This window comes from Erinaceus europaeus, chromosome 14 (assembly GCF_950295315.1).
Source record: "Erinaceus europaeus chromosome 14, mEriEur2.1, whole genome shotgun sequence".
Taxonomy (NCBI): domain Eukaryota; kingdom Metazoa; phylum Chordata; class Mammalia; order Eulipotyphla; family Erinaceidae; genus Erinaceus; species Erinaceus europaeus.
In genome coordinates this window covers 8,715,204-8,830,013 of record NC_080175.1, presented here as the reverse complement: position 1 = coordinate 8,830,013, position 114,810 = coordinate 8,715,204, and the positions used below count along the sequence as shown (strand labels likewise).

At 47.3% G+C, this 114,810-nt stretch overlaps 4 protein-coding genes across 11 annotated transcripts in view; 2 read left to right on the top strand and 2 right to left on the bottom strand.

Moving 5' to 3' along the window:
• The first annotated feature begins 17,762 nt into the window (after positions 1 to 17,762).
• DENND10 (DENN domain containing 10) lies at positions 17,763 to 45,997 on the top strand. Of its 3 annotated transcripts, XM_007534692.3 has the most exons (9): positions 17,763 to 17,855; positions 22,310 to 22,506; positions 27,552 to 27,631; positions 32,803 to 32,951; positions 34,928 to 35,039; positions 37,589 to 37,689; positions 37,893 to 38,000; positions 43,499 to 43,593; positions 44,860 to 45,997. In XM_007534692.3, the coding sequence occupies exons 1-9, from the start codon at positions 17,801 to 17,803 to the stop codon at positions 45,034 to 45,036; spliced, it is 1,074 nt and encodes a 357-aa protein (XP_007534754.1). In that variant the 5' UTR covers positions 17,763 to 17,800; the 3' UTR covers positions 45,037 to 45,997. The 3 variants fall into 3 exon arrangements, with proteins under 3 accessions (XP_007534754.1, XP_060027192.1, XP_060027193.1); XM_060171210.1 differs by lacking the exons at positions 17,763 to 17,855; positions 22,310 to 22,506 and adding an exon at positions 31,233 to 31,309; XM_060171209.1 differs by lacking the exons at positions 17,763 to 17,855; positions 27,552 to 27,631 and having other exon boundaries at positions 22,376 to 22,506.
• Positions 45,998 to 50,891: 4,894 nt separating this feature from the next.
• SFXN4 (sideroflexin 4) lies at positions 50,892 to 76,281 on the bottom strand. 5 transcript variants are annotated; one of them, XM_060171205.1, is made up of 15 exons: positions 76,146 to 76,260; positions 75,028 to 75,059; positions 74,520 to 74,585; positions 70,218 to 70,292; positions 69,256 to 69,282; positions 69,119 to 69,173; positions 65,139 to 65,164; positions 63,640 to 63,693; positions 63,481 to 63,537; positions 63,306 to 63,371; positions 61,437 to 61,503; positions 60,004 to 60,119; positions 56,771 to 56,856; positions 56,270 to 56,387; positions 50,892 to 53,226 (listed from the first exon to the last, which is right to left on the bottom strand). In XM_060171205.1, the coding sequence occupies exons 2-15, from the start codon at positions 75,043 to 75,045 to the stop codon at positions 53,149 to 53,151; spliced, it is 909 nt and encodes a 302-aa protein (XP_060027188.1). In that variant the 5' UTR covers positions 75,046 to 75,059; positions 76,146 to 76,260; the 3' UTR covers positions 50,892 to 53,148. The 5 variants fall into 5 exon arrangements, with proteins under 5 accessions (XP_060027188.1, XP_060027186.1, XP_060027190.1 ...); XM_060171203.1 differs by lacking the exon at positions 75,028 to 75,059 and having other exon boundaries at positions 76,146 to 76,280; XM_060171207.1 differs by lacking the exon at positions 70,218 to 70,292.
• A 1,624-nt stretch (positions 76,282 to 77,905) lies between these two features.
• Positions 77,906 to 90,299, bottom strand: PRDX3 (peroxiredoxin 3). Its single transcript, XM_007534702.3, has 7 exons — positions 90,216 to 90,299; positions 88,555 to 88,681; positions 85,678 to 85,819; positions 83,177 to 83,312; positions 80,719 to 80,822; positions 79,307 to 79,472; positions 77,906 to 78,743 (listed from the first exon to the last, which is right to left on the bottom strand). The coding sequence occupies exons 1-7, from the start codon at positions 90,249 to 90,251 to the stop codon at positions 78,690 to 78,692; spliced, it is 765 nt and encodes a 254-aa protein (XP_007534764.1). The 5' UTR covers positions 90,252 to 90,299; the 3' UTR covers positions 77,906 to 78,689.
• Positions 90,300 to 109,108: 18,809 nt separating this feature from the next.
• The window catches only part of GRK5 (G protein-coupled receptor kinase 5), a 198,915-nt gene continuing 193,213 nt past the window's right edge, over positions 109,109 to 114,810 (top strand). The window contains exon 1 of one of the 2 annotated variants that reach the window (XM_060171191.1): positions 109,109 to 109,456. In XM_060171191.1, coding sequence (XP_060027174.1) covers positions 109,405 to 109,456 — 52 coding nt within the window. In that variant the 5' untranslated portion in view covers positions 109,109 to 109,404. The remainder of the gene's footprint in view (positions 109,457 to 114,810) is intronic. The other variant, XM_060171192.1, reaches the window with a different exon arrangement.

Genomic DNA, 114,810 nt, shown 5'->3' with positions numbered 1-114,810 from the left:
TTTCTCTCTCTCTCCTCCTATATTTCTCATTAACAAATAAATAAATAAATAAAATCTTTTTTAAATTAACTAATTAACAAATCTTTATCATCATCATTTTTATCATTTTTTAAAAATATTTATTTATCTGTTTCCTTTTGTTGCCCTGGTTGTTTTATTGTTGTAGTTATTATTGTTGTTGTTGATGTTGTCATTGTTGGATAGAACAAAGAGAAATGGAGAGAGGAGGGGAAGACAGAGAGGGGGAGAGAAAGACACCTGCAGACCTGTTTCACTGCCTGTGAAGCAACTCCCCTGCAGGTGGGGAGCTGGGGGCTCGAACTGGGGTCCTTCCTTGCACTTTGTGCCCCATGTGCTTAACCTGCTGCGCTACCGCATGACTCCCCATCATCATCATTTTTACCAGAGCACTGCTCAGGTCTGGCTTATAGTGATTCTAAGAATTTGAACTTGGAACCTCAGTGCCTTGACTGTGAAAGTCTTTTGCCCAACTACTTTTATCACTCAAGACCTAACATAAACAATAACAACCTTTAGAAATAAAAAGAGGGGGTGGGTGGGGAGAATACAGGTCCATGAAGGATGATAAATGACATAGTGGGGGTTGTATTGTTAAATGGGAAACTGGGGAATGTTATGCATGTACAAACTATTGTATTTACTGTTGAATGTAAAACGTTAGTTCCCCAATAAAGAAATAAACTTAAAAAAATAAAATAAAATAAAAAGAGGGAGTCAGGCATAGCTCAGCGAGTTAAGCACAGGTGGCGCAAAGTGCAAGGACCTGAATAAGGATCCCCACCTGCAGGGAAGTCACTTTACAGGTGGTGAAGCAGGTCTGCAGGTGTCTATCTTTCTCACCCCCTCTCTGTCTACTCCTCCTCTCTCCATTTCTCTCTGTCCTATCCAACAACAATGACAGCAATAACAACAACAATGATAAACAACAATGGTAACAAAAGGGAAAATAAATAAATATTAAAAAAAGAAAGAAAACGAATGGCTCAGGTGATGATCACCTGGTTTTGAGTACACACATTACTGTGCACAAGGACCTGGGTTCAACCCCCTAGTCCCCACCTGCAGGGGGGAAGCTTCACCAGTGACAAAGCAGTGCTGCAGGTGTCTCCCTCTCCCCCTTCCCTCTCAACTTCTCTTTCTCTATCTAAAATTAATTCAAATATCCAGGAGGCTGCAGAGATAGCGTAGTGTTTATGCAAAAAGACTTTCATGCCTGAGGCACAAAAAACACTAGATTCAATCCCCTGCACCACCATAACCAGAGGTGTGTGTGTGTGTGTGTGTGTGTGTGTGTGAGAGAGAGAGAGGTGGGAAAGTATAATGACCCCACCTGCAGGGGGAAAGCTTCACAAGTGGTGAAGTAGGGCTGCAGGTGTCTTATCTCTCTCCCTCTCTATTACCCCTTTCCCTCTCAATTTCTGACTGTCTCTATCCAACAAATAAAAGATTTTTTTTTAAAGACAGTATAATGATTATATATAAAGACTTTCAAGCATAGGGCTTCAAAATCAGACTCAATTCCAGTACCATCATAAACCAGAGCTAACAGCACTCTGGGGGAAGAAAGAGAGATGAAAAAGAAAAGAAAGGGGCCAGGACTCAGCGCCAGCCCTCTCCCTTGTCATAACTACACTCTTGGTTCTAGAGTGGCTCAGAAGCCATGCACTCGGACACCATGCCCACGCTTACAGAAGTGCCTCTTACATGCTCGGCCTCTCCTGAAAGCCGCCCAAATGCCTATTTACGTGCCCATTAGACATACTACACACAGCACACACCCAGCCTGCCCTCAGCCACACTCCTGGTCTCTTCTGCTTCCAACTTGCTCTTCTGTCCACTTCCCTGTCCCCATATAAACAGTGATCATCTTTTTCTGCCTCATCCCCAGCACCAGTCAGTCCAGCAAATTTCACCTTTGCCTCCACAGCTGTCACTCTGTGTGACAGGTCACATCACCATCATTTCCCATCTGCAAATAAAAATATGTTCACCTATCTCTTTCTCCCCTTCTCCGTACCCCGCCCCCACCCAGCAAGCAAGGGAAACCTTACACAAAAGTCAGGCTTTCTTGTCAGTTCCCTAACCCAGACCCTCCTGTGACTCTCCAGCTCACATAGTGAAAGCCCAAGTCTGAGACCCAGGATGTGGTTGACTAGGCAAAGTGTTAAGACTTACAAGTTCTTTCTCATCTCTTTCTGTCTTCCTCATCAATCAGTAAACCAATCTTTTAAATTTTTTAATTTATTTATTGGATAAAGACAGGCATAAATTGAAAGGGAAGGGGGAGAGAGAGAGATCTGCAACATTGCTTCATCACTTACAAAGCTTTTCCTCCGCACGTGGGGACTTGGGGCTCAAAATCCGGTCCTTGAGTATTATCACATGTGAGCTTAACCAGGTGTGCCACCACTGGGCCCCTCAATCAACCAGTATTTTAAAAAGTCATATTTGGGGGTCGGCGATAGTGCAGCAGGTTAAGCACACATGGCACAAAGCGCAAGGACCAGCATAAGGATCACGGTTCAAGCCCCTGGCTCCCCACCTGCAGGGGAGTCCCTTCACAGGCGGTGAAGCAGCTCTGCAGGTGTTTATCTTTCTCTCCCCCTCTGTCTTCCCGTCCTCTCTTGATTTCTCTCTGTCCTATCCAACAACAAACGACAGCAACAACAACAATAATAACCACAAAAAGGATACAACAACAAAGGCAACAAAAGGGGGGGGGGGAAATGGCCTCCAGGAGCAGTGGATTCATGGTGCAGGCACTGAGCCCCAGCAATAAGCCTGGAGGCAAAAAAAATCATAGTAAGGAGTCGGGCGGTAGCGCAGCGGGTTAAGCGCATGTGGCACAAAGCACAAAGACCGGTTAGAATCTGGGTTCAAGCCCCCAGCTCCCCACCTGCAAAGGAGTTGCTTCACAGGCAGTGAAGCAGGTCTGCAGGTGTCTCTCTGTCTCTCTTCCTCTCTATCTCTCCCTTCTCTCTCAATTTCTCTCTGTCTCTATCCAATAACAAATAAATAAAAATTAAAAAAAGAAAGTAAAATTGTGTAGTTCATTAAAAAAGTCATAATAAATCAAACTGTTTCTCTATATCCTATCCAACAACAATAACAACAGCAACAACAACTGAAAAAAATATGTATATTTTTTTAAAAAGTGATAAATTTGGGGAGTGGGGAGATAGCGCAGCAGGTTAAGCGCACATGGTGTGCAGCACAAGGACCAGCATGAGAATCACAGCTCAGCCTCGGCTTCCCACCTGCGGGGGCAGGGGGTCGCCTCTCAAGCTGTGAAGCAGGTCTGCAGGTGTCTCTCTTTCTGTTCCCCTTTCTGTCTTCCCCTCCTCTCTCAGTTTCTCTCTGTCCTGTCTAACAACAACAACAGCAATAACAACAATGACAATAACAACAAGGGCAACAAAATGGGAAAAATGGCCTCCAGGAGCAGTGGATTCATGGTGCACCAAGCCCCAGCAATAAGCCTGGAGGCAAAATAAATAAATAAATAAATAGAGTGAAAAATAAATAAGTGATAAATTCTTCGTGCAGACACTGAGTCCCAGCAATAACCCTGGTGATAATAAAAAATATATGAGTAAGTAAAAAAATAAATAAATAGTGAGATCTGGCTGGGCTAGTGGCTCTTTCTGTGGACTAGGAGACAGACAGGCAGAGTTTTCAGGTTCAAAACCTGTACTTCCCAGAAGATGGTCATTCGCTACGGTTAAAAAAAAAAAAAAAAAAAGGCTTTTATGGGCAGAGGGTAGATAGCATAATGGCTATGCAAACAGACTGTCATGCCTGAGGCTTCAAAGTCCCAGGTTCAATCCCCTGCACCACCATAAACCAGAACTGATCAGTGCTCTGGTTAAAATAAAATAAATAAATAAAATAAATAAATAAAAATAAATAAAGGCTAGGCGGTGGCACACCAGATTAAGCACACATAACACCATGCTCAAGGAACTGGGTCTGAACCCCCACTCCCCATCAGCAGGTGGGACATTTCATGAGTAGTAAAACAGGTCTCTTGCCCTGTCTCTGTCCTATTCAATAAAAATAAAAAAAACAAACTATAGATATGAAGAAAAAAATGGCCAGCAGAAGTAGTGGATTCATAGTGCCAGCACTGAACCCCAGCGATAACCCTGGTGGCAATAAAATCATTTTTTAAATAATAATAATAACGGTAGTCAGGCGGTAGTGCAACGGGTTAAACGCAGGTGGCGCAAAGCGCAAGGACCAGCAGAAGGATCCTGGTTCCAAAGCAACATCAACAATGGCAATAATAACCGCAAGGAGGCTGCAACAACTAGGGCAACAAAAAGGGGGATAAATGGCCTCCAGGAGCGGTGGATTCATGGTGCAGGCACCGAGCCCAGCAATAACCCTGGAGGGGAAAAAAAAAAGAAGAAAATAGGGGGAAATCGCTTCTGGGAGTAGAGGATTCATTGTGCTGGCATCAAATCCCATCAATAACACTGTTGGCAAAACAAACAAATAAATAAATAAAATGCAAGGCTGTGAGCTTTCAGACCTTGTTTGCTCCCCTGCTGGTGGAAACATCCCTGTGCTGTGTGATTTTCACTGAACAAACATTCTCTGGGGGTTGAGTGCATGCCTGACACTGTCCAAACACACAGATAAACTGTCCTGGCTGCTACCTCTGCAGGACTAACAATGTCACTGAGGAAATGACATGAAGACTGGGATAAGGAGATAGCTCAGCTTGTTAGAGCACTGTCGTGAATGTCTGGGGTCCCAGAGGCTGTGAGTTTAATTTTTGTTTTAATTTTAATTTTTTTAAATTTTTATTTATTTATTCCCTTTTGTTGCCCTTGTTTTTATTTTATTTTTTTATTGTTGTAGTTATTATTGATGTCGTTGTTGTTGGATAGGACAGAGAGAAATGGAGAGAGGAGGGGAAGACAGAGAGAGAGGGGGAGAGAAAGACAGACACCTGCAGACCTGCTTCACCGCCCGTGAAGCGACTCCCTTGCAGGTGGGGAGCCGGGGGCTCGAACCGGGATCCTTACGCCGGTCCCTGCGCTTTGCGCCACTTGCGCTTAACCCACTGCGCCGCCGCCCGACCCCCTCCCTATTTTCTTCTTTTCTTTTTCTTTCTCTTCCTTGCTTTTTAAAATTTATTTTATTTTTTATAGAGACAAAGTGAGAGGGAGAGAGAGAGAGAGGGAGAGAGAGAGAAAGGAAGAAAGAAAGAAAGAAAGAAAGAAAGAAAGAAAGAGAGAAAGAAAGGAAGGAAGAGAGAAACGGGCTGCCAATAGCACAGTGGCGTAAGCGCACAAGGCATGAAGTGCAAGGACCAGCGTAAAGAAAGCAGGAGAGAGACTCATGAAGCGTTCCCCCTGCAGGTGAGGACCAAGAGCTTGAACCTGGGTCCTCCTACACGGTACTGTGTGCACTCTACCAGGTGCACCACTACCCAGTCCCCACAGCCATCTGTTCTCCCCCCCCCCCATTTTATTGGGAGGTTAACGGTTTACCGAATGGTTGTTGAAAGGCCAGGGAGTAGAACACCTGGTTGAACACACACATTCTCATGCACAAGGACCCAGGTTCAAAGCTCCGGCCCCTACCCGCAGAGGGGAAGCTTCGCAAGCAGTGAAGGAAAGCTGCAGGTGTCTCCCTATTTCCCCTTTCTCTCTCAATTTCTCTCTGTCCTAATAAATAAATAAATATTGAAGCACACACAGAGAAAGGTCATTGATACATGGGTACATCAAGACCCCAAGGGCCTCTTCACCCCGAGTACTGTGTTCTTAAGCACACTGTGTCCAGCTTAAGTTGGAAATCTTTGTAACAGGGCAGAACTCAGGACACAAGTGGAGTGCATTTTTTTCAGATGATTTATTTATGTTTAATGAGCGATCCAGAGAAATGGGCTGGGGAGACAGCATAATGGTTAAGCAAAAGACATATATATATATATATATATATATATATATATTTTTTTTTTTTTTATTTAAGAAAGGATAAATTAACAAAACCATAGGGTAGGAGGGGTACAACTCCACACAATTTCCACCACCCAGTCTCCATATCCCACCCCCTCCCCTGATAGCTTTCCCATTCTCTATCCCTCTGGGAGCATGGACCCAGGGTCATTGTGGGTGGCAGAAGGTAGAAGGTCTGGCTTCTGTAATTGCTTCCCCGCTGAACATGGGCGTTGACTGGTCAATCCATACTCCCAGTCTGCCTCTCTCTTTCCCTAGTAGGGTGTGTCTCTGGGGAAGCTGAGCTCCAGGACACACTGGTGGGGTCTTCAGTCCAGGGAAGCCTGGCCGGCATCCTGATGACATCTGGAACCTGGTGGCTGAAAAGAGTTAACATACAAAGCCAAACAAATTGTTGAGCAAGCAAAAGACTTTTCAAACCTGAGGTCTGAAGTCCCAGGTTCAGTTCCCCAGCACTACCATAAACCAGAGCTGAGCAGTGCTATGGTCTTTCTCTCTGCATCGCTCTCTCTCATTAAAGTAAAGTAAAGATCAGTTAAAAAGAAGAAAAGATACAGAGAAAGAAAGAGAGCAGAGCACTGCTTAGCTCTGGCATATGGTGGTGCTGGGGAGTGAACCTGGGAGCTCACCCTCTCAGGACTGAAAGTCTTTTTCAGAACCATTATGCTGTCTCTCCAGCCCCGAAACTTTGTACTCTAAAATTTTGTTTTATTTTATCTCTAGATAGAGACATAGCGGAAGAAAGGCAGAGGAGAGAATAAAAGAGAGCACAGCACTAAAGCTGTCTTCAGCTAAGAGGCTGGGTGCAGAGCACTGTCACCAGGCAGGGCTCTGGAAGCAGCTTGAGTGGCAGATGCAGTGGCTTGGGCGTGGCTTGCCTCAAGTTGCTCTGTTCAATCTGCTCCAGGCGATTAGAAGGAGCCTACAACCGCTGGCTGGAGGCCTCCAGGGTCTTGGACCTGTGGGTATCAGAGACAATCTTTGCCTGGACCTCTCAGTGTATCTCTTCATGGAGCAGCTGAAAGGGCCCCTTCTCCAAGGGGCCCCTTTTCTCCTCTGTGTGTGTGTTTTAAAAGATCTATTCAGGGAGTTGGGCGGTGGCGCAGTGGGTTAAGCGCATGTGGCGCAAAGCGCAGGGACCGGCGTAAGGATCCCGGTTCGAGCCCCCGGCTCCCCACCTGCAGGGGAGTCGCTTCACAGGCGGTGAAGCAGGTCTGCAGGTGTCTATCTTTCTCTCCCCTTCTCTGTCTTCCCCTCCTCTCTCCATTTCTCTCTGTCCTATCCAACAATGAATTGCGTCAACAAGGGCAATAATAATAATAACCACAATGAAGCTACAACAAGGGCAACAAAAGGGGGGAAAAATGGCCTCCAGGAGCGGTGGATTCATGGTGCAGGCACCGAGCCCAGCAATAACCCTGGAGGAAAAAAAAAAAAAAAGATCTATTCATATTTTATTTGCTATTTTATTTGTTATTGTCATCATCTTTCTATTGCCACTAGGGTTATTATTTATTTGTAATTGGGTAGAGACAGAGAAAAATTGAGAGGGGAGTGGGAGATAGGAAAAAAGGCAGAGAGACACCGGCAGCCCTGCTTCACCACTTGTGAAGCTTCCCCCCTACAGATGGGAGCCCAGAGGCTTGAACCTGGGTCCTTGTGCGCCGTAATGTGAGTGCTTAACCAAGAGTGCTATTGCCTGGCCCTGCTGCTGGGATTATTAATGGGGCTTGGTACTGGTCCTATGAGTCCACTGCTCAGAGCAGTCATTTCTTCCTGTCTATTTTTATTTGATAGAACAGAAAGAAATTGAGAGCAGGGAGGGGAGGAGATGGAGAAAGAGTAAGAGAGACACCAAGAAACCTGCTTCACTGCTTGTGAAGCTTCCCCCCTGCAGGTGGAACTGAGATATTTTTATTGATTTTAATGAGAGAAATACAGAGAGAAAGGTAGGGAGCCAGAACACTGCTCAGCTCTCACTTATGATGGTGCTAGAGATTGAACCTGGGACCTCAGAGCCTCAGGCCTGAGAGTCTTTTCGCACAATAATTACACTATCTTCCCAGCCCACAAAAGCCTATTGAGCATGACCTGGGAAGCTGTGCAGTGGATAAAGCATTGGGCCCTTAAGCATGAGGTCCCAAACTCAATCTCAAACATTGCATGAACTAGAGTGATGCTTTGGTTCTCTCACCTTTTCTATTTAAAAAAAATGTCTCCTGGGAGTCGGGCGGTAGTGCAGCAGGCTAAGTGCACGTGGCACAAAAGAGCAAGGACCAGCATAGGGATCCCGGTTCAAGCCCCCGGCTCCCCACCTGCAGGGGAGTTGCTTCACAGGCGGTGAAGCAGGTCTGCAGGTGTCTGTCTTTCTCTCTCCCTCTCTGTCTTCCCCTCCTCTCTCCATTTCTCTCTGTCCTATCCAACAACAATGACATCAATAACAATAACAATGTTAAACAACAAGGGCAACAAAAGGGAAAATAAATAAATATAAAAAAATTTTAAAAATAATAAAAAAGAATGTCTCCTGTGCTGTTGATGGCTCACTCTCTCCTGTCCTAGCCCAGTTTTACACATGAAGACAAAGCAAGTTGCAGAGAGAAGCTTCCTCCAGTGCTGTGAGGGTCGGGCCCAAGTCTGGTCATGCCGATGACAAATCAGCACACTAGCCGCGGGAGCTGCTTCAGTGACCTAGTCGCTTCACTGCCGTGTGTGCTTAACCAGGTGCACCACTGCCTGGCCCCTCTACTCATGTTTGTTGTTGTTGTTGTTGTTGTTGTTTTTACCAGAGCTCTGCTCCCCTCTGGTTTATGGTGGTGCAAGGGATTGAACCTGGAACCTTGGAGTCTCAGGCTTGAGAGTCATTTTGCATAACCATTATGCTATCTAGCCCCACCCTCTACCCATGTTCTAACACCACCACCCTGGGCCTTTGGAAAAGGTCTTATTTCTCTTGGAAATGTCTGGAAGGGGATCTGGTAGAGCACAAATGGGACCAAGTTCAAGCCCCCAGTCTCCACCTGCACAGGCCCAGCACAGCATAGCACAGCCCAGCACAGCCCAGCACAGGCCCAGCCCAGCCCAGCCCAGCACAGCACAGCATAGCCCAGCACAGCACAGCCCAGCACAGTCCAACACAGCCCACAGCCCAACACAGCACAGCCCAGCCCAGCCCAGCACAGCACAGCCCAGCCCAGCACAGCCCAGCCCAGCGCAGCCCAGCACAGCCCAGCACAGCCCAGCACAGCCCACAGCCCAACACAGCCCAGCCCAGCCCAGCCCAGCCCACAGCCCAACACAGCACAGCCCAGCACAGCCCAGCACAGCCCAGCACAGCCCACAGCACAGCAAACAGCCCAGCCCAGCCCAGCCCAGCCCACAGCACAGCTCACAGCCCAGCCCAGCCCAGCCCAGCCCACAGCACAGCACAGCCCAGCACAGCCCAGCACAGCACAGCACAGCCCAGCCCACAGCACAGCACAGCACAGCCCACCCCAGCACAGCACAGCCCAGCACAGCCCACAGCACAGCCCAGCCCAGCACAGCCCAGCACAGCCCACAGCACAGCACAGCACAGCACAGCCCACAGCCCATAGCACAGCACAGCACAGCCCAGCCCAGCCCACAGCCCAGCCCAGCCCAGCCCACAGCCCAGCCCACAGCCCAGCCCAGCCCACAGCCCTTCCCAGCCCAGCCCAGCCCAGCCCAGCAAGTCAGTGCTAAGGATCAGGAATGTCTCCCCTCCCCCCACCCTCGGCCTTTCCTCTTTGGGGAACCAGCCTGGCAGGTCTGACAGCACAGGGTGATGAAACAGCAAGGGGAGGGCAAGGGGTCAGTTCCAGGCCTCCTCTCCCCAAAGGGCACAGGTAACTTTGCCAGCCCTCCCTCTTGGCCAGGAGCATGGAGAGACCATGATAAGCCTTCTAGGCTCTCCTCCCGGCCTTCTTCCAAGCCATTTCAACACTCTCTTTTTCCTTGACTCTGGATACGTAGGTCTGAAATCAAATAATAGGTCTGATCAACACTTTCATCTCCCCAACCTCCCGATAAAGTGAGCACAGATAACAGCTCTGCGGGAAGATCTTCCTCCCTCCCATCTTTACTCCCATTATAGTCTATTGTGCACAAGAAATCAAGGAGATATATGTATGTGTGTATATGTATATATTCTTTAAAAAAAAATTTATATTTATTTATTTTCCCTTTTGTTGCCCTTGTTGTTATTGTTGTTGTAGTTATTATTGTTGTTGTTATTGATGTTGCCGTTGTTGGATAGGACAGAGAGAAATGGAGAGAGAAGGGGAAGACAGGCAGAGAGAAAGATAGACACCTGCAGACCTGCTTCACCGCTTGTGAAGCGACTCCCCTGCAGGTGGGGAGCCGGGGACTTGAACCGGGATCCTTGCGCTGGTCCTTGTGTTTGCACCGCATGCACTTAACCCGCTGCGCGACCGCCCGACTCCCTTCTTCTTCTTCTTCTTCTTCTTTTTCTTCTTCTTTTTTTTTATTTTTTATAGAGAGGGGCCAGTTGGCGCACCTGGTTAAGCACACACATTACAGTGCTCAAGGACCTGGATTCAAGCCCCTGGTCTCCACCTGCAGGAGGAAAGCTTCACAAGTGCTGACACAGAGCTGCAGGTGTCTCTCTGTCTATATCCCTCTCCCCTCTCAATTTCTCTTTGCCTATCCAATAATAAATAAATAAAAATATTTTTAAAAGAGAGAAACAGGGAGTTGGGCGGTAGCGCAGCGGGTTCAGCGCAGGTGGCCCAAAGCACAAGGACCGGCATAAGGATCCGGGTTCAAACCCCTGTCTCCCCACCTGCAGGGGAGTCGCTTCACAGGTGGTGAAGCAGGTCTGCAGGTGTCTTTCTCTCCCCCTCTCTGTCTTCCCCTTCTCGCTCCATTTCTCTCTGTCCTAACAACGACGACATCAATAACAACAACAATAATAATTACAACAATTAAAAAACAAGGGCAACAGGGGCCAGGCAGTGGTGCACCTGGTTAAGTGCACACACTACAGCGCACAAGGACCCAGGTTCAAGCCCCTGGTCCCCACCTGCAGGGGGAAAGCTTCACGAGTGGTGAAGCAGAGCTGCAGGTGTCTCTCTGTCTCTCTCCCTCACTATCTCCCCTCTTCTCCCAATTTATCTCTGTCTCTATCCAATAATAAATAAATAAAAATATTTTTAAAATAAAGGCAACAGAAGGGAAAATATGTAAGTATATATATTTAAAAAATTTAATAAAAAAAGAGAAACATTTATTTGATAGAGACAGAAACCAAGAGGGAAGGGGAGAGAGAGCGAGTGAGCACTGCAGCACTGCTTCACTACACACAAAGTTCCCCCAGCAGTGGGGCTTGAACCTGGGTCTTTGTGCATCATAACCGGGTGTGCTACTGCCTGGCTCCAGGAGATTAGAGGTGTTTTTTTTGTTGTTGTTTTTTTTGTTTTTTTTGCCTCTGAGGTTATTGCTGGGGCTCGGTGCCAGCACTACAAATCCACTGCTCCTGGAGGCTATCTATTTTTCCCCTTTTGCTGTCCTTGTTGTTTATTGTTGTTATTATTTTTGTTGTTGTTACTTCTGTCATTGTTGTTGGATAGGCTAGAGAGAAATCAAGAGAGAAGGGGAAGACAGACGGGGGAAAGATAGACACCTGCAGACCTGCTTCACTGCTTGTGAAGCAAACCCCCCTGCATGTGAGAAGCCGGGGCCTTGAACAAGGATCCTTATGCCGGTCCTTGTGCTTTGCTGCCATGTGCACTTAACCTGCTGCCTCTCAGGTGTTTTTCTGTTTGCTTTTTACCAGAGCACTGCTCAGCTCTGGCTTTCGGTGGTGTGGGGGATTGACCCCGAGACTTTGGAGACTCAGACATGAGAGTCTCTTTGCTATCACTGCCCCAGGAGATAGAGTTTTTTGTTTTGTTTTGTTTTGTTTTGTTTTTTAAGATTTTATTTATTTATGAGAAAGACAGGAGAAGAGGGAAGGAACCAGACATCACTCTGGCATATGTGCTGCCGGGGATATCGAACTCGGGACCTAATGCTTGAGAGTCCAAAGCTTTACCACTGTGCCACGTCCTGGACCACAAGAGATAGAGTTGTGTTTTTTTTTTTTAATCTTTTATTTATGTATTTATGGGATGGTAGAGAGAACCAGAGTATCAAATTTGGGACCTCATGCTTGAGAGTCCAACATTTTAACCTCTGTTCTACCTCACAAGCCACAGGAAATGAAGTTTTACTGATCATACAATACACTCTTGCTAATTTAATGATAAATGATTTCTTCAGGCCCACATGCCACATGAAATTATATTACATATTTGGGGTCACCTTGTCTCTCTCTGTGAGATTGAGCAAATGACTTGAGCAAACTCGGGAGAGCAGGAGGTCTGGAGGTTGTGTGGCTGTAACACGAGTTCTCATTTGTCCTGGTTACCATGTCCCCTCAAATCTAGAATGCCAGGAGAGATTGAAGTGCATCATTCTGGGCTCAGGAAACAGCATAATAGTTATGCAAAAAGCCTTTCACGCCTGAGGCACCAACTGTCCCAGATTTGGTGTCCAGCACCAAAGTAAGCCCAGGCTGAGCAGTGCTCTGGTGATAAGCAAAAAGTAAACAAACATGGGGGCCGGGTAGTGGCACACCTGGTTGAGCACACGTGTTACAGTGCACAAAGACCTGGGTTCAAGCCCCCGGTCCCCACCTGCAGGGGGAAAGCTATACAAGTGGTGAAGCAGGGATGCAGGTGTCTCTCTGTCTCTCTCCTCTATCTCCCCCTTCTGGCTGTCTCTATCAAATAAATAAAGATAATGTTAATTAAAAAAAATAAACAAACGAATGAATAAATACATCATTTGACGTGCCACTAAGCAAACAAAGGGCCTAAAGAAATAGCATGACAAAAGTCTGTCTTATTCACCATATGTCTGACCAATGTGCGCACACTTGCAAGTGCTAATGACAAGAGAGGAAGCTTCAGTACTGTGAAATATGTATATCCAGAACAGTGAATCTGCATGTGTGAGGTCACTGTTCCATCAAAATAAATACACTAAATTAAATACTACTACTAAAAGTCTATCCCCTGAACCACTTTATGCCAGAGCTGAGCAGTACTCTAGTTAAAGAAAAAAAAAAAAAGAATGGAGTCTGCAGTAGCGTAGCAGGTTAAGTACACATGGTGAAAGGACCGACATAAGGATCCCAGTTCAAGCCCCCAGCTCCCCGCGTGCAGGGGGGTTGCTTCACAGGCGGTGAAGCAGGCAGGTGTCTGTCTTTCTCTCCCCCTCTCTGTCTTCCCCTCCTCTCTCCATTTCTCTCTGTCCTATCCAACAATGACGACATCAATAACAACAACAATAACTACAACAACAAGGGCAACAAAAGGGAAAATAAATATATATAAAAAAGAAATTCGGTATACTGCTAAGTGTTACGCTCAGAGGTTCGGGTCCCGATCACACACGAGTCCAGAGTCACATGCAAGTACAAGAGCCTTTATCAGCAAGCTTAAGCTGGGGTCCCAAGGGCCTCCATGCCGGGGAAGTCTTGCGACCCCGAACATTTCCCATCTCAGCTTTTTATAGTCAGCACAGGGTGGGGACAGGTGGGGATGTTTATGCGGAACAAGGAACAGTTGGTTTCAGGTCAGCGGCTGTTCTCCTTTCTCAATATTTGGGGACTTTCCTGCTTGAGTCTGATTGGTTTGGTTCAGGGTGGAACTTTTGTGGTTCTTCCAGAAACTCAGGATGGGTCTGAGGTCATACCTAACATGGTGGAGGGTGTCCAAAATGGGGTCACTTTTGGTGCTCTAGATCTTTTCTCTGACCTCCTCACTCAGTGCTTCTGGGGAAATAGCTTAATTGGTAGACACTGGACTTATAAAGCCTTGGGTTCCTGGTTTGATGCCTAGTTCTTCATCTACCAGAATAATGCTTTGGCTTCTCTATCTACCTCTTATGAAATTCTCTCAGATAAGTAACATAAATATTTACGTAATAAGAATAATGTCATGGGGAAACAGCATAATGGATGTGCAAAAGACCTTGATGCCTGAGGCTCTGATGTCCCAGGTCCGACCTCCAAGCACCACCATAAACCAAAGCTGACTGGAGCTCTGGTCCTGACCTCTGACTCTCTCTGTATCGAATAAATAAACTATTTAAAATAAATAGCAGGGAGTCAGGCGGTAGTGCAGCAGGTTAAGCACACGTGGCGCAAAGCGCAAGGACCAGCATAAGGATCCTGATTCAAGTCCCCGGGGTTCGAGTCCCCGGCTCCCCACCTTCAGGGGAATCTCTTCACAAGCAGTGAAGCAGGTCTCCAGGTGTCTGTCTTTCTCTCCCCCTCTCTGTCTTCCCCTCCTCTCTCCATTTCTCTCTGTCCTATCTAACAACAACAACATCAATAACAACAACAATAATAACTAAAACAACAATAAAAAACAAGGGCAACAAAAGGGAAAATAAATAAATATTTAAAAATTTAATAAAAGTAGAAAAATAAACAACAATAATAATAATAGCCAACCAGAGGTGCATCTGGTAGAGAGCACATGTTACTGTGTGCAAGGACCTGGGTTCAAGCCCTCTGTTTCCACATGTAGGGGGGAAGCTTCCAAGGGTAGTGCTGCAGGCGTCTCTCTCTCTCTTTTTCTTTTCTTTCTTTCTTTTTCTTTTTCTCCTTCTTTTTTTTTTTTTTTTAACCAGAACACTGTTCAGCTTTGGCTTATGGTGATGTGGGGGCTTGAACCTGGGGCTTTGGAGCCTCAAGCATGATAGTCTGTTTGCCATTATGCTATCTACCCCGCATCACAGGCATCTCTCTCTCTCTCTCCATATATATATATATATATATATATATATATATATAATTTTTTTTTTTCCTCTAGGATTATTGCTGTGGCTTGGTGACTGCACTGAGAATCCACTGCTCCTGAAGGCAGTTTTTTTTATTTTTTGGATAGGACAGTGAGAAATTGAGAGGGGAAGGGAAGATAGAGAGAGGTAGAGAAAGATAGTCACCTGTAGCCCTGCTTCACCGATGTGAAGTGATCCTCCTGCAGGTGGGGGCTGAGAGCTCTAACCAGGCCCTTGTGCAGGTCCTTGTGCCTCACAGTATGTGCACTTAACCTGGTGCGCCACCGCCTGGACCTCCTTCTCTCTTCCTTTCCGTGTCTCCCTTTCTCTTCAATTTCTTTCTTTTTTTAAATATTTTACTTACTTACTTATTTATTATTGGATAGAGACAGAAAGAAATTGAGAAGGAAGAGGGAGGGAGGGAGGGAGAGAGACACAGAGACACCTTCAGTCCTGCTTCACCACTGGTGAAGCTTTCCCCCTGCAGGTGGGGACCAGGGGACTGGGGACCAGGGGATTGAACCTGGGTCCTTGCATATTGTATTGTGAGTGCTTAACCAGGTGTACCACCACCTGGGCCCCTTCAGTTTTTTATATCCTATCAAATAAAAGAGTAAAAAATGGCCAATGCAAGTAGTAGATTCATTGCACAGGCACCAAACCCTAGTGGTAACACTGGTGACAATAAAAATTTAAAAAGATAATATTGTCAAGTGTTTGACCAGCAAAATGGGCTTAGTCAACTGTAGCAGATAAACTGCAGTTGGAGAACCACAAAGTCAGAGAAATGAAGGTGAGAACCTTGCTTTCCCAGATGAAGAACACCTGTCTGTCTATTCCAGATGCTCCACGGAGGAGGCTTCTTCCTGTGTTGTAATGTGAGACCTTGCTCTTTCCCCTGGGCTCCTTCCTGTTTGGGGCAGAAAATGGCCTGTGCTCATGTGTGCGTGCACTCCCCCTACCGGCCTTCCTGGGTCCAGTCTTAGATCTTTCCTCTCTAGTGTCCATACCTCATAGTAGCTCTAGTAGCTTGCCAGCATCGTCATAACAGAGGACCTCAGGCTGGGCAGTTACATCTGGGATAAGAACTTTTCCACAGTTCTGGAAACTAAAGGTCCAAAGTCAAGGTGTTGTTGGACCATCTCCTGAGGCCTCTCCTTGATTTGCAGAGGCTTGTGCTCTGTGTAGGTGCAACTCTAGTTCTACAAGTCTATTTCCTGTTCTGGTAAGAGAGGTTTAGGGTCCATAGCAATGACTTCATTGATGACCTAGCTAAAAGTCTTATCTCCAGATAAAATCACAACCATATCCTGAAGTACTGGAGGGTTATAGCAACGTAAGGTTATTGGGGGTTATGTTAGTCTGTAATAGTACGTGAACCGTGTTAGGATTTTATAATTATCCTATTTGATTAGAAGATAGTGTCACCACCAAAATCAGGCAGGTATTTGAGATACAGTATGAAGGTCCAGCTCCTCCATAAATACTTTATCTATCTGGAGATGGCATAGTGGTTATGCAAAAAGACTTTCATGCCTAAGGCTCTGAGGTCTCAGGTTCTATCCCCCATAATACCATAAGTCAGAACTGAGCCATATATATATATATATATATATATATATATAGTCCATGAAAAAAATAATTAAATAAATTGAAATATTTTATCCGTAGAATCTTTTAAAAATTTTTATATTTATTTATTTATTTTCCCTTTCGTTGTCCTTATTTTTTACTGTTGTTGTAGTTATTATTGTTGTTGTCGTTGTTGGATAGGACAGAGAGAAATGGAGAGAGGAGGGAAAGACAGAGAGGGGAAGAGAAAGATACCCAGAGACCTGCTTCACCGCCTGTGGAGCGACTCCCCTGCAGGCGGGGAGCCAGGGGGCTCGAACCGGGATCCTTACGCCTTACACGTGTCCTTAACCCGCTGCACTACCGCCCGACTCCCCTGTAGAATCTTGATAGCGATCTCAAAGGCCATTGAAATATGAGTGCAAGGTTTCGACATCGAGACTGAAGCCAGCGTCTTGTGTGTGTGTGTGACATCATGGCTAGCGTTTTCACTTTTTGTATTAGAGACAGAGAGAGAGCGATGACACAGTTCCACTCCGCCATTCACGGTGCTCCTATGTGGTGCTGCGGATTTAATCTAGGATGTCAACACGGTAAGGATTTAAACTGATCCTGAATCTGCATTCCAGCTTCCAATACCACTGGTCTTTCAACTTGACATGTGCAGCAGCAGCACAGGGAACCCAAAAGTACAGGGTTCAGAGAACTGCCTTCCAGACCGTTAGTCTAATGAGAAGCCCAGAATAGCTTAGTTAACAAACCCGGATGTGAAAACTGCCACTCAAGCTCTATGACTAAGAGCTCTTAGACCCTAAAAGAGAGGGAAATCAGTTTTGCTAGGTTTAAGGGAGAAAAAGTTCTCTGAGTCTTGTAATGCAATCTTCCACATGGAGACTTGTTCTAAAATATAGCAATACTGTGATAATAAAGTAAAAAACAGTAAGTTTAAGGAAACCCAACTAGGTGGGGGACAGGATATATTCCTGCAGACACCAAGGATCTCCCCACTTAGACATTGTGGTTTAGGATTGAGGGCGGGAGTGGGGACCGTGATTCCAGAAGGAGGGATGCGGAGCCACCCAAGTCATATCGGTTCTTTCTCTTCGGGCAGCTCTCAAGTTTAAGTAGATCCTCCAACAGAGGAGTAGGCCCTCTCTAAAACTAGCGGCGTGGAGGAGAGACTGGGTGTAAAGCCCAGCGAGGAGCCGGAAACATCAGGGAGGAGCCGGAAGTCTCAGCGAGAAGGGCGGGGCCAGGGGCGGGCCCTGAGCCTATAGGAGTGCGAGGTGGGCGGGGCGGGACCTGCCCGTCATCGGTGGGCGGGGCCTACGGCGGGGCTCCTGGGGCGCTGCGCGGCGGCAAAGATGGCAGCGGCCGAAGCGGGCGACACTCAGCAGATGCTGGGTGTCGGGCTGATCGGTGAGGACGCAGGAGCCCCGCCCGGCGCCCCAGTCCCGCCTCCACCTCCGCCAAGGCCATCCGTGCTCCCCCAGGCCCCGGCGCCGCCGAGAGAGTGGAGGGCGCGGTCGGGTCCATGTTGGGCCTGGGCTGGAGTCTGCGGGGCGGCCTCCCTCTCTCTTCCCCCTCCTCCTCCTTCCCCTCCTCCCACCCCCCCCCCCCCCCGGCCTCCCTCCTGGGGCCTGACTGCGGGGCACGCTGTCGCCACCCCAGGCCTAGCCAGGGCGCCCCTCCTGGACTCCCCAGGCTGGCGGGGAGGGTGACCGAGGGGCGGGGCCGGGGTCCCGCAGAACCGGGAGGGGGGCCGGGCGGGCACCCGCAGGCTCCGGCCATGTGATGGAGCGGTGGCGGTGTTGCGTCCCATCGTGCCGGCCTTGGGTGCAGAGCTTTCACTTGAGCCCCTGAGACTCTGGGTCATGACTGATGTCCACTTGGGGTGGGGGCAGATGGAGGCCCGGGGTGTCACTTGTGCACTTTAGGAAGTGGTGGAGTAAGGGTTGGGATCCGTAGGGTCCAGCCCCAAAGCCTCAGCTTGTGCCAGTGAATTCTAGTGTGCCACGTGATGGAGCTGGTGCGCGGGGCAGGGGGACCAGTCTTAGCGGCTCCTGGTTAGTTTTGCAGTTTCATTCATTCATTCTTCTTTAAAAAATTTTTTTTATTATCTTTTATTTATTGGGTAGAGATAGCCAGAAATTGAGAGGGAAGGAGGTGATAGAGAGGGAGAGAGACAGAGACCTGCAGCACTGCTTCACAACTCGCAAAGCTTTCCCCATACAGGTGGGGACCAGGGGCTTGAACCCAGGACCTTGTGCATTGTAATAGGTGCACTCAACCAGGTGCGCCACCACCTGGCCCCCGAAGTTTTGTTCTGATACTTACACACCCCCTATACTCTAGTCCTTGTAATCTGTACAAGGACTTTGAATGTTTTAGTAAAACAGCCTACCTTTGCTGACTGTTTTTCTGTGTATCAAGTAAGTGCATTCACTGTTTTGTTTTTAACTACAGCATTGCTCAATTCTGGTTTATGGAGGTGCTGGGGATTGAACCTGGGACTGATTCAGAGCGTCATGCATGAAAGTCTTTTGCATCACCATTATGCTGTCTCCTAGCCCTCTTAGTTCATTCATACATTAATTTTTTTTTTTCCTCTAGAGCACTGCTAAGTTCTGGGTCTATGGTAGTGGGGGGATTGAACTTGGGAGCTAAGAGCTTCAGACATGAGAATCCTTGCATAACCATTATGCTGTCTTTTCCTGCTCTCTTAGTTCATTTCATTTTTTTTAAATATTCTTTTTTTAAAGTTTTCTTATTAATTTTATATTTTATTTATTTATTTTTTCTTTTTAAAAATGTTTTTATTTCCCTTTTGTTGCCCTTGTTGTTTTTATTGTTGTAGTAATTATTTATGTCATCGTTGTTGGATAGGACAGAGAGAAATGGAGAGAGGAGGGGGAGAGAAAGACAGACACCTGCAGACCTGCTTCACCGCCTGTGAAGCGACTCCCCTGCAGTGGGGAGCCTGGGCCTCGAACCGGGATCCTTACGCCGGTCCCTGCGCTTTGCGCCACGTGCACTTAACCTGCTGTGCTACCACCCGACTCCCTTTTATTTATTTTTAAAATTATCTTTATTTATCGGTTAGATAAATCTAGTGCTCCTGGAGGCCATTTTTCTCATTTTGTTGCCCTTGTTGCCACTGCTGCTGTTGTTGTTGGACAGAGAGAAATCGAGAGAGGAGGGGAAGACAAAGAGTGAGAAAGACGTCTGCAGACCTGCTTCACCGCTTGTGAAGCGGTTCCCCTGTAGGTGGGGAACCTGGAGCTCAAACCGGGATCCTCACGCGGGTCCTTGCGCTTCCCGCCATGTGCGCTTAGCTTAACCTGCTGTGCTACCATCTGGCCCCCACTTTTTTTTTTTTTTTTTTACCAGTGCACTGCTCAGCTCTGGCTTATGGTGGTGCAGGGGATTGAACCTGAGATGTTGGAGCCTCAGGTATGAGAATCTGTCTGCATAACCATTATGCTATCTACTCCCCTCCATTTTCCTTTCCTTTTTTAAAAAATTACTTATTTTCCCTTTTGTTGCCCTTGTTGTTTTATTGTTATAGTTATTATTGTTGTTATTGATGTCGTTGTTGGATAGGACAGAGAGAAATGGAGAGAGGTGGCGAAGACAGATAGGGGAGAGAGGAAGACAGACACCTGCAGACCTGCTTCACCGCTTGTGAAGCGACTCCCCTGCAGGTGGGGAGCCGGGGGCTCCAACCAGGATCCTTGCGCTTTGCGCCACCTGCGCTTAACCCGCTGCGCCACTGGCCCGCCGGCCCCTATAGTTATGTTTTGTTGTTCTTTTTCCTCTTCTCTTTTCTTCTTTCCGCTCTTTCCTCCCTCTCATTCTTTCTCCCTCCCTTCCTCTCTTCCTTCCTTCTTTCCTTCCTCCCTTCCTCCCTCCCTTCGTTTCCTTCCTTCCTCCCTCCCTCCCTCTCTCTCTCTTTCTTTATTTCTTTCTTCCTTCTTTCTTTCTACCAGGCTTATTGACCGGACTCAATGCCTGCATGATGACTATGCTGGTGACTATGCCTGGTGACTATTTTTGCTCTCTCTCTTTCTCTCTCTCTCTTTTTTTTTTTTTTATTGCTCAGCTCTGGCTTATGGCAGTGTGAGGGATTGAATCTGGGACTTGAGAGCCTCAGGCATGAAAGTCTCTCTGCACAACCATTATGCAATACCCCCCGCCCATATTTATAAATTTATTAAGAGAGAAGAGACAGCAAAATAACCAGAGAATCACTGGCACTATGATGCCTGAGATTGAAACGAAAATAGGGAGAGAGGGAAAGAGAGACACTTGCAACATTCTTCACCAGTTGTGAAACCTTCCCCTATAGGCGGAGACTGGAGGCTTGAGCCCATGACCTTGTACATAGTAACGTGTGCTCCACTGGACGCACCACTGCCTGGCCTCTCTACAATTTCTATTATTAGTAGATTTTCCCTGTTTTGTTACTGAAGTGCTTACTTTGATGATAAACTTCGTTTCTGGTGGCCTGGGAGTTGTTGCAGTGGATAAAACATTGAATTCTCAAACATGAGGTCCTTGACATTGCATGTGCCAAAGTGATGCTCTGGCTTTTTCTTTGTCATATATATAATCTCTCTTTTAAATCTATTTCTTATTATTTCCATATATATGTTAATGCATTTTTTAATTTCTTTGTTGGGGGGATTAGTGTTTTACAGTCAACAGTAAATACAATAGTTTGTACATGCATAACATTTCTCATATTATGTTAAATTTTCCACATAACAATACAACCCCCACTAGATCCTCTGTCATCCTTTTCCGGGACCTATGTTCTCCCTCACCCACCCACCCCAGCGTCTTTTACTTTGGTGCAATACACCAACTCCAACTCTAGTTCAGGTTCTACTTGTGTTTTCTCTTCTGATCTTGCTTTTCAACATCTGCCTGAGAGTGAGTTCATCCCATACTCATCCTTCTGTTTCTGACTTATTTCACTTAACATAATGTATTTTTGGCAGTCAGCGATAGCGCAGCAGGTTAAGCGCATGTGGTGCAAAGTGCAAGGACCGGCATAAGGATCCTGGTTCCAGCCCCCGGCTCCCCACCTGCAGGGGAGTCGCTTCACAGGCGGTGAAGCAGGTCTGCAGGTGTCTATCTTTCTCTGCCCCCCTGTCTTCCCCTCCTCTCTCCATTTCTTTCTGTCCTATCCAACAACAACATCAATAACTACAACAATTTAAAAAATGCATTTTTTGTCATTAAATTTTGATGACAGAAGTCATACACATACCTTGATTAGAAAAAGATTTCACCATTTTTTTGTCATTTTCAGTTTTATTTGTAATAAAGCCTCTATGCAGGGCCAGGTAGTGATGCACCCTGCTATGCACACACAGTACAGTGCACAGGGGCCCAGGTTCAAGCCCCAGGTCCCTACCTGCAGGGGGAAAGATTCACAAAGTGGAAAACAGTACTGCAGGTGTTTCTCTTTCTCCCTTTCTACCCCCCCAACCCCTCTTGATTTTTCAGCCAATATCCAGTAAATAAATAAAAGCCTTTATGTATTTGTTAAACATGTATCCAATCAGATAAAAAAAAGGAAATTAATTTTATGAGAATTTGTGTGGGAAGAGGTATGGAAGGCTTCCATCAAACTGGGAAGGCTAAGTTTTCATTCATGATTTGGTATCAGCTGGCCAAAAGCTCTCAGTCCCAAGAGCTGGGCACCTTGTCCAGTGGAGGCAGGTGGGAACTGGGACTTTAGCCTTCTGGGGTCACTTTGTGAAGTGTGATGTTAGGACTGATTCCGCCAAGGTCCTCTGAGTAAGCAGTCCAATCATTGCCTTGCTGCTGTTTGAATTCTCACAATGATCATCTTTCCACCGCAGAAAAGGACACCAACGGAGAGGTTCTGTGGGTGTGGTGTTACCCTTCCACCACAGCTGCTCTCCGGACGCTACTGCTGAGGAAATGCTGTCTGACAGCCAGTAACAAACTGTCTCAGCCCTTCGTCTTTGGCCAGTACAGACGGACGTGGTTTTACATCACAACAGTCGAAGTTCCAGATTCTTCAGTTTTGAAAAAGGTATGGCTAGGGAGCCTGGGCAGTGGCACACAGTACAAAGGGCAAAGACCTGTGTAAGAATCCGGATTCGAGCCCTCCCCCACCCCCGCAGGGGGTATGCTTCACAAATGGTGAAGCAGGTCTGCAGGTGTCTGTCTTTCTCTCGTCCTCTTTGTCTTCCTCTCCCCTCTCAATTTCTTTCAATTTCTCTCTGTCCTACATAATAAAAATGAAAAATCTGGCACTGAGCCCCAGAGATAATGCTGGAGGCAAAATAAATAAATAAATAAATAAATGATTTTGATGGGGAATGTTTTTTCACATTGCACTGTCATTCACTGGTTGATTCTGCAAGTATTCGCTGGTGACTGACCTCATTGAGGTTGTACTTTGGAGGGCCGGGCAGTAGCGCAGCGCGTTAAAAACACACATGGTGCAAAGCACGAGGACCGGCATAAGGTTGGACTTTGCTGGTGTAGAAGTGTAGTAGGTCTTGTTTTTTTGCCACAGGACTTTGTTAGAGCTTTGTACCTGCACTACTTCACCATTCCTAATAGACTCCCATCCCCACTTTTTTTTTTTTTTAAGAGAGTAAGAGATAGGAAGGAAGGAAAAATGTCAGAGTACCACTGTGCCTCTCATGAGGCTTCCCTCTTGCATGGGCCTCCTGTGTGGTGGTGAGGGACTCTAACCCAGGGCCTCATGCATGGTAGAATATGTGCTTGACCAGGTGAACTGTCTTCTGACCAAAGTCCTGATTGCAGGTGAGAAGTGACAAGCAGGGAGCTCGCCTGGTAGAGCACATTCCCTGCACGAGGCCCTGTCTTCAAGCTCCAGCACCTATTGGAAGCACCACAAATAAGAGGAGCAAGGTTGCTATGGTGTCTCCCTCTTCTGTCTGTGTCTCTCTCTTTCCTCTCTTGGCTCTGTAATCGCTTCCCCGCTGAACATGGGCGTTGAGAAGTCGATCCATATTCCCAGCCTGTCTCTCTCTTTCCCTAGTGGGGCGGGGCTCTGGGTAACAGGATAAGCTTCACAATGGTAGAATGGTGCTGTGATATCTCCCCTTCTCTCTGTGACTATCTCCTCTGTCTCATTCTAAATATAGAGAATGAAATAATCTGACTGGGGAGACTGCTGAGCAGTAGTAACTTATATGCCCAAGACCCCTGGGTTCATCCCAGGATGCTTCTAGGAAAAAAAATGTGAAGAAGTACTTTTCTTTTTTGCTTCCAGGGTTATCACTGGGGCTCGGTGCCTGCACTGCAAATCCGCTTCTCCAGGAGGCTATTTTTTTCCCTTTTTGTTGCCCTTGCTGTTATTATTGTTCTTATTGCTGTCGTTGTTGGATAGGACAGAGAGAAATCGAGAGAGGAGGGGAAGACAGAGGGGGGAAGAGAGAGACAGACACCTACAGTCCTGCTTCGTTGTTTGTGAAGTGACTCCCCCTGCAGGTGGGGAGCCGGGGTCTCGAACCAGGTCTTTCTTTTTTTTTCTTTCTTTCTTGTTTTTAAATTTCTTTATTGGGGAGATAATGTTTCACATTCAACAGTAAATACAATAGTTTGTACATGTATAACATTCCCCAGTTTCCCATATAACAATACAACCCCCACTAGGTCCTCTGTCATCCTTCTTAGACCTGTAATCTCATCACCCACCCACCCCAGAGTCTTTTACTTTGGTGAGATATGCCAATTTCGAACCAGGTCCTTAAGCCTGTCCTTGTGTTTCACGCCATGTGCGCTTAACCCGCTGCACTACTGCCTGACCCCCAGAAGTATTTTTCTTTACTTTTTTTTTTTTGCTAAATATTTATTTATTTATTCCCTTTTGTTGCCCTTGTCGTTTTATTGCTGTAGTTATTATTGTTATTGTTATTGATGTCGTTGTAGTTGGATAGGACAGAGAGAAGGGGAGAGAGGAGGGGAAGACAGAGGGGGAGAGAAAGACAGACACCTGCAGACCTGCTTCACTGCTTGTGAAGTGACTCCCCTGCAGGTGGGGAGCCGGGGGCTCGAACCGGGATTATTAACGCTGGTCCTTGTGCTTCACGCCACTTGCGCTTTACCCACTGTGCTACCACCCGACTCCCCAGAAATATTTTTCTATAATTAAAACTTTTTCATTTATTTATTTATTTATTCCCTTTTGTTGCCCCCTTTTTTTTTGGCGTTTCTTTTTTATTTAAATATGGAGATATTAACAAGACCATAGGATAAGAGGGGTACAACTCCACACAGTTCCCACCACCAGATCTCTGTATCCCATCCCCTCCACTGATAGCTTTCCTATTCTTTATCCCTCTGGGAGTATGGACCCAAGGTCATTGTGGGATGCAGAAGGTAGAAGGTCTGGCTTCTGTAATTGCTTCCCCGCTGAACATGGGCATTGACAGGTCTATCAATACTCCCAGCCTGTTTCTCTCTGTTTCCCTAGTAGGGTGGGGCTCTGGGGAAGCGGAGCTCTAGGACACATTGGTGGGGTTGTCTGTCCAGGGAAGTCTGGTCAGCATCATGCTGGCATCTGGAACCTAGTGGCTGAAGAGAGTTAACCTACAAAGCCAAACAAACTGTTGAACAATCATGGACCTAAAGGCTGGAATAATGCAGATGAAGTGTTGGGGGGTTCTCACTGCAGACTACTGTGTACTTTTGCTTTCAGGTATATATTTTGCCCTAGTTCATGGTTAATGTGTCCTCTTAACCGGGTGCATCACCACCCAGCCCTCTGGTAAAAATAAAATATTTGAGGGGCCAGAGGAACATCCATCAGGTGGGATGACCTGCCTTGCCTTGCCCAGGTTTGAGTCCCAGCACCACATGTGAGCAGTGCAGGACTGGACCAAGCTCTGGTTGTTTTGTGCTATAGCTCTATCTCTTCTCCATCTGAATGGACCTTGAGAGCTTGTTTGGAGGTTCTAGCAGGGGAGCACAGCTACTCAGACACCTTTGGCTAAAGACTCAGTCTGTTCCTCTTCGACCAACCACTCATCTTCCATAGGGACACACGTGGAGTGGTGAGAGAGAGAGAGAAGATACCTGCCGAGCCAGCCAGATCAGCTGAAGCCACCCTGGCAAACAGTGGGGTGACAGATATCTTGGTCATGTGGCCCTTACATCCGCTATCTGATTGAAAAAGCAGCCTGGGAGCAGTTAACTCCTGCTCACACAGAACCCTCGCTCAACAACAAACAGAAAAACGTGAAAAGATAGTTACCTGTGGCATAGTTAAGAAAAAAAATTTTTTTCCATTTGTTTGTGGATGATGAGACTATATTAAGACTAGGAATAATAGGGGCTGGGTGTTGGCGGCCCAGTAGCAGGAGAGACAGTTACAGCACTGCTCCACCATTTGTGAAGCTTCCCCCCCAGCTCCACAGGTGTGGCCCGGGGCTTGAAGCTGGGTCCTTGGACATGGTGAGGTGTGTGTTCTTTGTTTTTGCCTTCAGAGGTATCACTGGGGCTCGGTGCCAGCACTACGAATCCACTGCTCCTGGAGGCTATTTTTTCCGTTTTGTTCCCTTTGTTGTGGTTGTTATAGCTGTTGTTGTTGGATAGGACAAGAGAGAAACTGAGAGAGGAAGGGAAGACAGAGAGGAGGAGAGAAAGATATGTCGATCCCTGTGCTTTGCGCCATGTGCACTTAACCCGTTGCGCTACCTCCTGGCCCCCAGAAATTTCTATTTCTAGTGACAGGTATATAAATAAAGAAAGAGGGGTGGTTGTGGCTTGCCTGATAGAACTCACTCATTACCAGCCACAGAGACCTGTGTCCAAGCTCCCACTTCCCACCTGCAAGGGGGCAGCTTCATAAGCAGTAGGGCAGTCCTGAAGGAGTCTCACTTCTCTTTGTCTCTCTGCCTCTCTCTTTTTCTCCTTCTCTATCACCCTCTGTCAAAAGAAAAATACGGGTGCTGGGAGCAGTGGAGTTTTGTACAGGCACTGAGTCCCAGTAAAAACCCTGTTGGCTAAATAAATAAAGCTTATTATAGAAATCCTCTTTGGAGGGGGCCAGGCAGTGGCGCAGTAGGTTAAGCACACGTGGTGCAAAGTGCAAGGACCGGTGTAGGGATCCGGGTTTGAGCCCCCGGCTCCCCACCTGCAGGGGGGTCGTTTCACGGGCAGTGAAGCAGGTCTGCAGGTGTCTATCTTTCTCTCCCCCTGTCTATCTTCCCCTCCTCTCTCCATTTCTCTCTGTCTTATCCAACGACACAACAACAACAACAACAATAATAATAACCACAACAACGATAGACAACAAGGGCAACAAAAAGAGAAGAAAGAAAGGAAGGAAGGAAGGAAGGAAGGAAGGGAGGAAGGAAGGAAGGAAGGAATCCTTTTTGGATTATGTGGCACTCTGCGGAGAATGGGAGAATTTTCATGGTATAAATTTTTTTTTAATTATTTATTTATTCCCTTTTGTTGCCTTTGTTGTTTTATTGTTGTAGTTATGATTGTTGTTGTTATTGATGTCGTCGTTGCTGGATAGGACAGAGAGTAGTGGAGAGAGTAGAGGTGATAGAGAGGGGGCGAGAAAGACACTTGCAGACCGGCTTCACCGTTTGTGAAGCGACTCCCCTGCAGGTGGGGAGCCAGGGGCTCAAACCGGAATCCTTATGCTGGTCTTTACGTTTTGCACCACATGCACTTAACCCTCTGCGCTACCGCCTGACTTCCTATGGTATAACTTTTACTGGAATATATTTTTTTTCTCATCTATTTCATTAAAAAAAGAAAGTGGCTAAATAGGAAGGTTTGGTATAGTAGTTCTAGTTCTGCTTCATCAGGTTACAGACTTTTACAAACTCACAGTGTTGCTATTTGAAATATGTGTGAAGACAATTCTAATTCTTAAAAACAATTATATTTTCAATGGGAACTCAGATACATTTATCTATATAAATTATATAAATAAGGAAGTGAGGGCTTTGATACATTTTATTATTTCCATTGATGCTGGTCTGTCTTGCTTACGAGGTTTGTCAGAATGCAGTAGTAAAGTTAATTCTAATAAGACTTCCTTTTTAAAGTATCTTTTTTCCCCTTTTATTCTATTTTTGACAGGTGACTCATTTTTCTATTGTTGTGACCGCCAAAGATTTTAACCCAGAGAAATACGCCGCCTTCTCTAGGATGTTGTGTAGGTCTGTATGAACATTGTGTCGACGGCTTTTGTACACAGTGAAGCTCTCACCCGCCAGTCCCAGAGCAGGTTGCTCCACGCAGGAAGCAGATTTCCGCTCCCGGGCTTTCTGAGTCCATCTGCAGGGGCTCCCGGGGCCATTTTAAAAAGAGGAACTGTCTTCTGCTTCACAGACACAGCACCTTCTAGTTGGGAAAATGGGAGGAGAAAAAGCATTTGTGTTTCTAGGGTCCTGTGAATCACATTCTTTTTATTTTTTCAATTTTTTATTATCTTTATTTATTTGATAGAGAGAGCCAGAAATCAAGAGGGAAGGGCTGATAGAAAGGGAGAGAGACAGCCCTACTTCACTGCTCGCAAAGCTTTCCCCCAGCAGATGGGAACCGGGGGCTCAAACCTGGGTCCTGTGCATTGTGACAGGTGTGCTCAACCAGGTGTACCATCACCTGGCCCCTCACTTTTTTTTTCTTTTTCCCTCCCTCCCTCCTTCTTTTCTCCCTCCCTTCCTTCCTTCCTTTTTTCCTCCTTCCTTTCTTTTTCTTGACACCAGGTTATTACTGGGGCTCGGTGTTGGCATCATGAATCAATCCACTGTTCCCAGCAGCCACTTCTCTCCCGCCTTTATTTCTTATTAGATAGGACAGAGAGAGGAGGGGAAAGTGGAGAGGGAGACAGACACCTGCAGTACTTGCTTCAACACTCATGAAGCATCTCCCCGCAGGGTCGATGCAGGGGCTCAAACCTGGGCCCTTGTGCATGGTAATATGTGTGCTTTTAACCCAATGGACCACTGCATAACCCCCTTTGAATCACTTTTGACCTGTGACTTTTCTCATTCCAAGGCAAAAACCTTGATGAATGACGAGTAAAGTGCTTCCTGGGGGCTCAGGCAGTAGCGCAATGGGTGAAGCACAAGGACCGGTGTAAGGATCCCAGTTGGAGCCCCCAGCCCCCCACCTGCAGGGGAGTCACTTCACAGGCGGTAAAGCAGGTCTGCAGGTGTCTGTCTTTCTCTCCCCCTGTCTGTCTTCCCCTCCGCTCTCCATTTCTCTCTGTCCTATCCAACAACGTCATCAATAACAACAACAATGATAATAACCACAACAACATTAAACAAGGGCAACAAAAGGGAAAAAAAATAGCCTCCAGGAGCAGTGGATTTGTGCTGCAGGCACCGAGCCCCAGCAATAACCCTGGAGGCAAAATAAAATAAAATAAAATGCTCCCTGAAGTGAAGGCTGATCCACAGGAGTAAGGGTCTGCATTTCAGACTTAATCTGGGTAAAATGAATGGACATTTTATTTGCTAGGGCAGAGAAAAATCACGAAGGAAGAGGGATAAAGGAGAGAGAAGGAGTCAGGTGGTAGCGCAGCAGGTTAAGCGCAGGTGGCGCAAAGCACAAGGACCGGCATAAGGATCCCGGTTTGAGCCCCCGGCTCCCCACCTGCAGGGGAGTCGCTTCACAAGTGGTGAAGCAGGTCTGCAGTTGTGTGTTTTTCTCTTTCCCTCCCTGTCTCCCCCTCCTCTCTCCATTTCTCTCTGTCCTATTCAACAACGACAACAACAATAAAAAAAACAAGGGCAACAAAAGGGAATAAATAAATATTTTAAAAAAGGAGAGAGACACAGGCAGAAGTTGAAAAACAAGATCAGAAAAGAAAACGCAAGTAGAACCTGAAATGGAATTGGCGTATTGCACCCAAGTAAAAGACTCTGGGGTGGGTGGGTGGGGAGAATACAGGCCCATGAAGGATGATAAATGACATAGTGGGGGTTGTATTGTTAAATGGGAAACTGGGGAATGTTATGCATGTACAAACTATTGTACTTACTGTTGAATGTAAAACATTAATTCCCCAATAAAGAAATAAATTAAAAAAAATAAATAAAAGGAGAGAGACAGGGGCCGGCCGAATGGTGGCACACCTGGTTGAGCGCAGATGCTACAATGCACAGGAACCCAGGTTCGAGCCCCTGGTCCCCCCACCTGAAGGGGGAAAGTTTGTGAGGGGTGAAGCAGGGCTGCAGGTCTCTTTCCTTCTCTCCCTCCTTCTTCTTGATTTCTGACAGTCTGAATCCAATAAATAAATAATTCAAAAAGAGAGAGAGAGAAAAAAAGGAAAGAGAGACAGAGATACACCTTTAGTCCTGCTTCACTGGAGAAGCTTCCCCCTGGCAGGTGGGGACCAGGGACTTGAGCTGGGATCCTTGGGCTTGGTGACACAAGCACTTATCCAGGTGCACCACCACTTGCCTCTTGTTGTTATTTTTATTATTATTATTATTATTTTGCTAGAGCAGTGTTCAGCTCTGGTTTATGGTAGTGTCAAGGATTGAACCTGGGACTTCAGGTGCCACAGGAATAAGAGCCTATCGTAAGCTGCTCTACTACCTCCCCCAGACCTCTGTTTTGATATATTTATGTGCACACACATACACACACAGATGCCATACCATACCAGTATCTGCTCATTACCTAAAGGTTTCAGTTACATTGTATTTTGGCAGAATGAAGGCTTGCTGTGTTTCAGCCTGCAGCAGTTAGAAAGGTTGACCATCCTTAGATCAGCTCTGGGCGTGCGACTCACTGTGGAAGACACTGTGTCGCCTCCCATGCAGTGGTGTCCCGAGCATTTAGCCTCTGCCCAGGAGCAGTCAGACCAGACTGAGTGAACAGCTGTTAACAGAGCCCAAACCAAGTCTGCCAGGCTTCCCACAGCAGACACTGGAAAGTTTTATTCATTTATTTGATAGGGTAAAGAGAAATGGGGAAGAGAAGAGATAAACAGGAAGAGAGAGACTCCTATAGCCCTGTTTCACCACTTGTGAGTGATGCTTTCCACCCCCCACAGGTGAGGACTGGGGGCTTGAACGTAGGTCCTTGTGCATGGTAAAATGTGCGCTCAACCATGTATGCCAACACCTGGCCCCAATATATACATTTTGTGATCATCTCACTCTTTTTGTTGTAGTGGGTGTCGGTGGTGGTGGTGGTGGTGGTGGTGGTGGTGGTGTGAGCACATAGTTGAAGTACAAAATGGGGGTCCAGGTGATGGTGCACCTGACTGAGTGCACATTACCATCCACAAGGTCCCAGGAGCAAGGCCCTCAGCCCCCTGCAGGGGGAAGCTTCGCGAGTGGTGAAACAATGCTGTAGGTGTCTCTCTCTCTCTCCGTTCTCTTCCCATCTCAATTTCTTTCTTTCTTTTCTTTTTTTTTTCTTTTTTTTTTTTGCCTCCAGGGTTATCACTGGGGCTCGGTGCCTGTACCACAAATCCACTGCTCCCAGAGGCCACCTTCACCCGTTTTGTTGCCCTTGTTGTTGCGCTTGTTGTAGTTGTTACTGTTCTCATAGCTGTTGTTGTTGGATAGGACAGAGAAAAATGGAGAGAGGAAGGGAAGACAGAGAGGAGGAGAGAAAGACAGACACCTGCAGACCTGCTTCACCACTTGCGAAGCAACCCCCCTGCAGGTGGGGAGCTGGGGGCTTGAACCAGGATCCTTACTCCAGCCCTTGCGCTTTGCGCCATGTGTGCTTAACCCACTGTGCTACTGCCCAGCCCCCTCTTTCTCTTTATTTACTTATTTTTTTGCCTCTAAGGTTCTCACTGGGGCTCGGTGCCTCCACTATGAATCCACTGCTCCTGGAGGCCATTTCTCACAGAGAAACTGAGAAAGGTGGGGGAACAGAGGGGGGAGAGAAAGACACCTGCAGACCTGCTTCACCGCTTGTGAAGTGTCTCCCTGCAGGTGGGGAGCCAGGGGCTCAAACCGGGATCCTTGCTCGGGGTCCTTGTGCTTTGTACTATGTGCACTTAACCTGGTGCACTACTGCCCGGCACCCAATTTCTCTCTTTCTCTATCCAAAAAATAAATTAGAAAAATGGTTCAAATAAGGCGGATGAGTAAGAATTAGGTCACCTTCCTCTCCTTTTGCTCAGCCTCTCAGTCTGTCTCCCGACACTCCACACAAGGCAACTTCTAGGCCCTATTAGTGTCCTACCAAAGCTGCTTTGTAAGTGTGTGTGAGTTCATGGGGTTAACTTGTGTTATATATCAAACCCAGCACCTAAATATATGCACTGAAACAGTTACACCATGATTGAAGCACTCACAGGAGCAGTGCAAGGACCCACACAAGGATGTGGGTTCGAGCGACCTGCAGAAAAGTTTCACAAACGGCAGAGCAGGTCTGCAGGTGTCTCTCGTTCTCTCTCCCTCTCTGTCTCCTCCACCCCTCTCAATTTCTCTGTCCTATCCAATTAAAATAGACGATAAAGCAGTGGATTTTTAGTGTCCCAGCGATAACCCTAGAAGCAAAGAAAGAAAAAGAAAAACCTTGATTGACAACATTTGTTGAGCTATTAAAACACTTACTTTTTTTTACTTAATGTACAATAAATATAATGTTCAAGTGATCGTAATGATTTTATTTTCTTCCCAGTTTTCTGTCCCTTCAGCTGCTGAAAGGCTTAAATAGACCCATTTGTGCATCTTAAGCACAATTTAGATCTAGTTACTCACAGGAAGAGCTTTCAGGAGAAGGGACTGATTATATACATGAACTATAAATACAGCCACTTGTCCGTCAGCATTTTCTGCAAGTTTTAACTTGATGACGAATAGATCTGGTGTGCCTTTCATCCTAGGAACTAATGGAGTTTGATTTCTTAATTACCTAAATTTAGCATCCTCTGGGAACTCGGATAATAAACATAGGTTCTCCAGCTAATTACTGCTTTCTCTGTGCGCAGTGCACCAACTCCTTCTTATTAGAGGAAGTCCTAGCAGTAAAACAGAGTTGTTGTGACTTAACATACCAGCTGTGAGTGCAGACATGAAAAGAACTGAGGGCACACTATTCTCGAGAATAATGGGGCCCCAGCACGTCCATAGATGATTCTCTTGCTCGAGTGAGCTACAGCCGCTTCCCCAGAATAAGGAGCGAGCTGACTTCAAAGAATCCTTGAAGGTATCTCGGATTTTTTGCTTTCTAAAAACACAGTTTCAAGTTGAACAGTAGAAGCTATCATGCTGCGAAAAGATTCATGCACTCAGAAGCCTATTAGCATGTTGGCTTAGAGTCTGGGAAACACACAGGCTGAGCTGGACTGCCTTTTCCCATGTGGTCTATCCAGAACTAAAAGCACAAGTGCTTCTCATCCTTGCAGAGTGTACCTGAAGCATGGCAGCCCTGTGAAGATGATGGAGAGTTACATTGCAGTTCTCACAAAGGGGATATGCCAGAGTGAGGAGAACGGCTCTTTCCTCAATAAGGACTTTGATGCCCAAAAAGCATACCTTGCAGGCTCCATCAAAGGTAAAAATAAATTATATATATATATATATATATATATATATATATATATATATATACAAAAAAAAAAAGAAATAAAGGTTATGCAAAAGACTCATACCTGAGGCTCTGAGGTCCCAGGTTCAATTCTCCACATCACCATAAGCCTGCTCTGATCTCCCTCTGTTTAACTCTTTTTTTTTTTTTTCCTCCAGGGTTATTGCTGGGGCTCAGTGCCTGCACCATGAATCCACTGCTCTTGGAGGCCTTTTTTTTTTTTTTTTTTAAGATTTTATTTATTTATTCATGAGAAAGATAGGAAGAGAGAGAGAGAAAACTAGACATCACTGTGGTAAATGTGCTGCCAGGGATTGAACTCAGGACCTCATGCTTGAGAATCCAGTGCTTTATTATGCCACCTCCCAGACCACAGGAGGCCATTTTTCCCCCTTTTGTTGCCCTTGTGGTTATTGTTGTTGTTATTGATGTCATTGTTGGATAGGACAGAGAGAAATGGAGTGAGGGGGAGAGAAAGATAGACACCTGCAGACCTGCTTCACCGCCTGTGAAGCGACTCCCCGGCAGGTGGGGAGCCGGGGGCTTGAACCGGGAGTCTTACCTGGGTCCTTGCGCTTGGCGCCACGTGCGCTTAAGACGCTGTGCTACTGTCCAGTCCCCCTCCCCCCCCCCCCCCCGTTTAACTCTTTCATAAAAAAATAAAAGGGGGAGTCGGCATCTGCATCGTGAATATGTGCTCTCCCTCCCCCCCCCCCCCCCCCGCTTACCCCCAAATAAAATGGTGTTTTTGCACCAGCATGTATCCCGCTTAGTTAATATAATTTTACATTCATAAGACAGGAATTTCTGATAAAAGCTGTATTTCAAATAAGGATTCCTGTTCGAGCCCTTCCCCCCCCCTCCCCACCTGTAGGGGAGTCGCTTCACAGGCGGTGAAGCAGGTCTGCAGTTGTCTATCTTTCTCTCCCCCTCTCTGTCTTCCCCTCCTCTCTCCGTTTCTCTCTGTCCCATCCAACAACGACGACATCAATAACAACAACAATAATAACTACAACAACAATAAAAAGAGCAACAAAAGGGAAATATATAAATATTTAAAATAATAATAATAAAAAAGCTGTATTTCGCCTACTAGGAGGTTGGATAAGGCATTAGAATTACCAGCCTCGGGAGTCGGGCTGTAGCGCAGCGGGTTAAGCGCAGGTGGCGCTAAGCACAAGGACCCGCATAAGGATCCTGGTTCAAGTCCTGGCTCCCCACCTGCAGGGGTGTCGCTTCACAAGCGGTGAAACAGGTCTTGCAGGTGTCTATCTTTCTCTCCCTCTCTCTGTCTTCCCCCTCCCCTCTCCATTTCTCTCTGTCCTATCCAACAACAATGACAACAATAATAACTACAACAAGGGCAACAAAAGGGAATAAATAAATAAAATAAATATAAAAATAAATATTTAAAAAAAAAAGAATTACCAGCCTCAGGTCCTGGCTTCGACCCCCAGCGCCACAGGTGCCCAAGTGATGTTCTCTTTCTATCATTAATAAATAATAAATAGATAAATAAAAATAAAATCTTAAGATAGTTGGGAAGTCCCTACCTACAGGCTTCATAATGTTGAAGCAGAACTGCTTCATAGTGAACTGCTTCATAGCTTCATAGTGTTGAAGCAGAACTGCAAGTGCCTCTCCCTCCCTATCTCCTCCTCCTCTCTCAAGTCCTCTCTGTCCTAGCAATTAGAATAGGAAAAAGAAAGGGGGGGAAGGGAGGGAGGGAGGGAGGTGGGAGAGGAGTGAGTTGGGTAGGAGAAGACAGCATAGTGGTTATGCAAAGAGACTCCCACCCGAGCCTCCCAAGTGCCAGGTTCAGTCCCCACACCGCCGTAAGCCAGAACTGAGCAGAGCTGTGGTGGGAAAAAGTATGGTCATCAAAGCCGGGCTCCCTTAGGTTCAGTGCAGTCTCATGCTTGTTTCTCCCTTTTTATTTTAAGACATCGTAGCTCAGTTTGGCATGGAAACTGTGATCTTACACATGGCGCTGATGCTAAAGAAAAGAGTTGTCGTCTATCACCCCAAGATAGAAGCTGTCCAGGAGTTCACAAGGTAAGGTCTCCTCCACCCACCTGGAAGTGTGAACTTTGTTGGAGCCAGCCGGGCTGCGACTCTCCCCCTCACTATTTGCTCTCTCCTCTATTGCACATACAGTATAAATAGATTGTGTGAGGCTGCGGAGAAACTACTCGGTTTAAGGAATTCAAGGCCACTGACTTTGAACAGAGTACTTTTTTTTTATCTATTTATTTCCTTTTGTTGCCCTATGTTGTTTTGTTGTAGTGATTATTATTGTTGTTATTGATGTCGCCATTGTTGGCTAGGACAGAGAGAAATGGAGAGAGGAGGGAAAGACAGAGAGGGGGAGAGAAAGACAGATACCTGCAGACCTGCTTCACCGCCTGTGAAGTGACTCCCCTGCAGGTGGCTAACCGGGGGCTGGAACCGGGATCCTTATGTCGGTCCTTGCGCTTTGCGCCACCTGCGCTTAACCCGTTGCACTACCGCCCAAACAGAGTCCCCTGCACAGAGTCTTTTTAAAGTTTGGAAATATGAACAGGTCAAAGCAGGAAGTCTGCAGCATCTTGCCAGAGAGTAGATATTTTAGCCTGTCACCCTCTGGTCTGCCACAGCTCCTCCGCTCTCACGGGCGCTGTGGACACAGCCACAGAGGGGCACGTGTGAGCTACCGTCCCCGCAAGACGCCATGTGCCCCTTGTTTTAGGGAAGTTGTTCCTTCTGTGCAATCTGACCAGATGTTCTTATTTTTATAGTAAACGGAGGCTTTTTCTTTTTTAGCTTTTTTCTTTGCCAACTCTAACTTGTTCTTTCATTCTCAATTTGGCACGATTTATTTACATGTTAAAAAGGTTTCATTTACTTAACCTTTATGAGAATAAGAGTGAGAATGGAGCACTGCTAAGCTTGGTTTTATATATAGCACTGCATAGAGTTGAGTCCAGGCCTCCTGGGGCCTAAGACCCGCAAATGCTGTGCTGTGGCACTGAGACGCCTCTCCCAGCCCATGAATGGGGAGAGAGAAAGAATGTGTGGTTTTACACGAGAGGGAGAGAGAGGGAGTGAGGGAGAAACCAGACCATCACTCTGTTACATGTGGTGCTGGGGACTGAGCGAGGAGCCTCAGGAATGGGGGCACAGCGCTGTCAGCTCAGCTACTGCCGAAGCTGCTGTTACCTGACTCTTCATTTGGTCACCAGATTTTTTTGCACCATTGTTCTCTGTGGTCTTTTTTCCCCCTTCTTATATATGTATCTATATCTCTATATATGTTTGCCTCCAGGGTTATTGCTGGGGCTCGGTGCCTGCACTAGAATCCACTGCTCCTGGAGGCTATTTTTCCCCCTTCTTATATATGTATCTATATCTCTATATATGTTTGCCTCCAGGGTTATTGCTGGGGCTCGGTGCCTGCACTAGAATCCACTGCTCCTGGAGGCTATTTTTCCCCCTTCTTATATATGTATCTATATCTCTATATATGTTTGCCTCCAGGGTTATTGCTGGGGCTCGGTGCCTGCACTAGAATCCACTGCTCCTGGAGGCTATTTTTCCCCTTTTGTTGCCCTTGTTGTTTATCATTGTTGTTGTTGTTGTTGTTATTGTTATTTATGTCATTGTTGTTGGATAGGACAGAGAGAAATCGAGAGAGTAGGGGAAGACAGAGAGTGGGAGAGAAAGCCACCTGCAGGCCTGCTTCACTGCCTGTGAAGCAACTCCCCTGCAGGTGGGGAGCTGGGGGCTCGAACTGGGATCCTTTAGCCTGTGTGCCATCTGTGCTTAACCCGCTGCACTACTGCCCGACTCCCAGGTGTCTGTCTTTCTCTCCCCATCTCTGTCTTCCCCTCCTTTCTTCATTTCTCTCTGTCCTATATGGCAACAACAACATCAATAACAACAATAATAACCACAACAGTGATAAAATCAACAAGGGCAACAAAAAAAGGGAAATTAATTAATGAATTAAATATTAAAAATAAATAAATAAAAATAAACCAGTGAATGAAATGTCTGTATACGAAGGGCGGAGCACGGACGCAGTCCAGCATATGAGCCCAGGGCTTCGCTCACACAAGTCTTGTGCTCTACCCACTGAACCACCTCACTTAACCACTGATGGAATTTCCAGTATAAAATGAGAAGCTCAGTGGTCTGGGAGGTGGCACAGTGGCTAAAGCACTAGACTCTCAAGCATGAGGTCCTGAGTTCAATCCCCGGCAGCACACGTACCAGAGTGATGTCTGGTTCTTTCTCTCCTATCATTTCTCATTAATGAATAAATAAAAATATTTTTTTAAAAAAATGAGAAGCTCAGAAAGACTTCCTGCTTGCAGGGTCCACTCTGAACCCCCGCACCCCAACGCCCTCTCATTAGTTTGCAGAGTGGGCCGTTCAGCAGCAGGGAGGTCTTCTGAAACTTCTTGGAGCCAGTCTGAAGCTCCCCTCCCCCAAAGCACAGTGTAAAGTATTGTTTGACATCAGTCAGAGCTGCAGGTCCTGACGGCTCTCTGGCTCTTAGTGGGCAGAGGGCAGGCTGAGTGTTGGGGGCCTGGCAGCCTTCTGAATTCTGATTGGTCCCTTAGGACCCTGCCCGCCCTGGTGTGGCACCGCCAGGACTGGACCGTACTCCACTCCTACGTGCATCTGGACACTGATGAGCTGGATGCCCTGCAGAAATGCCCAGGTAGGCACAGTGCCTGCGGACGCGGCTGCCCCAGGGCCCTGCCTGGCCTTCCTGCTATGAGCGTGCTGAGAAATGGAATGGGAAGGGGGAAACTTGTGAAACTCCCCCCACCCAGGTGGGCACGGATGCCCTTTTGCTGTGTTTGAGATGTTCCCAGCGTGACTCCGTCGTGCTCCAGCAGTCTTGACCTCTCTCTGCTGCAGGGTATGTCGCCGGATTTGTGGACCCAGAGGTGAGTGACCGATCAGACCTCTATGACGTATTCGTGAATCTGGCAGAGAGCGAGATCACCATCACTCCACTCGCGAAAGGTCAGTTCTCTGTTGGGTTTTGTGCCAAGCAGTTGTGTTTTTTTTTTTTTTTTTTTGCTCAGCTCTGGTTTATGACGGTGCTGGGGATTGAACCTGGGACTTTGGCGCCTCAGGCATGAGAATCTGTTTGCATAACCATCATGCTGTCTACCCTCACCTAGCACTGTATCTATTCTGATTCTCTAAAACCCACTTTTTTTGAGAGGTATAAACTGTTGTCCTGAGGCTGTAGGTTTTCCTAGTGTTTTTGTTTGTTTGTTTGTTTAGTTTTCAATTTTATTTTATTTTTTTTTACCAGAGCACTGCTCAGCTTATGGTGGTGTGGGGAATTGAACCTAAGACTTTGGAGCCTCAGGCATGAGAGTCTTTGCATAATCATTATGCTATCTACCCCTGCCTTTAAATTTTCAAAATTTTTTATTGTCTATTTATTTATTGGATAGAGACAGGCAGAAATTGAGAGGGGAGTGATAGAAAGAGAGACAGACATCTGCAGCACTGCCTCACCACTCACAAAGCTTCCTCCCTGCAGGTGGGGGCCAGTGGCTCAAACCCAGGTCCTTGCCCATTGTCACGTGTGCTCAACTAGATGTGCCACCACCTGGCCCTGAGCACTGTGCTTGTTTGCAGTCCTGTCAGTTACACGTCCCGAGTGCGCAGGGCATGGGAGCACAGTGGATGGCCTAGGAAACTCGTTACTCCACTTAATGTCTAAATGAGATGTAATGAACTTCTTTGGCTGCTATATAGCAAATCCCTTTGGTTTTATTTATTTATTTTTAAAGGATTTGTTTATTTATTCATGAAAGAGATAGGTGGTCCAGGAGGTGGTGCAATGATAAAGCTTTGGACTCTCAAGCTTGAGGTCCTGAGTTCGATCCCCGGCAGCACATGTGCCAGAGTGATGCCTGGTTGGTTCTTTTTCTCTCCTATCTTTCTCATAAATAAATACAATCTTTAAAAAGAAAGAAAAGGAGAGGAATAAATAAATAAATAAATAAATAAATAATAAAAAAAAAAGGGAAAAGAAAAAAAAGAAAAGGAGAGGAAAAAAGAGAAAAGATAGACTCCCTATTTTTATATCTTCTAAAGAATGAACTCGGTGCCAGGCGGTGGTGCACCTGGTTGAGCGCATATGTTATAATGTGCAAGGCTCCAGGTTCGAGCCCCTGGTTCCCACCTGCAAGTGGGAATGCTTTGCAAGTGGTGAAGCAGGGCTGCAGGTGTCTCTCTGTCTCTCTCCTCTCTTATCATTCCCTTCCCTCTCGAATTCTGGCCATCTCTGTCCAATAGATAAAGATAACACAAATGTTTTTTTGTTTTTTTTTGCCTCCAGGGTTATTACTGGGGCTCGGTGCCTGCACCATGAATCCACTACTCCTGGGGGCCACTTTTTTTTTTCCCCCTTTTGTTGCCCTTGTTGTAGCCTTGTTGTGGTCATTATTGTTGTTTGTTGTTGCGGTGGTCTGGTGTCGGGCTGCACCGCGGAGAAGAGAGCGGACGTCCAGAGCAAAGGGGTACACAAATCTTTATAATAGGATGGGGGGGAGGTTTGGTTCAGACCACGTGGAGCCAGCCAGCAATGGCCGACCACGGGGGGGGGGAGAGCAGGGAGCGAGACCTCAGAGAGGGAGAGCCAAGAGCCCAGAGAGAGAGAGGGGAGGGGTGAGGGGGCATTTTATTGGGTGACAACCAGGGGTGACGTGTAGGGCCAGGATTGGTTGAAAGGGGGCACTCTAGGATTTAGCGGGGCATAGAAAATCCTGGGGGCGGAGACTGCATCAGAATAACTCCTCAGCAACAGTTGTTGATGTCACTCGTTGGATAGGACAGAGAGAAATGGAGAGAGGAGGGGAAGACAGAGAGGGGGAGAGAAAGACAGACACCTGCAGACCTGCTTCACTGCCTGTAAAGCGACTCCCTGGCTGGTGGGGAGCCGGAGGTTCGAACCAGGATCCTTACGCCAGTCCTTGAGCTTTGTGCCACATGCGCTTAACCCGCTGTGCGACCGCCCGACCCCCAACACAAACATTTTAAAAAAGAATGAACTCAGGTGTAGGCTGGGCAGTGGCGTACCGTGTTAAGTGCACACATGGTATGAAGCACAAGGATCTGTGCAAGGATCCTGGTTCAAGCCCCCAGTTCCCTACTTACAAAGGAGTTGTTTCACAAGTGGTAAAGCAGGTCTGGAGGTGTCTATCATCCCCTCCCAATTTCTCTGTTCTATCCACAAAAAGAATTCAGAATTCAGGCCTTATTCATACAGGTTACCACAGAGCTCACTCACACCCCCAGACAATTTTTCTCCAACAACTTTTTAAAATTTATTTTATTTATTTGTCTGTTGGATAGAAGCAGTTGTGGTCCGGGAGGTGGCGCAGTGGATAAAGCATTGGACTCTCAAGCATGAGGTTCTGAGTTCAATCCCCGGCAGCACATGTACCAGAGTGATGGCTGGTTCTTTCTCTCCTCCTATCTTTCTCAATAAATAAAATATAAAGAAAAGAAACAGAAATTGAGAGGAAGTGGGAGATAGAGAGGGAGAGAGACAGAGAGACACCTGTAGCACTGCTTCACCACTTGTGATGCTTATCCCTTACAGGTGGGGACCAGGGGCTTGAACCCAGGTCCTTGTGCACTGTAACATGTGCACTCAGCCAGGGACACTACCACCAGCGCCCAATGTTTGATTCTGTGTTTTGAGAGAGAGAAGTGGAGACATCAAAGTGCCATTCCATCATCCATGGAGTTCCCTTGGTGCGGCCATGGCAGCCTCATCTGGTGGTAGGGATTTAGCCCAGGGCCTCGCGCATGGTGAGATGTGTGTCTTCTACCTGTTGAACCATATCCCTAGGCCCAACAAATCATTTAACTTGGTGATTTATTTGTTATAGATTTACTTATTATTTATTTATTTACCAGAGCATAACTCAGCTTTGGCTTTCAGTGCCCAGGGGATTGAACTTCAGGCTTCAGTCTCAGGAATGAAAGCTTTCTGCATAACCAATATGCTAACTTCTCTGCCCCAAAACTTGGTGATTTAAAACACAAATATTTCCTTCCTCACAGAGAGACAGACTGACCGCAGTGCCTCTTATGACCTGGCCTTGGAGCCATACACCATCATTGTGTTGGCTTGAGGAGAGTCATTAAGTGCTGTCCACATTTAAGGACACAAAGGTGTGCTCCCTCTCTTGGAGGAAGAAGCAGCAAGGTGTGTGGATGTCTTCACAGATTAACATTGTTCTGTGAATGATTTTTTTTTTTTTTTTTTGTCTCCAGAGTTATTGCTGGGGCTCGGTGCCTGCACCAGGAATCCACTGCTCCTGCAGGTTATTTTTTCCCCCCCCTCTTGTAGCCCTTGTTGTTTTATCATTGTTGTGGTTATTATTATTGTTGTTGTTATTGATGCCATCTTTGTTGGCTAGGACAGAGAGAAATGGAGAGAGGAGGGGAAGACAGAGAGGGGGAGAGAAAGATAGATACCTGCAGACCTGCTTCACTGTTCGTGAAGCGACACCCCTTCCCCCCCCACAGGTGGGGAGCGGGGGACTCAAACCAGGATCCTTGAGCCAGACCTGGCACTTTGCGCCATGTGCACTTAACCCACTGCGCTACCGCCCGACCCCCCCCCACACACACACACAAACACACGCCGTCATTTCATTCTCCTCAAGTTGGAAGTAGTCAAACATTCACCAGCCAGGGGGGTTTTGTTTGCTAGATTCTCATCTTGTCAGTTTTATTTGGCAACTTCAAATTAGCGGAAGCAGAACCAATTTTCTTTTCATTCTCTTTATACAAACAGCACACGTTCAGAGTGAAAATTTCAAAACACAGATTCCAGTCTTTAAGAAATAGGGCCTTTCCTAAGAGCTTATGAAACTTAGCTTTTGCCAGTCGCCTGTGCTGCGGCAGCCATCTTCCCCCACCCTAAGTGCAGTTTGTCCCTTACTGTCTGCCAAACTTCTCTTACTCTCCTCCTGCAGGAAGTAGCAAACTGTATCATTGATCTCAGACCGTTCCCTTCGCTTTTTTTCTTTTAATTAATGAGAGATTAAGAACCAGAGCATCACTCTGGCATATCCAGTGCTAGGAATCAAACTCAGAACTTCATGCTTGAGGGCCCAATGCTTTATCCACTTCACCACCTCCTAGGCCGCACTTTCACTGCTGGGCTGGGCTAGCTTCACGGGCGGTAGAGAGACGACCAGGGACTCATGGCTGAGCTGGGAAGCAGTATCTCGTTTATTAACCAGATACATCGCCTTTTATGCATCTCTTCACCAAAGTGACAAGGGAAAGGAAATGACTAGGAGAGGGGCGGAGCAAAAAAAGAGCGGAACAGAACATCTAACTAGTGGGGATTAAACCAATACCCTGCAGGCAGGGAGGGACCCAGGTAAAACAGTGATTATGTAAATAGAGCACATCGTAAGTAATACAAGGGAACCTAATGTGATGATCTAAACAGAAGGTCTTATAAGCAGAATTTAGAAGCATACCAACACTTCACTAACTTTTTTTTTTTTTTTTAACACCAAGCACTGCTCAGCTCTGGCTTATAGTGGTGTGGGGGATTGAATTTAGGACTTTAGAGCCTCAGGCTTGAGAATCTGTTTGCATAACCATTATGCTGTCTCCCCCACCCTCACTCATTTCTGAGGGCCTTTTCATGCTGAACTTTCTCCTGACTCCTGCAAAACTGACAGGAAATGCTTCTCTCACAGTCTCCTCACCAGAAAGATAGAGTTGAATTCTTAGTCAGGAAAGCCCTGGTCCGAAAAAGCCAGGCTGTTTCCTTCCTTCCTTCCTTCCTTCCTTCCTTTCTTTCTTTCTTTCTTTCTTTCTCTCTCTCTTTCTTTCTTTTTTCTTTTTCTTCTTTCTTTCTTTCTTTCTTCTTTCTTTCTTTCAATATCTTTATTTAGTTTATTTTACTGACAAAGAGTAGATACAGAGGGAAAGATACCACAAGAGAGAAAGAGACTAGAATACTGCTCAGTCCTGTCTTGTGGTGGTGCTGGGGATTGAACCTGGGACTTCAGAGCCTCAGATTTAAAAGGATTTTGTATAACCATTAAGCTATCTCCCCAGCCCCAGGCTTTTGTTTGCAGAGTCACAGCCATCACTGCTTGTCATTTTTCCTTGGACTTTGTCTAAAAAGAGAAAGGAAGATTCTTTCCTGTCAGTGGGTGTGGAACAGCAGTCTGGGGTGATGATCGCATGCTTTCATTTTGGGGCTGCAGTACAGCAGTGTCGAGCTTGCCTCCCTCCCCTCCCCCAAGCACATTGCCATATTTCTTTCTTTCTTTCTTTTTTTTTTTTTTTTTGCCATTTTTCTGTTTAGTAGTAACTTAGAGATGCAGGGGAGGTGGCCGCTGCTTTGTGAAAGTGCTTGCTGTTTATATTCCAAGCTTTCTCACAGAGTGCATAATTATTTTTCATCGTGTACATGTAAACTTTGAAATATTCACACATTTTCTTCCTGATGTCACCAGAGGCCATGACAATGGGCAAACTGCACAGAGAAATTGGCCAGCTCATTGTCCAGTCTGCAGAAGATCCAGAGAAATCGGACAGCCAAGTGATACAGGTAATGCAGGCTTTAGTCTTCTAGCTTAGAGAGGGAGAGGGAGAGAGAGTGTGTGTATGTGTTTGTGTGTGTGTCTTAGCTCAGACAGAAGATGAGCAGGGCTCTGGAGGTAGAGGAAAAAAAAGCCACTTATTCCTATCACACACGCACAAGGCCTGGAATTTTATTCCCTGGCACTAAACAATATAAATGAATAAAATAAAATAAAAATCGGGGCAGGGGGAGAGATAGCATAATGGTTATGCAAAGAGGTTCTCATGCCTGAAGCTCTGAAGTCCCAGGTTCAGTCCCCTGTACCACCATAAGCCAGAGCTGAGCAGTGTTCTGGTAAAAAATAATAATCTGTTACACTGAATTTGTTGTAGTCATCTCTGGGCTTTAGTGCTCTGGGCTGAATTTTTCAGCTAGCGACAAGAGGGAAAGAAGTCACAGCCCCAAAGCTTCCTTGAATGCAGTGGGAGCCGGGCTCACCCTGGTATTGTTTTTAAAATTTATTTATTATTGGTTAGAGACAGAGAAATTGAGAGGGGAGGGGAAGTTAGAGAGACAGTGAGACACCTGCAGCTCTGCCTAACCACTTGTGAAGCAGGTGGGGACCAGGGTCCTTGCGCCTATAATGTGTGCTTTTTTAACTAGGTGCACCACCGCCTGGCCCCCTTAACCTAGTTTTCTAAGATATTTTAAGCCTGTTTCACATTTTTTAAAAATATATTTTATTTATTTATTTTCCCTTTTGTTGCCCTTGTTTTTCATTGTTGTTGTAGTTATTGTTGTTGTTATTGATGTCGTCATTGTTAGGACAGAGAGAAATGGAGAGAAGAGGGGAAGACAGAGAGGGGGAGAGAGAATGATAGACACCTGCAGACCTGCTTCACTGCCTGTGAAGCGACTCCCCTGCATGTGGGGAGCTGGGGGCTCAAACTGGGATCCTTATGCCGGTCCTTGCGCTTCATGCCTCGTGCACTTAACCCGCTGCGCTACTGTCCAACTCCTTTTTTTTTTTTTTTTTTTTACCAGAGCACTGTTCAGCTCTGGCTTGTGGTGGTGGTAGAGATTGAACCTGGGACTTTGGAGCCTCAGGCATGAATGTCTTTTTGCATAACCATTATGCTATTATCCCCACCCACCCTGGTTCACATTTCTTAATTTATAAATAACATTGGCCTGATAAGCTTTGAATAATAACGGAAAGAATTTTATCCAAATATAGGAGCTAATCATTCTTGCAAGTGCTTACATTTTGTTTATCTTCCTGCTCTTTGAAAGGATATTTCCCTCAAAACCAGAGAAATCTTCACCAACCTGGCACCATTTTCAGAAGCTTCTGGCGATGGAGAGAAGCGAGTCCTCAATTTTGCGGCACTGAAGCAAAGACGCTTCCCCCCGGCGACTGAGAACTTCCTCTGCCAGCTCGCAGTAGCCGAGCAGATGCTGAAAATCTGACGGAGTGTGACAGAAGGCAGCACCAGAGTTCCCCACCGTCACCCACTAACTCTGTAAATGACTGAAAAGAAACACAGAAAATGTTATATTTTTAATGATTTATTTGCAAGTATTGAGATTTGACCTGAAAAGAAAAAAAGTACTGAAGTAAATGTGATGACACTTCCAACTGTCTCCTGCTTGGTTAGCCTCAAGCCCACTCTCAGTGTTGGGTTAGACAAACTCGCTTTAACTTCTCAGTGTCACGTGAGCATATGACCTGATGTCCTGAAGTAAAAGCTCTGTCAAATTCTCCTGCAACTTATATCAAATCCAAAAGCCACCATCACTCTGAAGTCCGGCTTTGTCTCTTGTGTGGCCACAAGCAAATGGGTCCTTTTCAGAAAGCTGCCTGTGATGGTGCCTTACATTCTTCTAGGAAGAAATTTCATTCCTCACAAGGAACTCAACTCTCTGAGCCAAACGACTTAAGTTCCCCCACGGAACCGTCTAGAAGGTCACCTCAAAAGACCCTGCAGTTGCACTTTCTTGTAAAAAAAAAAAAAAGGTTTTTTTTTTTTTTTTTGCCTTGGCCTTGGGACATTTTGCCTATATAACAGGCTTTGCGTAGGTCTCTTACTTATACATCAGGCAACTTGAATGGTCCACATTTATACCCTTGTAAAGGATAAGCCTTTGGCAAGCTTACAGCATTAGCACTCTGATTAACCCTAGATGAGCCCCCATGTGGTAGAATGAAAGAGGCCCCCTTTGAGTGTAAAAAAGTGGAAACCAGCAGCTTTTTGTAATTGCGAAACAGTTGTAAGAACTGAACCCTTACAAGTGCCCCAGCCAGAGAGTGTCTTCAAACAACTGCAGCAGAAGTCCGCGAGCACACCCGATTATGGTCCAGTACGTCTCTGCGATGATTGGAGATCGAAAGAAAGCCTGCTAAATAATAAATAAGCTAGTTCTCAAATTATGTGCCTGTTATTTATTTATTTTTTTCACTTACATTTATATTCATTATGAAAGTTTCTTTTGCTGTCCTTAGAATTCCTCCTACCTCCCAACCCCAGCAGACCACTGCTCAGCTCTGCTTTATGGTGGTGTGGGAGATTGAGCCTGGGACTTTGGAGCCTCAGGCTTGAGAGTCTCTTTACATCATGATTATGCTATCTACCCTCCGCCCATCCCTAGAAATTTTAACCCAGGAAAAGGTATGCAAAAAAATGTCTGTTTTCTGGGGGTCGGGCAGAAGCGCAGCAGGTTAAACGCACATGGTGCGAAGCGCAAGGACCTGCTTTAAGGATCCCAGTTCGAGCCCCCGGCTCCCCACCTGCAGGGGAGTCGCTTCACAAGCAGTGAAGCAGGTCTGCAGGTGTCTGTCTTTCTCTCCTCCTCTCTGTCTTCCCCTCCTCTTTCCATTTCTCTCTGTCCTATACAACAATGACAACATCTATAACAACGATGACATCAGCTATAACAACAATAATAACTACAACAATAAAACAAGGGTAGCAAAAAAGGAATAAATAAATAAATAAATAAATATTAAAATTTTACAAACTTATGATTTGGAAATACAATACAAATATTTTGACAGAAAAGCTTTAGGTAGATGAAGAATTGTGCCCCTTTTCTCTATTCTCATTCCAAACAAGAAAAAAAAAGGTTCAGGTGGGGTACACCTGGCAGAGTCCATATTAGTCACCACGCATCACGACCCAGGTTTAAGCCCCTGGTCCCCACCTGCAGCGGGTAGATGTCCTAAGTGGTGAGGCAGCATTCCAGGTGTCTTCTCTCTCTCCCTCTCACCATCTATCAAATGGGGGAACAAAAGGCTGTTGGGGGTGGTGGAGTTGCCATGCAGGCATTGAGCCATAACCCTGTTGGCAATAAAACCTTCTTCAACTGCAAACACTGCAAAAATGATCAAGAGACCTATGTGAGAGCCCCCGTGACTGAGTACCTAGTTCAAGTCCCAGGTCTGCGGGGGAAAGCTTCACGGGTGCTGCAGCACTGCTGCAGCTTTCTCTCCCCCTATCGCCCCTTTCCCTTTCGTTTTCTGTCTCCATCCAAAATAAATAAAAATATATAATTAGACCTGCGTCAAAGCTAAGGGGTTCACTCCTTTCTGCCACTAGCTTGACCCTTCTCTTCCTGCCCCGGCCTCCAGCGCCTGCAGCTGACTAGCCTCTGAGTATCTTCTTCCAGAAGATGTCCCGGCAGGTCTGTCACCTCCACCTGGAAGTACCGCACAGTTTGTTCTCTGACTCCGTTTAGCCTAGCCAGTGCCTCAGCGAGCTAACCAGTAGATTGCTGCTTTTCATCCAGCCTTCCTTCCTCCCTTCCTTCCTTGTCCAGCACACTGCTCCGTTCTGGCTTATGGTGGTGCTGGGGATTGAACCTGGGACCTCTGACCCTCAGGCATGAAAGTCCATTAAGCTGTCTCCCCAGCCTTGCTTCCTTTCAGAAAAGATTCTGTGAAAGAGAAGCAGAGCGTAACCCCGGTATATGCGCTGCCAGGGGTCAAACTCGGACCTCATGCAGGCAGGCCACAGGCTCTGTTGCTGAGCCAGCCCCCTGACGCTGGTAGACCGCTTTCTCTGATCTGCTCTGTTCAGGCTGCTGTAAACCCCCTTTTACTGAATGTAGAAACCTCTCAAACCCCCCCCCCCCCGTCACCCCATCCTCTGGTGCTGGGAACTCCAAGGACCCCAGGTGTGTTCATGACAGCCCTGGAGCCAGCCCGCCAGCCCACCAGCCCACAGGCCTGGGCAGCCACTCTGTGCTGTCCTGGAGCCCATGATCGCCAGGGCTGGTGGGGCTGATCTGGCTGTACAGGAGTGTGTCCCCTTCCACCTCCACAGCTCCACCTGTGTCCCTTCTCAAGCCACATGCCTGGGCCGGGACAACCTTCCCGGACAGAGATGAGTACATAGCAGCTGCACCACTGCTAAACCTCCACACAGCTCAAGGGTCAGGAACACGGGGTCAGCCAACAGGCCACTGGTGGGTGCTATGGACAAACACAGAGGGGCACTTAGTCCAGGGCAGTAGACCCTGGAAGGCTTCCTGAAGGGAGCGACTGTTGTCCAAGTCAGAACTGGAGTGGGAGCCAGAGGGAGCAGCTGATGTGAATGGAGAGAGGGAGCAGAGCCCGCAGCAAGGAGCTGGATGTCATTGTTCCAGACTGAAGAGCCGGCAGGACATGAGGAAGCTAAAGGCTCTTGCCCGTCATGGTGAGGAATTCCGACTTGCCCATCTTCTTCTTCTTCTAGCGTTTGCCCTTCTTCCGTAGCCAGTCAACAGCATCAGGTTGAGCCTGACGTAAAGTTTCGAGACCTCCTTTGAATCTGGAGAGGTGGCAGTCGTTGACTATGTGGGTCATAGTCTGTCTGGAGCCGCAGGGGCAGTTCGGGTCGTCTCTGGCTCCCCAGCGATGGAACATAGCGGCACACCGGCCATGGCCTGTTCGATAGCGATTGAGGAGGGCCCGATCATAACGTGCTAGGTCAAAGCCGGGTTGATGCTTGCAGGGGTCTGTGATGAGGTGTTTGTTCTTTACCTCAGCTGACTGCCAACTCTGTTTCCAAGAGACTGGAACAGAGAAGTTCAGTGTAGGCATAGGGGACCAGATTGGGTGACGAGACGTCAAGCGTTGGACAGGGTGGGCGAAGATACCCGTGTATATTGGCAGGTCCGGTTGAGCGTAGACGTGGGAAATGAACTCAGATGATGCCGCATCCCGACGAATATCTGGCGGGGCGATGTTGCTAAGAACTGGCAGCCATGGAACCGGGGTGGAACGGATGGTTCCAGAAATGATCCTCATGGAGGAATATAATTTGGAATCGACCAAGTGGACATGGGGGCTACGGAACCATCCTGGGGCACAGTATTCTGCAGTGGAATAGCATGGTGAGGAATTCCGACTTGCCCATGATGCACCAAGTCCTTGCTTATAGACTTGTCCTGGAGAGGGCTGAGATGAAGGGGCACAGCCAGGAGGGGGCGCTGTTGAACTAAGCTGTGTGGTACTGGGTCCTTAGAGTGAGCTCTGGAGGTTGTTTGGGAGAAAGGGGAGTGAGTGTGACAGGGATAGCTGGCGGTGGGCCCATCACTGGGGCGTCGGGAGGGGAGCCTGGATGAACACAGTCTTGAGGAAGGATGTGTGTGAAGCAACTGCGTAAGAGTGGAGTTCTTTTTCAAAGGTTTGGGCAGCAGGATTCTTTTTTCTTCTTCTTTTGGATAGCTGGGGCCTTGTGCGTGCTGGATTCCACGACTCCAGGCTATTTTTTCATTTAGAGAGAGGAGAGACACAGAAACTTCCTCTGGTGTGGTAGCATCTCCCATGCGGTGCTGGGACTCAGACACACTTAGGACATAATGCATATTGCTCGGGCAATAGCTGGCCTGCCTGCTTTCCTTTTTGCCAAAACAAACCAGACTGATTTATGGTGATGCTGCGGATTGAACCTGGGTCCTTTGGTGCCTTAAGTGTAGCCTCTTTGTATCACTGTTACACTATTTCCCCAGCCCCCACCCCCCTTTTAAGTTTTTCTTAATTACCACCAGGGTTATCACTGGGGCTCAGTGCCAGCACTATGAATACACCGCTCCCACTGGCCATTTCCCCCCTTGTTTTTTTTCTTATCTTGTCTGTTTTATTTTATTAGGACACAGAGAAATTGAGAGGGAAGGGGAGAGAAACAAAGACACCTGCAGACCTGCCTGCTTCACCGCTTGTGGCTTCACTGCACGTGGCGCAGATGGGGAGTGGGGGCTCGAACCTGGGTAACACATGTGCTCAATACTTACTTTTAAATATTTTTTTTCTCCAGGGTTATTGCTGGGCTCGGTGCCTGCACCCTGAATCCACAGTTCCTGGAGGCCATTTTTTCCCCCTTTTTGTTGCTCTTGTTGTTGTAGCCTTTGTAGTTGTTGTGGTTATTATTATTGCCATTGTTGATGTTGTTCATTGTTGGATAGGACAGAGAGAAATGGAGAGAGGAGGGGAAGACAGAGAGGGGGAGAGAAAGATAGACACCTGCAGACCTGCTTCACTGACTGTGAAGTGACTCCCCACCAGGTGGGGAGCCGGGGGCTCGAACCGGGATCCTTATGCTGGTCCCTGCGCTTTGTGCCACATGTGCTTAACCCACTGCGCCACTGCCCGACCCCCCTTAATATTTATTTATCCCCTTTTGTTGTCCTTGTTTTATTGTCATTGATGTTGTCATTGTTGGGCAGAACAGAGAGAAATGGGAGGAGGGGAAGACAGGGGGAGAGAAAGATAGACACCTACAGACCTGCTTCACCACTTGTGAAGCGACTCCCCTGCAGGTGGGGAGCTGGGGACTCGAACTGGGATCCTTATACCTGCAATTAAACTGCGCTACCGCCCAACTCCCAATACATAATTTTTTTTTCTTCTTCTTCTTTTCCTCCTCCAGGGTTATTGCTGGGTTCGGTGCCTGCACCATGAATCCACCGCTCCTGGAGGCCATTTTTCCCCCCTTTTGTTGCCCTTGCTGTAGCTTCGTTGTGGTTATTATTGCCCTTGTTGACGCAATTCGTTGTTGGATAGGACAGAAAGAAATAGAGAGAGGAGGGGAAGACAGATAAGGGGAGAGAAAGATAGACACCTGCAGACCTGCTTCACTGCCTGTGAAGCGACTCCCCTGCAGGTGGGGAGCCGGGGGCTCGAACCGGGATCCTCAATGCCGGTCCCTGCGCTTTGCGCCACATGCGCTTAACCCACTGCGCCACCACCCGACCCCCCCAATACATAATTTTAATGAGAGACACCAGAGCACTGCTCAGCTCTAGATTATAGTGATGTTGGGGACTGAATTCAAGACCTTGGAGCCTCAGGCATGAAAGTCTTTTTATTATTTATTACACTGTCACCCCAGCTCAGTTTTTTATTTATTTTAACGAGACATACAGAGAAACTCGAACACTCCTCAGCTCTGGCTTATAATGACGCTGGGAACTGAACCTGGGACCTCAGAGTGTCAGGCATGAAAGTCTTTGGAATAACCATTGTGCAATCTCTCCAGTCCACCTTATATTTTGTATTTACTACCATTAGCACTTCTTACTGGGTATAATTCCACACAGCTCCCATCACCAGAGTTCTGTTTCACTTATTTTATTTTCAAAATTTATTTATTTAGGGCCAGAAGGCGGTATAGGTATAGTGGCAATGCAAAAGATTTCCAAGCCTGAGGTTCCAAGGTCCCAGGTTCAGTTCCCAGCACCACTATAAACCAGAGCTGAGCAGTGCTCTGGTGATAATCATAAAAATTTGTTAGAGAGAGGAGGGAAAACCAGTGTCCCTCTGACACATGCAATGCAAGGGTTTGAACTTGGGACCTTGGGTTTGAGGACCCAAAGCTTTACCCATTGTGCCACCTCCCAGGCCACAAGGGTCACTTTAAAATGAGGCCTCGATTCAGGTAGTTCCCCTGTTCTGGGAAGGAATGTGGAGAGGCCCCAGAGCAAGGTCCTGAGAAGACAGATGGAGTGGGCCAGGTCCAGTGGCCTTATGTGGAGGAGGAGGGAGGGACGATGTTGGCTCAGGAGCCTGATCTTGCCCGGGGCCTGGGGTTTCCCCGCAGAGCAAGTCCTCTCCAGGGAGGAGAGAGGCGCTCAGGGCAGCTGGCATGTTCAGTTGTCCTGAAAGCAGTAAGAGTCCGGGAACAGGACTGCTGTGGGGTTGGGAGCTTTCAGTGGGTCCAGTTTCCCTTGAGGTGGGGCATCGGTTATTATTATTATTAGTTATTTTAGGTAGCGACAGAGAGAGTGAAAGAGACCACAGCACCAAAGCTTCCTTCAGTGCAGTGAGGGCTGGGCTCAAACCTGACTGCATATATGGTAAAGCAGAGGACTGCCTCAGTGAGCTGTTTCACCCACCCCAATTCTCTCTTTTTCTATTTATTTATTTATTTAATCAGAGCACGGTTCACCTCTGGCTTATGGTGGTGCTGAGGATCAAACATGGAATTATGCTGCCTTGGGCATGAAAGGCTTTTTACATAACCATTATGTTATCTCCTCAGTGTCAGATTCTTTTAAAATTTTTTACAACTCATCATCATTATTATCTTTATTTATTTATTATATAGCGACAACTAGAAATTAAGAGAAAGAAGCAGAGAGAGAGAGAGAGAGATACTTGCAGACCTGCTTCACCACTTGTGAATCTTTCCCCCTGCAGGTGGGGACTGGAGGCTTGAACCCAGGTCCTTGCACACTGTGACATGTGCGCTCCACAGGTGTGCCACTACCCACCTATCCATGCCCCTCCCATATTTTCTTTCTTTTTCTTTTTATTATATTTAGCTATTGGCTAGAGACAACCAGAAATCAAGACAGTAGGGGGAGACAGAGAGACACCCGCAGCCCTGCTGTACCACTCACAATGCTTTCCCCCTGCAGGCGGGGACCCGGGGCTCAAACTCAGGTCCTTGCGCACTGTAACATGTGCGCTCAACCGGTGCGCCACCACCCGGCCTTTGGGCTTTCTCTTGGCCTAGAGCACACCTGATTCTGTCACTGAGTGGCCTCCTGGACTCGCTCGCTTTCCTTCCTTCCTTTCATTTCTTGCTCCGTCCCTCACCTTTCTCATGATCTCTTTTGAGAAAGAGAAAGAGAGAGGGAGGAGAGGGAAACAGAGTGGAGAGACAGCACGGCACAGCACCATCATCCCCAGAGCTCTCACCAATGCCAGGGCTCAGACTCAGGAGCTCAGGTGCACTGAGGCACGTGCTCTCCCAGCTGAGCTATCTCAGGGGCATGGAGTAAGCCTGTGTGGGGCGCAGTGGGGCCTTCTTTATTTCCTTCTAACGCTCCTGATCAGACTAAGGTAGTGGCCATTTCACAGTGTCCTCTCAGAAGCTGACAGACAGACAGAAGATGAGCCCACAGCCACCAGCCTTCTCAGCAGTGTTGAGGAGGTGGGTCAGATCTCCCATCCCAGCTCCAAAGCCCGGGGCGCCGGCAGCCAAAAGGTCCTGAGAGTGTGGGAGTTAGCCCTCCTGCAGGTGCAGACGCCTGAGATTCCAGGAACCCCCGCGGGGACGGAGGTCTCCAGCAGGACCCGCAGGAATCACCGAGGACCTCCTAGACCCCTCTGTTGTAGAAAAGCTCCGTGTCCTCGGTCGCAGACTGAATCTCCTCTTCAAGCTGGCCGCGCTGTATCTGGAAGGCAAAGCCCCATGCTTAGTACCTGTATTGAGAACTTGGCTCGCCTTAGAGTCAAGTCAAAAGCAAGTACTTTGGGGGGTCGAGTGGTGGCATGCCTGGTTGAATACACGTATTACAGTGCACAAGGACCCGGGTTCAAGCCCCTGGCCCCCACGTGCAGGAGGAAAGTTTCATGAGCAGTGAAGCAGTGCTGCAGGTGCCTCTCTCTCTTTCCCTCTCTACCTTCCCCTTTCCTCTTGATTTCTGTCTCTATCTAAAAACATAAATGAAAAAAAAATAAAAAAGTATTTTTTCAGAGGACACCCAAGGTAAGCTTGTGGCCCCTAAAATTATATTATTTATTTAGTTCACCATGGTCATTTCTTTCTTTCTTTCTTTCTTTTTTTTTTTTAAGATTTTATTTATTCATGAAGGTAGAAGGAGAGAGAGAGAAAGAACCAGATATCACTCTGGTACATGTGCTGCCGGGGATTGAACTCTGGATCTCATGCTTGAGAATCCAATGCTTTTATCCACTGTGCCACCTCCTGGACCACCACCACGGACATTTCTTATTTACTTGTTTATTTGGATAGAGACAGAGAAATTAAGATGGAAGGGAGAGACAGGAAGAGAAAGAGAGTGGTCCGGGAGGTGGCTCAGTGGATAAAGCATTGGACTCTCAGTTATGACGTCCTGAGTTCAATCCCTGGCAGCATATGTACCAGAGTGATGTCTGGTCCTCTTTCTCTCTCTCCTATCATTCTTCAAGAATAAATGAAATCTTTAAAAAGAAAAAAAGGAAGAGAAAGAGACACCTGCAGCATCACTCCATCACTGTAGGTGGGAGCCAGAGGCTTGAACCCAGGACCTCTCACATGCTAATGTGTGTGTCCTACCATGGGACACCAGCTGGCCCCCAGGCAGGTTTTCTTTTTTTTTGCTTTGTTTTATTTATTTATTTTTATTAACAAGAAAGGTGAAAAGAGAGAAAGACCCAGGCATCACTCTGACACATGTGCTGCCGGGGACTAAACTTGGGACCTCATGCTTTAGTTTTAAAGTACTAAACTAGTACTTTATCCACTGCACCACTACCAGGACCACTTTTTGTTTTATTTCAAAGATTTATATATTTATGTTGTTAAAATTTCGGAAGGCTCTTGCCGGCCTAGCTTGCTTCACAGCGGGTAACAGAGACGCGGAGACAACGGCTGGGCAGGGAAGCTGTATTTCTTTATTCAGGAACAACGATTCATAAACTAAGACAAACTAATCACCAAACAGAACTCTGCTGTCTCTTTGCGGCGGCACAAGCACTTCCTCTTACTCTGTAACTCGGGAACTCTCCAACTCTAGAACTCTCCGAACTCAGGAACCCAGGAACTCTCTCTCTCTGGCACTCTCTCTTACTCTGTAACCCTGAAACTCTCAAACTCAGGAACTCTCTGGCCCTCTCTCTCTTCCTCTTGAACTCATGAACTCAGGAACTCTGTCACTCTCAAACTCAGGAACCCTCTCTCTCTCCAACTCTCGTACTCAGGAACCCTCTCCCGGGGTTCCTTGGGGCGGGGCCAAGCAGGCCCGCGAAATTAACAGGACTCATCCAATTCTCTTGGCGGGGGAGGGCTAGAACAAACCAATGTAAAGCATACGACATATTTATTTTATTTTTTATATTTTATTAATTTTATTTTTGAGAGAGATGTAGAGAGAGAGAGAGAGACCGAGAGAAACACCAGAGCCCTGATCAGCTCTGGCTTATGGTGGTGCGGGGGATTGAACCTGGGACTTTGAAGCCTCAGGCATGAGAGTCTCTTTGCATAACCATTATGCTACCTACCCCACCCAGATTTATATATTTATTAATGACAGAGGAGACAGCAAAATAACCAGAGAATCACTGGCACATACAATACGGGAGATTGAAATCAGGACCTCAGGCTTGAGTGTCCAATGCTTTATACTCCATGCCATTCCTCTGGCTGGCTGTGTCACATTTTTTATGTACCAGAAAAATACTTCTGGGGAGCCAGGAGGTAGCGCAGTGGGTTAAGTGCAGGTGGCGCTAAGCGCATGGACCGACTAAAGATCCTGGTTTGAGTCTCCAGCTCCCCACCTGCAGGGGAGTCGCTTCACAGGCGGAAGCAGATCTGCAGGTGTCTGTCTTTCTCACCTCCTCTCTGTCTTCCCCATCTCTCTCCATTTCTCTCTGTCCTATCCAACAATGACATCAATAACAATAACTACAACAATAATAAAAAACAAGGGGAACAAAAAGGGAAAATAAATAAGTAAATATAAAAAAAAAAAAAGAAAAATACTTCTGATATACCGTTAAGAACAAAGAAGGGGGCTAGGCAGCAGTACAGCAGGTTAAGCACATGCGCAAAGCGCAAGGAAAGGACCGGCGTAAGGATCCTGGTTTGAGCCCCTGGCTCCCCACCTGCAGGGGAGTCGCTTCACAGGTGGTGAAGCAGGTCTGCAGGTGTCTATCTTTCTCTCCCCCTCTCTGTCTTCCCCTCCTCTTTGAATTTCTCTCTGTCCTATCCAACAACAACAGCAATAATAACAATTACATCAGCAACAAAAAAAAAAAGAAAACTCAAGATTATGAGTAAAGAAACACATGACTTTGGCAGTGTTGTAAACTCTGCACTTCTTTTAAAAGGGTGAAGATCTCCTTCTACTTTTGCAATAGGGGGAGTTGTTTTTTTTATACTTATTTATTTATTTATTCCTTTGTTGCCCATGTTGTTTTATTGCTATAGTTATTACTGTTGTTATTGATGTCGTCGTTGTTGGATAGGACAGAGAGAAATGGAGAGAGGAAGGGAAGACAGAGATGGGGAGGGAAAGACAGACACCTGCAGACCTGCTTCACTGCCTGTGAAGTGACTCCCCTGCAGGTGGGGAGCTGGGGGCTCAAACTGGATCCTAATGCCGGTCCTTGCACTTTGCGCCACCTGCGCTTAACCCGCTGCACTACTGCCCGATTCCCGGGGGAGTAGCTTTTTTCTTTTTTGATAGTCAAGAGAGTGTGGGGGGGCTCACTTACCTGGCCAATCTGTGGGTATATACTAAAAGAAACTGGCACCATCAGTGACATGACGAATATTGTGCAAGACATTTTCAAGGCCCAAAAAGTCCACGGAAACGGCAGGAGATTCTTGTACCTGAAAGAGACAAGACACAGCTCATGATGACAATGTGATAGCTTTTGTGAGAGGCTGACCTAATGTTCTAACAGTGGCCAATTCTGTCCTGTGTCCTTAGCTCCTTTGAATCCCCCCACCTCACCCGATGACATTCACGTTACCTTCATCCTCTTCACACCACCAAGAGGATACAGTCCCTGACTGGCAAAGACACTTCAACCCAAACCCCGAGGCTTCTTCTATTCATGACAGAGAGACGGAGGGGCAGGGGGGATAGAAAGAGAGAGGGAGCGAGAGAGAGCTTTACTCAGGCACACTCAGTGCTGAGTACAGAACTCCAGACCTCGTGACTGAGGGTCCAATGTTTAATCTACTGCACCACATCCAGGGGGCTCACTTACTGTTTTATAAAGAGGGAGAAGAGTTCTGGGATGAAGGCTGAGGTCCCAAATAGCAGCACCCTGGAGGCCGCCGTCTCTCTCACAGCCTAGAGGGCACATGGAGAGAAAGCAGTGAGGCTCAGAAAGTGTCCCCACCCCACTGAGTTCATGTCATGAGTCACCCAGAAGTGAGAGTCAGAGCATCCTATTGAAGAAGCATCTTCTGATGCCAGATTTCTTGACATTTATTGTTATAAAGTCTATTGATATTTTTAAATTATATTTATTTATTGGCTAGAGACTGCCAGAAATCGAGAGGGAAGTGGAGATACAGCAACACCTATAGCTCTACTTCACTCACGAAGTTTCCCTCCTGCCAGTGGGGACCAGGGGCTTGAACGTGGGACCTTGCACTTAACCAGGTGTGCCACCGCTTGGCCCCAGTTCTATTAATTTTCACCTAAAGCCTCCATGTTTATAGTCTAATTGACTGTTGTTTTTTTTTTTCCTCCAGGGTTATTGCTGGGCTCGGTGCCTGCACCATGAATCCACCTCTCCTGGAGGCCATTTTTTCCCCCTTTTGTTGCCCTTGTTGTTGTAGCCTTGTTGTGGTTATTACTATTGCCACTGTTGATGTTGTTCGTTGTTGGAGAGGACAGAGAGAAATGGAGAGAGGAGGGGAAGACAGAGAGGGGGAGAGAAAGACAGACACCTGCAGACCTGCTTCACTGACTGTGAAGCGACTCCCCTGCAGGTGGGGAGCCAGGGGCTCGAACCAGGATCCTTAAGCCGGTCCTTGTGCTTTGTGCCACATGCGCTTAACCCGCTGTGCCACCGCCCGACCCCCTCTGGTTGACTGTCACAACCCTCTGCCCCATGAGGCTAAAGTATGAAGAGTGTAACAGAGTTAACCAGGAGCCCACAGGCCTAGGGATTATGCAAAATGCTTATCTGTAACTCTGACCCCTGGCTCCTTCCCTAAAGGGTTTGGGGCTAGTGCATAACAGAGTGACCTGCAGACAGCAGAGAACTGTGCCTGATTAGTGACACTCAGCCGAGAAGACTATTGTGATCGGGTTTGGCAAATTCTGATGTTTCCCACACCCTGAAAGTAATCTGTGCTTTAACAACTGCTCCTGAGTTGTTTACCTAAAAGCACCTTTCATCTTCCCATTCCTTTAAAAAGATTTTTTAATATTTATTTATTTTCCCTTTTGTTGCCCTTGTTTTCCACTGTTGTTGTAGTTATTATTATTGTCGTTATTGATGTCATCGTTGTCGGATAGGACAGAGAGAAATGGAGAGAGGAGGGGAAGACAGAGAGGGGGAGAGAAAGACAGACACCTGCAGACCTGCTTCACCGCCTGTGAAGCGACTCCCCTGCAGGTGGGAAGTCAGGGGTTCGAGCCGGGATCCTTAAGCCAGTCCTCCACTTCCCATTCCTTTTGATGAGATGTGATTTTATCAATAAATACTCTGCCCTGAGCTCTGAGGGGGACACACCCGACATTCTTCTCTCTGGAGGTGTCCAGGTGCTGCCCCTGCAGACTCTTCAGATATATGAAGTGACTGCAGTTATTTTTCGCTCAATGCTGAAATGCTTCAGATCTTGGGGTCCTGGCATCTGACGAAGGTTCTCCTGCCCGTCTATAAGCCAGGGGCCCTGAACACTCCCTGATGACTAAGCGGTTGGAACCCAGGGACCCTGCAACTTTGCTTTCTCACTTGGAAAAGTAAGGCCTATGGGTAGGGAGAGGGTGCAGCACTGCTCTGAGCAACTGGGTGGCGGCCAGGGGCGCCCCTTCTCCACAGTGGCACCAGAGGCTCAAATCTGATCCTCGCTTAGTACAAGCAAAGGTGATAAGTCACAGTGGAAGCTTCGCTGGTCAAGCCTCTGAGCCCAGCTCCCAGGAGCAGCACTGTGCTGTGATCAGAGCATGGCCCAGCAGGCGGCACAGAGGATACAGCTTTTTACAGATTATTTTATTTATTTATTTTCCCTTTTGTTGCCCTTTTTTTTTTAAATTGTTGTTGTAATTATTATCGTTGTTGTTATTGATGTCGTCGTTATTAGATAGGACAGAGAGAAATGGATGGACAGATGAACGGATGGGTGCATGATGGATAGTTGGTGGACGAATGGATGGATGGATGGGTGGATAGTTGGATGAACAGATGGATAAATGAATGGAACAATGGATGGATGAGTGGACGGATAGATGAGACAGACAGACAGACGAACGTTCTTTTGGTGTTTTCTCTGAAGAATTCAGAATAATGCATCACTTTTAAAGAATCAGGGGGAAAAAAAGTGGGAGTTGGGCGGTAGTGCAGCGAGTTAAGCGCATATGGCACGAAGTGCAGGGACTGGCATAAGGATCCCGGTTCGAGCCCCCGGCTCCCCACCTGCTGGGGAGTTGCTTCACAGGTGGTGAAGCAGGTCTGCAGGTGTCTACCTTTCTCTCCCCCTCTGTCTTCTCCTCCTCTCTCCATTTCTCTCTATCCTATCCAACAATGACGACAACAATAATAACTATGACAACAATAATAACAACAACAACAATAAAAATAACAAGGGCAACAAAAGGGAAAATAAATAAAATTTAAAAAATATAAAAAAAAAAAGTAAAATCTCAGATGGGGAGATAGCATAAGGTAAAGGTTGTGCCAAAAGATTTTTATGCCTGAAGCTTCAAAGCCCCAAGTTCAATCCCCCACACCACAATAAAGCAGAGCAGAGCAGTGTTCTGGATAAGATAAGAGATCAGCCAGAAAAAGCTGAATATGGGATAGTCTCACTCATGGACAGAAGCTGAGAAATAAGAACAGAAAGAAACAAGAAGCAGAACTTGGACTGGGCTTGGTGTAGGCACCGAAGTAAAGGACTCTGGGTTGGGGGCGCTGTCCGGTCCTGGTGCCTGACGGCAGAGGAGGATCTAGGCTTCTGGGTGTTTTGAGAAACCTTACACATGGACTAACAACTACACTTATTATAAACCATAAAAAAGCATGCATATCAACAACTGTGATTACTGTAAACCATTAATCCCCCCAATAAAATAAGATAAACAAATGAAATACCTCAGCTCAGTGGTAGAATACAAATTAAGAAAAGGATGAGGGGAGATCGGGATTTGGTAGAGACCCTGAAAGATCAGATTCCACTCTGTGCCCCAAAGGCAGGCAGGCAGGCAGGCAGGCAGGCAGGCAGGCGGGCGGAGGGGCAGGCAGGCAGGCCCACCGTGACTCCCTACCTTTGTCCCCGCTTTCCTGGAGTAGCCGATGACATTACCGTCCTTGTCCATGACCTCAATCCCTCGGATGGTCTCCAGACTCCGGGAAGCAACAAGGTTAACCCCGCTGATGTGGGCTATCCATAGAAGACACAACAGCGGGTGCGTGGTGGTCAGACAGGGACAGCTTCAGGAGTCTCCGCCTTTCTCTGGTGGCTGCTCTTCCCTGACCTGGAGCCACTGAGGGTCTGCCCTGGGGGCTGGACCCCACCTCCCCGCTCTGGATTTGATAACACCCACTGCCAGTCACAGCACCCCAACATTCCAGTCTGGATCCTCAGCTGGCTCCCCCGGGGGATCCCCAACATCCTCAACACCCACGTCCCTTTTCTCTCCCCACCCCTTTGGGGATCGAACCCAGAGCCTCACACACGTGAAGGCTGCCATCTACCACTAAGCTATAGCCCAGGGCCCAACTCACCTCCGCCTTTGGTTAAGCTGCTTTCATCAGCATTCTCAAGCAGCATTTCTCATTTTTCTTTTTTTTTTTTTTAATATTTATTTTATGTATTTATTCCCTTTTGTTGCCCTTGTTGTTTTATTGTTGTAGTTATTATTGTTGTTGTCGTTGTTGGATAGGACAGAGAGAAATGGAGAGAGGAGGGGAAGACAGAGAAGAGGAGAGAAAGATAGACACCTGCAGACCTGCTTCACCGCCTGTGAAGCGACTCCCCTGCAGGTGGGGAGCCGGAGTTCGAACCGGGATCCTTTTGCCGGTCCTTGTGCTTTGCGCCACCTGCGCTTAACCCACTGCGCTACAGCCCGACTCCCAGCATTTCTCATTTTTCACCACTGATGGTCATTTTGCCAACTCTTCAAACAGTCACGATTCCCAAACCCACATCTGGCATAGGAGCTAGTGAACCCGCAGGCTGGCAAACTTTCTGTATTCTTATTTTTTAGATTTACCGAATAATTAGAGAGCAAGAGAGGGGGAGAGAGAGAGAGAGAGAGAACCAAGGAGAGATTCGCTCTAGTGCATGCGATAGAGGGGTTCAAACTTAGGATCTCATGTTTGAGAGTCCGAGCCTTCATCCTCTGTGCCACCTCCCGGCTCACAAAAACAAGCTGCGGAGCGGCCCCGCGGCGTGTGCGGTACCCCAGGCTAACACTCGGGCCCTCACACGTACAGGTCATCTGCTCTTACCCCACAGCCTCCTCAGGGGCACAAGAGTTAGTCTGAGAAACGCAATCTGTGTTGCCCTATGGACAGGGTGCCGCTTCTCAAAGAACAGACTGTATTCGGGCTCTTCTCCACCCCCCAACAAAACTGCTAAGAGTGGCCGCCACCAGAGACCCGGCGGCCGGGAAGGAAGGAAGGAAAGAAGGAAAGAAGGGAGGAAAGAAGGAAGGGAGGGCGGTTCTAGACAAGAGACAGCATACTTCCCGCTTACCCACAAGGAGCGCAGGCAGGCTTCTGCGCAGTAATGCACTCTTCACTTGTCTCAAACGAGGCACAAGCTGCAAAACAGGAGAGAAGAAGCTCGAACCCAGATCTCACTACAGCTCTGACCTCTGCAAGTGCCCACCTAAGACTTTTTACCTTTTTTTTTTTTCCTAAAACATTTTATTTATTGGATAGAGACAGAGAGAAATGAAAAGGGAGGGGAAGATAGGAAGAGAGAGCCAGAGAGACACCTGCAGACCTGCTTCACCATTCGTGAAACTTTCCCTCCTGCAGGTAGAACCAGGGGCTTGAACCTGTGTCCTTGAGCACTGTAAGGTATGTGCTTAATTAACCAGGTACGCCACCTCCTGGCCCTGATCTTTCTTTCTGGTGTGTGTATACATGTGTGTAGCTTCGGGCCCTCGAATGAGATTTTACCACTCCTGGGTTACTCTTTTCATTATGTTATTTTTATTTATTTATTTTTGGCTCCAGGGTTATCGCTGGGGCTTGGTGCCTGCACTAGTAATCCACTGCTTCTGTGGCCATTTTTTCAACTTTTTTTTTCTTGGGATAGGACAGAGAGACGTTGAGAGAGGAGACAGAGAGGACAAGAGGAACATGAACACCTGCAGACCTGCTTCACTGCTTGTGAAGTGACCCCCCCCCCCTGCAGGTGGGGAGCCAGGGACTTGAACTGGGATCCTTGTGCAGGTCCTTATGCTTTGTAATATGTGAGCTTAACCCAGTGCACTATCACCACCCACCCACCCCCGCCCCGTTCTGTTAATCTTCTGAGATGTAAGCAGAGAGACAGAAAGAGCTGTCCCAGCACCAGTCTCCTCTTGGAGTCATGGCCCTCCTGAGGTGCTGCCAAAACCCAATCCAGGCCTCATGAATGGCGAGACGCACGCCGTACTGGGTGAGCTATCTTCTGGCCCAATTTCCTTCTCTCTCTGCCTCCAGCTGCCAAGGATCAGCACTATGAAACCATTGCTTCTGGTGGCCATTTCTTTTTTTCTTTAGTAGATAGGATAGAGAGAAATTGAGAGGAAGAGGGGGAGGTACAGAGGGAGAGAAGCAGACACCTGGAGACCTGCTTTATTGCCTGTGAAGCCTCAACGCTGTAGGTGGGGCATGGGGGCTTGAACCCGGATCCCTGAGCAAGTCCTTGTTCACAGTACTATGGGTGTTTAACCAGGTGCACCACTGCCCAGCCCCTGGCCTTATTTTCTTTGTCTCATTTTGTCTCAGTCATACTTTCTCTCTCTCTCTCTCTCTAATATTTTATTTATTTATTGGATAGAGACAGAGAGAAATTGAGAGGGGAGGCAGAGATAGGGAGAGAGAGATACCTGTTTCACCATTCATCAGGTTTCTGTCTCTTTGATTAATTGTTTGATTGGGATGCATTGGATCGACCTTCTCGTGGTGCATCCTGTGAGTACCCATTTATTGGGGAAACTGACGATGCTTCCTAGCCGACTGAATCCACATGGATCCCAGTCACTTTCAAAGCCAGCAACAAGCAGACATCAGGCTCAACCTGACGCTGTTGACTGGCTACGGAAGAAGGGCAAACGCTAGAAGAAGAATTGTTTGATTTAATTTGATGAGAGTCAGAGAAATTGAGAGAGGAGAGGAGACGAAAAGGGAGACACCTGCAGCACCGCTTCACCATTCATGAAGCTTCCCCGCTGCAGGCGAGGACCGGAGGCTTGAACCCAGATCCGTGCGCACTATCATGTGTGCACTAACCCCCTTATTCATACTTTCTCAGTTGTTGAAGCAGGAACATAAGCGTCTGAGCAGAAGGAATAAAGGCACGTAGATGCAAAGGAGTACAGGAAATAGGGGGGCCTCTGAAGGCACTTACTCCAAAAAAGGTGGACGAGGCAATGACTCCAGCCCCCAGCATGATGCTCTCAGTCCTGCGGCGACTCTAAGGAAAAACACAAGCGCCCACTTAGCAAAGGCCACTGTGCTTGGGGCCCAGCTCAGGGTAGTGAGGACGAGACACACAGGCCGGCCGGACAGCTCCGGCCACTCACGTAGGTGGCATTTCCGTTGAACATGTTGAAGGCTGTCAGGTAGGTGTAGAAGGAGACCTGTGGGGAGGAGGCAGGGGGTCGTGTGGCACCCTGCAGAGGGAATGGGGGGGACCCCACCCCACCCCATCCACACCCACATACAGAAAGCAAGATGGCTACCTGGGGCAGAAGCATAGACTTGAGGGTTTTTGTGGTCACCAGCGACACGAACAGCTTCCAAGGGGACAGAGCAGAGTCATGAGTGTGTGGGGACAGGGAGAGCTCGTAGGAACCCAGAACTGCCTGGGGGAGGCAGACTGAGCCCCTGTACCCCGTAGCCCATCCCGGGGGACCCAGGTGAGGAGGTGAGGTCGAGAGCCAGGGGCCTGCTTGTTTTCGCAGGGCTGGCTTCACGGGCGGGTAACAGACGGCTAGGGACTCATGGTTGAGCTGTAGGCAGTATCTCTTTATTCATGCAGGACACAGCACAATCTAAGCTGAGCTAAGCTAAACTAAACTAAAGTACCGTAAAACTCACAATGCTGTCTTTATATATACTTGCCAAGTAGGGTGGAAACAGGATGTGACATAGAGAGGGTGGAGAGAAAAGTGACTGGTGAAAATCAGAGTGTGACAAGGAGAGGGGGCGGAGCAGGCGAGAATTCTATCACTGAACCACCAATGCCCTGGAGGGAGGGTGGTGCTTGTTAACAGTGGTTATGTAAATAGAATAGCGTTAAGCAGGGGGGATTTAAACCAAATGAAACAGAAGGGGTCTCATGCATACCAACAGCTGCTGGGAGAAGATGACCAGGTTTAAACATCTGTTTTAAACTTTATTTAATTTGATAGGACAGAGAGGGGGGGAGGGAGAAAAAGAAAGAGACCTGCAGCACTGCTTCATCACTTGTGAAGTGTGCAAGTGGGGACTCGAACCCAGGTCCTAGTGCACGGCAACGTGAGCCCTTAACCGGGTGCACAGATGCGCCACAACCAGCCCTGGTTTTTTTTTTTTTTTTTTTTGGTCACCAGGTCATTACTGGGGCTCTGTGTAGGCACTACAAATCCACTGCTCCCACTGGCCTTTTTTTCCTTTTTCTTCCTTCTTAGGACAGATAGGACAGAGAGAAGTTGAGAGGGGTTGGGAAGATAAAGAGAGACACTTGCAGGCCTGCTTCACCACTCATGAAGCATTCTCACTGCAGGAGGGGAGCCGGGGCTCCAACCCCAGTCTTTGTGCATGGTAACCAGTGCATTCAACCAGATGGGCCACAGTGAGAGTCAGGGGCCCCCCTCAAGTGACCAGGCTGAGTGAGTTTTTGCAGGGCTCCAGAAGTATCAGGTGGCCACTGACCCCCAGTCCCATGATCAGGCAGAGCAGTGAAGGGATGCAGACTCAGGACAGGTGGAGGGAGGCACATATGACCCCTGGTGAGAGCAACACTGGGTGGGTGGGGTCGTCCCAGGTGCAGGGGATGGGCCGGAGAGAGTAGGGGAAGGGCGGTTGCACTGGCGCGTCGTAGTGGGGAGCTCATCTCCACCCTCAGCTGCTGTGCGCACAGTAGGTGTTCAGAGCAAGAGCAACCTGGTGTCCAGCTGGGTACGTAGGGGGTACAGGTGGGGGTGTCACAGTGGCAGACAAAGTGGGCAGGGGGGCTCAGGGGTGGGTAGTCACTCACCAAGGGCATGGAGAAAGGCAGCAGAGCTGGTAAAGAGAAGAACATTCTAGTTTATTAATTTATTTGCATAAAGAATGCACTCATTCATACACATGGATTTTCTTTTTAAAAAGTTGTATTTATTGGGATGGATGGTGGCACACCTGGTTGAGTGCACATGTTACAATGCACAAGGATCTGGGTTCAAGTTCCCGGTCCCCACCTGCAGGGGTAAACTTCATGTGAGGTGAAGCAGGGCTGCAGGTGTCTCTCTGTCTCTCGCCCTCTCTATCACACCCTCCCTCTCAATTTCTGGCTGTCTCTATCCAATAAATAAATAAAGATAAGAAAATAATGAAAAATAAGTAACGATAATAAAAAAGTTTAATATTTATTTAGTTATCTATCATTTTAAAAAATATTTTAAAAAATATTTATTTATTCCCTTTTGTTGCCCTTGTTGTCTTGTTATTGTATTTATTATTGATGTCATTGTTGTTGGACAGGACAGAGAGAAATGGGGAGAGGAGGGGAAGACAGAGAGGGGGAGAGAAAGACAGACACCTGCAGACCTGCTTCACCGCCTGTGAAGCGACTCCCCTGCCGGTGGGGAGTCGGGGGCTCGAACCAGGATCCTTACAACAGTCCTTGCGCTTTGTGCCATGTGCGCTTAACCCTCTGCGCTACCGCCTGACTACCTATTTATCATTTTTCAAAAAGATTTTATTTATTTATTTATTAATGAGAAAATAGGAGAGAGAGAAAGAACCAGCCATCACTCTGGCACATGTGCTGCTAGGGATCGAACTCAGTACCTCATGCCTGAGAGTCCAAAGCTTTATCACTGCGCCACCTCCTGGACCACTAGTTATCATTTTTTAATTAGATAGGACAGCTGGAAATTGAGAGGGGAAGGGAAGATGGAAAGAGAGGGGTGAGGGCTGGGCGGTAGCGTAGCGGGCTAAGTGCGCATGGCGCAAAGCACAAGGACCGGCTTAAGGATCCCAGTTCGAGCCCCCAGCTCCCCACATGCAGGGGAGTCGCTTCACAAGTGGTGAAGCAGGTTTGCAGGTGTCTGTCTTTCTCTCCCCCTCTGTCTTCCCTTCCTCTCTCCATTCCTCTCTATCCTATCCAACAACAATAACAACAATAATAGTAACCACAATGCTAAAACAATCAGGGCAGCAAAAGGGAAAAAAATAGCCTCCAGAAGCAGTAGATTCATGGTGCAGGCACCGAGCCCCAGCAATAACCTTGGAGGCAAAAAAAGAGAGAGCGAGAGACAGCTGCAGCCCTGTTTTACTACTTACAAAGCTTTTCCCCTGCAGGTGGGGACAGGGGTCTTGAACCAAGTGCATTCAGCCATGTGCTCCATCACCTGGACCCTATTTTAATAGTTTTTTTTTAAAGTGATAAATTGACTTCATCTGTTGACTGTTCTTAACTTTCAAAAACCCATATAGCACAATTCAGATTTAAAAGATGATTTCTCCAGTTTGAATTTTAGAAGTAAATTTTCCCAATCAGTTTTTAAAAATATATATTCTGGGGCTGGGGAGACAGCACAATGGTTATGCAAGAAACTCTCATGCCTGAGGTTCAATCACCAAGATCAATAAGTCAAAGCTATGCAGTGCTCTCGTCTTTATCTCTGACTAAACTGAAGTAACATAGTTAAATGTATATGTGTTATTATTAACATGAGAGAGAGTGTGTTTTACATGAGACAGAGAGAACGACACCAGTCAGACCACTCTGCTACATATGTCAAACCAGGAACTTTAAGCATGCAAGCCCAGTACCCCTCCAGCTCAGCTATTTCTCTCTCCCTCTTTTTTTTATGCCTCCAGGGTTATTGCTGGGGCTCAGTGCCTACACTACGAATCCACTGCTCCTGGAGGCTATTTTTTCCCTTTTGTTGCCCTTGTTGTTTACCATTGTTGTTGTTATTATTATTGTTGTTACTGTTGTCATTGTTGGACAGGACAGAGAGAAATGAAGAGGGGATGGAAAGAGAGAGAGGGGAAGAGAAAGACAGACACCTGCAGACCTACTTCACCTGAGCCTGTGAAGCGACGCCCCTGCAGGTGGGGAGCCGGGGGCTCGAACTGGAATCCTTACACTGGTCCTCCTTACACCAGTCAGTGTGCTTTGCACCATGTGTGCTTAACCTGCTACGCTACCACCCAGGCCCCGATCTCTTCTCTCTCCATTTCTCTGTCTATCCAGTAAACAGGTAAATAAACTAAATGTTTAAAAACTGAAAAGCAAAAACATGAAGGTTGGGAGATATATCAGTGGTAGAGCCCAAAGCTTTCGAGTCTCAAGCCCCAGGTTCAATTTTTGACAGCACTTGTCAGAGCTGAATGGTGCTCTGCTCTCTCTCTCTCATAAAAATGAAAATAAATAGGAAGTCGGTTGGTAGCGCAGCGGGTTAAGCGCATGTGGTGCAAAGCCCAAGGATCGGCATTAGGACCCCAGGTCCAGTCCCCGGCTCCCCATCTGCAGGGGAGTAGCTTCACGGGCAGTGAAGCAGGTCTGCAGGTGTCTGTCTTTCTCTCCTCCTCTCTGTCTTCCCCTCCTCTCTCCATTTCTCTCTGTCCTATCCAACAATAATGACATCAATAACAACAACAATAATAACTACAATAAAACAATAAGGGCAACAAAAGGAAAAATAAACAAAATCTTAAAAAAAAAGAAAAGAAAAATAAATCCCAGGGGCTGGCAGTGGCTCATGAGATAACATACACACATTACCAGGTGAGGGACCCAGGTTCAAGCCCCAGATCACCACATGGGGACATGGGCTGGGGGGTAGAAGCTTCAGGAGTGGTGGAGAGGTGCTGCACTGTCTCCTCTCTCTCACCCTCTATCTTGTGGCAAGAAAAGAAAATTTGGCCTCCAGGAACAGTGGGGTAGTGCAAGCACTAAGCTCCAATGATAATCTTGGAGGCAAATAAATAAACATCAAAAACATTATTAAAAGGGAGTCGGGCGGTAGTGCAGCGGGTTAAGCACACATGGCACAAAGCGATGCTCAGATCTGGCTTATGGTGATGCAGAAGATTGAACCTGGTACTTTAGGGCCTCAGGCATGAGAGTCTTTTTGTATAACCGTTGTGCTACCTCCTTCGCTCTTTAACGAATTATTTTAGCTACAGTCTGCACTCCTGGACATTTATGTTCTTTTCAATATTCTGCTTGTAAACATTCTTTTTTAAAAAAGAGATTTTATTTATTAATGAGAAAGATAGGAAGAGAGATAGAAAGAACCAGATATCACTTTGGTACATGTGCTGTCAGGGATTGAACTCAGGACCTCATCGTTGAGAATCCAGTACTTTATCCATTGAGCCACCTCCCACACCACGCCCATAAACATTTTATACCAGGATTGTGGATGTGATTATTTCTGAGAGGTTAAGTGAAACCCCCAAAACTAGCACTGATGAGCTTGAAGTCCTGGGCCCACCAATGAAATAACTGGCCACGGTCTTTAGGGTAAGATGAAGGGAATGGAGCCAGCCTGTCCACAGAACAAGATCGAGCCCTGGGCCCCAAACCTTTTCCCTCACAGGCAATCCTAGACCCTTCAAACATTCCCAGTTGTCATTTCCAGATTCCTTGCCAGAAATCCTTCAAGAGAAAAAAAAAACCAAAAAAAACCCAAGTAACTGAGGCAGATGGGGGCTTAGAGATAGCTTATCCAGAAGAGAGCAGGCCTTCTGTGTGTGACGCCTGGGGCAGGAGTCCCAGCACCAGGGGGAGCTCCATGGATGTGTGCTGGAGCTGTGCCGGGCTATCTCCTTTCTCTCTGTCTTCCTCTCTCACAGAAATAATAAATGAAAATTTGGGCTAGGGAGACCAACCAGAGGTATATGAATGCGTGAGGCCCTGGACTTAGAGCTAAGCTCTTTCTAATTTAACAACAACAATAATGTGAAGTTTTCTGTCACAACCCCGCCTGGCAACCCACTCCTGAAGAGAAGTCACCTCACCTGCAGGTCGGAAAGCCACAGGGATGAGCCTGCTGCTGTCAGGGTGGACAGTTGCCTACAGAGGGGACACAGAGCTGAGCTTGATGCTGCTCCGCGTGACATCTGGAGGCTAAAAGTAGGAAAGGGGTGTAACTTACGAGACTTCTCTTCCAAGCTTCTTGTATCTAAGAGAGAGAGAAAAAATCAAATGGTCGGTTTTCAAAACTTCCCTCTTGGCTCTCATTTCTGGGGTCACTTCTGTCCTGCCTTTTAGAGAGAGAAGCAGAGAACTCTGGTTGTGGGTGTGGTGTGGAGCTAGATCCTGTAATCTTACAATTTTTTAAAAATATTTTATTTATTAATGAGAAAGGAGGGGGAGTCGGGCTGTAGCGCAGCGGGTTAAGCGCACATGGCGCAAAGCACAAGGACTGGCATAAGGATCCCGGTTCGAACCCCGGCTCCCCACCTGCAGGGCGTCGCTTCACAAGCGGTGAAGCAGGTCTGCAGGTGTCTGTCTTTCTCTCCTCCTCTCTGTCTTTCCCTCCTCTCTCCATTTCTCTCTGTCCTATCCAACAATGACAACAACAATAATAACTACAACAATAAAACAACAAGGGCAACAAAAGGGAATAAAAATAAAAATAAAAGATAATAAAAAATTAAAAAAAAAAATGAGAAAGGAGGAAAGGGAGAAAGAACCAGACATCATTCTGGTACATGTGCTGCCGGGGATTGAACTCAGGACCTCATGCTTGAAAGTCCGATGCTTTATCCACTGCACCACCTCCCAAACCACAGGGTTTCTTTTTAAAAATATGTTATTTATTTATTAGATGGAGACAAAAATTTAGAGGGGGAAGAGGGGCCAGAGATGGAAAGAGACTGAGAAAGACACCTACAGCCCTGGTTCACCACTTGTGAAGCTTTCCTCCACTGCAGGTGGGGGACCAGGGGCTTGAACCTGGGTCCTTCTGTACTGTAAAGGGTGCGCTTAACCAGGTGTGCCATGGCCTGGCCCCTCTGAGCAGGGTTTCTGATGGCAAGATTCCACCTGCCTCCAGGCCAGGCAAGGAGCCATGCCCACCCCCGGACCCGGCACACCTGGGCACACACCACCTACCCTCTCGTTCTTCAAGTCAAATCTGACTGCATCTTCACTTGTTAGCAATATTTGCCTCGACTTTTCTATTTGTTCCTACAAAGAGATAGAAAGACATAAGATAATGATCTCTGTTGTTAAAATTCGGGGGCTCTAGCTGGCCGGGCTAGCTTCACAGGCGGGTAACAGAGACGACCAGAGACATACGGCTGGGCAGGGAAGCTGTATTTCTTTTTTTTTTTTTTTCTTTATTTATTTATTTATTTTTATTTAAGAAAGGATTAATTAACAAAACCATAGGGTAGGAGGGGTACAACTCCACACAATTCCCACCGCCCAATCTCCATATCCCACCCCCTCCCCCGATAGCTTTCCCATTCTCTATCCCTCTGGGAGCATGGACCCAGGGTCATTGAGGGTTGCAGAAGGTAGAAGGTCTGGCTTCTGTAATTGCTTCCTCGCTGAACATGGGCGTTGACTGGTCGGTCCATACTCCCAGTCTGCCTCTCTCTTTCCCTAGTAGGGTGTGTCTCTGGGGAAGCTGAGCTCCAGGACACATTGGTGGGGTCTTCAATCCAGGGAAGTCTGGCCGGCATCCTGATGACACCTGGAACCTGGTGACTGAAAAGAGAGTTAACATACAAAGCCAAACAAATTGTTGAGCAATCATGGACCCAAAGCTTGGAAAAGTGGAGAGGAAGTATTAGGGAGGTACTCACTGCTAACTCTAGTATACTTCTGCTTTCTTACTTTGGTGCCATACTCCAAACTCAGTCAATTTCTGCTTTGCGTTTCTACTTCTTCTTTTTTTTTTTTTTTTACATGCATAACATTCCCCAGATTCCCATTTAGCAATACAACCCCCACTATTTCATTCATCATTTTTCATGGACCTGTATTCTCCCCACCCACCCACCCACCCCAGAGTCTTTTACTTTGGTGTAATACTCCAATTCCATTTCAGGTTCGACTTGTGTTTTCTTTTCTAATCTTGTTTTTCAACTTCGGCCTGAGAGTGAGATCATCCCATATTCATCCTTCTGTTTCTGACTTATTTCACTCAACATGATTTTTTCAAGGTCCATCCAAGATCGGCTGAAAACGGTGAAGTCACCATTTTTTACAGCTGAGTAGTATTCCATTGTGTATATAGACCACAACTTGCTCAGCCACTCATCTGCTGTTGGACACCTGGGTTGCTTCCAGGTTTTGGCTATTACAAATTGTGCTGCCAAGAACATATGTGTACACAGATCTTTTTGGATGGATGTGTTGGGTTCCTTAGGATATATCCCCAGGAGGGGAATTGCAGGGTCATAGGGTAGGTCCATTTCTAGCCTTCTGAGAGTTCTCCAGACTGTTCTCCACAGAGGTTGGACCAATTGACATTCCCACCAGCAGTGCAGGAGGGTTCCTTTGACCCCACATCCTCTCCAGCATTTGCTGCTGTTACCTTTTCTGATGTGTGACATTCTCACAGGAGTGAAGTGATATCTCATTGTTGTCTTGATTTGCATTTCTCTGACAATCAGAGACTTGGAGCATTTTTTCATGTGTTTCTCGGCCTTTTGGATCTCTTCTGTGGTGAATATTCTGTCCAATTCCTCCCCCCATTTTTGGATGGGGTTATTTGTTGTCTTGTTGTTGAGTCTGGTAAGCTCTTTATATATGTTGGTTATTAAACTCTTATCTGATGTATGGTATGTAAAGATCTTCTCCCATTCTGTGAGGAGTCTCTTGATTTGGGTAGTGGTTTCTTTTGCTGTGAAGAAGCTTTTTAATTTGATGTAGTCCCATAGGTTTATACTTGCCTTAGTCTTCTTTGTAATTGGATTCGTTTCATTGAAAATGTCTTTAAAATTTATGCGGAAAAAAGTTCTTCCAATATTTTCCTCTAAGTATCTGATAGTTTGTGGTCTAACATCCAAGTCCTTGATCCACTTGGAATTTACTTTTGTATTTGGTGAAATACAGTGATTCAGCTTCATTCTTCTGCATGTTTCAACCCATTGTTTCCAACACCATTTGTTGAAGAGACTCTGCTTTCCCCATGTAATAGTCTGAGCCCCTTTGTCAAAGATTAGATGTCCATAGGTGTGGGGCCTCATTTCTGGGCTCTCAATTCTATTCCACTGGTCAGTGTGTCTGTTCATGTTCCAGTACCAAGCAGTTTTGATGACAATGGCCCTATAATATAGTTTGAGATCTGGCAGTGTGATGCCTCCGGTTCTGTTCTTTTTTCTCAAGATTGTTTTGGCAATTCTAGGTCTTTTCTGGTTCCAGATAAACATTTGTAGCATTTGTTCTATTCTCCTAAAAAATGTGGAAGCTGTATTTCTTTATTCAGGAACAACGATTCATAAACTAAACCAAACTAATCACCAAACAGAACTCTGCTGCTTCTTTCCCCCGCGACGGCGCCAAGCACTCTCTCACTCTGCAACTCTCCAACTCTCCAACTCTGGAACTCTGGAACCCTCTCGGGGTTCCTTGGGGCGGGGCCAAGCAGGCCCGCGAAACTAGCAGGACTGATCCAATTTTCTTGGCGGGGGAGAGCTAGAACAACCCAATGTAAAGCATACAACAGATCTCCACACTGTTCCGATTCATCCAGATTCAGGGTGACACTCTCGAGCCTGACTTCAACGTAATGTGTGTTTCTTCTCGCCATACATACCCTAAGAGCTTCTGTTGGGTCAGCCCTGCCATTGCCCGCAGCCAACCTCACTGGAGCTGTCTCTCATTCTCTCTCTCCCTCCCTGTCTCTGTTTCTCTCTCTCTCTCTCACACACACACACACACACCCACACCCACACACACACACCTCTGAGGTCTTACTGAGTGCCACCTCACTCTCACACTCCACATTCCCACACTGAATCAGTTCAGTCTCATTTTCCCCCTCTTCTGTTTTACTTAATTGGAGAAAAATAAATGTAGGAGGGAGCCTGGCAATGGTGCACCAGGTTAAGCAGACACACATTTCCACCACACCCAGCCACACCTGCTCCTCACCCTCATCTTCCACCTGGACAGCCCAGCCATTTCAACGGACAGCCTTGTCAGCAGCCAGCTCCCCTCAGGTCAGACCCTCTGACACCCCACCTCCTGCAGGCTAAATGCAAACCTTGCTATACTGAATGAGATACAAGGCTCAGTTCCCCACATTAAGACCCCACCGGCAGCCTAGAAAGTGAGTAAAGTGTTGGACTTTCAATCATGAGGACTGGAGAGTTTGATCGCAGGGACCACATGTGCCAGAGTGATGCTCTGGTTCTCTCTTACAAAAATAAATCTTTTTTTTACATTTTTAAAAATATATATTTATTTTTTCCTTTTGTTGCTCTTGTTGTTTTTGTTGTTGTAGTTATTATTGTTGTTATTATTGATGTTGTCGTTGTTATATAGAACAGAGAGAAATGGAGAGAGGAGGGGAAGACAGAGATGGGGAAAGAAAGACACCTACAGACCTGCTTCACTGCCTGTGAAGCAACTCCTCTGCAGGTGGGGAGCCGGGGTCTGGAACCGGGATCCTTATGCCAGTCCTTGGGCTTCGTGCCACGTGCGCTTAACCCGCTGTGCTACCACCCAACTCCCATATATAAATCTTTTAAAAAATATTTTATTTATATTTATCTTTTAAAAAATATTTTATTTATATTTATTTATTTATTTTCCCTTTCATTGTCCTTGTTTTTCATTGTTGTTGTAGTTATTACTGTTGTTGTTACTGATGTCATTGTTGTTGGACAGGACAGAGAGAAATGGAGAGAGGAGGGGAAGACAGAAAGAGGGAGAGACAGACACCTGCAGACCTGCTGCACTGCCTGTGAAGTGACTCCCCTGCAGGTGGGGAGCTGGGGGCTCGAACCGGGATCCTTATGCTGGTCCTTGCGCTTTGCGCCACCTACGTTTAACCTGCTGCGCCCGACTCCCTCTCTCCCTTTCTATCCCCCTTCCCTCTCAATTTCTCTCTAACCTACTAAATAAGATAAATAAATAAAGCTTAAGACATCAGAAATAATAAGCAAGAAAATATCTTAAAAGAATAAACAGAGAAAACACAAATAAAAATACAGCCCCAGGACTGGTCGGCCTGCTGCTCTTCCTCTGGCTTCGTTTAGCAAGAGGTTTGTTTCCAGCCCTGTGACCTGTCAGCACCTGCCCAGGGCTAGGTCTCCCCAACAAGCTCATGAGAGAGGACTGAGGACACAGCGACATGTAAGGACTCAGTTATTCCAACGCTTTCAAAAATCAAACTGCAAATCAACCTTCAGGATCAAACACGAAACTCAGTATTCCTGGAAACAGTAAAGTACTTACAATGGAAAGGATCAGATTTGTAGGGTCCAGTAACTCTGTCCAGTGAAGAACTCTTTGTGGAAAGGACTAGAGGGAAGGAGCATGGAGAGGTTAGTGGCAGCAAAGATGCACTGCATCACTCCTTATTTCAGAGAAGGGGGGGAGACAGAGCAAGGAGAGACCCCTCAGCATGGCTCCACTTGTGGGGTGAGCAATTCCCCTGGGGCCATCCCAGGTGTACCCATGTGGTGCTGGGAACTCAAACCCGGGTCCTTTGGCAAGGTAAGGTGTGCACTCTACTGGCCGAGCTACCTCCTGGCCTGTAAATCAGAATTAGGGGGCAGGGGAGTGGCAAATTAAGTTGAGCACACACATTACTATGTGCCAGGACCTGGGTTCAAGGCCCCACTCTCCACCTGCAGGGGGGATGCTTTATGAGCAGTGAGGCAGGTCTGCAAATGTCTATCTTTCTCTCTCCCCTTCTCTCCTCTCTGTCCTACAAAATAAAATAAAAGGAAAAAATGGCCACCAGGAGCAGTGGTGCCATGCCTCAGCAACAACCTGGTAGGAAAAAAAAAATCAAAATAAAAAATAAGCAAATGGGGCTAGTTCCTATTTCAGGTAAGGGCTGAACGACAACAGCCTGATTGTACCTCTAAGCTGCCCCATGTAGCTAGCTACTCCGTCCTTGAAATGTAACCTGGTCCAACAAATACGTGACACAAAGACCAGCTTTCAAAGAATGAATATATCAACACACACTTAGGAAATAGCTCCTTAGTGACTTTAATTAGGGGTTGGCAAGATAGCTCACCTTGGGGAGTGACCTCCTTGTCAGGGGCCCCACCCCGGTCCCCCACCTCATCAAGGGAAGCTCAGTGTTGTGATGTCTTTCTCTCTCGTCTTTGTGCCTCTCTGAAAAAAAAAAAAAAATTGGCCTGGAGTGATGTAGGGCGAGCAACCAAAATAATACAACAGCAGCAGTAGTAGTAATGGCGACAACAATCAATTATTAGATTGGGCTCTGGAGATAGCTCACTGCGTAGGGCGCCTGCACTGTCACAGCCGGACCCCTGGCTCCACTTGGGAGGAGCAATGGCTTGGGGAGAAGAATGCAAAATAGGGGTCCCCGTCAGTGAGATGGAGCTAAGTCCCACCTCCAGCAAAATAATATCACAATACTGATTTACTCATCTGCGCTGAAGATTATTACAACATGCAAATTGCAAGGCAGTCATGCTACAGGTTAAAATCATGTATTTTATTTATTTATTTATTTTTAGCTTCTGGATCAAATGCAATACCTGATTAAAATCAACTCCCGCTACTTCGCTGGACGTTTAGAATGTGGCCCCGGGACAACTGAAAACGACCTGGAGACCCTCGGCCTGTCCCCTATGGCCCGGGCCCAGGAGCCGAGGCGCGGCGCCTCACTTCCGGGGGGGGGCGCCGAGACTGGGGTGCGCCTGCGGGCTGGGGCCCCGCCGTCAGGCCGCAGTGGGGGCTCCCGGGGGTCCCGGGGGTCCCGGATCCGGAGACCCGGCCACCCTTCCCCCTTCCCCGCGCCCCCAGGCCCACGTGGCCGCCCAAGGTCACCGCCGCCCCGTCCCGTCCCGCCCCGCCCCGCCCCGCCCGGCCCCGCAGTACTTGACGCTCCACGATCCCGAAGCGCATGTTGGGCTCCATGGAGCCGGGCTCCGGGACAGCGGCGCCGCAGCCGCTCCAGGTTCCGCCGGGGCTGCGGGAGCTTTGCCGGCCCGGACCGGGGGGAGGAGTCGGGGCCGAGCTCCGCCCTCCGCGCGCCCCTGGGCCGCCGCACCTGCTCAGGCACCGCTGCGGCTATTCCTGTGGCCACTGGCCTGGTCCTCCTAACCCTGCTGCTTCCAGGACTGGAGGGAGAGAGGATCCTCCTAGGCCCCCCCAAATCAAATAAAAAACAAACACCTGGACAAGTGGTGCGTGATGTCTTGCCCTCCTGGGGCGCCTTTACCTAAGCTTTGAACATGCCGGAAAACATCCATTGCCCCTACACCCAGCAGACACGGTTTGGCTACATGTAGACAGGCCTGGCTACATAACTTGCAGGCTCGCAGTGACAGATAAAAAGGGGATTTCAGGGGCCTGGGAGGTGGATAGAACCTATCCCCGCAAATCGGGGTGTTGGAGACAATGGAGCAGCCTCGCTCATTTTATCCTTTCCTTTCCTTTTTTTTTTTTTTTTTTTTAACTTTTGTCACCAGCATTATCGCTGGGGTTCTGTGGCAGCACAACGAATCCACCGATCCTGGTGGCCGTTTTTTTACTTTTTTTTCCTCTTTGTGATCGGATTGAGAGAAATTGAGGAGAGGAAGGTAAGACAACTGCCTGCAGCGGTTTCACTGCTTATGAAAGTTCTCTCACTGCAGGTGGGGACTGGGGGCTTCAAGTATTAGCGTGGTCACCTGTGTGCTCAATTGGGGGCACCACTGCCCAGCCCATTATTATTTTCAAAAAAGGCTCCTAAGTCCCAGGTTCAATTCCCCACACCATAAAGCCAGATCTGATCAGTGCTCTGGTTAAGAATAAAGCTTCTGCTCACCTCAACTGGGCAAGTGCTCCCCACCCGCCTCTCTTATGCCAGGGACACACTGGTGTCACTACAAACTCTGCCTCAAGCTTCCCATAAATCCAACCCACTTTCTCTGCTTCCCTTCTAGACCCTTCACTCTGGTTTGACCAGAGGAGCCAGAGTGACCCTCTCAAGGTAAGTAGATGGGTTTGTTTCAAAACTTGATGTTTCTTATCTCAGACCAGAATCCAGAGCTGTTGCTTGTCCAGAAGGCGGCACTACTACCATTCTTCTCCTTCAAAGACTGGCACATGGCTCTTCAATTCCTGATCATTCTGCCTCAGGGCCTTTGCACAGGCCATATCCATTGCCTACAATTTCCTTAGCCCTTTAACTCCCTCACTTTATACATCTTTCATCCCATTTTGTCCTGAAAGCCCTGAGACAGGTGTATTATTCTTGTATTAAAGGGGAGAAAACAGAGTCTTCCTCATAAGTCTTCCCGACAGTCTTGTCAGAGAGCTGGTAGTTCTCCGGGCTAGTCCCCTGCCTGAGTCACCTCACTGTGTATTTCCATTACATTTACTGTATCCGATCTAGAATGTATGCACGTGAAGGAGTGTCTTGTTCACTCTGAAAAAAATGCCTGGCATACAGCATATACTTAGGGGTCTATTAGGAAAATAAACGCTTGTGATGTCTCTCTTATAGCCCCTAAACTGAGTTCTTGGGGTTTGAAGTCGTCAGCTGAGTCATCTGCATGGCTGGAGTTAAGTGTTCCAATGTTAATTATCAGAAAAAGTTCAAGTCCCACAACATAAACATGACTAACAGTAAATAGCATTGAAAAATGTAAATATATTTTAAAATAGGTTTCTTTTATTATATACTTTACATTGAGTCCTTCAGCAAAGAAAATCATTACAATGATCACAAATTAATTCTTGGGTTCAATAAATATCCTTTGCACACCCAATCAGTCTCAAGAAATGTACGTAGACACTAAATCAGGTAACAAACCAAGTAAGTCAGCTATGTAAACACTAAGTCCAAGGGCGGGGAGCATGCATGATCAGTTAAGTCACTTTGCCACCGTGTTTTTGTCAGAGACATGATTCACATTTGTTTGTATCGCAAATATATCCATTACAAGAGGTACATCAGACTACTGACGCTAAGACCTCCCAGACTAGGATCTTGGTTACCTGCGAGGGGAAAATCAGTTTAGTACAAAGAAGAGAATTTCAAAACCCTTGATCAGAAGCTTTCAAAACACTTTCTACTCTCATGCACGCAGAGGCTGAAGTAAGGCTGAGGGTTTCTTTTTTTTTTTTTCCTGTTGAAGATTGACTCAGGAACAGGAAGACTAGATATTCTATATGCCATTAATTCCCCAATAAAGAAATAAATTAAAAAAAAAAAAGATATTCTATATGCCAGCTAGCTTAGCTGTCCAGGTTACCAGCAAGGGCTCCTGATGTTAGTAGCTAACCACACCAAACAAGCCTTAGCCTGTATTACACACACACAGACACACGCCTTCTAGGATAAGCATCTGGGAGGCAGGAGCACACTTCTATAAATAATCAGTGAGACTCTGGTTCCTTCCTCGCATGAGGAGCTGCAGGCACAGGTGTGCTGAGCTACGGATTCACTTTCTCGAAGTATTCTTTGGAAGCAGTTGGATGTGGCTTGATCTGAAAATACAGAAACGTGTCACCGGGTAGCTGGCATTGTAATAAAGACCATCCAAGTGAGGTAAACGTGAGATGCTCTCAATCTTTTTTTTTAAAGTATTTATTTATTCCCTTCTGTTGCCCTTGCTGTAGTTATTGTTGTTGTTACTGCTGTCATCGTTGTTGGATAGGACAGAGAGAAATGGAGAGAGGAGGGGAAGAGAAAGATAGACACCTGCAGACCTGCTTCACCACCTGTGAAGCGACTCCCCCTCCCCTGCAGGTGGGGAGCCTGCGGCTTGAACCGGGATCCTTACGCCAGTCCTTGCGCGCTTTGCGCCGCGTGCGCTTAACCCGCTGTGCTACAGCCCGACTCCCGCTCTTCATCTTTTTAACCTAAGGCACCTCAGCTGGTCCAAGATCAGTCTGTTTTCTTTACAACAGATGCATGTGGGCTCCTACACTGGCCTGCCAGGCCCTTGGTTCTGGCCGCCACTCCCCCCCAACACTGCCACCACTGCACAGCACGAGCTCCCCTGCAAGGGGCTCTGCTGGGACCTGCAGCTTCTGGACAGGAGACTTACTGTGGGCGAATCGGGCGTCCAGTTGGCTGGGCAGACCTCTCCGTGGGCTTCCACGAACTGGAAGGCCTTGACCAGGCGGAGGGTCTCCTCCACACTGCGGCCCACTGGCAGGTCGTTGACACTCATATGCTTGATGACTCCATTGGGGTCGATTATGAAGAGGCCTCTGCACGAGAATTCAGGCTCATCAGTACCGCTGAAGTTACCCAGATGGGAATGGGAGTAAGCTTAGCTCCCGTCTCTAACTCCCCTTCATAAAGCACACACCAGGCTCTGGCATGTGCTTTCAGTGGGGGTTTCCTTTCTCACTGAGAACAGATGCTTCACAGAGGCAGGACTGGGTCAGGTCACCTTGGAAAACAGGTGGAACAGATACATTTATAAATGTGACCCGCCATAATGTCACACAGTATCTGCAAGTCACTGGGCTTCAGAGAGCAGAGACTTACTAGTGATTCTCTGAGCTGCTGTACTCATTCGTGGCAAGAAACCCAAACAGGAAGGGCCAGAGACGCACTTTATTATTTAGTTATCCTTATTTATCTATTAGATAGAGACAGCCAGAAACTGAGAGACAGAGACACCTGCAGCCCTGCTTCACCACTTGCAAAGCTTTCCCCCTGCAGGTGGGGACTGGGGGCTTGAACCTGGGTTCTTGCGCACTGTAATATGTGTGCTCAATCAAGTGCGCCGAGACGCACTTTATCTATATTCAGTAAATACTTAAGAAACCAGTGGGGGGTGGGGTAGGGGAAATCCCATGGGAAAATCTTTGCACAAAGAATGTACTGAAAAAAAAAAAAAAGAATGTACTGGCCACAGGTCGGGGTAGAGTTAAACAGCAGAGTGCCTACTTTGTATGTGTGAGGCCCCAGTCAGGGAGGTGGCACATCGGACTCTCAGGCATTAAGTCCTGAGTTCAATCCCCAGAGTAATGCTCTGGTTGTCTTTCTCTCATTAATAAAATCTTTAAGGAAAAAAAAAAAAAAATCGTCCTGGGAGCAGTGAAATCATCCATGTTCAAGGTCCCAGCTCAAAAAAACAAACAGGAAAGCCTTCAAAAAGAAGAAAAAAAAGAAAAGAAAAGCCTTGTCTATTGGATTCCAGAGACTGAGAGCAAGACCGTAACGATCCTAGGACACTGAGGCGGCCTTTCCCCGTGGGTGTAATGCCCTCCCTACCCTGAGTGTGTCACCTGCAGTGGCTTTCAGAAGGTGGCTGGGGGCTGCTTCAGTCACAGGATGGCGCAGGGTGGCAAAGGTGGAAAGACTGCCCACTTAAAGGTAGTGCTTTAACTGAGGGACTGAAAGCACCAGTTTTTGGTTTTCAAAACTCTCAACTCAGACCTTTAAGTCACAGGATGGTACCTGACAGGAGAGACCTAGTCCAGTTCTGAAGGAAGAGGCGCTCACCTCAGGGCGAGACCGGACCCCTCAAGTAGCACACCGTAGTCCCGGGAGATCTGTTTTGTCAAATCTGACAGGAGCGGGATGTTCATGTGGCCCAGACCACCATTCTGTAAAAAACAATCAAACACAACAGCTGTCACACGGTGCGCACTGCCCCCAGCACCTGAGGCCAGGGAACGGGTTGACTGAAACAGTAAACCCGCGTGAAGTGGGCCCAGCTAGTTAACTCACTGACTGTTCCCAATGAACCTCCCAATTATCACCATTTGACAGACAAGGAAACTGAGGCACAAAGGCGAAGTAGCTTGCTCCATGATGCAGCTAGCAAGAGGAAGAGCTGGATTTAAACCTAGCGAACCTCACAGACCATCCTTTTTCTAAATCTTTTTTTTTTTTCCAAACCAGAGCATTGCTCAGCTCTGGCTTATGGTAGTGCTAGGGATTGAACCTGGGACCTCAGAGCTTCAGGCACTAATGTCTTTTTTGCATAACCATTATGCTGTCTCCCAAGTCCTCTTTTTCTAATACATATTTTTATTTTATTGATTAGATAGAGAAAGGAATCAAAAGGGAAAGGAGATAGAGAGGGAGAAAGAGAAAGGCCCGAAGACTTCACCACTCACGAAGCTTTTCCCCTGCAAATGGGAAGCAGAAGCTTGAACCTAGGTCGTTAAGAACTGTAATATGGGGAGTAGGGCCATAGCATAGTGGGTTAAGCGCACATAGCGCAGAGTGCAGGGGCCGACTTAGGGATCCTGGTTCAGCCCCCAGCTCCCCAGGTGGTGAAGCAGGTCTGCAGGTGTCTTTATCTCTTCCTCTCTGTCTTCCCCTCCTCTCTCCATTTCTCTCTGTCCTATCCAACAACAGCAGCTATGACAACAATAACAACTACAAAAAGCACAACAAGGGCAACAAAATGGGAAAAATAGCCTCCAGGAGCAGTGGATTCATAGTGCAGGCACCGAGATCCAACAATAACCCTGGAGGCAAAAAAAAAAAAAAAAAAAAAAAAAAAGAACTGTAATGTGTATTCAACCAGGTGCACCATGACTGACCCCTTTTTCTAGTTCTTCAATTATTTTTTTAATACAAGGCTAATCTCTACATTTTTTAAAGTGTTATTTATTTGGTAGAGACACAGAAATCACAAGGGAAATGAGAGACAGAGATCCTTCCATACTGCTTCACCACCCACAAAACTTTCCCACTGTATGTAGGGCCTGGGGGGCTTGAACCCAGGTCATTTTTAACATTTTTAAAAGCTAAGTAGTATTCCATTGTGTATATAGACCACAACTTTCTCAGCCACTCATCTGTTGTTGGACACCTAGGTTGCTTCCAGGTTTTGGCTATTACAAATTGTGCTGCTATGAAGGCATACATAAATCCTTTTGGATGGGTGTGTTTAGTTCCTTAGGATATATCCCCAGGAGAGAAATTATAGGATCATTAGGTACGTACAGTTCTAGCTGAAGGCTAATTTCATTTCTTTCTTTCTTTCTTTTTTTTTTTTTGCCTCCAGGGTTATTGCTGGAGCTCAGTGCATGCACTATGAATCCACTGGTCCTGGAGGCCATTTTTTTCCCTTTTTGTTGCCCTTGTTACTATTGTTACTGCTATCATTATTATTGGATAGGACAGAGAGAAATTGAGAGAGATGGGGAAGACAAAGACAACTGCAGATCTGCTTCACTGTCTGTGAAGGGACCCCCCTGCAGGTAGGGAGCCAAGGGCTCAAACTGGGGTCCTTACGCTGGTCTTTGCACTTTGTGCCATGTTCGCTTAACCCGCTGTGTTACCGCCCGGCCGGCCCTGAAGGCTAATTTCTAAAGCACATAGAAGAGTAACAAACTACTCTGAATAATTTCAGATTGGTACCATACTTAGAATTACGGGTTGGAGGGCTAGATGGTGGCGCAGCAGGCTCAGTGCACACACTATAGTGCACAAGGACCAGGGTTCAAGTCCTTGGCCCCTACCTGCATTGGCGAAACTTCACAAGTGGTTAAACAGTATTGTAGACCTCTACCTCTCTCTTTACCACCCCCATTCCTCTCAATTTCTGTCTCTATCCAAAACAAATTTAAAAATCTATAAAAATTTAGGGCTGGTGTGTATCCAGAATAATCTTGCTTAGCAGCCAAGCTGGAAAGGTTGAATCTCGCAAGCGAGTTTTCTGGTGGGTGTGTCGATGAAGCAGAGCAGAGATACGCCGGACCACCCGGCCATCACGCCCGGCTTGTGGGTCAATGGGGCTGTCAGGGTGCAGGTGAGGAATCAGGTCTGCTCCCCATCACTGCCTGAGCCCTGAGGAGTGGCGACACACTGCCACGCTGGGTCCAGGGAAGGGCCAGTGTTTAACAGGACCTAGCCAAGGAGGGCCCCACGAATCCCTGGACGACTAGTCATACTGCTGCCTGGGCCAGGATGGCCGGTTTCTAGGCGGGGGCTGGCGGTATACCTTCCTCGGTGTGTTTATCCAGGCAAGGTGGCAGAAGTGGGAATCTACAGACGCAGCGATGACCTCACAGTTCACATCGTGGAACTCATTGGCTTTGTCGCTGAAAGCGATGATCTCTGTAGGACATACGAAGGTGCTGGGAGAAAAGGCAGACATTGTCATCACAAAACTGAAAAACAAGGATTTGAAATCTGAATTGTGGGTATTCTAGCCAGGAGTTCAATTTGCTCAAAGGTAAAAAAAAAAAAAAAAGGCAAAAACAGGGAGTCGGGCAGTGGCGCAAATCGCCAGGACCTGCGTAAGGATCCCAGTTCGAGCCCCCGGCTCCACACCTGCAGGGGAGTCGCTTCACAAGCGGTGAAGCAGGTCTGCAGGTGTCTATCTTTCTCTCCTCCTCTCTGTCTTCCCCTCCTCTCTCCATTTCTCTCTGTCCTATCCAACAATAATGACATCAATAACCACAACAATGTTAAACAACAAGGGCAACGAAAAGGAAAGTAAATAAATAAATAAATAAATTTTTTTTAAAAGGCAAAAACATTCCACTGTACTCCTTGTAATTAAGAGTGAGACAAAGCCCCCCTCCCAAAAAAAAACAAAAAAAACCTAAAGGCAGAGAAAGTATTATATATATTCTTTTTGCCTCCATGGTTATTGTTGGAGCTTGGTGCCAGCACTACGAATCCATTGACCCTGGCGACCATTTTTACATTTTATTAGATAGGATAGAGAGAAACTGAGGGGAAGGGAAGATAGAAAGGGAGAAAGATAAGACACCTGCAGACCTACTTCACCACTCATGTAGCATCCCCCCTGCAGGTAGGGAGCAGGGGCTCATACTCAAGATCCTCGTGCTGGTCCTTGCACTATGTGCGCTTAACCGAGCGCGCCACCAACCGGCCCCCGGGAATAAATTTTTTTTTTATTGCCACCAGGGTTATCACTATTGCTCAGTGCTGGTGTTATGAATCCACCACTCCCAGTGGCCATCTCCCCCCCACTTCTTTTTTCTATTTTACTGGGCAGGACAGAGAGAAATTGATAGGGGAGGGAGAAATAAAGAGGGAGAGGGAGAGAGAGAGATACCCACAGACCTGCTTTATCACTTGTAGAGGAGTACTTGGGGGCTCAAATCCAGATTCTTGCACGTGGTAATGTTTGCTCAACCAGGTGCACTGCTACCCGGCCCCCCAATAAACCTATTCTAAGAATGTGTTTAAGGGGCTGGGGTGGTGGCATACCTGGCTGAGCACGTTTTACAGTGCACAAGGACCCAGGTTCAAAGCCCCAGTCCCCACCTGCAGGGGGAAAGCTTCGCAAGTGGTGATGGCAGTGCTGCAGGTGTCTCTCTTTCTCTCTCCTATCTCTCCCTACCCCCTTGATTTCTGGCTATATCTATCCAAAAAATAAAGATAGTAAAACTTTTTTTAAAAAAAGTAAAATAATTTGTTTATTTGAAAATAAAGTAGAAAAATAATAAAGTAGCTTGAGTGAGTAAGGTGGCTCAGTGCCTGCCTTAAATGGATAAGGTCCAGAGTTCCATCCCTAATGTGACATGAGGGCAATGGTAAGAAAATGTTAAGTCGGGAGTCGGGCTGTAGCACAGCGGGTTAAGCACAGGTGGCGCAAAGCACAAGGACCGGCATAAGGATCCCGGTTCGAACCCCGGCTCCCCACCTGCAGGGGAGTCGCTTCACAGGCGGTGAAGCAGGTCTGCAGGTGTCTATCTTTCTCTCCTCCTGTCTTCCCCTCCTCTCTCCATTTCTCTCTGTCCTATCCAACAATGACAACAACAATAATAACTACAACAATAAAACAACAAGGGCAACAAAAGGGAATAAATAAAATAAATATTAAAAAAAAAAGAAAGAAAAATTAAAAAAAAAAAAGTTAAGTCTCAGAAAAGGACCTGTGTCCCAGCCCGAACCCCAGCTGTAGGCGGAAGCTTCCCAAATGGTGATGCAGCTCTGCCAGCGTCTCTATCTTGCCCTCCCCTTCAGTTTCAGACTCTATCTAAAAATAAGTAAGTAAGGGGAGTCGGGCAGTAGCGCAGCAGGTTAAGCGCACGTGGCACAAAGCGCAGGGACCGGCCTAAGGTCCCAGTTCGAGCCCCCGGCTCCCCACCTGCAGGGGAGTCGCTTCACAGGCGGTGAAGCAGGTCTGCAGGTGCCTATCTTTCTCTCCGCCTCTTACAAGTGTAAGGCCCTTCCTTGGTTTGATCCCTGGCACCATACAAGAATAGGGACCATGGTCTGGGAGGTGGCGCAGTGGATAGAGCACTGGACTCTCAAGCATGAGGCCCAGAGTTCAATCCCCGGCAGCACGTGTCCCAGAGTGATGGCTGGCTCTCGCTCTCATTCTCTCTCCTTCTATCTTCATGAATAAATAAAATCTTGAGAGAGAGAGAGAGAGAGAGAGACTAGGGGCCCCAGGCAGTCCCCGCACAAAGTGGGAATCTTTGCTTGCTCTCAGAATATGCAAGGAGAGAAAAGGCCACTTACAAATCCAAAGGGTAGAAGAATAGCACCAAGTACTTCCCCTTGAAGTCATCAAGGCTCAATTCCTTGAACTCTCCATTGACGACAGCTGTGCCCTTGAAGTGGGGCGCGTGCTCTGTGACAGCGGGTGTTTGGAGTGAGGAACCTGCAAAACAGGGACAATCAAGTGGTTTCATACAAGTTTCAGTGATTAATTGGCAGTATGAGTTCATTAAAAAGGGGCCGGGCAGTAGCACAGCAGGTTAAGCGCACATGGAGCAAAGTGCATGGACTGGCACAAGGATCCTGGTTTGAGCCCCCGGCTCCCCACCTGCAGAGGGGTCGCTTTACAAGTGTTGAAGTAGGTCTGCAGAGGTGTCTGTCTTTCTCTCCCCATCTTACCATCTCTCTCCTATCCAACAATAACGACAGCAATAACAACAACAATAACAATGATAAGCAATAAGGGCAACAAAAAGGGAAAAAGTAGCCTCCAGAAGCAGCGGTTCATAGGGCAGGCCCTGAGACCCAGTGATAACCACGGAGGCACCAAAAAAAAAAAAAAAAGATTCAGTTCAGGCGGTGGCAAACCAGATTAATGAACATAGTGCGAAGCACAAGGACCCGGGCAAGGACCCCAATTCCAGCCCCAGGATCCCCACCTGTGGGGAGGTCGCTTCACAAGCGGTGAAGCTGATCTGCAAGTGTCTATCTTTCACTCTCCCTCTCTTATCCTCCTCCCCCTCTCAATTTCTCTCTGTCCTATCCAACAAAATGTAAAAATGGCCCCTAGAAGCAGTGGATTCATAGTGCTGGCACCAAGCCCCAGCAATAACTCTGGAGGTTAAAAAAAAGAAAGAAAATTCTGTGGAAACTAAAAAGCTGACAGAAGACAGAATTAAGGAAGGCAGATAAGTGGAGTCTAACCAGAGCTATGATATTGCTAAGTCCCCGTGGGATAGGGCAGCCTATGGCACAGTCTGGGGGGGGAGGGCGGACAGAGGATGTGAGCAGAAGAGGAGACAAAGGCAGAATGGCTGGAGGCCTTGCTGTGAAGGCCGCTCACTATCAGGCTTAAGGGCATGCTCTTAAAGCAACAGATAACAAAGCCACTGGAGGCCTTGGTGTGGGAGGGGCAAGATGAGCGGCTGTTCCCAGGGAGATTAGCAGGGGCCAAAAAGAGACTGATGCCAGGTGATTCCAGTTATCTATGAGCTGGGGGGTGGGGGGAGGTGGGGGGGAGGTGGAGGGGAGGGGATAGCAGGAAAGGACCCCAAGTGCAGCCTCAAGGCTGGATTCAAAACTTGCTGCTAGGGCCAAAGAGAGAGCTCACCAGGTAAAGAGGTGGCACTGTGAACCCACTGCTCCCGGCAGCCAGTCCTTTCTCTTTCTTTTTCTATTTAATAGGATAGAGAAGGAGAAAGACACCTACAGACCTGCTTCACCACTCATGAAGCACGTCCCCCTACAGGTGGGGAGCAGGGACTCAAACCTGGGTCCTTGCACATGATAATGTGTGTGCTCAACCAGGTGTGCCAATGCCCAGCCCTGGGGTGGTGGCATGTTTCTAAAACCTTCCAAGTGCGAGGAAGATAGGTTCTGAAATGAGTGCAGCCTAGAATGTTCCTAGCTGTGACCATGGAATGCGAGCTCAGACCTGCAGGGGTGCAGAGGTTACACAGGCTCCTGTGCTGACTATCAATAGACATGGGCCCCAAATGAGATCTACAGTTAACAGTATTTATAGACTTTTCCCAGATTTGGGAGCTACTCTCTTCCCCGATCCAGCTTTCTAATCCTATTTCCAATTCTGACACCATCTCCCCAGATAATACTTTTAGTCCACCTGCATGTTAGCTGTTGGGCTCAGGCAAAAATGAGTTAAGTCATAGGCCCTTTGGAATAGACCTAAAATAGACTTCCTAGCTTTTTCCAAAATGAAGACCCCACAACTCACCTGCACTATTCTTCCCTTTAGGTGTCTGATTATTAAACAATTTGTTCTGCTTTATATCTTAATGCTTTTCAGCCACCAAGTTGCAGATGCTACTGTGACGCTAATCTGACCTCTCTGGGCTGACGACCTCAACAGTGAGTCCAGGAACCCCACCTCCTCAAAGCCCTGCCCCACTAGGGAACGACAGAAACAGACTGGGGCTATAGATCGACCTGTCAATGCCGATGTCCAACAGAGAAGCAATTAGAGAAGCCAGAGCTTCCATCTTCTGCACCTCATAAAGATCTTTGGTCTATACTCCCAGAGGGATAAATAGGAAAGCTTGGAGGGGATGGGATACAGAACTCTGGTGGCAGAAAGTGTATGGAGTGGTCTGGGAGGTAGCGCAGTGGATAAAGCAGCAAACTCTAAAGCATGAGGTCCTGAGTTCAATCCCCAGCAGCACATCTACCAGAGTGATGTCTAGCTCTTTCTCTCTCCTATGTTTCTCACTGATAAATAAAATTTTTAAAAAAGAGAGAGAGAAGGGAGTTGGTTTAAGTGCACGTGGTGCCAAGCGCAAGGACCGGTGGAAGGATCCCAGTTGGAGCCCCGGACTCCCCACCTGCAGGGGGGCTGCTTCACAGGTGGTGAAGCAGGTCTGCAGGTGTCTATCTTTCTCTCCCCCTCTGTCTTCCCCTCCTCTCTCCATTTCTCTCTTTCCTATCTAACGACGACATCAATAACAACAACAATAAAAAACAAGTGCAACAAAAGGGAAAATATTGGGGAAAAAAAAAAGTTGAGTTCCTTTTAAAAAAAAAGAGAAAAAAAAACTGTATGGACATGTAGCCCTCTAGTCCTACAATCTTGTCGATCATGATTAAATCAATAATAATAATTTAAAAAAAAAAACCTTCCAGTTGAGCCTAATGTGAGATAAATCAAGGTCTAGCAACACTTACTGGTGCTAAAGGCGAGTCTGGCTTGTGTGGAAGCTGCCCACAATCCATTTGTCAATCGGGATGCAGCAGGTCTTAGGGCTGCTGAGGCGGAAGTGCCCCAAGGAATGGCCCTTAAATGCCGGGTTAGCTGAAAAGAGAAACACTTGCCGTTAGGAAGGATTCCTGCATCAGTGGGGGAGGGCATCACACTTGTGAGTGACCCCAGCTGGCCCTGCTTTAGTTTCCCTCAAGGCTTTAGAGGTTGAGTGGAGTTTGGGAGCTGGTAATCAGAGGGTACAAAGTTGCAGTTATGTAGAATGAGAAAACCAGAAAGCTAAGGGAAGGGCAGAAAGACAACACTTGATATACTCTAACACTGTTCCTGGTATCAAACACCAACAAGAGCATTCACCTATCAAAGAGGAGCAATAGGAACTTTGGGAAGATGTTAACTATCCTGATTTAGTACACTATGTGTACTAAACCAACAAGTCGCACATCTTATACAAACAATTTTTAGAAAAAAAAATTACGTACTGATATGGGGGTGGGGTTTGGAGAGACACAAAGAGCACTGCTCTGCTATGTTTGATGGTGGTGCTGGGGATTGAGCCTGGGTCCTCTGAGTCTCAGGCATCAAAGTTTTTGCAGAACCGTTCTGCTATCTCCCCAATAATTTTTATCTAGTGTGTGTGTGTGTGTGTGTGTGTGTTGCCTTCAGGGTTATTGCTGGGGCTGGTGCCTGCACTCCCTGAATCCACTGCTCCTGGCAGCCATCTTTTCTATTGTTGTTGCTGCTGTTCTTGTTATTGAACAGGACAGAGAAAAAATGAGGGGGAGAGGAAGACAGACAGGGGGAGAGAAAGATAGACACCTGCAGACCTGCTTCACCGCTGGTGAAGCGCCCCTCTTGCAGGTGGGGAGCCGGGGGCTGGAACCGGGATCCTTACGCCGGTCCTTACACTTTGTGCCATGTGCAGTTAACCCGCTGCACTCCTCCCCGGCCCCCGTATTTTTAATTAACAAATGAACTAATATAAAAATGCCTACTTTTTCAGTATTCATCCAAATCATCAATTAAAAGAATACGAGGAGGGAATGATGGGATTATCAAGACCCCATGCATTCCGGAGATTAAAAACAAAGGGGGGGGGGAGGCACGACGGGACTAGGTCCTGTGTATCGATCCCGTGACCGGCGCGCTCTACGGCGCAGGTTCTAAGTCAGCCAAGGCGCTCCGACAAGACGAGGTCTTTCCAGGCCCACAAACAAGTCAAAGCAAACTTCCGGCTCGGGGCGAGTTTGGAAAGGGATCCAGGGGAAAGTTCGCTCCACTCTGCAGTCCGGCCCCGAGAAAGAGGGTGGGTGCCATGAGGGGTAAGCGCAGACACAGCCGCAGGGACAGAGCTGGTTCACCGTCCCACACGTCGACCACAGGGCGGGCACCAGGCCCCGGGCGCAGAGGGAGAGCGCCCCACTCCCCGGCCTGAGCGCCCTAGGGAGAAGGCGCCAGGCGGACGGGAGCAGGGCGGCTCCGCGCAGGCGCAGGAAGGCTGGCCCCAGAGCTGGAGACCCCGGGACGGTGTCCTGCTCTCACTCTCACACAAGATCACTCGACCGCAAGGGAGCGGCGGCCTGTCTAGGAAGCACGTCCTGGGTCAGCGCAGGAGGAGTCCACTCACCACAGTAGCAAGAAACCTTCCCGCGGAGGCCGCCATCTTCAGTGCGCGCGAGAGACACCGCGGGTCAGCCGGAGACGTCGAGGGGCGGGGAGACGTCGAGGGGCGTGGTCAGTGGGAAAGAGAAGCCGATGGCTGGCGGGTGCAGGCGCTACGTCATGGAGCACTGGAGCCAATGGCTGGCGGGTGCAGGCGCTACGTCATGGAGCACTGGAACCAATGGCTGGCGGAGGCCGGAGCTCGGGGAGGGGCGGGGCCAGTGTGGCCAGCGGCTTTACCCGGGTCCTCCACGTGTAAAAAGCCCCGCTACTTGTATCTTCTAAGTGGGAAATTCCCTTTGTTATTTTTAATAGTAAAGTACTTGGAAAACTGACATTTTATCTGTTTCTGTCCCCATCTTCAAAGAAGATTGGTTCAAAAGAACTAAGGCGGGAGTCGGGCGTTAGTGTAGCGGGTTAAGCAAGGATCCTGGTTCAAGTCCCCGGCTCCCCACCTGCAGGGGAGTCGCTTCACAAGCGGTGAAGCAAGTGTCTGTCTTACTCTCCTCCTCTCTGTCTTCCCCTCCTCTCTCCATTTCTCTCTGTCCTATCCAACAACAACGACATTAATAACCACAACAATGTTAAACAACAAGGGCAACAAAAAGGAAAATAAATAAATAAATAAAAACTTAATTTAAAAAAAAAAGAATCTTTTTCCTATTTCCACCTCAAGCAGTGACTTCTGGGCTCCTGCAACTATTAGAACCCTTCATGCAGTGATCTGGGAGGTGGCTCAGTGGATAAAGCACTGGACTCTCAAGCATGAGGTCCTGAGTTCAGTCCCTGGCAGCACATGTACCAGAGTGGTGTCTGATTCTTTCTCTTTCTCCTCCTATCTTTCTCATTAATAAATAAATAAAATCTTAAAAAAAAAAAAAAGAACTATTCATGCAATTCTAGTCGTAATAAGCTAAGTGGATCAGCAACATCAGATTTTGTCCTGAAAATTTTTGGAGTAGTGTAGTCACTCTCCCTAAAAGAGGACATAAACATTCTCTAGATGAGTAACGTCTGTTGCTCAGTAGTGAACATGATTCGCGTAGGAAGCTCATCAAATACAGACCTTTAAAAATCACACAGTCACATTCAAGTATATGTGATTAATTGCAGGCTTCAAGTGGAGGTTTTCCAAATGTTAGCCATCCTTTACCAATTTAGTTTTCTGAATCTTATTATCACTGGCATTACCACTTACTATTTTCTTTAAGGTGGCTTGCTTTTTACAAACTAAAATGCATTTATTTGAAAGAAAATCTTAAGTAGCTTAGATGGGAAAACTTCATGACTTGTTATAAACAGAAAGTATATTAAGATAATATGACTGGGTGGTAGAGTACCTGGTTAAGCACATGTTACAGTGTGAAAGACCCAGGTTTGAGCCCCCAGTTTCCACCTGCAGGGGGAAAGCTTCACAAATGGTGAAGCAGTGCTGCAGGTGTCTCTCTTTGTCTCTCTCCCTTTCTATCACCCCCTTCGCTCTCAATTTCTGACTGTCTCTATCCAATAAATAAAGATAATACAAAAAAAATTTAAGAAGATAATATGCAGTTGCTAGCTCAAATTTCTGTGATATTCCTGAAAGGAAGGATATGCTGGCAGGAGAAATAGCTCACTTGACAGAGCGCTACTTTGCCATGTACATGACCAGATTTAATCCTGATTCCCACCACATTGAATCTCTAGCTAACTAGCTAGCTATTTAAAACAATAAGGAGAAGGAGAAATGGAAGACAAAAAGCTGGGTAGCAGCATTCTAGAATCACAAATAACTTCTCTTTGGCTGAGGAAAGAGCATAATGGTTCTGCAAAAGACTTTCATACCTGAGGTTCTGAGGTTCCAGATTCAGTCCCCAGCACCACCATAAACCAGAGCTGAGCAGGGCTCTGGCACTGTTGTCTCTCTACCTCATTAATTAATCCTTTCTTAAATAAAAAAAAATTAAAAAAAAAAAACGACTAAAAACTAAAAATAAAATAGTCAATAAATCTTAAAAAAAAAAAAAAAAAAAAAAAAGAAGTGGTCCGGGAGGTGGCGCAGTGGCTAAGGAACTAGACTCTCAAGCATCAGGTCCTGAGTTCAATCCCCTGCAGCACATGTACCAGAGTGATGCCTGGTTCTTTCTCTCTCTCTCTCCTATCTTTCTCGTTAATAAATAAAATCTTTTAAAAAAATTTAAAAATAAAATTTGTATTTTATACTTTCCTTTGATGAGATCATGAACAATAATAAAAAACCCCATCCTTTCTCACATTCAACTTACTATTTTGTCCTCCATTCTCTCGTTTTCTCTTTCCTTTTTTCTTGCTTCCCCCCTTTTGTTGCCCTTGTTGTTTTATTGTTGTTGTACTTCTTATTGTTGTCGTTATTGATGTCATTCTTGTTGGATAGGACAGAGAGAAATGGAGAGGAGGGGAAGACAGAGAGGGGGAGAGCAATAGACAGACCTGCTTCACCGCTTGTGAAGCTGCCCCTGCAGGTGAGTAGTCGGGGGCTTGATGCTGGGTATGATACAGCAAATCCTAACAAAGGAATATTTCAAAGTCAACCCATTTGCCCAATAATGTGATTATAGCAATAACTATCTATTGTCTTCTTAAACCCTAAGACAGCAGGAACCTCCCACTTCCTCTATAGAGCCTATATTTCCCCCACTTCAGGAACCTCTAGGGTAGGGCTCACTTTCCTGCATGCTTCTCTCAACTCATACCAAATGATATTGCATCCACCAATCCCAACCTAATCAATGCAAGGAGTACCACCTCAGCATGCTTCACTTCAGACTGTGTCCAGAGACTTTGGGTGTGGAATGTCAACCCTTCACCCTCATTACTCAGGTGAGACCTTTCCTTTCATAGTATTCTCTAATTCCATTCCAGGAGGTTCACTTTTTAACAAAGTCCCAAAACCTAGATATAGACCAGGTCCCGTAAGATAGAGCGTATGTTCACATGTATCCATAAATTAGGGCAAAATATATATCTGAAAGCAAAAGTACATAATAGTCTGTAGTGAGTCAGTATAAAGTTCATAATGAAATAGTGTCTACTTAGACTTAGATACCCTCTTCACCTACTTCCTATTACAGTTCTCTCACTCACTCCAAAGCTAACCTCATCAAAACAAGGGCTGCAAAAGCTGAATAAGGGCAAGAGACTGGCATACTTTAATGATGACTCTTTAGTCACTATCAGGTCACCCCATCAGCTGGGGCCCTAATCGGGGAGACCTGAGATTCCCAAACAGACATGATGGGCCTAGACCTCGAATAAATCCCTCTCTCCATTGTTACTGGTCATCTCTATCAGGAACAACACAATGCCCAAAGAACAGGTTTGAGCCCCCAGTCCCCACCTGCAGGAGGAAAGCTTTGCGAGTGGTGAAGCAGTGCTGTAGGTGTCTTCCTATCTCTCTTCCTCTATATCTTTCCTTTCCCTCTCAATTTCTGACTGTCTCTATTAAATAAATAAATATAATTAAAAATATTTTTTAAAAAATAATAAAAAAAAGGAAAGACAAAAGGAAAAAGAGAAATGGCCTCTAGGAGTAGTCGATTTGTCATGCAGATACCAAACCCCAGATAATTCTAGTGGTGATAAAAAATATATATATTGTAGGGGGGCTGGCGGTAGCGCAGCGGGTTAAGTGTATGTGGTACAAAGTGCAAGGGCGGACATTAAGGATCCCGGTTCGAGCCACCGGCTCCCCACCTGCAGGGGAGTCACTTCACAGGCGGTGAAGCAGGTCTGCAAGTATCAGTCTTTCTCTCCCCCTCTCTGTCTTTGCCTCCTCTCGCCATTTCTCTCTGTCCTATCTAACGAACGACATCAATAACAACAACAACAATAAAACAAAAAGGAAAACTACTGTGAAAGTAGGTTTCAGCCACATCATCAAGTATGATAAGGGTTTGTGTCAGGAAATCAGAGAATCCCAGGAAGAGTCCTCTGAGAGCTTACAGAGAGGCCTAGAAGGGGATCATAGAGAAAATGCAACGAGAATAAGATCGCGGGGTGGGGGTGGGGGGCTGGTGAAATAATGCACTTGGACAGTGAGCAGGTGCTAGGGGCCAGCCCCAGCAGGTAATCAGGGTCAGCCTGAAGGAGGAGGGGCATCGGCGAAGAATGAAGAATGAGAGATGAGTGAGTTGATGCTGAATCAAGCTCAAGCAGACATCTCTGTCTTACCTAAGCAGAACTTTATTTTTATAGTCTCATAAGGCTTAGATCATTCAAACAAAAATCACCAACATATTGATTATTAAAACAAAAATCACCAAGGCTTTGATTATTGAAACAAAAATCACCAAGTAAGAACAGCACAAGTAGGGAACACCTCCTGCTTTGTGGAACATTTACATTCCAGGGGCACTTTCTGCCCTAGAGATCACATCACCATTTCTGTGTCTTTTGTTTTTCCTGTACCTGTGTGCTAGGCAGATGTCCTATTGATTAAGATTAATATTCTACCTTTTATGCCATTCTCTTGGCCCTATGCATCAGAAGACAATGGTTTATAGAAAATTCAAGCTTGTTATGTTTCTAGGGGCCTTAAACAAATCAAGCAGCCCATTTTTCACAAAATCTGTTCCATTGTTTGATCAAGGAGTTTTTGTTTTATTTTGTTCCAAGTTAAACTCTCTAGCTAGAATCCATCTTCTGTGTATGCTCACTATGTGACCTAGGTTCTTGTGTACTATTCCTGCATAAGGAGGTGGGAGCATAGTGGTGGGTGGTAGATTAAAATGCCCACTATATCTAGGCAGGTACCATAACTTTCCATTAATTATGTTATGTAAGGTGGCCCCTCCACTGTGGGAACCATTAATCTTTCTCTATATTTCAGGGGGAATACTAAAGGAAGTGGTATAGATAAAGGGGAAAACATTTTTTCCTATTGGGGCCTCCTGAAAAATTCTGCATTACTGCTATTGCTTGTTCCATTATGATCAATCTTACAGAGTACAGTGCAGGTTTTGTCATTATTTTTGTCATTTGGTCAGGCTCTGAGCCTGACCATAGGTAAATATTATTAAGACCACACAGAGCTTTGTTGGTATGCATGAGACCCCTTCTGTTTCACTTGGTTTAAATCCCCCCTGCTTAACACTATTCTATTTACATAACCACTTCATTCTATTTACATAAACACTGTTAACAAGTTCCACCCTCCCTCCAGGGCATTTGCAGTTCAGTGATAGGATTCTCGCCTAATCTGCCCCCTCTTTGTCACACTCTGATTTTCACCAGTCACTTTTCTCTCCACCCTCTCTATGTCACATCCTGTTTCCACCCTACTTGGCAAGTATATATAAAGACAGCATTGTGAGTTTTAGGGTACTGTACCTTGAGTTTAGCTTAGCTCGTCTTAGATTGTGCTGCGTCCTGCATGAATAAAGAGATACTGCCTACAGCTCAACCATGAGTCCCTGGTCGTCTGTTACCCGCCCGTGAAGCCAGCCCGGCGAAAACAACATAGCCCGTCAAAAACAACAGAGCTTAATCATGGTAAAAGGCAAGATGGTTTCAGTTTGGCCTGGAGAGTCCAGCCGTGCTGAACTTCCTGCGAAGCTGGTACCGTGTCAAGCAGCTCACATGGCGGCGTCTGCGCCAAGCTGGATAGCGTGCTGCTTCGCCGTGTACATGTCCCTGGTTCAAGCCCGGCCCCCCCACCACATTGAAGGGAGCTTAGGTGCTGTGGTCGCTTTCACTTTCTGCCTGTTGGCTTCTCTGTCTTTATCTAAATAGAAATAGGAAGAGGAGGAGGGTGAGGAGGAAAAGGAGAGGGAGGAGAAAAAGGACAGGAAGAGGGCAGGTGGTGACACACTGGTTATGTGCACACATTACAGTGCACAAGGACCTGGGTTCAAGCCTCTGGTCCCCACTTGCAGGGAGAAAGCTTCACAAGTGGTGAAGCCAGTCTGCCAAGTGTCTCTCTACCTTCCTACTTTCCTCTTGCCTCTAAATTTCTGTCTATCGAATAAAATAAAGTTGAAAAAAAAATATTTAGAGAGAGAGAGAGGAAGAATAGGACGACCTGGTAGAGTGCATTTTGCCTGAGAGTGTGTGAAGTTTGAGTCCTGGCACCACAAGGGAGCACCGTGGGTGACATTAGGTTTGCTCCATGGATGACAGAGAGGTACTGTGATGTTTTCTCTACCTACTTCTCCCATTCTCCCCCCTCTACCCCCCCAAAAAAAAAAAGTAGGTAGCATTCAGTCTTTGAGTAATAAGTGAGGAAGACAAAAGGAGAGATGGCAGGTGGAGGCCTCTGCGACCTTTGTCACTCACTTGGCTGTGGCCCGCACCCAGCAGTCACACAGGATTTGCCACGGAGCCCAGCTCCAGGATAAATGAGACATCTTATCTGATCCTCACACACCCCTGAGGTAACCATGGTTGGTGTTTGATCATCTTTTTCCATCCTTAGGTGTCAGGGAATCCTTAGAAAACCTTGATTGTATCTATCGCCTGGATCTTATCAGCACACTCTGGAATGTTCTGTCTCCTGGTCTAGGTCTCATCCAGCTTGGGAGCTGCCTCAGGGCAGAGCTCAAGGCTTACTCACTTCTGTGGTCCTCTGGACTAGCCCAGCGCACTGGGTTCTAACCCACTGCTCAGAAAAATACTGTCAAATGAATGAATAAGCAGTGGCTCACATAGTGGCTAAAAACGTTCCTTCCATACTTTTTCTGGAAAAAAAAAAGTTTTTAAAAAATTTTTATTTATTTATTCCCTTTTGTTGCCCTTGTTGTTTTATTGTTGTAGTTATGATTGCTGTTGTTCTTGATGTCATCGTTGTTGGATAGGACAGAGAGAAATGGAGACAGGAGGGAAGACTGAGATGGGGAGAGAAAGACAGACATCTGCAGACCTGCTTCACTGCTTGTGAAGCGACCCCTCTGCAGGTGGGGAGCCGGGGCTTGAACTGGGATCCTGATGCCGATCCTAACGCTTTGCACCATGTGTGCTTAACTCACTGTGCTACCGCCCGGCTCCCAGTTTTGTTTTTTTTAAATTTTTTTCTTTTTGTTTATTTATTTATTTTCCCTTTTGTTGCCCTTGTTTTTTTATTGTTGTAGTTATTGTTGTGGTAGTTATTGATGTCGTCGTTGTTAGGACAGAGAGAAATGGAGAGAGGAGAGGAAGACCAAGAGGGAGAGAGAAAGGTATACACCTGTAGACCTGCTTCACTGCCTGTGAAGTGACTTCCCTGCAGGTGGGGAGCCGGGGGCTCGAACCAGATCCTTAAGCCGGTCCTTGTGCTTTGCTCCACCTGCTCTTAACCTGCTGCGCTACCGCCTGACTCCCATTTTTTTTTTTAAATTCAACTTTCTCTAGCTGTCACGAGGACACAAATTTTTCCTCTAAAGGGAAAAAAAAGGCAAACCAATCTTGTCTTCATTACCAAAAAGAGTAAAAGTTCACTGAGATTCTGTTATTGAGTTGAGGAGAATTTTTGGACCCAGTTAGGGGAAAGACAAATGAAAAGATATGTGCTGCTTTTTTTATGGTGATTAGGAAAATACCTCTCTGGGACCACAAGTGAACACTCGGGGTAGCTGGGGTTGCAATTAGGGATGGCAAACATGACTCTGCCTTGGCTCCACTCCTCTCCCTTTTCTTTTTGTGCCAAAAAGCATGTTTTCTTTTCCCTTCTGCTTTTCTCATTGAGTGCCAGTCCTGTGCTTTGCGCCACATGCGCTTAACCTGCTGCCATACCGCCCGACTCCCCAGTGATCACTTTTAACTGAAGGCTGGGGATGATAGATGGAAATGAATATGGAGATGAAGACTGAGAAGATAGCACAGTGATTATGCAGAAAGACCTTTGTCCTTGAGGCACCGAAGGCTCCAGGTTCAAACCACCACCAGCAGTTAAAAAAAAAAAATGCAGGTAGTCCGGAGGTTACACAGTGGGTTAAGCTCACATAGCACGAAGCGCAAGGACCAGCTTAAGGATCCTGGTTCAAGCCCCCAGCTCCCCACGTGCAGGGGAGTTGCTTCACAGGTGGTGATACAGATCTGCAGATCTTTCTCTCCCCCTCTCTGTCTTACCCTCCTCTCTCATTTCTCTCTGTCCTATCCAACAATGATGAGATCAATAACAACAACAGTAATAACTACAACAATGAAACATCAAGGGCAACAAAAGGGAATAAATAAATAAAATAAATATTTTAAAAATTATGGGAGTCGGTTGGTGGCGCAGTGGGTTAAGCGCATGTGGCGCAAAGCGCAGGGACCAGCATAAGGATCCCGGTTCAAGCCCCTGCTCCCCACCTGCAGGGGAGTCACTTCACAAGCGGTGAAGCAGGTCTGCAGGTGTCTATCCTTCTCTCCCCCTCTGTCTTTCCATCCTCTCTCCATTTCTCTCTGTCCTATCCAACAACGACTACAACAACAATAACTACAACAATAAAACAAGGCAACAAAGGGGAAAAATAAATAAATATTAAAAAATTAAAAAAAATTACAACAACTATAAAAAAACAATAAGGGCAACAAAAGGGAAAATAAATAAAGAAATATTTAAAAATGCAAATAAGGCAGGTCTGCATAAAGCAGAATTCTAGTTACTCTGTTCTTACAGGATTCTAGTCACTCTGTTATTATATTCCATCACCTTCCGCCTCATAGACACCTTAGGGAACATTTTTCTTTTTCCCTTCTTTCTTTTCTTTTACCTATTTTATTGGATAGGACAAGCCAGAAAGAAATTGAGAGAGAAGAGGGAGACAGAGGAGAGAGAAAGAGAGACACCAGCAGGCCTGCTTCACTATTGGTGAAGTGGGACAATTTCCTTTTTGTGTGTGTGTGTGTGTGTGTGTGTGTGATGCCCCTGAGGACTCAGGCATGCAAACAAACTGGCTTTCATTCTTTCATTTTCAGATTGAGGAAAAGGAGTAGGAGAGGAAACATCACAACATCACTACACCATTCATGCAACTTTCCCTCTCCCCCTGGTGCCACGATGCTTCCTTGTGGTGCCGGGCTTGAACGTAGGACCTTGTGAATGGTCAGGCAGGCACTGGTGAGCTACTGCCCGCTCCTTAGCAGCCATCACGCTTCTTCCCAATAGTATTCCCTCACATTCCCTTCCAGGAATTTGCACTTTAAAATTTTGGAGCATTCTTTGTTGTTTGTATGTTTGTTTTACCAGAGCACTGCTCCGATCTGGGCTATGGCGGTGCTGGGGATTGAATCTGGGACCTCAGAGCCTCAGGCAGGAAAGTCTTTTGCAGAATCTCCCAACCCAGAATATTATTTTATATTTATTTATTTATTTTTAAAATATTTTTTTATGTTTGTATTTATTTTCCCTTTTGCTGCCCTTGTTGTTTTATTGTTGTTGCAGTTATTATTGCTGTTGTGGTTGCTGTCGTCATTGTTGGATAGGACAGAGAGAAATGGAGAGAGGAGGGGAAGGCAGAGAGGGGGAGAGAAAGACAGACACCTGCAGACCTGCTTCACCGCCTGTGAAGCGACTCCCCTGCAGGTGGGGAGCTGGGGCTCAAACTGGAATCCTTACAGGTGGGGAGCTGTAGCTCGAACTGGGATCCTTATGCCGGTCCTTGCCCTTTGCACCACGTGTGCTTAACCCCCTGCGCTACCTCCTGACTCCCTACTTTTTAAATTTTTATTTGACAGGGCAGAGAGAAATTGAGAAGGAAGGGGAAGAGATGGAAAGAGAAAGCTAGACACCTGTAAACCAGCTTCACTGTCATGAAGCATCCTCCCTGCCTGTGCGGAGCAGGGGCTGGAACCCTGATTCTTGCACAGGGTGATGTGTGCTGTTAACCAAGTACTCCACCACCTGGCCCCCTGACCAGTTTCTCAGCTCTTCTGTGAGGGGCCAGGAGACAGTGTACCCAGTAAAGCACAAACTTTAGCAAGTGGAGGACCTAGGTTCGAGTCCTTGGGCATCACACGGGAACATCATGCGCAGGGAGGCTTCGTTTGCCATGGAGTGATCCTCCAGAGATTCTCTCTCCTCTTCTATCTCTCGTCCTCTATCTGAACAAAAGGAAAAAAAGCAGAGGATGATGGGGAGGTGGCACAGATGGTGGAGCACAGGACTTGCATATGTGAGACTCAAGGTTTGCTTTCTAGCAATGGACATGCCAGATCTCTGCTCTCTGCCTCTTGCAGAATAAATGAGTAATTGTTTATCATTATTTAAAATATTAAAATATTTAATTTTATATTTTAAAATGTTTTATTTGTAGGGGATGGGTGGTTGAGCACACATGTTACAGGTCCTGGGTTCAAGTCCCCAGTCCACACCTATAAGGGGAGAGCTTTGCAAGTAGTGAAACAGTGCTGCAGGTGTAACTCTCTCTCTCCTCTCCTCTCAATTTCTGGCTGTTTATACCCAATAAATAAATAAATACAATAAAAATATTGAAAAAATTTATTATTTATTGGATAACGACAAAGAGAAATTGAGAGAGAAGGCGAAATAGAGAGGGAGGTACAGCTGCAACACTGCCTCACCCATCACTTGTAACTGAACCTTTCTCTCCTGCAGGTGCGGCTGGGGCTCGAACCCCTATCCTTGCCTGTTATAACATATGTGTTCATCCAGGTGCACCATCACTAGGTCCTGAATAAATTTCTTTATTACTTTATTTTATTTTTTTACCAGAGCACTGATAAGCTCTGGCTCATGGTGGTGAGGATTGAACCTGTGACTTGGGAGCCTCAGGATAGTCTCTTTGCATAGCCATTAGGCTATCTCCCCCCAACTCTCCAAATAATTCTTTTAAAAGATAAGAAGGTGGGGCCTAAGGGCTGGGTCTTGGTGCAGCTGGTTAAGTACATAAGCTCTAAGGTCCAAGGAACTGCTCAAGCCTCCAGCCTCCACCTGAAAGAGGAAAGTTTCACTTAATAGTAGTGAAGCAGGGCAGCTAAATATAGTATAGTGGTTATCTTGGATTGACCTTGAAAAATTCATGTTAAGTGAAATAAGTCAGAAACAGAAGGATGAATATGGGATGATCTCACTCTCAGGCAGAAGTTGAAAAACAAGATCAGAAGAGAAAACACAAGTAGAACCTGAACTGGAATTGGTGTATTGCACCAAAATAAAAGACTCTGGGGTGGGTGGGTAGGGAGAATACAGGTCCAAGAAGGATGACAGAGGACCTAGTGGGGGTTGTACTGTTATGTGGAAAACTGAGAAATGTTATGCATGTACAAACTATTGTATTTACTGTCGAATGTAAAACGTTAATTCCTCAATAAAGAAATTATATATATATATATATATATATATATATATAGTGGTTATGAAAAGTGACTCTCTTGCCTGAGGCTCCCAAGTCCCAAGTTCTGTCCCTTGCACCACCACCATAAGCCAAAGTGAGCAGTGTTCTGGGGAGAAAAAAAAAAAAACAGTGAAGCAGCACTGCAGGTCAGTTTCTCTCTCTCTCTCTCTCTCTCCTTTTCCTTCTCAATTTCTCCATTTCTTAAAAAAAAAAAAAGTCTCTGGCAGGGATAGATAGCATAATGGGTATGCAAAGAGACTCTCATGCCTGAGGCTTCAAAGTCCCAGGTTCAATCTCCTGCACCACCATAAACCAGAACCAGAGCTGAGCAGTGCTTTGGTAAAAAAAAAAAAAAAAAAAAAAAAATTCCCCAGACAATAACCTGGGTCCATCTGCATATTAGATGTCAGGCTCCGGCAAAAACTAGTAAAGCCATGGGTCCCCTTGGAATATAACTAAAATAGACCTACTAGCTTTTTCCAAATCCGAGACCCCAAATCATCATCTGCAATATTTTTGCCTTTAGGCTCATGATTAGTCAACAATTTTTTTTAGTATTTATTTATTCATTTTCCCTTTTGGTTTTATTGTTGTAGTTATTATTGTTCTTGTCATTGATGTTGTTGTTGTTGGATAGGACAGAGAGAAATGGAGAGAGGAGGGGAAGACGGGGGGAGGGAGAAAGATAGATACCTGCAGACCTGCTCCACCACCTGTGAAGTGACTCCCCTGTAGGTAGGGAGCCGTGGGTTTGAACCAGGATCCTTACACAGGTCCTTGCGCTTTGCACCACCTGTGCTTAATCGCTGTGCTACCGCCCGAATCCTGATTAGTCAACAATTTGTTCTGCTTTATATCTTTTCTTAAAATTTTATTTTTTAAAAATTATTTACTTATTTTCCCTTTTGTTGCCCTTGTTGTCTTTTTATTGTTGTTGTAGTTATTATTGTTAGTGATGTCGTTGTTGTTGGATAGGACAGAGAGAAATGGAGAGAGCAGGGGAAGACAGAGAGGGGGAGAGAAAGATAGACACCTGCAGACCTGCTTCACCGCCTGTGAAGCGACTCCCCTACAGGTGGGAGCCGGGGGGCTCAAACCAGGATCCTTACGCCGATCCTTGCGCTTTGTGTCAAGTGCGCTTAATCCACTGTGCTATCAGGCGACTCCCTCTGCTTTATATCTTAACTCTTTTTTCAGCCACCAGGTTCCAGATGCTGCCATGATGGGCAGACACCCCACCAATATGTCCTGGAGCCCCAACTCCCCAGAGCCCCACCCCACTAGGGGAAGAGAGAGACAGGCTGGGGGTATGGATCCACCTGCCAAGGCCCATGTTCAGCGTGGAAGCAATTACAGAAGTCAGACCTCCCCTTCTGCACCCCATAAGCACCATAAGTCCATACTACTAGAGGGATAAAGAATAGGGAAGCTATCCATAAACTAGGCAAATATATACCTGAAAGCAGTAGTACACTAGAGTTTGCAGTGAGTACCCCCCAACACTTCATCTCCACTATTCCAACCTTTGGGTCCATGATTCTTCAACAATTTGTTTGGCTTTGTATGTTAACTCTCTTTTCAGTCACCAGGTTCCAGATGCCATCAGGATGCCGGCCTGGCTTCCCTGGACTGAAGACCCCACCAATGCGTCCTGGAGCTCAGTTTCCCCAGAGACTCTACTAGGGAAAGAGAGAGGCAGACTGGGAGTATGGACCAACCTGTCAATGCCCATGTTCAGCGGGGAAACAATTACAGAAGCCAGACTTTCAACCTTCTGCAACCCTCAATGACCCTGGGTCCATGCTCCCAGAGGGATAGAGAATGGGAAAGCTAGTGGGGAGGGGATGGGATATGGAGATTGGGTGGTGGGAATTGTGTGGAGTTGTACCCCCCATCCTATGATTTTGTTAATGTCTCCTTTCTTAAATAAATTAAAAAAAAAAAAAAGAATAGGGAAGCTATTAAGGGGGGATTGGATATGGAGTTCTGGTGGTGCGAATTGTATGGAATTTTACTCCTCTTACCCTAAAGTCTTGTCAATATTTCCATTTTATAAAAAAAAATAAATAAAAAGCCTGAGTTTCCATTGTAGCACCTAGAAAACTTCACTTTGAACACAAATTTGCCTCAGAGCAGCGCCTGGAGCCCAGGCTTCCCTTTGCCACCTGAGGGCTGGCTGCAGCTCCAGGAGCTCATGCTAGATGGCATCCTCTCTCCATGGAGTGATGATGCCAGCCCTGAGCAGTAACATGCCAGTCTCGCACCAGCTTATTTTTAAGCCCCTCCCCTCGAAGGAGGCGTTAAGTGGCTCCAAATCAATGAGGCCAATCAGATGCGATGTTTTCTGCAGCTGCCAAGATCACCATCTGTGTGGAACTTTGCATTGTTAAAACTCAGAGTAGCTTTCTAGATTCCATTTCACGTATCTTTATTTATTAATGTGAAAGAAAAAGTGAAGGAAGGAGGGTGAGAGCATCACTCTGGCATATGTGCTGCCAGGGACGGAAGCCAGGATGCTATGCTTGAGTGTCCAACTGAGCCACCTCCTGGGCTGCTGGTCCCATGAACTTTTAATGTCAAATCTACTAAAACCAGGGGGGCTACCAATGAGGGGGCTTAGGGAGGAGGGACTGTCCCTGGAGAGGTCATGCTGGCCCAGCTCTCACTTCTCTCACCAGGCATCTCCATGTGCCTGTCCCTGCTTCCTCCTCTCAGGACCCAGAAGCCTTTGCGCAGGTGTCCACAACGGCCCTTATTCCATTGTGTCTTGCTGGTTTGCTCCCAGCTTGTTTGCTTTCCTGGTGCTGGGTGCTCACAACCCACACACCTGGCACAGAGAGGTGAGTTCTGACAGAGAAAGTGAACATGAGAGTTAGAGTACCAGCCCCAGCTGGTCGGCAGAGCAAGGAGAAAACACAGGCCCAGCCCAGGTCAGAGAGCCTGCTTGATGATTCAAGCCAAACAAATCCTTTTTTAAGGGTCAAATTAGGTCTGTGACTCTGCAGAATAGTGGATTGTAATTTGTAAACACTCTGACTGGGCACCTACATCCACACCACACAAGTGACTCTGAAAGAATGAGCAGAGGCAGGGCCAAGCGGTATTGTACCTTGTAATAACATGCACATGTTACCATGCATAAAGACCCAGGTTCAAGCCTCTGGTCCCCACCTGCAGAGAGGAAGCTGCATATGCAGTGAAGCAGTACTGCAGGTATCTCTCCCTCTCTGTTTCCCCCTACCCTCTCAATTTCTGTCTCGATCCAAAATACATAAGTAAATAAAATATTAAATAAATACCCCCCACCTGGTAGCCATACTGATGAGCATGGGACTTTATTCCTGGTCACATTTGGCTCTTGTATTCGGTGAAGCACCCTGACATGGCTCAGCCCAGGACCTAGCCCTCAGCTGGTGCATGGAAATGTGGCCCCTTTCTCCTTGCACATTTGAGCAGGAATGGCCTGATTTCCTCATGGAGTATAGCTACTCATTTGGCAGCAGGACAATCTGCCCTGGAGCAGAGGCAAGGCAGGCTTCACTTTTTCTGTTCACTGGCTGAGCTACTGTACAGAAGCCACTTGCTGGGGGTGAGGCAATGACACACCTGGTATTGTGCACACATCAGCGCACACCAGGACCCAGGTTTGAGCCCCCAGGCCGCAACCGCAGGGGCAAAGCTTGAGGAGTGGTGAAGTGCTTCAGGTCTCTGTCTCCTCCTTCCTTCTCAAATTCTCATCTCTTTGCAAAATAAATAATAAAATATGGAGGAGAAAAAAAAAGAATTCATTCACTGTCTGGGTCTTGCTCACACCTGGAAGTGGGGGGTGCAGCAAGGGGCAGGACTGCAAACTCCAACTCCCAAAGGCACCAAAGAGGTAAAACCACTGGAGACTGGGACTGGGTGGAAGGCAGCAGAAGATCACGGGGGTTGTGAGTAATGGCAGAGCTTTGCTACTTAACGTGTCACCCACGGGCAGAATGTTGGAGTCAGTTAGAAACAGCAGATTCCAGTGACCCAGGAGGGGGAGCAGGGCCCTGAGTTTGATCTGGCATTCCATGTGCCAGAATGATACTCTGGTCCTCTCTCTCCCTCCTCTCTCAAGGAATAATTAAAATGATGGTAATGATGATGAAGAAACAGCAGGCTTTCATGACCTACCTATCCTTGGTGAGACAGAACCTGCCTTTTTTAAAAAAATATATTTATTTATTCCCTTTTTGTTTTATTGTTGTAGTTATAATTGTTGTTGTTATTAATGTTCTTGTTGTTGAATAGGGCAGAGAGAAATGGAGAGAGGAGGGGAAGAGAGAGAGGGGGAGAGAAAGATAAGACACCTGCAGACCTGCTTCACCTCCCTTGAAGCGACTCCCCTGCAGGTGGGGAGCTGGGGGCTTGAACCGGGATCCCCTTGCAGGTGGGGAGCCGGGGGCTCGAACAGGAATCCTTACACCAGTCCTTGCACTTTGCACCACAGGCGCTTAACCCACTGTGCTAAGGCCTGAGTCCCAGAACCTGCCTTTTGACACTATGCCCAGGTGACTTATCTGCACATGAAAAGTTCCAGAAGGTTGTTAAGAAGCACAAAACCATGTAAAGACTATCATGTACATATATATTAGGAGTTTGGAGCCCAACCTCTTTTAGTTTAAAAATACTAGCGAAAGGGAAGATCACACAACACAGATGCAGCGTTCTGAACTTGGGACTTCACTGCCTCCGAGTCCTGTGGCTACCTCCCTGGGCGGTTTTACTTTTTTATAAAAGGGTTTCTTACATTATTAATTTGAGAGAGAACCAGAGTTATCATCCTAGCCTATGCGATGCTAGGGATTGGACTCTGGACTTCATACTTTGGAGTTTGACAACTTTACCCACCAGGCTGCTTCTGTCACGTATTTCTCCTCTTACAGAGAAATTCCTATCACCCGCCCAAGCTGGTTTCCGCCCAGGAAGATCTACCTGCGAACAAGCCCTGGCCCTCTCAACTTACATTGAAAATGGATTCCAGAAGAATTTAAAGACGGGTGATGTCTTTGTTGATCTCACAGCAGCCTATGACACGGTCTGGCACCGTGGTCTCCTAGTCAAGATCTCAAGATGCCTGCCTCCATGGGTGGCCAACACTATATCGTTTCTTCTCCAAAACAGAAGATTCCAGGTGCATCTGGGTGACAAGTCTAGCAGATGGAGACTTGTCTCAAGTGGCCTCCCCCAGGGCTCTGTTCTGGCTCCTACGCTATTTAATATTTACATCAATGACCTCCCAGAAACTTCTTCAAGGAAGTTCATCTACGCCGATGACATCTGCTGTGCAACTCAGGCATCCAAGTTCGACATCCTCGAGGAAACACTCACGAAAGACATGTCTCTGATATCTGATTACTGTAAAAAATGGCGACTAATCCCTAGCACTGCAAAAAACGGTATCACCTGCTTTCCATCTACACCATGCCTCGGCCTCGCGGCGTGAGCTTAATGTGCAACTTGACGATACGAGAATCCGGCATGAAGCCCAGCCAGTCTATCTTGGCGTTACTCTCGATCACACCCTGTCATTTCAGGAACATCTCATAAAAACTGCAGCAAAGGTGGGCGCGAGGAATCACATCATTGCAAGACTGGCCAGCTCCTCATGGGGCGCGAGCGCTTCCACACTACGATCATCCTCTCTGGCATTATGCTATTCCACTGCAGAATACTGTGCCCCAGTATGGTTCCGTAGCCCCCATGTCCACTTGGTCGATTCCAAATTATACTCCTCCATGAGGATCATTTCTGGAACCATCCATTCCTCCAAGGTTCTGTGGCTGCCAGTTCTTAGCAACATCGCCCCGCCAGATATTCGTCGGGATGCGGCATCATCTAAGTTCATTTCCCGTCTACGCTCGACAGGACCTGCCAATATACGCGGATATCTTCGCCCACCCTGTCCAACGCGTGATGTCTCATCACCCAATCTGGTCCCCTACGCCTACACCGAACTTCTCTGTTCCAGACTCTTGGAAACAGAGTTGGCAATCAGCTGAGGTAAAGAACAAACACCTCATCACAGACCCCTGCAAGCGTCAACCCGGCTTTGACCTAGCACGTTATGATTGGGCCCTCCTCAATCGCTATCGAACAGGCCATGGCCGGTGCGCCGCTATGTTCCATCGCTGGGGAGCCAGAGACGACCCGAACTGCCCCTGCGGCCTCAGACAGACTATGACCCACATAGTCAACGACTGCCACCTCTCCAGATTCAAAGGAGGTCTCGAAACTTTACATCAGGCTCAACCTGACGCTGTTGACTGGCTACGGAAGAATGGCAAACGCTAGAAGTAGAAGACCCACCAGGCCATGTGGGGGGAGGAGCAGCTCCATCTTAATTCTTAGCGGCCAGCTAAATAAGTTTTGGAATGCAACAAGCCTTAGGCTGCTGGTGATACCTCCTTTGGGGTCTCTGAGAGGCCATTTCATTAGCCGTCAGGGGCCTGGGAGGGGAGGGGGTGGCAAGGCCCGGCTGCTTCAAACAACTGTTGCAGGAGTGGACATTGTCCAAGAAGCCACCTGCTGAGCCCGGCGACAGGTAGCCGGGGAGACCCACTGACCCAAATCCAGACGGGAGGAAGTGGGGGTGCTGGGTCAGCTCCTCCAGGAAACCGGACACCCCCGCTCTAACTTCCCGGGCCTGGCAGGTCTATTCAATTCTTGGGGATTGTTCTCCTTCCTCGCGGCGCCCCGCCGCTTCCTGCAGCCCGGGGACTCGGGGCTTCCTCCTCCCGCACCCGGGAGGCTCGGAGTCGGCCGCGGGCGGATATCCGGCCGGCGGGGTGCACCGGAGCAAAGCCTCATTGTTCCCAGGAGCGCTTGTGGGGCGCCCTGTCCCGGGGTGCACGGCCGAGCCTGGCGGGCGGGACACTCGGGGTGCAAAGGCCACCAGCTCCCCCACCCCCGGGATCCGCGAGCCTTGCGGCCACACCCGCACTGCCCCTCCGGGGCCAGCCCATCCGCATCTTGACTCCTCCCAAAGAGTTTCGGGGTGAGCCGGCTGCTGGGTGTCCCGTCCTCGTGGTTCCGCTAGCCGCGCCGCCACCCGCGGCCGCTGGGGGGCGCTCGGGCCGCGCCACTAGGACTCCGGGGGCCGCGGCCCCGCTGACCCCACTGCCTGGCCGAGGTGAAGGTGGGGGGGTGCTGCAAGGCTTATCCCCGTCGGCGGCCCGTCAGACTCGCCCCTCGGGGGCCACCAAGACCCTCGCCCACCCTCCCCTCCCCCAGAGCCTGCCCGTCACGCTTCCCGCGCTCTCGGGCAGGAACGATCCCGGGCTCCAGGACCTGTGCAGCTCAGACCCCGGTGCCCCGCGCCCTCCAGGGAGCCGACCCCAGCCGCCTCGTGCCGCCCGCTGCCCTCCCGCTCGCTCCCGGCCCGGCGCGCTCGGAGAACTACAACTCCCAGCAGCCCGCGCGCCACTAGCGCCGAGGCGGGAGGCGCGTCCCCAGGCCGGCGCGTGCGCAGTGCGGCCGGCCAGCCCGCTAGTACCACACCCCCGGGAGGGAGCGAGGGGAGGCAGAAGCATCCGAGGCTCTGAAGCATCCGCGGAGCCGGCGGAGGAGAATGGAGTGACAGGGCGGCCGCAGGCTGGGGGGCGGGGGGCGCGCCGCGGGAGGGGGGAGGGGAGCCGGGAGGAGGACGCGGCGGCGGCGGCGGCGGCGGCGGAGGCTCTGCGCGGCGGGGGACGCCGGGCGCGCGGGGCAGGGATAATGCGGTAGGCGCGGCGGGCGCCCGGCGGCGGCTCCGGCTCCGGCCCCGGCCCGGCGGCGGCGGCGGCGGCTCCCTCGGCGGCGCCCCAGGAGGCGCTGACAGCCCCGCCGGCCGGCCCCCCCGCTGCCCGCCGACTGTCAATGGAGCTGGAAAACATCGTGGCCAACACGGTCTTGCTGAAAGCCAGGGAAGGTAAGCGGCAGGGCGGGCGGGGGAGTCTCCGGGGTCCCTGCCCTGCGAGGGGCCCGGGCTCCTGCGCTCGGGTCGGGCGGGCGCGCAGCCGGGCTGCCGGGGGTCGGGATGCTGGCGCCCCCGCGCGCCGCGAGTTTGCAGCGGGAGCCCGGCCGGAGTTGCTGGCGATCCGGCTGCTGCCGAGAGGTCAGGAAGAACCGGCGGTCGTGCAGCACCGGGACTCGCTCTCCGAGTGGCCCGCGATGGTGCTGGGGTGTGTGGACTGGGTGTGTGCATGTTGCACGTGCGTGTGTGCGCGTGGTGCGTGTGCGTGCATGAGTGTGTGTTGCATGTGCGTGTGTGTGCATGTGCGTGTGTGTGCATGTTGCATGTGCGTGCGTGTGCGTGTGTGTGTGTGTGTGTGACGAGCGGAGCCCGAGCCCCTGCCTGCGCAGGCTGAGCGTGCAGAGGCAGCGGGAAAGCCTCTTAAGGGAAATCCCGCCGTGAGAAATCAGCCTTTTCGAAAGGCCAAGTGAGATGTTGAGGAATCAGCCTGTTCTTAGAATAAGCTCGGGGGTGGGGTGGGGTGGAGTGGGGTGGGGGGCAATGGCACCAACCACCTAGAAGATGACTCAGACTTCAAGTGGGCTTTCCCCTTTGGGGAGGAGGGGGCGAGAGGGAGATAACTGAATCGTTGGACTGGGGCTCCGTTAAGAGATGCAGGGTAAAGTGTTGTCTGTCTCTGCCTCGATGCCTTTTGGGTGCAAAGCATTTCATTTCTGGTGTTCAGCTGGCAGGAAATAGCATCTAAATCGAGTGGGTAAGATCCCAAGTCAAAGCTGTATAAACAGGGTTGACTCTTCTCTGAGATGAAAAAGTGACCCTGAAACTTGGATGTTTCCTCAGATGATTGTGTTGTGTGCATGTAACCATGCGATTCGGGAACACCTGGAATTTATGTAACATCGCTTCTGCCAAGATTTGAGCTCTGGCCTGCAGCCTTTTCATAAAAGGGGAAGTGGTTTCTCCCTTGCATGGGAGGAGGCTTTATTTGACACCCGAGGTAGAAAGAAGGCAGCCCAAGTAAGGTTTTGACTTCAAAAGGACAGCCGGGGAGCAGCCCACGAAAGTGCCTTACCTACTTATTAATGTTTTCATTCACCAACTTTGACGGATGGAGGAAGCATTTTCTGGCCAGCCATAAAACAAGCCCTGTTTACCCAATGCCCCATCGCCTTGTGCCTCTGTGGCCCTGTTGGGGAGGTGATGCACTGCCCAGCAACTCAATCCAGTGTTCACGGTTGTCATTTTGCTGCCACTTGTACTTCCGCTGGAGCTCTGAACGCACCAGTAGAGTTTAAACTACGCAGGTCCAGCATTCCCAGTTACTCAGCTTTGGTGAAACAGATTTTCCGGAGAGGCCGTGATTTTGGTGCCTTTTTTTTTTTTTTTTTTAGCTGCTTGGGGACCTGCCAGTTTAGTGAAAGGGATGCAGAGAGGGAGCTGGTGGGTTGTCCCCTTGGTGGAATCATGGAGTGGGGGCGACCACAAGGAACAGCCTGCCGCCTAGTGGTGGGACCTGGCTGTGTGCATTGCAGGATTTGGGGGTAGTGGGGGAGCTGGGAAAGTTTTCACCCTCCCTCCATTCTGAAATTATTTCTTGTGAAATCACTGGATCCGATGGGGCTGGCAGCTTTGCAAGTTTCACTGGTTTCTCCTGTTGCCCGGGGAATTCGCCTCCCTAGATTGGCGCTTCTCACGTTCCTTTGCCCTGGGGCATGCTTTTTCCCCCCCCTGCTTCTTCTTTTCAAATATTTTGCTTATAGTAGGCAAAGTATTACCCAGTCCACAATGCCCCCCTCCCCACCTTCCAAGAACTGGTTTCCTCAGTTTTTTTTTTTTTTTTTCACCCAAGTGATTTTACTGCTTGATATTTTTTGTTTGTCAGATTAGCTAATTTTTTTCCCCCTCTCAGATTCTTAGGGCGGAGACTGCACTCTGGAGATTTCAATGGAATGGTCAAATTACAGTGATTAAAAGTATTCAAGAATGTGCCTTTCGTTTCCTTTTAAAGTTTTTTTTTTTTTTTTTTCAGTTTCTCTGTTAGGGTTTGATAGTCATCTCATATGATGAGAAAACAGCCTTTGCAGTGGTGAATGTCATGTTTGTAAGGAAACAGAGAAACTGACACAGACACAGGGGAAAATACATCACTTACCCAGCAGCTTCATATTTAAATTTGTGTTTCTCCTCTCGTTTTCTCTGGTATAAAAAGAGAACCCCATGATTTTAAGTGCTTCCACTTTATGCTGGCTGGGTGTTTATTAAAGATCAGGGAGAGGAAAAAAAATAACTTGGGCACATCTATTCTAAATATTGTGGAGGCTTTTAGAAAGAAAGGCAATTCATTTCTTTCTCTTTTCAATTTCTATAGACTTTAAGCCATCCTTTTAAATTAAGTAATTCTCCAGATAATCATATTGTTCAAATATTCAGAAGCAAAAGTTCCAGTCAGTTTAGTGAGATACCTAACATAGAACTAACTCATGCTATCTTAAAAAAAAAAATCCTCAGTTGTTCAGAATGTTTAAAAGCACTTCTTACTTGAAGATCTCTCGTGAATGGTTGCAGATGAGAAATATAATTGGCAAATGTGAAATTTAAATTAGTTCACTTAACAAAATACATTGTAAACAATTTAAAATGTGGCTTTCAAGTAAAAGTCACATTTGTCCCAAACAATAGAGGAACAGGCCTTGAAAAAAGACAGGCACACTTTGCAAATACTGTAAAGGAATTTGTAGAAGTCTGTGTGGGTGGGTAATTTGGGGGCCTACCTTTTGTTATTAGACTGCACTCTTTAATGAATTCTTTAAATTCATTGCAAATTCAAATCCTGACCATAATAAGACATATATGAACTGGAAAGTGTGAATGCAGCAGGGATAGATCTATAAGTGGACTTGAGAAAAGTGATTCAGACTTGATAAGTAGAAAAGACGGCAAGCAAATTACATCTTTGTGGCAGCTGTTTTGAAATAAGAAAAGATAGCGATCTGGGTTTAACATTTTAAACCACCGAGATGGATTCCGTGGGCTGCTTATTTGTCCTGGTCTCGTGGGAAAACACCAGCTTGATCACTTTTTAGGGACTTTGGATTACTCCCGAAAAAGTGGCTAAGGAGGAAAACAAAAAAGAGAGGGGAAAAAAATGTTGGGTTAGGACTGAACTCATGCCAACTTATGGAAATGAGCTAAGTGATTAAGCATTTAATGAAAAGATCCAGACGAACTCTCTCTTATCTGTTTACATTTCAGAATCTCAGAAAATTGGCAAGCTAGCCTGTGTTGAAATAATAGCAGTGAGAAAGAGTGTTTGCAGAGTGCCTTTAGTGTGCTGCTTTTTAGGTTTTATTCTTGTGTTGCAGGTGTGTGTGTGTGTGTGTGCGTGTGCGTGTGTGTGTGTGTGTGTGTGTGTGTGTATGTGTCCAGTCTAGCTATGTTGCTGGCCTCTTGAGTGAACAGCAGTGGACAAGCTTTTTCAAGGGCTCCAGGTGGGCAATAGCCACATCTGACCAATCAAGACAGAGGGAGTGCTGATCACATTTCCCAGAGTGGAATGTACAGTCCTAGCGGGTAACAGTAAGTACAGGGACTGAGAAGTTAGAGACATAAAGACTTGAGGTCTTGTAGTGGCACACCTGATAGAGGGCACATGTTACAGTGCACGGGACCTGGGTTAAAGCCCCTAGTCCTCACCTTCGGTGGGTGGGGGAACTTCACAATGGTGAAGCAGAGCTGCAGGTGCCTCTTTCCTTCCCTCTCCCTCCCTTTTCTCTCCTGATGCCTTTCTTCTCTGACCAATAAGTAAATGAATAAAACACTGGGGAAAAAAGAAAGAGACATAAAGACATTTGAGTGTAATTGCCTAAGAAACAGGATATTCAAGAGCTGCTTTCTCAGATCGCTCACTGGTTGGCTTGGATCTTCCAGATGGTCAGTATTAGGGATTGGGATGGGGGGCACATGCCAGGGCTGGGAAGTTGGGGAGAAAGAGGGAGCGAACCCCATCCTATAGCAAAAAACCCCCCCCCCCCCCAGTTCACAGTGAAAAACCAGATCCCTGTCTGTTGACCGTGAGGAAACCTAAACATCAGTGTGTGTCTTGGGTGGAACTGGAATCCCTCTGAATTCAGAGCCCTCTTGCTGCCATCAGCAGGGCACAGGAGAGCATCAGCCCATGTCCTGCACAGACGGCTCAGCGAGTGGAAAGGGAGCCCCGGTGCAGTAAGTGCCATGCCAGCAAGTGAAACTGCCTTTTTAGTTTTCATGTCTAGCTCTCCCTTTCAGTGTCTGCACTCTGGAGGCAGAGGAGCCAAAAGCAGCATTTAGGGCGAGGCCTTGCTTTCTCCATGGAGAGTTCGCAGGCCAATATTTAAATGAACCCAACCGCCTCCGGTTAGAAAACCCAGCAGATAAATGCCCACAAGGCTCTTCATCACTCAGGAGAGGAGCTGCCACTTGTCAGATGCTCAGCTCACCACCACCCCCCCCTCCGCCAAACCCAGAATCTGCCAGGGCCTGAACGGATCCTCAGTTAAATGATGCCTTTAGGAACTGGAGTCATGTCCTGGCTTGCTAAATAACACCCTTTGGTAAGCGCTGGAGACCGCCACTGTGCCCAAGTGAACTTCAGGAGAGGTACCTCTGCTCACCAAAGTCATCTTTATCAACGGCTCTTCAAACCGACGCAGGAAATGTCCCCTTTCCATAGGACATTATCCAAGGAGTGGGCAACATTTAAAGTAAATCTTTAGGGGCCGGGCAGTGGTGAACCAGGTTGAGCACACACAAGGACCCCAGTTCAAGCCCCTAGTTGCCACCCCCAGAGGAGAAGCTTTGTGAGCAGTGAAGCAGGGCTGCAGGTGTCTCTCCTTCTCCCTCTCTACCTCCCCCTTCCCTCTCAATTTCTCTCTGTCTCTCTCCAAAATAAAATTGAATAATAAAACACACCCTGTAGCATTCCAGGGGACTTAAAAAAAATGATTTAACAGGGAGTCGGGCTGTGGTGCAGCGGGTTAAGTGCACGTGGTGCAAAGTGCAAGGACCAGCTTAAGGATCCCAGTTTGAGCCCCTGGCTCCCCACCTGCAGGGGAGTCGCTTCACAGGCAGTGAAGCAGGTCTGCAGGTGTCTTATCTTTCTCTCCCCCTCTCTGTCTTCCCCTCCTCCCTCTATTTCTCTCTGTCCTACCCAACAATGATAACATTAATAACAATAATAATAACTACAACAACAATAAAAAAACAAGGGCAACAAAAAGGAAAATAACTATAAAATATTTATTAAAAAGAAATAAGCTTACAGAAGTACTTAG

Excerpts from the sequence above, each read along its gene's own strand:
- SFXN4 (XM_060171203.1), bottom strand. The coding sequence starts at position 76,184 with ATGGAGCCCAACATGCGCTTCGGGATCGTGGAGCGTCAA. Across the intron at positions 69,283-70,217 it reads TTGACTTGAAGAACGAGAGG|ATACAAGAAGCTTGGAAGAG; the intron begins GTAGGTGGTGTG and ends TCTCTCTCTTAG. Across the intron at positions 63,694-65,138 it reads TGCCTTTCTCCATGCCCTTG|CTGTTCGTGTCGCTGGTGAC; the intron begins GTGAGTGACTAC and ends TCCCCTTGGAAG.
- PRDX3 (XM_007534702.3), bottom strand. The coding sequence starts at position 90,251 with ATGGCGGCCTCCGCGGGAAGGTTTCTTGCTACTGTG. Across the intron at positions 79,473-80,718 it reads GGGTCCGGTCTCGCCCTGAG|AGGCCTCTTCATAATCGACC; the intron begins GTGAGCGCCTCT and ends ATTCTCGTGCAG. Across the intron at positions 78,744-79,306 it reads GGACGCCCGATTCGCCCACA|ATCAAGCCACATCCAACTGC; the intron begins GTAAGTCTCCTG and ends CTGTATTTTCAG.
- DENND10 (XM_007534692.3), top strand. The coding sequence starts at position 17,801 with ATGGCAGCGGCCGAAGCGGGCGACACTCAGCAGATGCTGGGTGTCGGG. Across the intron at positions 32,952-34,927 it reads CCTTGCAGGCTCCATCAAAG|ACATCGTAGCTCAGTTTGGC; the intron begins GTAAAAATAAAT and ends TTTTATTTTAAG. Across the intron at positions 37,690-37,892 it reads TGCCCTGCAGAAATGCCCAG|GGTATGTCGCCGGATTTGTG; the intron begins GTAGGCACAGTG and ends TCTCTGCTGCAG.